Source organism: Salvelinus fontinalis, chromosome 16 (genome assembly GCF_029448725.1).
Source record: "Salvelinus fontinalis isolate EN_2023a chromosome 16, ASM2944872v1, whole genome shotgun sequence".
NCBI lineage: Eukaryota > Metazoa > Chordata > Actinopteri > Salmoniformes > Salmonidae > Salvelinus > Salvelinus fontinalis.
In genome coordinates, this window is record NC_074680.1 from 33,857,036 (window position 1) to 34,001,214 (window position 144,179).

The 144,179-nt window shown below is 43.3% G+C and overlaps 2 protein-coding genes across 4 annotated transcripts; both read right to left on the reverse strand.

Moving 5' to 3' along the window:
- Positions 1–16,540: 16,540 nt before the first annotated feature.
- LOC129813054 (uncharacterized protein C14orf132) lies at positions 16,541–92,584 on the reverse strand. 2 transcript variants are annotated; one of them, XM_055865199.1, is made up of 2 exons: positions 91,957–92,584; positions 16,541–19,294 (listed from the first exon to the last, which is right to left on the reverse strand). In XM_055865199.1, the coding sequence occupies exons 1-2, from the start codon at positions 91,981–91,983 to the stop codon at positions 19,061–19,063; spliced, it is 261 nt and encodes an 86-aa protein (XP_055721174.1). In that variant the 5' UTR covers positions 91,984–92,584; the 3' UTR covers positions 16,541–19,060. The 2 variants fall into 2 exon arrangements, with proteins under 2 accessions (XP_055721174.1, XP_055721175.1); XM_055865200.1 differs by lacking the exon at positions 91,957–92,584 and adding an exon at positions 91,242–91,308.
- Positions 92,585–117,869: 25,285 nt separating this feature from the next.
- On the reverse strand, positions 117,870–136,244 carry LOC129813055 (protein TUNAR-like). Of its 2 annotated transcripts, XM_055865202.1 has the most exons (3): positions 135,425–136,244; positions 132,925–132,974; positions 117,870–124,479 (listed from the first exon to the last, which is right to left on the reverse strand). In XM_055865202.1, exon 3 carries the CDS (start codon positions 124,438–124,440, stop codon positions 124,294–124,296), a length of 147 nt encoding a protein of 48 aa, XP_055721177.1. In that variant the 5' UTR covers positions 124,441–124,479; positions 132,925–132,974; positions 135,425–136,244; the 3' UTR covers positions 117,870–124,293. The 2 variants fall into 2 exon arrangements, with proteins under 2 accessions (XP_055721177.1, XP_055721176.1); XM_055865201.1 differs by lacking the exon at positions 132,925–132,974 and having other exon boundaries at positions 135,425–136,242.
- Positions 136,245–144,179: the final 7,935 nt, after the last annotated feature.

Genomic DNA, 144,179 nt, shown 5'->3' on the forward strand with positions numbered 1-144,179 from the left:
TGATGCACAGGATTATGGAAGTGTGACCATAGTTACACAGACATACTTGACTAGATCCAAACAAACAATTTGTCTAGATTTTTTCAATTTAACTAGGCAAGTCAGTTAAGAACAAATTCTTATTTACAATGACGGCTATAGGGACAGTGAGTTAACTGCCTTGTTCAGGGGCAGAACGACAGATTTTTACCTTGTCAGCTCAGGAATTCAATTTAGCAACCTTTCGGTTACTGGCCCAGTGCTCTAACCACTAGGCTACCTGCCACCCCAAATAATGGATGATGGTGGATTTATTGTAATCTAAACCTGACTCTTGGTTTTATTCATTATCACTTGATATAGACTATTTCTGACAGCTTTATCATACCAACATGGCAAGGTAAACTTTAAGACTAGAAGTTAGGTTAGTTACACCTATTGGGAGGTATCTTCCCGGAACTTCAAAGACAGTGTGAAATTTAAACTTTCTGTTGTCAGCAATGTCAAGCAGCTTTTTACTAGCATTGTGGGTAGACTGTTTGGGAAAACTGTGTAGCTGGGGAAACATGGGTAACATCATCTTGACGAGACGGCAAATTTCTCTGTCTGTTTCTCAAACATGCTAATTTGTGTCTCTTGCTCTGCCCCCGCATGACGTACTGCCGTCACCACCAGTCCTGGGCTCCATGCAGTATTTAACACCAGGAGGAACTGTGGGCCTTATAACCTCTGTGACCACTAATGTAGCTGGGATATTATGCCACTTCTCCCATAGGCAGAGAAGATTGTGTACTCCAGATTTATGCTGAGTAGATTGGCTGAACCCCAAGTCTAAAAACCACATACTTTGCCCACCCATAATAATAAAAAACTTTGTAACAGCACCAAAGTCAGGTGGTTGCAAAGATCAGTCTGTTTATGATTAAAAATGAGAAGTGTTTTAGGGAAGTATTGAGTCAAAGTTAGAGGCGATGAATCTCCTGGCATTGGAATGAGAGAATCATAGTGCACTTTCCTTTCCACTCAATTGGCCAAATAAGTGACCTCAAAACTCAAAAAACATCACTGAATCAATGTACGTGTGTAACCTACTTGTAAGTGGTCTCTCCCACATCTTATTGACTCATGCTCTCTACTCAGATATCATTGCCCGTCTCCTCCACCTCCGCTATCAAAACTGTTTTCTTAAAGCTGCATACCAGTAGCTGAGGAACTCTTTTTCCACTGGGTGGAGGAGTTTATGTTTATGGTAACGGCTGCAGTATTGAGCAAAGCTTCTATCTCTCTGGCAGCCAGCCATACATAGTGTTTACATTATCACGGTGGGAGCAAGTTGAACTGTTGAAGAGAAGACACAGAACACTTGGGAAGGTCTATTTCACCACTCAGGCATTTCCAGTTGCAGGTTCATCTTATCACTGGATCTTCCAGAATAGAACATATTATAACAAATAAAAAAATTATTGCCATTGTTAAATAAATCTTAGAGAAATCTAAGCTTGAGTTAAGCGTGATTGTCCTTCCACCTAATAAACAGACAGTGGATCAGCTCATTGAGTATGGCGGCAGTGTCCCGTGAGGTGGAAACCAGGCTAATTTGACACATTTCTGTAACCTTTTTACTGCATGTCTGACTGGCCATGCAATGTCAAGTATAGGCTATTGTGGGTCCATTCCAATAAATGCTCATTGATTACATTTTCTTTTTAACCTAAAACATGTGTTAATGTCCTCTCCTGGACAGACACTTGGCACTAAACAGCAGGCCAGCATCACCTAATAACATGGATTTCCATGTCAGTATTTCTTTGCAACATTGTATTATGGGAGGAATTAGAGAGAAATGGTTGGCTTTATCTGGACGTTTTTCCTTCACATACAAGATATTTAGAGACCATCTCCATCTCCAGCCACCTGTCTGTTAAAGGATAAAGCGTGGGCCTGTCTGACAGAGGTTTAGATGGGTTGTGGAAGAGTTCATACTCTAATGGTTGTTTACACACCGAGTTACAGCATAGATGGCCTGTTATCATCATAGTTACGCACACCTCTAGGAAGAGGGAACGCAACACCCTGCTACAACTCAACTCCCCGTGAAGCGAAAGAGGTATGGACCGTAGGTGCGAGTAAGGATGACAAAAGGCAGAGAATTTACCATTTACTAGGAATGTATTCCTTCACACGGTAATATGGGGAAAAGGGGCTGGACGGAACCAAAGCAAAGAAAGTAAATATCAAAGCCCCCTCTCCTACCTTACATGCCTACCCACTACTTACCTAACTTAGCACCACCTGGTGCGCTAACCAAAATACAGGGGGTGGTCCGCCCAGGTCTTACCTAGTGTGCCTAGACAGTGAATATACTACAGGTATATGTATGCTCGCGGGCCTCTTGCCTAAGCACTCCCTAGGTGCCTTCCCCTTCCCCCCCTGGGAACAAATGAAACAAAACACTGCATCCTATTGACACACAAAATACATAACCAATCAGCTCTCTCACTCAACCAATACAGGACACACTAATCATCACCCTCTGAGAACAACCAACACAGTATATCACCCGCACAGCCATCAGCCTCCTCTCTCAGCCATCATCTCTCAGTTATGATCTCCCTCTCTCTGCATTCTTTTCTCCTGAACAGAACAATGGCTTTTATATTGCTTCAGAAGGAGTCTAATCGGATACAGCTGTAACTTGACGAGGGGGCGGGGTCAGCTCCAATCATCAATGGAGAATTCAGGAAGCCATCTCCTGAAACACACACACTACAACACAGAAACTGGGGAACGTAACAAACATCATCACCATCATCATCATGGTCTTTCTGTACATTACTCAGACAGACTAACAGTATTGGTTTCAAAGTCACAGCCTTTTCTTTTCACCATGGACACAGAGAATGACAGGAAAATAAGTAATTTGGACTTTTTGTAGAGATTATCAGCCTATAAACACCACACCCTCAAACACATCAAAGAGCACTGACTGAAATTTTTTGTTAAAGCCTCCAGAGTTGAAATGAGGAAATACAACCCAAACAGCCAAAAGAGAAAGAGAGACAGAGACAGTGAGAGAAAGATAAATAGTTTTTATGAATGTCCTACAGATCTGCATCACCTCTGAGTTATGATAGACTGACAGACCTATGTAAGCAAAACAGGGACATCCAGTAAACAGTTTGTTTTGCAGGTCTTCCCTGCCAGAATGTTTTTTTTAGGTCTGTGTTGGTCTATTCTGCCAGAATGGCTAAAGACATTTCTTACAATATATCATGTAAATAGACCTCTAAATGTTTTTCTCACTGTAAATTAGCCTACATTCGATATAATTCAGTGCCCTCTACTGGTCAAAATAGTCACTTGCGTACACATCCTCCATTTAATTCAGTCTATACATATGTTTAAACCAGTCTGGTCTCATAGACTAGATGTAACATAGTGAACTTAAATCCTGGACACTCAAATTAGTATGATATTTTAAGTTTGGTATGGTTACATAAGACAGAAGGTTACTTATGGCAGGGTGGGTGAGTAGATGCATAACATGAATGTCTAGCAACCTAAAGGTTGCGTGTTCGAATCTCATCATGGACAACATTAGTAACTTTTCAACTACTTAAATGCTTCCCCTAACCCTGACTTTAACCCTTTTAGCTAACACTTCCCCTAACCCTGACTTTAACCCCTTTTAGCTAACACTTCCCCTAACTCTGACTTTAACCCTTTTAGCTAACACTTCCCCTAACCTTGACTTTAACCCTTTTAGCTAACACTTCCCCTAACCCTGACTTTAACCCTTTTAGCTAACACTTCCCCTAACTCTGACTTTAACCCTTTTAGCTAACACTTCCCCTAACCCTGACTTTAACCCTTTTAGCTAACACTTCCCCTAACCCTAACACTTCCCCTAACCCTGACTTTAACCCTTTTAGCTAACACTTCCCCTAACCCTGACTTTAACCCTTTTAGCTAACACTTCCCCTAACCCTGACTTTAACCCTTTTAGCTAACACCTCCCCTAACACTTCAGAAATTATTCACACCCCTTTTCCACATTTTGCTATGATACAGCCTGAATTTAAAATGTATTACATTTAGATTTTTTTGTCACTGGCCTACACACAATAACCCATAATGTCAAAATTGAGTTTTGTTTTTTGAAATTTTTACAAATTAATAAAAAATGAAAAGCAAAAAGAATATGTCTTGAGTCTATAAGTATTCATTACCTTTGTTATTGTCACGCCCTGACCTTAGAGATCCCTGTTTATTCTCTATATTTTGGTTAGGTCAGGGTGTGAATAGGGTGGGTACTCTAGTTTTTGTATATCTATGTTTTCTTTTTCTTTGTTGGCCTAGTATGGTTCCCAATCAGAGGCAGCTGTCTATTGTTGTATCTCATTGGGGATCATACTTAGGCAGCCCTTTTTCCCACCTTCAGTTGTGGGATCTTGTCTTTGTTTGGTTGCATGTATTTTGCACGGCGAAGCTTTTCGTTCGTTGGAATGTTTTTTTTTTTTTTCTGGTTCACGTTTTAATAAATTATGATGAACCCAAATCACGCTGCGCCTTGGTCTACCCTTAACAACGGACGTTACAGAAGATCCCACAACCAACGGACCAAGCAGCATGGTCAGGAGGACTGGACCTGGGAGGAAATCCTGGAGGGAGAAGGACCCTGGACAAGGGCCGTTGAGTATCGCCATCCAAAGGAGCAGGTGGAGGCAGCGAGAGCGGAACGGCGAATATACGAAGAGTTAGCTCAACGACGGAAGCACGAGAGGCAGCACCCAAAAATGTTTTTGGGGGCGCACACGGGGAGATTGGCGGAGGTAGGTAATAATAAAATATGATGAACCCAAATCACGCTGCGCCTTGGTCTACCCTTAACGACGGACGTTACAGTCATGGCAAGCCTAAATAAGTTCAGGAGTAAAAATGTGCTTAACAAGTCACATAGTAAGTTGTATGGACTCACTCTGTGTGCAATAATAGTGTTTAACATGATTTTTGAATGACTACCTCATCTCTGTACCCAACACATACAATTAACTGTAAGGTCAGTCGAGCAGTGAATTTCAATCAGATTCAAACGCAAAGAACAGGGAGGTTTTCCAATGCCTCGCAAAGAAGGGTAAAATAAAATTAAAAACAGAAATGGAATATCCCTTTGAGCATGGTGAAGTTTTTAATCACACTTTGGTGTATCAATACACCCTGTCACTACAAAGATACAGGCCTCCTCACTAACTCAGTTGCTGTAGAGGAAGGAAACCGCACAGAGATTTCACAGTGAGGCCAGTGTTAATTTAAACCAGTTACAGTGTTTAATGGCTGTGATAGGAGAAAACTGAGAATGGCTCAAGAACTTTGTTGTTGCTCCACAATACTAACCTAATTGACAGAATAAAAAGAAGGAACCCTGTAAAGAAAAAAAATATTCCAAAACATGCATCCTGTTTGCAACAAGGAACTAAAGTAATACTGCAAAAATAGAGGAAAATAAATTAACTTTTTGTCCTGAATATAAAGTGTTATATTTAGGGCAAATCCAATACAAAACATTACAGAGTACCACTCTCCATAATTTCAAACATAGTGGTGGCTATATCATGTTATGGGTATGTGTAAGGGAGTGCGTAACTGGCGGCAGGGAAGTCAGACGCAGGAGAGAAAAACTGGGTAATCAACGGAGCAGTTTTATTCATAAAACCCACCGGAATCCAGAACAACAAACAAATGGGTACCCGTCGCGCACCAGAGAAAACGTGCACATGCACTTACAATAAACAATTCCGCACAAAGACATGGGGGGAACAGAGGGTTAAATACACAACATGTAATGAGGGAAATTGAGACCAGGTGTGTGAGAAGACAAGACAAAACAAATGGAAAATGAAAAGTGGATCGATGATGGCTAGAAGACCGGCGACGCCGAGCGCCGCCCGAACAAGGAGAGGAACTGACTTCGACGGAAGTCGTGACAGTATGCTTGTAATCCTTAAGGACTGGGAAGTTTTTCAGGATAAAAAAGAAACGGAATGGAGCTAACCACAGGCAAAACCCTTGAGGAAAACTTATTTCAGTCTGCTTTCCACCAGATACTGGGAGATGAATTCACCTTTCAGCAGTACAATAACCTAAAACACAAGACCAAATCTAGTTGCTTACCATGAAGACAGTGAATGTTCCTGAGTGGCCAAGTTACAGTTTGGACTTAAATCTACTTGAAAAACATATTGTATGTTTTGCAAATTCATACCATATTGTACAAATTGCAATACGTAACATATCATACAAAATGGATGATGGGCATGCACAAATGAATACATACCATATGAGACGTAACATATTATTACGTAAAAACGAATTTGAAATGCTGAGACTACGCTGTTTAAACACACATCCACATGCACGTACAAAGCAGACACACACAACGCATGCATACACACACGCACACACACAAGTTACCTGGTCAACTGTCGGCATTAATTTGAGTTATTTCAAGCCTAAGGTGGTCAACTAAGTGAACAGATTAGATTTGATCTGAGGTTTGTGTCAACCAACTGTGACAAACCTACCAACCGTAACGCTCCATTTAGAAATTTCATGCATTACATCCATGACACCTGAGCTGTGCTTATTTATAAAAATGTATTGAACCTTTATTTAACTAGGCACGTCAGTTAGGAACAAATTCTTATTTATAATGATGGCCTACCCCGGCAAAACCCTAATGCGAGCGACGCTGGGCCAATTGTGCACCGCCCTGTGGGACTCCCAATCACAGCTGGTTGTGATACAACCTGGAATTGAACCAGGGTCCACTCGGGAGACCAAACCTGGTTCAGTCTGCTTAAATTGCAAAACAAATCAAAAGTGTGAGATAGGAACGGAAAACACCAGAAGACACAAAACAGCAGAAATGACTGGTATCACAAACAATCAATCTCACCTGCTCGCTGTGTGAGTATCAGCTAGACATTAATCACAGAGGACAGAAATGGACAGAGCATTAGGTTCATTCCACCAATTTGTTGCCTTTTGAGAAGTGTAATTTGGGCAATTTTCTTTTGTTGATTTCATCTAATTGAAACATTCTGTCATAAAGGGCACATGTTCAACTTAATAAAAAATATGTTTTCCCATCTCAAGAGGTTAAATTAAAAAAAAAAGACTATAGTAAGTGCCAAACAAAGTAACAGGGTTGACCGTAATAGGGTTGACGATTTAATCTTAAATCAGTCATTAATTCCCTTGTGACTGGTGGAATAGAAGCTTGTTGTGTGCAACAGGGAGTGGCAATTATATGCAACCTTCACAAAAACATTTAATTGCTAAAACATGTCCAGATTGTCTATCTATGGGCAACATAAGTTGACATGTTATGTTCGACCTGCTCAGTGTTCCACCACAAAACACCAGAAAATGTCCAAAATGAGTCGAACCAGCTCACCTGCTTTTACTCTATGATTTGACTATTAGATGTTCAATGCCTCTTTTGATAAATATATTTAACTAGGCAAGTCAGTTAAGAACAAATTCTTATTTCCAATGTTGGCCCACAATGATGATGAAACTTAGAGACATTTTGGATTAAGTGTGTTGAAATCTTCCTAGAAATGACACAGGATTGACAAGCCTTTATTCAAAGAAACAAATCTGTAATAGTTCTTTTGTTTTCCGTCTGTGCTCTCTGTAGAGATGCAGCTGCGGGCTGAGGTGCTGGAGAGGTCAGATGAATATTTTCTGAAAGGGCTGCCTCGTCATAAATCCACCTCTCTTTTGAAGGACATTTGCTGTTTGGGTTGACAGACAGAGATTATTACTGTACCTTCTCAACCCTGAGAGCAGAGAGCTGCAGCCAGCGACTTTTACCAGGTGCATATTCACATTCATATTCTAAGAATATGGCCCAGGCTTTTTGAGTGACTTACAGACATTGCTGAGCTCATACCCTATATATACAAAAGTATGTGGACACCCCTTCAAGTGAGTGGATTCGGCTATTTCAGCCACATCCCATTTCTGACAGGTGTATAAGTAAGGTGCCTTACTGAAGAGCTCAGTGACTTTCAACGTGACACCATCATAGGATATCACCTTTCCAACAGCTCAGTTTGTCAAATTTCTGCCTTGCTAGAGCTGCCCTGGTCAGCTGTAAGTGCTGTTATTGTGAAGTGGAGAAATCTAGGAGCAACAACGGCTCAGCCACGAAGTGGTAGGCCAACTGCTTCTGGAAGTAACGTAAGCACAAGAACTGTTCGTCGGGAGCTTCATGAAATGGGTTTTCATGGCCGAGCAGCTGCACACAAGCCTAAGATCACCATATGCAATGCCAAGCGTCGGCTGGAGTGGCGTAAAGCTCGTCGGACTCTGGAGGAGTGTAAATGCGTTCTCTGGAGTGATGAATCACTCTTCACCATCTGGCAGTCCAACGGACTAATCTGGGCTTGGCAGATGCCAGGAGAAAGCTACCTGCCCCAATGCGTAGTGCTAAATGTAAAGTTTGGTGGAGGAGGAATAATGGTCTGGGCTGTTTTTCATGGTTTGGGCCCCTTAGTTCCAGGCGAAATCTTAACTCTACAACATACAATGACATTTTGGACGATTCTGTGCTTCAAACTTTGTGGCAACAGTTTGGGGATGGCCCTTTCCTGTTTCAGCATGACAATTCCCCTGTGCACAAAGTGAAGTCCATACAGAAATGTTTTGTTGAGATCGATGTGGAAGAACTTGACTTGCCTGCACAGAGCCCTGACCTCAACCCCATCAAACAACTTTGGGATGAAAAGGGAACGCCGACCGTGAGCCAGGCTTAATCGCCCAACATCAGTGTCCGACCTCACTAATGCTCTTGTGGCTGAATGGAAGCAAGTCCCCGCAGCAATTTTCCAACTCCATATTAATGGCCATGATTTTGAAATGATATGTTTGATGAGCAGGTATCCACATACTTTTGTAGTGTATCAATGACTAATTGAAATGATGCAGTCTCAATGGGCATGGGGGAAGGAAATGGCTACAGTGGCCGTGGGATACACAAAAAATAATCCCATTCCATTCCCTCCTTCTCCCTCTCTCTGTTATAGCTGGCACATCATTTACCATTACTTGAGTTTGGGAGAAAAGAAGCAGAGCTTAATGTAGAAATGGATTAGAACTCCCTCTTGTGTTTTTTTTATCCACCCTTTTTATCCACAATTTCGATCTTGTCTCAACTCCCCAATGGGCTCAGGAGAGGCGAAGGTGGAGTCATGCATCCTCCGAAACATGACCCGCCTAACCACACTTCTTAACACCAGCCAGCTTAACCCAGAAGCCAATGTGTCGGAGGAAACACCGTTCAACTGGCGACCAGAGTAAGCCTGCAGGCACCTGGACAACCACAAGGAGTCGCTAGGGTGCGATGAACCAAGTGTAGTCCTCCCGGTCAAACCCTCCCCTAACCCGGACGCTGGGCCAATTGTGTGCCGTCCTATGCGACTCCTGGCCACGGCCGTTTATGGCACGGCCAGGGAATGAATCCGGGTCTGTAGTGTTTTTAATGACAGTACAAAATCTGTCCACAAAAAAATTCATCATGAGAGAATCTTTCAATTATTGTAGACCAAATCTGTCTCAGAGGGATAAATTACCTAATTGGATCTATTTGAAAACACACATTTTCAGTTGACTTCTCCATGTCCAACTTTGCAAAGCATGTAATTAATCATGAATAATTATGCTTAGCACCATTATAATTCAACATTTTCAACGCCGCAGTGGAGGCTTCAGCTCTTTATCTATAACACATTCATAAGATTTGACATGAGCCAGCAATCTGGTAATGATGAGGGCCATTTTTGTGGGTGACAATATGGAGCCTTGGAAATGACAGCCAAGGGCCAAAGGTCTAACTCTAGTACTGTACCTGTCACTGTTGCTATTGCACCACACCTGAAAGTAATCCAGTTTTGCCATCCATCCATCCATCCACCCGCTCACCCAAACCCCTCCTCTCAATCCCCTACCCAAACTTCATCATCAAGTACGGCTCCATTCCGGTCCAACTCTCGATTCAAAAACTGTCAGTCTATCACCAAGCCATCGGACCGAACAATAAGACTTTATCACTTCTGCCTATTCAAGCAGTTAACTACAATAACATTTATCATACGCACGTCAAGGCGGATTATAGATTATGCAACTGCCAACACAATTACAACGCCTCTGGCACACTGTGAAACATTTCCTGTCGCTTTTAATCATTCTAACTATTCAACACGATGGCATTAAGATTCAGATTTCCAGTCGATGCAGCACAATGCTAGTTATAATTCTGGCCGGGCGAAAGGAGGGAGGGTTGACAGGTGAAACCCCTCTGTGGATGATGATGGTGACAGGTCCTGTGGGATCAGGATCCAGTAATGGGATTCAGTTGCTGCCCCAACTCAGAGAGCGAGAGAGAGACCCCCAAATCGTACTCTTTTCACTATTTAATGCACTACTTTTGACCAGGGTCTTTAGGCTGTTCAAAAGTAGTGCACTATATAGGGAAGAGGGTGCCATTTGGGGCACAGACAAACTCAGGCCATTAATCCAGAGCCACGTACCTCATTCACTTGTCCCAGTGTTTTAATGGTGAAGGCAGGAGTACATGGGCTGAGGTGAACTCATGCCCTCCTCCACTCACCTGGGGCTGCCATTCAATCAGGAGCTCCGGTCAGAGCTCTCCATCAACACAACTAGGTCGGGTCAATGTTGTACTACTGCCTGATTGCACTTATTGAGTCTGGGAAGCCCTGAATGGGAGTCATTGTCAAGTGTTTGAATTCAGCCCCCTGATATTCAAATCAAAGTTTATTTGTCACGTGAGCTGAATACAACAGGTGTAGACCTTACAGGGAAATGCTTACTTACAGGCTCTAACCAATAGTGCAAAAAAATGTATTAGGTAAACAATAGATAAGTAAAGAAATAAAACAACAGTAAAAAGACAGGCTATATACAGTAGCGAGGCTACATACAGACACCGGTTAGTCAGGCTGATTGAGGTAGTATGTACATGTAGATATGGTTAAAGTGACTATGCATACTGTATATGATGAACAGAGAGTAGCAGTAGCGTAAAAGAGGGGTTGGCGGGTGGTGGGTGGCGGGACACAATGCAGATAGCCCGGTTAGCCAATGTGTGGGAGCACTGGTTGGTCGGCCCAATTGAAGTAGTATGTACATGAATGTATAGTTAAAGTGACAATGCATATATGATGAACAGAGAGTAGCAGCAGCGAAAAAAGAGGGGTTGGGGGGGGGGGGGACACAATGCAAATAGCCCGGGTAGCTATTTGATTATCTGTTCAGGAGTCTTATGGCTTGGGGGTAAAAACTGTTGAGAAGCCTTTTTGTCCTAGACTTGGCACTTCAATACCGCTTGTCATGCGGTAGTAGTGAGAACAGTCTATGACTGGGGTGGCTGGGGTCTTTGACAATTTTTAGGGCCTTCCTCTGACACCACCTGGTGTAGAAGTCCTGGATGGCAGGCAGCTTAGCCCCAGTGATGTACTGGGCCATATGCATTACCCTCTGTAGTGCCTTGCGGTCAGAGGCCGAGCAATTGCTGTACCAGGCAGTGATGCAACCAGTCAGGATGCTCTCGATTTTGCAGCTGTAGAACTTTTTGAGGATCTCAGGACCCATGCCAAATCTTTTTAGTTTCCTGAGGGGGAATAGGCTTTGTGGTGCCCTCTTCATGACTGTCTTGGTTTGTTTGGAACATTCTAGTTTGTTGTTGATGTGGACACCAAGGAACTTGAAGCTCTCAACCTGCTCCACTACAGACCCGTCGATGAGAATGGTGGCGTGCTCGGTCCTCCATTTCCTGTAGTCCACAATCATCTCCTTAGTCTTGGTTACGTTGAGGGATAGTTTGTTATTCTGGCACCACCCGGCCAAGTCTCTGACCTCCTCCCTATAGGCTGTCTCGTCGTTGTCGGTGATCAGGCCTACCACTGTTGTGTCGTCTGCAAACTTAATGATGGTGTTGGAGTCGTGCCTGGCCATGCAGTCGTGGGTGAACAGGGAGTACAGGAGGGGACTGAGCACACACCCTTGGGGAGCTCCAGTGTTGAGGCTCAGATGTGTTGCTACCTACCTTCACCACCTGGGGGCGGCCCATCAGGAAGTCCAGGATCCAGTTGCAGAGGGAGGTGTTTAGTCCCAGGATCCTTAGCTTAGTGATGAGCTTTGAGGGTACTATGGTGTTGAACGCTGAGCTGTAGTCAATGAATAGCATTCTCACATAAGTGTTCCTTTTGTCCAGGTGGGAAAGGGCAGTGTGGAGTGCAATAGAGAATGCATCATCTGTGGATCTGGATAAATTAGTAGCAGATACTGTGCCTGTGTACTATACAGTACTGTCTCTACATTTGAGATCTAGAATAGAGGGAGTGTATTGACTATGCCGTGAAAAAAGTATGTGGAGACTGAGATTGATTTGCGGTGTGTCCGTGCTTTTTTCCCCAGTTTCCCTGACAGAGGGAAACTGGGTTTGAGAAGGAGGCCTGGAAATGGGATCCAGAGACAACAAGGGTGAGTAACGCCTCGCAATAATGGGAGCTAAATAATCCTGTAAGCCTCCGCATGCCCACGTAACAACCCACTCACAACCTCAGCAACATGAAACACATTGATGATAATGATCTGAAAATACATGAATCACTTCTTCCTGGGAGCAGAGTTGTATGGTAGGGCATATGTATGTAACATAGCATACACATGTTAATATATGATTATGTTACGTCACTTGTAGCTTAAGCAGTGCTGCTGTGGGGAGGAAAGGGAAAAGACCCCTGTGCTTCTGCCCCTATCTCTGAGCTGACACAGTTTGACAAGATGTGTCCGAGGCATTTGGCACACATTAGCATATTCAACACCTCACTGCTGAGCTGTCAGCCGGGATTGGACAGGAGAGAGCTGGAGTGGTGCACCCTGGAACAACAAGGGGGGTTTCCTGGCAGCATGCACGCAGACCTACTATACCTTCAGACAGATTAATCTAACCCAAGGCTCAAATTAGCCCACATTATTATCTACTATTAATTCACTATGGGAGCAACAAACCCACTGTGGTGGATGAAGTAGAGTAAACAAAGCTGAATGCCATGCACGTACACCTGCAAACACCATCATTATCATTTATTAACATAGATTAGCATTCGCCAGGTCAATGGTTATCGTCTTCATCTGACTGGTTCTAAAGGGGCTTTTGAGGGAATGGAACTGGCGAGTATGGCTAGCCTTCTAGGTGTTTCTCCACACTGTGTGGGTAGATTTATACAGTGCAGTGTGAGGACCAGCAACGGGTTAAAACGAAAAGGAAAGGGTGCCCGAGATCATCCACAGCTGACTTTACTCCTCCACTTCCTTTCCTTATGATGTGGATTTTGTAAAGCCCGTGGCTGTATTGAGGCTAAAGCAGATTTAGATATTAAGTAGACTACTGACTGACTGTAGCGGTCGGGGGAGGACATTCAGATTACCCAGGCATGCAGGGGTCTTAGGAATGCAGTTGCAGGGCATTGTGGGGGGTGATCTCTTAATGCTCTTCCTCTGTGCTAATTTCTGACCTGGCATCAAATGGATTTGCTACAGCACCTTGAGCATAAAGGTCTCTCTACTCGAGTCAGATCGTACAGCCTTATAACAATATGTAATGTACTTGAGTTGTATTTACTTGAATGGCAAATCTATTGTTTCAGATGTGCTGTTAACGTATCTGAGTTAAAGGGTAATTAATGATATATGACAATGTTATTATTGCATAGCTGTAAACATTGTCATGTAAACACACTTTACAATTATGTTCCTATTCCTAATTATATGAATGACTACTACTCAGCCTAGCCAATATCCAGTCTACTATAGAGACATCTATTACAACAAAGTAAAACGAGGCAACTTCTCCAATTTTCAGTGAAGGAATGACAGTGACTCTCATCTAGACAGAGATATATACAACCTGTGCCTGTGTAAGAGTGAGTGATGGTACAATGCTTGTCTTACATCAATCTCACCTGGGGGCCCAGCATCCACTAGTAATCAGTGCTAGTGCATATACCTTCAGTATGAAGCAGTTCCAGTGCAAATACCTTCAGTAGGAAGCAGTTCCAGTGCAAATACCTTCAGTAGGGAGCAGTGCCAGTGCATATACCTTCAGTAGGGAGCAGTGCCAGTGCATATACCTTCAGTAGGGAGCAGTTCCAGTGCATATACCTTCAGTAGGGAGCAGTGCCAGTGCATATACCTTCAGTATGAAGCAGTTCCAGTGCAAATACCTTCAGTAGGAAGCAGTTCCAGTGCAAATACCTTCAGTAGGGAGCAGTTCCAGTGCATATACCTTCAGTAGGGAGCAGTGCCAGTGCATATACCTTCAGTAGGGAGCAGTGCCAGTGCATATACCTTCAGTAGGGAGCAGTTCCAGTGCATATACCTTCAGTAGGAAGCAGTTCCAGTGCAAATACCTTCAGTAGGAAGCAGTTCCAGTGCAAATACCTTCAGTAGGGAGCAGTGCCAGTGCATATACCTTCAGTAGGGAGCAGTGCCAGTGCATATACCTTCAGTAGGGAGCAGTGCCAGTGCATATACCTTCAGTAGGGAGCAGTTCCAGTGCATATACCTTCAGTAGGGAGCAGTTCCAGTGCATATACCTTCAGTAGGGAGCAGTTCCAGTGCATATACCTTCAGTAGGAAGCAGTGCCAGTGCATATACCTTCAGTAGGGAGCAGTTCCAGTGCATATACCTTCAGTAGGAAGCAGTGCCAGTGCATATACCTTCAGTAGGGAGCAGTTCCAGTGCATATACCTTCAGTAGGGAGCAGTGCCAGTGCATATACCTTCAGTAGGGAGCAGTGCCAGTGCATATACCTTCAGTAGGGAGCAGTTCCAGTGCATATACCTTCAGTAGGAAGCAGTGCCAGTGCATATACCTTCAGTAGGGAGCAGTGCCAGTGCATATACCTTCAGTAGGGAGCAGTGCCAGTGCATATACCTTCAGTAGGGAGCAGTGCCAGTGCATATACCTTCAGTAGGGAGCAGTGCCAGTGCAAATACCTTCAGTAGGGAGCAGTGCCAGTGCATATACCTTCAGTAGGGAGCAGTGCCAGTGCATATACCTTCAGTATGAAGCAGTTCCAGTGCAAATACCTTCAGTAGGAAGCAGTTCCAGTGCAAATACCTTCAGTAGGGAGCAGTTCCAGTGCATATACCTTCAGTAGGGAGCAGTGCCAGTGCATATACCTTCAGTAGGGAGCAGTGCCAGTGCATATACCTTCAGTAGGGAGCAGTTCCAGTGCATATACCTTCAGTAGGAAGCAGTTCCAGTGCAAATACCTTCAGTAGGAAGCAGTTCCAGTGCAAATACCTTCAGTAGGGAGCAGTGCCAGTGCATATACCTTCAGTAGGGAGCAGTGCCAGTGCATATACCTTCAGTAGGGAGCAGTGCCAGTGCATATACCTTCAGTAGGGAGCAGTTCCAGTGCATATACCTTCAGTAGGGAGCAGTTCCAGTGCATATACCTTCAGTAGGGAGCAGTTCCAGTGCATATACCTTCAGTAGGAAGCAGTGCCAGTGCATATACCTTCAGTAGGGAGCAGTTCCAGTGCATATACCTTCAGTAGGAAGCAGTGCCAGTGCATATACCTTCAGTAGGGAGCAGTTCCAGTGCATATACCTTCAGTAGGGAGCAGTGCCAGTGCATATACCTTCAGTAGGGAGCAGTTCCAGTGCATATACCTTCAGTAGGAAGCAGTGCCAGTGCATATACCTTCAGTAGGGAGCAGTGCCAGTGCATATACCTTCAGTAGGGAGCAGTGCCAGTGCATATACCTTCAGTAGGGAGCAGTTCCAGTGCATATACCTTCAGTAGGAAGCAGTTCCAGTGCAAATACCTTCAGTAGGGAGCAGTGCCAGTGCATATACCTTCAGTAGGGAGCAGTTCCAGTGCATATACCTTCAGTAGGGAGCAGTGCCAGTGCATATACCTTCAGTAGGGAGCAGTTCCAGTGCATATACCTTCAGTAGGAAGCAGTGCCAGGAGCTTGTCTCTGAGAACAAATGCATCCCCTGTCAGGCTTGTGTCTCACAAACACACTGAAAAGCCTATCTCTACTAATGTGATATATTGTGTTATGCATAGGGTATGGGTTTCATTCAATCCGTATCGCAGAAGTTCACTGCTATGGTGCGCTTGACATTTTAAGGTAATTTCCAATTGAGCCGATATACCGTATGCAGCGTTTACCGTGATTGCGGTCTCCGTGAACACAGGAACATTGCTTTAAATGTCAATCGTGCTTTAGCGCTGAACTTCAGCGTCACGGATTGAATCGAACCCTAAATCTTATGGTGAGATCTCTATTAATTTCCCCCCAGTGTACATTTTGCTCAGAAGGTGTTACATTTAACACTCTCGCAATACATATGAGTGCCACTGTACAGTGTTAAAGTAACACTTCTGTTGATGAGTTTCCCTGTTGGATTGAATGGGACATTTTTCATGCAATAAGGATTTATGTAGACATATACAGCAACCCTGAAACTTTAATAGTAATAGATGTTCTTACAAAAAATAATATTGTGTAATTTATGTGAATTACAACATTGCTAAACACTCACACATTCACCTCTTATTAGAAAATAAAGTAACGGTCTTTGGAAGACCTTATCTCATCATTATATTATTACCTCCTAATTTGGGGATTTAAATATTACAATTTGTTGAAAGTTCTGGGTAATGTAAGTAAGTTCTTAGCGTATGTTGTAGAAATACCAATACGTACAGTGTATACCATGACATGAGAAACCCTCTACAACCTTTTACAGTAGATAGTCTTACTACAAAGTCTTATTTTATCAAGATCACATAAGACATATAATTGAATACTAACAGCCCCTACCAAGATCCTTAAATAGTTTATCGATAACACTACATGATGCCCTGTAGCTTAAAATAATATATCATGTTACAAAAATATGTCAAAAAGGTTGCTGGAATACATTTTCCCACTGGGCACACACTGGTTGAATCAACGTTGTTTTTGTTTCAATGACGTCTGTGCCCAGTGGGTTGACATTCTGCATCAGCTCAAGAGTGGGGGATGTATACACAAGAAAATGGCTATTCACTTCAGCATCCGAATATTATTCATAATTCATTTAATAATGTGGCTGATATAACTCACTGGCTATAATAGAGAACTTGGCTCAAATAGATGTTTATCACTCTCTCTTAGATAATTACACTTACAGCTTATGAGGCAAGCCAGACAACATTCAAGAACAACCATCTCCTTGAAAGAAGACAAAAGAAAATCAAGAAAGGAGCGACTCTTTCCTGTATCAGCTCTTCTCAGCGGAACAGAAAGCTTAGAGGCTGAGATTGAGCATGTTTTTATCAAACCATCACATTTACCAAGCAATCTCCATCATCATTTAGTGGGTATTGTATGTTCTTTTCAGTTCCGTTCTAGACAGAAATCAGCCAATCATTTTGATACAAACTCATAGCACTGTCACTGTGATAACCTAAAGAAATGATCTCCCTAACATCCATGTACACTAGAATGTGTGTTGTGGTGACACCAGGGGCCTCGCTCGCGTCTTGAAAAGAGCCTGTTAATATTCTCAATTAAGGGACGTGGATTAATCGCCATTGTAACAACTGCCTTTGGACATACCGCAGCACAAAGCTATTTCACTGCACAGTTGTGAATGTAAAGAACCCAGCTTGTAGGAAACAGATAGAAAAACGCCCAGCCTTTCTATTACCCCACTTATTTAGATCATACAGCACGTAAAGACTCCAAAGAAGGTAGCTAAATAACAATTAAGCTTTGACAAAATAAAGCTGTACAGGATTTTTCCTGCTCATGTAAACTGTGCTTATATCCTTCAAGTCTGCCTCAGTCGTATACTGAGATTTGTTGTAAAAAAGTTAAATGTCTTTGATAGATGTATTTGTATTGTTTAGTGTAATAAGTAATGTTTCAGATGACGAATTTGCTGTTGTGATCAGAGTAAATTAGACGGTGAGTGATTGTCTTTATTTAGCCTCCCGGGTGGCGCAGTGGTCTAGGGCACTGCCACCAGAGTCTCCCAGGCTGGGCTGGGCTGGGAGACTCTGCACCCAGAGTCTCCCAGGCTGGGCTGGGTTCGCGCCCAGGCTCTGTCGCAGCCGGCCGCAACCGGGAGGTCCGTGGGGCGACGCACAATTGGCATAGCGTCGTCCGGGTTAGGGAGGGTTTGGCCGGTAGGGATATCCTCGTCTCAGTATGTAAAATGTAATGAAATGTAAAAAATGTAATAAAATGTATGCACTCTACTGTAAGTCGCTCTGGATAAGAGCGTCTGCTAAATGACTAAAATGTAAATGTAATTGGACCATAAACTGGTGTGGCATTGCTAAAGAAACTGAGAAGCAATATCAGTTGGCAGATCCAAAAGGATGATGCAGGAATGTTTCATTAAAGCCAGTGTCCGTTGGTCCATTTTCTGTCGATATTACAAAGGAAATCTAATACTTTGAGCCTTCCTTTGGCAGAACAGATAACATGCTGTAAGAAGCTGATCACATGGCTAATGCAGAAGTAATCCCAGAGTCCCATAAATGTTTTAAGAGTCACGTCTCTGTTCATCCCAATAATTAAGCAGCACTCCTCTTAATTGCCTCTCTTCTATCTGGGGGACATTTTAAGATGGTCCAGTTCACCCTGTATCTATCTGTAAGCCCCTTCAGCCCCACAATGCAACACAACATTCAGGAGCATGATGTCCACTGAAAATTAGGTGACTAAAGTTGAAAATACCCTTCTGCCTCCAGTTGAACTTGCGTACTGTGTATACTGTTCGTATACTGAAACTTTTTTCTATTGAAAGTGAATGATGCTGAAGCTTCAACTATAGAACCCCCACACCATAGCCAGCATCCGCATCCCAGAGCCCTTTGATAATTCAGTATGTGATATTTGTCCTTTGTCTTTTATCACGTTCTCCCATGGGGAGGCTCTCTAATTTTTGGCTAGGTGGGCGTCAAGGAGAGATGGATCAGAATGTGAATGCGTAGACCACTCCCACCACCACAATGTTGCCGATAGTAGCGATGATGGCAATCCAGAGCCAGATGGCATCACTGGACGAAGACTGGTCATCCTGCTGGGCCTGGGCTGAGGCAGCCGCAGAGGCAGCGTGGACGCTGGCCGAGGAGTTGAAGAGCGAGTGGTCGGCACTGTAGTTGTCATTGGGTGAGGAGTCCATGAAGGCCCCTGTCATGACTGGGATCTGGAGGAGAGGGAGGAAGCGAGGGAGAGAGATAAAGACAGATAGAAAGAGAGAGAATTAGAGAAGATTGAAAGGTGTTATTTTATTTCATATGCAGTGTAGAGCTCTTTGCCAATAGGTACTGCACATCGATCTAACATTACAGTAAAGTCCCTTATCCTGTGAGTAGGATTTGTTCTTGGGCCCTACATTAGCAAGTTAAAGCAGAACAGCATATTAAAATAAATAGTGAACATGATATCACTGCATCTTGTTGCAAATGGGAACAAGGTTTCTCACTTGTTCACGTGGATCCCTCCTGAGCACACACAGGCGAGTTCCCACCCTGGGAAATAGGGCTTAATTAACATCAAATTAATATTTAATCTGTGGGAAGTGAGATTTTTTTTATTTATTTAAACTTTATTTAACTAGGCAAATCAGTTAAGAACAAATTCTTACTTACAATGACAGCCTAGGAACAGTGGGTTAACTGCCTTGTTCAGGGGCAGAACGACAGATTTTTACCTTGTCAGCTCGGGGATTCGATCTAGCAACCTTTCTGGCCCAACACTCTAACCACTAGGCTACCTGCCCCCACTGATTTATTGCTTGGGACAATTAGAAGCCCTAAGAAGGCTGCTGGTTGGCAGAAAGACGGAGAGTATCTGTACTGTATGTAGTGTAGGAAGCTGAGGTGTGCCTGAGAACAAAAGAACACCAGCTCTCAAACTAGAAAACAGACTCCTTCTCTCCTCGGAGGGCTGTCGAAATAACCATGCTAAAAATACATTTTGGATGAGATGATGTGGAGCAGTCGCACTATATACACCAAAACACTCTCACTCTCTCTCCGCTGGTGCTCAAACGAACACACACACACAATAATTAATTGAAACAAAAAAAAACACACACACACACACACACACGCACCTTTGAGGTCTTTCCTCGCACACAGGGAAATGTCTTTTTGAAAAGCATTCCGCTGCTCGCCAGCCATTGGCCTCGGTAGTGAATAATGACATGACACATCCAATTGTGTGCCAGTTATTCCTCATGAGCATGATGGGAGCGGACATCCATGTATGGGGGAAGTAGCCTGGGAGTCCCTAACCCCACTTAGTGATCACTCAGCCAGAAGTAAATACTGAGGTTGGCTGATGGAGGGATGGAATACTGATCTACAGCGGTTTGACTCATATGTCTGTTTGATGTGTATGCTATGTACACTACCGTTCTAAAGTTTGGGGTCACTTAGAAATGTCCTTGTATTTGAAAGAAAAGCACATTTTTTGTACATTAAAATAACATCAAATTGAACAGAAATAAAGTGTAGACATTGTTAATGTTGTAAATGACTATTGTAGCTGGAAACGGCTGATTCTACATAGGCTTACAGAGGCCCATTATCAGCAACCATCACTCCTGTGTTCCAATGGCACGCCTTACAAGTCCACAAGTCCTCAACTGGCAGCTTCATTAAATAGTACCTGCAAAACACCAGTCTCAACGTCAACAGTGAAGAGGCGACTCCGGGATGCTGGCCTTCTAGGCAGAGATGCAAAGAAAAAGCCATATCTCTGTCCAGTGTCTGTGTTCTTTTGCCCATCTTAATCTTTTCTTTTTATTGGCCAGTCTGAGATATAGCTTTTTCTTTCCAACTCTGCCTAGAAGGCCAGCAGCCCTCCGAACTTGGATTAGCTAACACAACGTGCCATTGGAACACAGGAGTGATGGTTGCTGATAATGGGCCTCTGTACGCCTATGTACAGTGGGGCAAAAAAGTATTTAGTCAGCCACCAATTGTGCAAGTTCTCCCACTTAAAAAAGATGAGAAAGGTCTGTAATTTTCATCATAGGTACACTTCAACTATGACAGACAAAATGAGAAAAAAATATCCAGAAAATCACATTGTAGGATTTTTAATGAATTTATTTGCAAATTATTGTGGAAAATAAGTATTTGGTCAATAACAAAAGTTTATCTCAATACTTTGTTATATACCCTTTGTTGGCAATGACAGAGGTCAAACGTTTTCTGTAAGTCTTCACAAGGTTTTCACACACTGTTGCTGGTAATTTGGCCCATTCCTCCATGCAGATCTCCTCTAGAGCAGTGATGTTTTGGGGCTGTTGCTGGGCAACACAGACTTTCAACTCCCTCCAAAGATTTTCTATGGGGTTGAGATCTGGAGACTGGCTAGGCTACTCCAGGACCTTGAAATGCTTCTTACGAAGCCACTCCTTCGTTGCCCGGGCGGTGTGTTTGGGATCATTGTCATGCTGAAAGAGCCAGTCACGTTTCATCTTCAATGCCCTTGCTGATGGAAGGAGGTTTTCACTCAAAATCTCACAATACATGTCCCCATTCATTCTTTCCTTTACACGGATCAGTCGTCCTGGTCCCTTTGCAGACAAACAGCCCCAAAGCATGATGTTTCCACCCCCATGCTTCACAGTAGGTATGGTGTTCTTTGGATGCAACTCAGCATTCTTTGTCCTCCAAACACGACGAGTTGTGTTTTTACCAAAAAGTTATATTTTGGTTTCATCTGACAATATGACATTCTCCCAATCTTCTTCTGGATCATCCAAATGCTCTCTAGCAAACTTTAGACGGGCCTGGACATGTACTGGCTTAAGCAGGGGGACACGTCTGGCACTGCAGGATTTTACAGACCTTTCTCATCTTTTTAAGTGGGAGAACTTGCACAATTGGTGGCTGACTAAATACTTTTTTTGCCCCACTGTATATATTCCGTAATCCATAGAAAATCTGCCGTTTCCAGCTACAATAGTTATTTACAACATTAACCTGTCTAGGATCAGCGTGGCGCTAGCGGCACCCCCCCCCCCCCCCCCACTGAAAAACCAGTGCCGCGAAATTCAAAAAAAATATTTTTTTAAAATATTTAACTTTCACACATTAAAGTCCAATACAGCTAATGAAAGACACAGATCTTGTGAATCCAGTCAACATTTCCGATTTTTAAAATGTTTTACAGGGAAGACACAATATGTAAAGATGTACATCTATTACCTAAAAACACATTAGCATAATCCACCATCTTTTATTTGTCCACCAACACCAGTAGCCATCACCAATTCGGCTAAACTAAGATATTTATAGCCCCTAACCAACAAAAAAACTCATTAGATGACAGTCTGATAACATATTTATGGTATGGGATAGGTTTTGTTAGAAAAAAGTGCATATTTCAGGTATATGGCATAGTTTACAATTGCACCCACCATCACAAATGGACTAGAATAATTACAATGAGCAACGTGTTTACCTAACTACTAATCATCAAACATTTCGTAAAAATACACAGCATACACGAATCGAAAGACACAGATCCTGTGAATACAGACAATATTTCAGATTTTCTAAGTGTCTTACAGCGAAAACACAATAAATCGTTATATTAGCATAGCACATAGCACATAGCAGCCCAGCATTGATTCTAGCCAAAGTGGGCGATAACGTCAACATCGCCAAAAATATATTAATTTTTTCACTAACCTTCTCAGAATTCTTCAGATGACACTCCTGTAACATCATATTACACAATCCATATAGAGTTTGATCGAAAATGTTTATATTTAGCCACCAAAATCATGGTTAGACAATGTGAAATGTAGCTCAGCTGGTCAGAAAATGTCCTTGCGCCACTTAGACAGTGATCTACTCTTATACATAAATACTCATAAACGTGACTAAAAAATATAGGGTGGACAGGGATTGATAGACAATTTAATTCTTAATACAATTGCGTTATTACATTTTTTTATTTATCCTTACTTTTCAATACAGTTTGCGCCAAGCGAAGCTACGTCAAAAAACATGGCGTCCTAAGCCACTAAAATGTTTCGACAGAAACACGATTTATCATAATAAAAATGTCCTACCTTGAGCTGTTCTTCCATCAGTATCTTGGGCAAAGGATCCTTTCTTGGGAGAAATCGTCTTTTGGTGGAAAGCTGTCCTCTTGCCATGTGGAAAAGTCAACTGCGTTCGGGATGAACTGAAAAGCGTGCCCAACTTTTCACATCGTTGCAAAAATAAATGTCCCAAAATCGCACTAAACGGATATAAATTGCTATAAAACGCTTTAAATTAACTACCTTATGATGTTTTTAACTCCTATAACGAGTGAAAAGATGACCGGAGAAATATAACAGGCTAAACTAACGCTTGGAACAGGTGCGCGCCGGTGTCCACTTTGCTCATGACGCAGCTCCCAAAGAATGACTAGCTTCAGGGTTTTTTCATTTGTAGGGCCTGTGAACGTGCAATCGACCCCGTTGGAATCGTCATCACGTAAAGGCATCCAGGGGAAGACGTAAGAAGTGTCCGTATAGTCATAGCAACGACAGTGCCCTTTTAAATGACTTCAGAAGAGTGGCCAACATTTCTCAAATCTGACTCCATGTCAGGGAAATTGCTGTAGAATGGGCTCTGTTCCACTTAGAGACAAAATTTCAACTCCTATAGAAACTATAGACTGTTTTCTATCCAATAATAATAATAATATGCATATTGTACGATCAAGGATTTTGTGGGAAGCCGTTTAAAAAATTAGCCAAATTAGCATAAGTAGTCTAAACAGCGCCCCCATCCCCAACAGGTTAACATGAATGGCATGAGGACCGAGGTGATGGAGAGTTACTCGCTATGGTCATGGCTAATGGCTGTATTCGCCATACGACCAATGAATTAAGTGCCACATTTTAATGGTATTTAACAAAGCTTTTTGTATTATAATAATTACTTTATTGACTATATTACTGATCAATTTGATGTTATTATAATGGACAAAAAATTTGCTTTTCTTTCAAAAACAAGGGCATTTCTAAGTGACCCCAAACTTTTGAATGGTAGTGTATGTATTTTCCACATGCACCTAAGGGTTTCTCCGCAGTGGTAGTAGTAGGTTTTACTGAGGTAGTAGTAGGTTTTACTGAGCCTAAAGAGGAGTGACAAAAATCTACACGCATAGAGACACATCTAACCCAAACACCCCGATCATGTCTCATTTCAACATTAAAAACATCCATGTCATAGCCTTGCATAACATGCAAGAATTGTCAAGGTTTGAAGTAAACACTGGTCCTCGTATCACTACTTACCCCAGCCTTATCCAAACCCGCTATTCCCCAATGCACAGGAACACGAGGCCAGCACAGAGAGTGGGAAGCATTAATGGAATGGAAAGAGAGAAACCCAGGTATGGGGCATCCCCAAGTGGGCAATGAGGGCCATATCCAATCATTTAATGTCAGGAAACCGATACCAGTAAACCTGCATGGGTGAGTGGCTGCGTAATAGAGCTAGTCCTCTAGTCGCTGACCAGGGCCAGGCTCAGAGGAACCAAACACTGGGCTGAACTTGCCTGACCTCGCTTAACGGTAACGGAACTGCTGGCTAAACGGCCATAGCTGGATCTATTTTAACATTGCGAGCAGTTTATTAGTGCTATTTCGGATAATACCAAACATGCCCATTTTGCATGGTCAATGTAATATCTACAATACATTATAGAGTACAAACTATAGCTAGGTCTATAGCTAGGTAGTGTAGCGCTATAGGAAACCATACCAGTGCCGTACACCTGCTATCGCACCCTGATAAATGCGGCCCATCTGTTCCTGGGATCATGCCATGATGAGGGCCCAATTAAAGTACGCGTTATGTAGAATGTTCTGTAATTGCATCCCATTAGGATATAACCACCAGGAAGTGCTCTTTATAATGGCCGACCCCCCCCCCCCCCCAAAAAAAAAACCACTCAACTGTTGAGGAGCAATAAATACATAACTTCTGCTGTACTTTATCATCTGGTCATCTGGAATCAACTTCAGGTAGACAACAAATGGATAGCATGAGCAAATTATGTCACCTCAAATTATGTCACAGAACAATAGATTTGGCCTCTTCCATTGTGTATTGACTAAGACCAGGTGGAATTTTACCTCAGTCCACCACGGTTCTGTCCTGCCGTCCAGATTTACAACTCGAGTCTCATTGATGTTATTTTTCTCAGCGGCCCAGCAGCATTTCATAGTAAATCTTTAACTCAATAGAATGCGTGTAGCACAGTGATCCAGCCCAGCCACCTACATCATGTTCACAGTCAATCTTGCATTTCAATCAGTGGAGGCTGCAGAGTGGAGGATATACATATATATATATATATATATATATATATATATATATATATATATATATATATATATATATATATATCATAATAATGGCCGGGATGGAGGAAATGGAATGGCATCAGGGAAACCATGTGTTTGATGTATTTGATACCATTCCACCAATTCCGCTCCAGCCTTTACCACAAGCCTGTCCTCCCCAATTAAGGTGCCACTAACCTCCTGTGTCATTATATAGTGTTTCTGCAGCTTCGTACACATGGTTAGCTAACACTTTACTGCAGGGTACTCAACTACTATTTGAGAATATCCGGTCACACAATTTTCCTAGATGGCAAAGGTCCGGATGGATATTGTCATTTATCGGCATAGTAACAAACCTCCACCTCGCAACCCATGCGACCCCAAATTGTTCAAACCCCTCTTGTTGGCAGAGATCAACTTTTGCCATTTTAAAGCTAATTTCCTGCAATTCTACAAATTTTGCCATGTGATCTGTGTTCATATGATACCTGAGTGACTGAACAAAATCAATGGGTGCCCCCCGAGGGTCAAGGCAACTGGGGATGTAATCTGGCCATGATAACTACAAGATTTAGATAGCTGGTTAGCCTAATTGACTATTTAGCTAACATCGCCAGTAGTTAATCAACTGGAAATTTCTGACCGGTTATAAATAGCTCTAGTGAATGACTGCCAATGTACTACCACATTTTGAAATTGCACCTTGTGCATTCTACTATTACAACTCTCAACAGCAGTACGTTGAAAGCCCGACTGAGTTCTTTTTTAAAGTCGGAACCCGCGGTATGTATGCTTTACTATGTAGTATTGTACTGTATTTTCTCTCTTGACCCACAAGCTTCGGCCAGGCTGTGTAATTTAATGCATTTGAGTCCCTCAATGCCTCTAATCTTAGTGTGACATTTTAAACTATCTCTGCACTCTTCTTGTATAGCCCGTTGAGATTGGAATTAAATTCCCTTCACTTCTTTCAGAAGTATGTTTCAGTTAAATCACATACAAATATTAAATCACGTAACACAGTTATCAGGAAACCCCGATCATCAATCAAGTTGAAAGTAATTGACTTTTACAGCTAGGATTCCAGTGATGGTGATGAGTTGAACCTTCTATTTACAAAATACCAATCCCTCGTTGGTGATGAGCATTGATAATTGTCAGTTGCGTGATCAACTCAATGAAAAATGTAAATGCACAAACAACAAAAGGTGATTTCCCATTCTAGCCAGCTGAGAGGGAAGCCAATGCCTGACTCTTAGTACACACAGAAGATCATCTTTGATTAAGACTTCACTGTTATATGGGTGCAGTGTGTTTGGTGTGTGTGCGTGTGTGGGTGTGACATCTGGACAGTTATCCTTGTTCCAGTGTCTAACTCCTGACACGTGTTACTCTGTGTCTGTTTCTGTGTCTGAAGTGCTCTGGTCCATGACTCCCTCAGCTGCACCACACACTCTGTCAACAGGCAAACCAACTTAACACCCACATTTCTGACACCCGAGAAGGACACTGCTTTAAAGACAGGCTGAGGCAGAGGTACAAGAGAATTGGGGGTTTTAGAGTGTAAACATTTTTCATGAGTCAGAATTTAATCTTTAAATCTCTCCAAAAAAAGTATTCCCTCACTTCAAAATGAGGATTTAGAGGGGCTCAGAAAGGCAGATGAGGAGAAAGTGTGTATATTGGCTATTTTTTGGTGTCTTTTCTCAATCGTCTGAAGAAGTATTCATTGTCATGAATGTATAAGACCCCCTACCAAATATCTATTCTCATCAGCAGTATACTTGAGCATTACTACAACTATGAAAAGATTTTTTTGAATTGTTTCTATCCCCTGAACACTGGTTTCACACTGCATCTCTGGAGGTCTGTCTATAGTTGCCTGTTTGCCTTGAGGCATAACTTTGGGTTTTAAATATATAATAAGCAGAGCATTCTGTGCCTGGAGGTCCTTCATAAGATCACTTCTAGTGGTATTTTACTCTCTTTCAGTGAGCCTCATGAATTTAAAAAGATGGCTCTGTCTCCAAACTGTTCAGATGGGAATAGCCCTGACTTGGCCTCTCACTGGAGCTATGTTGGTGGTTTGGACAGGGTATGAGATTGTGCTGACAAGTTATGGATAGCGATAGCTCTGTATTTTGACAGTGAACAGTAAAGCTGTTTATTTTTCATGGATACTCTCCTTTTCTCTCCTGTCTTTGTTTGGTTTGAGTGCTCTGGTTGTAACGATTTTCCCAAACTGTAACGTGTTGTTTTTAGGTTCAGAAAAAACTCAGGGCACTGTAGAATAGGTCAACCAATTTATACAGTACCAGCCATAGTTTGGACATACCTACTCATTCAAGGTTTTAAATTATTTCTTTATTTTTACTATTTTCTATATTGTAGAATAATAGTGAAGACATCAAAACTATGAAATAACACATATGGAATCATGTAGTAACCAAAGAAGTGTTAAACAAATCAAAATACATTTTATATTTGAGATTCTTCAAAGTAGTCACCCGTACTCTTGACGACCGCTTTGCACACTCTTGGCATTCTCTAAACCATCTTCATGAGGTATTCACCTGGAATGCATTTCAATTAACAGGTGTGCCTTGTGAAAAGATCATTTGTGGAATTTCTTTCCTTCTTATTGTGTTTGTGCCAATCACTTGTGTTGTGACACAGTAGGGGTGGTATACAGAAGATAGCCCTATTTGGAAAAAGACCAAGTCCATATTATGGCAAGAACAGCTCAAATAAGCAAAGAGAAACAACAGTCCATCATTACTTTAAGACATGAAGGTCAGACAATACGGAAAATTTCAAGAACTTAGAAAGTTTCTTCAAGTGCAGTCGCAAAAACTTCACAGTTCAAGTAACACATCTCAACATCAACTGTTCAGAAGACTGAGTGAATCAGGGATTTATGGTCTAATCGCTGCAAAGAAACCACTACTAAAGGACACCAAGAAGAAGATACTTGCTTGGGACAAGAAACACAAGCAATGGACATTAGACCAGTGGAAATCTGTCCTTCGGTCTGATGAGTACAAATTTGAGATTTTTGATTCCAAACGCTGTGTCTTTGTGAGATGCAGAGTAGGTGAACGGATGATCTCCGCATGTGTGGTTCCCACCGTGAAGCATGGAGGAGGAGGTGTGATGGTGTGGAGGTGCTTTGCTGGTGACATTGTCAGTGATTTATTTAGATTTCAAGGCACACCAGCATGGCTACCACAGAATTCTGCAGCGATACGTCATCCCATCTGGTTTGCGCTTAGTGGGACTATCATTTGTATTTCAACAGGACATGACCCAACACACCTCCAGACTGTGTAAGGGCTATTTGACCAAGAACGAGAGTGATGGAGTGCTGCATCAGATGACCTGGCCTCCACAATCAACCCGACCTCAACCTAATTGAGATGGTTTGGGATGAGTTGGACCACAGAGTGAAGGAAAAGTAGCCAACAAGTGCTCAGCATATGTGGGAACTCCTTCAAGACTGTTGGAAAACTATTCCAGGTGAATTTGGTTGAGAGCATGTCAAGAGTGTGCAAAGCTGTTATCAAGGCAAAGGGTGGATACTTTGAAGAATCTAAAATATAAATATATTTTGATTTGTTTAACACTCTTGGTTACTACATGATTCCATATGTGTTATTTCATAGTTTTGATCTCTTCACTAATATTCAATGTAGAAAATAATAAAATTAAAAAAAAAACTTGAATGAGTAGGTGTGTCTAAACATTTGACTGGTACTGTATGTATTTTGAGAGAGAATAGTAACTGGTGGATGTCAAAGAGACAACTCTTTTCTGTTTGGTTTGAGTGCTCCAATTCGGACTATTTTCCCATGCTGTAATGTGTTGTTGTTGGGTTCATATTAATATTCTGAGAGACAAAAACAGGGCACTGTAGATTGGGTCATCCATGACAATGGCCACAGTACATGTCCAGAGTAATAGTGCTAAGTGCAAGTATAGAGTCATATTGCGTAATGCTGGTGTTTTTACAACGTTGATGTCATCTTTTGTCCTCCGACAAGAAACCTTTAACTCTTCACAGTGTCAAAGTCCTTTGTTTCACAAATCCTGAGCTTCTTTGTATAGAAAGAATGTTGTTTTTACTCATGAATAACATTAAAATGAGCTATCCTCAGTCTTTCAATGAACTTCCTCAGCCTTTCATTCCAATAATTAAAATTACAGCATTGCAGTTTGAGAACTGATTAAATGCTTCATTCTTCATTATGAGATAGCTTTCAAAAATGTAAGAAAAATGTTTTTCTGTCTACAACTGCAATCCATTAATCATTTACAGTATATAAGCATACATTTTAATTATGTATGCGCCAGATTAAATGTGCAGCATGTGTTTTAAAGTATAGTTTACACCCAAAAGCACATGCACTTTTCTCCCACACACACACACAGTACTTGGCATTAATTATAATGTAGCACACTATTCCCATGTTTCTATGTGTGGATGTTAGTCATGCATTTTTTATATGATTTTTTAAACTTAAAATACACTCACTTGAATCACTTCTCACCGTTCCTGATGAACTGGGTAAAAACACACTACTGAGAATTTCCTATACATCTAACCATTTGGTGATAGAGCGTTTGGTCATTTCAAGTTCTTGCATACATAATACACAAACTCAGGTGCATACGGAGGGCATTTATTTAAGTTAAAATAACCAGAATCTCGTTCCTTATCTTGACCCTTGTTTGCCTCTTTGCCACACTCTTTGTGTACTCCTGTCTTTGTGTACTCCTGTCTTTGTGTACTCCTGTCTTTGTGTACTCCTGTCTGAAAAACTCTGCTGAAAACTAAACTTCACACCAGTGAAAATCCATAATATACCAGCCCATTAGAGTGTACCAAGGACCTGTAGGCACAGATATTCCACTCCAGAGTGCATGCAAACCAAGTGTCCGTCTTAGAAAACTGAATGCCAGGGAGCTCTGTATCCATCTTCTGCGCTGATGTCACTATGGTAGTAAAAGTGCTCTCCTTGCACTCAATGAGCTTTGTGCTTGTTGCCGGGGGGATCTGCTTAGCAACAAATAATTGCTTTTCCTGACAACCGCCGGCAGCTGACAGAAAGGTGCAGCCCCATCTCTTTTATTTCATTTTATTTAACCTTTATTCAACTAGGCAAGTCAGTTAAGAACAAATTCTTATTTACAATGGACGATGCTGGGCCAATTGTGCGCCGCCCTATGGGACTTCCAATCACGGCCGGTTGTGATACAGCCTGGAATCAAACCAGAGTGTCTGTAGTGACGCCTCTAGCACTGAGATGCATTGCCTTAGACCGCTGCGCCACTCAGGAGCCCAATCTCTAAAGTGGAGAGTTTCCTCCTCTCTGATTTGATACTACGGGGCATTAGATCATATTGCCATCCTCCTCCGATACGTCTCGTTGACTGTCAGTCACATACCCAGGATGATACCCACATCTTCCCCCGTCTATATCTGTTATGGCATGCTATTACAAAAGGCTTTCCATTACAGGGGAAAAGGCAGTTACGGCAGGAAAACACCAAAAAGATGTGTGGGGGGGAAACGATGCGCAAAAACAGCCAAGCTAGTCCATTATCTTGTGCAAAAGACACATTTCGGTTGAAATCATTCAGTTGTCCAACTGACTAGGTATCCCCTTTCATTCAGGGTGCAATATTGAGATATCTCCACACAAGTAAAAAATGCCTTTGCTATTGTCAAAAAGAGATTGACAAATAGCTTCTCCTCAGTCCATTACTGTGTAGCTCTGTGACTCATGTGTGTGTACATTATTTTCATGTCTGTGATCTGTAATAGTTAAAGTGGTCAGTACTATGACAGACATAAATTAAACCTTTCACACGATCAACTACTCATGAAGTTCCCCTTTCTAAAATGTGAGGGTTATACTTGTGCAGATGAAATTACTTTATTTTTCTACTACTACTATTGTGATCAGGCAATCATCCCTGAAACCATAAGTATATGACAAGTGACAGCGATGATCTTCATGTCAATGGAGAGTTGGACTGAAGAGCCACAACATGGTCATAGTCCAATTTACCCAATAAATTACTGGGAGTTTATATATAGAGTGTGCGACTGTCTTTATTTTTTATAGCTTTTAGTTTATTGCCGTTAGTCAGCACCTCTACATAAAATAATTTTCTCTAGGTGTGTCCCAGCTCATATTTTTCACAGTCCAATGACAAATATTATAGTGTTGAGATTGCAATGTGGTGTGTACACAGTTCCCTTTCAGACGGTCACTCAGTATAACATACTATGCGGAGTCAATGACCAATCATATTCACCTGAAGAAAACTGAAATCATGCCCAAGGGGCAAAATTATATCTTCCTGGCAATAATACCGGAGTTTGCATTTGTTTCCTAAATTCTTTGCTCTTCAGCTTGCCTGAAGGAAGAAGGTGTCACGTAATTTACAAACTTTTCAAGCATACGAAGACTACGAGATTCGGCTTCGACTTAGGTGTCTGTTATTGGGAAAGAGTACTCTTCCCCTTAGATGTTGCGATTTTTGGTCTTGGTATCAGTTTCTGTGTTTGCTAAAAACACACTACTTTCTGCTTTGCTTGTGAAGCCAGTACTTCCTTGCTTGAGTATGATACGAGTAAGTTCAAAAAGGCTAACCAGCCGAGTTTTAACCTCCGACCGTGCCCTAGGACATCTGGTCTCACAATGAAAATTAAAGATAATCACGAGTTCTGTCCAGTTAGCTCGGGGTGGAAACACGCTCAGGAGGATTGGGGCTGCTGGCTATGGGACTTCCAGATTCCGTGGATGACATAGTATCCCTGGTAGGCTCGGGAGGATGTTCAGAGTGTGAATCGGATGATATCAGTCCGGGGCTTGATATGGATTCGGCCGGGGAGAGTGAACCATTGGTGGTTAATGCGCCTTTGATGGAGCTGTGTCATAGGGTGGCAGAATATCTGGGAGTGGGTTGGCAGTCTTCTCCCAGCAGCAGAGCTCTTCCAGGTTTGGGGAAAGGTATTTACTTCCTGTACCTTCTGCGGTGAAGAATTGCTTACCCCTGTTTCAATATTTTGTCGATGAGCTAAATAAAGGCAAACTCGGACTACCCTTATTCAGCCAGGCTGGTGCTACCAGGTTATGGTGAGTTCATGAATGTCAAGGGTATGGAGGAAGTGGGGCTCGTTTGCACAATGCCGATGGATGGAAAGCTGGTGAGTTACTTAGCTCCAGAGGCTAACAAGGGAGCGAATCCTAGCACAATTCTTCTGAATAAACAGTGCCGGTTCTCGGCCGATCAGCTAGACCAAGTGTACCAGACTGAGGGTGTAGTTAATGACAGGGACAGGCGGCTGTATCTGGATGAGCCAGTTTCGCCAACAAGGTTGTTGGGCTCAGCTATGGAGTCTTTACAGGCCTGTTTCGAGGAGAAACAAAAACAGGATTCAGCTCTACGGGTCCTTTTTTCCAATAAGATCCTTCGCGGGTCATATCGCGTCCAGGCGAGAAGAGGGTTGCCTCGGGACAGGGGGTGGCTTCAAGGTCGATTTGGGCAGCGGCATAGTCTCGGCACAGACACCGTGATGGGTCGAAGGAGAGCAGGGTGAAAGCTGATTCTTCTGCGATGCAGGGGAAGGAGCAGACCTCGCGACCCTAGCTGGAGGACGGTGAGGAGGCGTGCTCTTGAGGCTCCCAAGAGTGGAAACAGTGCTCCCAAGTGGCTCAGTCTATGGGGGCAAGTTACTAGTTGCAAACCCGATGTGGGCCGGGTATCAGAACAGCGGTACCACAAAAGCACATTGTTTCTACCCATGGTTCCTCTGTGTTCAGTGGTATCGAGAGTGCAGTATTGTCCAGGTGTGGGCATAATAGCACAGTTCCTTTCCCATATTCAGACACACGGTTGTCAAGAGTGCTGGATATGAAAACAAGCATGCTCCCAAACAATCTCATCCCAGTTCTCAGCGTGGCGCTCTGCCCCTTCAAGAGATAATGTATGGGAGACTTGCAGCATGCTCCACCCAGTGGCGGGCATGCGCAGTTTCACCATGGTTGACGAAGACAATGACGAGGGGTTACGGTCTGCAGTTTGCTGTGCATCCTCCTCCTTTTTGTGGCGTCATTACGTCAATGGTCCCCGAGGTCCTAGCGCCTGTCTTGAGAGAGGAGAATTCCTATCTCTTTCAAAAGCAGGCTATTCAGGTGGTCCCCGTGTCAGAAGTACAGCCGGGTCCCCGGGTTTGGTACAGCCGGGTACTTCTTAGTTCCCAAGAGAGGTGGAACGTTACATCCAATCCTGGACTTGCGTGTTTTAAACAGGCACCTTAAGGTTTACAATTTCAAAATGCTCACACTTTGCCGGCTATTGCAGTCGGTGCATTCCAGTGATTACTTCCCGTCCATAGATCTGAAGGATGCATATTTCCATGTGTCTATATATCCTCCCCACAGAAAGTTTCTTGGGTTTAATTTCGAGGACGTGGTCTACGAGTTTCTGGTCCTGCCTTTCGGCCTCTCCCTATCGCCCTGCACATATTCTATGGTGGAGGAGGTAGCTTTGGCAACAGTGCAGTGCCAGGGGATCAGAGTATTGGCCTGGATGATTGGCTGGTCGTTGTGGAGTTGAGGAACAGGTGGAGCTTCACACTGCCACGCTGGTTTCCCATATTCAGTCTCAGTTCATAGTAAATCACAATAAAAGTTCTTTGCCAGTTTCTGGGTCTCGTTCTGGACTCGGTTCTGAATCATGTGCTTTATTCCAAACAGAGGAGGGTCGCATTCCGGCTCTGTCTGGCACGGTTCCTCTATGATAGCTATGGTGCCTCTGGAACTTCTGTTGATGCGTCTGTTTCAGCACTGGGTGATTGCTATGCATCTGGATGCATCTTGCCACTGCCATCGGTTGCTCAAGGTATCTCCTTTGTTCCTAAGGGAGGGACCTATGACTGCTGTTGCAGGTGGTTCTCATGGGCCGGGTAGTGTTCCGCAGGGTGATCATGACAGACACAAAGGGCGCTGCATATCAGTTACCTAGAGCTACTGACTGTTTTGCTGGCGCTGAGGCGTTTCCGTCCGATGTTGGAGACCCAGCATGGGTTGGTAAGTTCTGACAACAGGAGGGTGGTGGCGTTCATCAACAGGTAGGGTGGGGCCCGGTTTCTCTCTCTCTCTCTCCTAAACCTGCCCCTTTATCTGCTCGTAGGGAGCATTTCCTGTCGCTCAGGGCGACTCATTTTCCTGGAGCCTGCACCCCTCTTTGGTTGCCTAGATACGGGACCGGTTCAGCAGGGCCAAAGTAGATCTTTACTCATTGCAAGAAAACACACATTGTCGTCTGTTCTTCTCAATGAGGGATCTGGGCGCTCGGTTAGAAAGGATGCTTTGTTGTATCAGTGGCCTTGGACCCTTCTCTATGCCTTTCCTGACCTGATTCAGGCCACCGTGGAGAAGGTCTGTCAGGACAGTCGGTTGTTTATTCTTGTGGTTCCCGGGGATCATCTACCTGTTGGGCAGGGACCCGTGGAGGGTTCCGTGTCATCGGGATCTACTATCCCAGCCGCACGGGAGTGTTTGGCTCCCACAACTGCAGATATAGGATCTGTGGGTTTGGCCCCTGAAAGGTTGAATTTGATGGCTAGGGATTTACCTTCGAACAAGATTGCGACTATACAGTCGGCGAATTCGCTCTCTACGAGAGGGTTGTATACATATAAGTGGCACGTGATTGAGGTGGGTGTGTGTGTGTGGGTGTCTCTGTGTGTGTGTGTGTGTGGGTGTGTGTGTGGGTGTGGGTGTGTGTGTGTGTGTGGGTGTGTGTGTCTCTGTGTGTGTGGGTGTGTGTGTCTCTGTGTGTGTGTGTGTGTGTGGGTGTGGGTGTGGGTGTGGGTGTGGGTGTGTGTGTGGGTGTGGGTGTGTGTGTGGGTGTGTGTGTGGGTGTGTGGGTGTGTGTGTCTCTGTGTGTGTGTGTGGGTGTGTGTGTGTGTGTGTGTGGGTGTGGGTGTGTGTGTGGGTGTGTGTGTGTGTGTGGGTGTGTGTGTCTCTGTGTGTGGGTGTGGGTGTGTGTGTGTGTCTCTGTGTGTGTGGGTGTGTGTGTGTGTGTGTGTGGGTGTGTGTGTGTGTGTGTGTGTGTGTGTGTGTGTGTGTGTGTGGGTGTGTGTGTGTGTGTGGGTGTGGGTGTGGGTGTGTGTGGGTGTGTGGGTGTGTGTGTGTGTGTGTGTGGGTGTGGGTGGGTGTGTGGGTGTGTGTGTGTGTGGGTGTGTGTGTGTGTGTGTGTGTGTGTGGGTGGGTGGGTGTGTGTGGGTGTGTGTGTGTGTGTGTGTGTGTGTGTGTGTTTGGGGTGTGACGTTTAAATGTTTAAACACATTTGGGATGGTTAACGTTTAGAAAATAATCCCTAACCGAAAACCTTTATTAATATTTGTACAAAATTAAACCACAGTGCAGTTATCACAAAAATATCACTAACAGGTCCCAAACATCATCATAAAGGCACAAATAAATATTACACAAACACCTAACGTAACAATGAAGGAAGTAGGAGATATGAATCTTTCTAATTATTTGCCATGGATATAAAGTGCACGTCATTGTCTTTAACAGTTGGAAAAATGGCAGTGAAACAGGGAAGCGACAGCAACGAATGTCATGTATAGCAATACTTTGAAAAGTTAAATAAGAACATTTTTACATTTGTCACATCCCTATTGTGTGTTAGAGATATAGAGCACTCATGCCTTGAAGGATTTTACTGTAAGCTGCCATGCCATGTCCCTGCACAGACATGACTAAAGTTCTTAGTGCTCTATTTTCGGCTGGCGTTAAGGTGGTGCTAGTGTCAAACGGATGTTAGTTTTCAATTTTGTTGTGTAAAACTGTCGCACTGGCATTTTCCAGCCCTAACACCAGGTTAGGTAATTACATCAGTCTTACATCAGCTCGCTTGCGCTCAGATGGGAGGGGTGGAAATATTTGAGGTGTGTCCTTAAAAACATGATCCAAAGTGCTAATTTCAGCCAGTGCTGATAGGGATATTTAAGACCAACCAAAGGCTGGTTTTAGCAGTAGCGCAGTTGATTATGGCATGAATTTAGACAGTGGAAATGCATCCTATCCAGCCGTGACATGGATGGAACAAGAGTAGACTAATGCGCTTTTGGTGCCTGTATTCTTTGTATTTAGAAACATAAACATAAAACATAAACATAAAAAAGACATTCCCATTTTGTTTTATTTGGTTAAAAACCAAGCATAGCCTCTCCTCCTCTCAACAAAGGCTTTTTTTGTCCTGCCCAATGCAATCCTGAAGTAGTCAAAACTGTCGATAAAGGGTTTGGCTCCTGAGACTGCTTGTAAATAAATTATTATTTGAGAGGAGTAAAACAGTGAGCTAACATTCCTTTTTATTTATGCATTGTAGGCAAGCCCACATTCTTTTAGCCATGCAGGTCTCTTTTTGGAAGTGCGTAAATCCCCCTCCATAGTGTAGGGTGTCCCATGCCCATCATGAAACGAGAGATGAGAACCTCTATGGATACCGGTGAACCTTATCAGAATCATTACATTTTACATTTATTTGTTGATGTTGGTGTTATATACAGTTGAAGTCGGAAGTTTACATACACTTAGGTTGGAGTCATTAATCAATCAATCAAGTTTATTTTATATAGCCCTTCGTACATCAGCTAATATCTCGAAGTGCTGTACAGAGACCCAGCCTAAAACCCCAAACAGCTAGAATGCAGGTGTAGAAGCACGGATTAAAACATTAAAACTTGTTTTTCAACCACTCCACAAATTTCTTGTTAACAAACTAGAGTTTTGGCAAGTCGGTTACTTCTGACACAAGTAATTTTTCCAACAATTGTTTACAGACAGATTATTTCACTTATAATTGACAATTCCAGTGGGTCAGAAGTTTACATACACTAAGTTAACTGTGCCTTTAAACAGCTTGGAAAATTCCCGAAAATAATGTCATGGCTTTAGAAGCTTCTGATAGGCTAATTTACATAATTTGAGTCAATTGGAGGTGTACCTGTGGATGTATTTCAAGGCCTACCTTCAAACTCAGTGCCTCTTTGCTTGACATCATGGGAAAATCTAAAGAAATCAGCCAAGACCTGAGATAAAAAAAATTGTAGACCTCCACAGGTCTGGTTCATCCTTGGGAGCAATTTCCAAACGCCTGAAGGTACCATGTTCATCTGTACAAACAATACTACGCAAGTATAAACACCATGGGACCACGCAGCCGTCATACCGCTCAGAAAGGAGAAGCATTGTCTCCTAGAGATGAACGTTGGTGTGAAAAGTGCAAATCAATCCCAGAACAACAGCAAAGGACCTATGAAGATGCTGGAGGAAACATATACAAAAGTATCTATATCCATAGTAAAACGAGTCCTATGTCGACATAACCTGAAAGGCCGCTCGGCAAGGAACCCACTGCTCCAAAACCGCCATAAAAAAGCCAGACTACGGTTTGCAACTGCACAGGGGGAAAAAGATCGTACTTTTTGGAGAAATGTCCTCTGGTCTGATGAAACAAAAATAGAACTGTTTGGCCATAATGACCATCGTTATGTGTGGAGGAAAAAGGGGGATGCTTGCAAGCTGAAGAACACCCATCCCAACCGGGAAGCACGGAGGAGGGAGCATCATGTTGTGGGGGTGGTTTGCTGCAGGAGGGACTGGTGCACTACACAAAATAGATGGCATCATGAGGTAGGAAAATTATATGGATATATTTAAGCAACATCTCAAAACATCAGGCAGGAAGTTAAATCTTGGTCGCAAATGGGTCTTCCAAATGGACAATGACCCCAAGCATACTTCCAAAGTTGTGGCAAAATGGATTAAGGAAAACAAAGTCAAGGTCTTGGAGTCGCCATCACAAAGTCCTGACCTCAATCCTATAGAAAATGTTTGGGCAGAACTGAAAAAGTGTGTGCGAGCAAGGAGGCCTACAAACCTGAATCAGTTACACCAGCTCGGTCAGGAGGAATGGTCCAAAATTCACCCAACTTAATGTGGGAATCTTGTGGAAGGCTACTTGAAACGTTTGACCCAGGTTAAACAATTTAAAGGCAATGCTACCAAATACTAATTGAGTGTATGTAAACTTCTGACCCACTGGGAATGTGAAAAAAGAAATAAAAGCTGAAATAAATAATTTTCTCTACTATTATTCTGACATTTCACGTTCTTAAAATAAAGTGGTGATCCTAACTGACCTAAGACAGGGAATTTTTACTCGGATTAAATATCAGGAATTGTGAAACTGAGTTTAAATGTATCTTGCTAGGGTGTATGTAAACTTCTGACTTGAACTGTATCTTTTTTTAACATGTTTTATTACAACCAATCTCATTAGTATGATTCACCTTCCTGGTTTCATGGTTACAACGTCAGTGGCACGCATGCAATGCAGCATCTGGAGATGTGTGAATGCGATCTGATCTGTAAAATGGTTCCGATTATGTTCATGAAACATAGGCCCATTTAGGAGCAGTATAATGGTGAGTGGACATTCTCCCTTTCTCTTTATATTGGATATTTGTAAAGCTACTGTGAAAAGTTTGGATGTGCCGTAAAACCCTCCATAGTCTGCGTTGTTTTTATATTATATGGCCACAGGGAGAAATGATAGTGCCTGTAAATCCTTTTTATTTTCTATTTTGGTTATTTTGGTTAGGTCAGGGTGTGACTAGGGTGGGTAATCTATGTGTTCTATTTCTTTGTTGGCCGGGTATGGTTCCCAATCAGAGTCTATCGTTGTCTCTGATTGGGGATCATACTTAGGCAGCCTGTTTTCCACCTTAGTTTGTGGGATCTTGATTTTGTTAGTTGCTGTTTAGCCTGCAGAACTTTACGTTCGTTTTGTATTTTTTTTGGTGTTCATTTTAAATAAAAGTAAGATGTTCGCCTACCACGCTGCACCTTGGTCCAATCCATCTTTCAATGGACGTAACACATAGCCTATTTAAAGAAAAGTTGTTTTGTTTAGAATTTGATTAGAATTATTTGTTCTCTTATGCCTTATCAATACTGAATTTAATCTTGCTTGTTGACAATGTTTGGCATGTTCATGCTCAGTTCTAATGTAATTTATAGTAGTCCTAACCTCTATATCAGTGTGAATCCTATTGAAGCCATGCAATTACTTAGAACTATGTGGACTGCAAATGGGTTAAAGTTAATGGATTTACCAATGATAGGACTACATTTTGTTATTTTGTTTCTGGAAGCCATTTAACAAATTATAACATACTAACATTGGAATTGGAGTTGATTCCAAGGCAATACACAAAAGACCGTAAATACACAACTTGAAGCACATTCTGATTGGATTCTGAGTGAGGGGCCAAGCCTCGACACAGCCACACCTGAGCTGAGATTAGGAGCACACTCTTAAAGGGAGTGCTCCTAATCTCAGTTTGTTACCTGTATAAAAGACACCTGTCCACAGAAGCAATCAATCAATCAGATTCCAAACTCTCCACCATGGCCAAGACCAAAGAGCTCTCCAAGGATGTCAGGGACAAGATTGTAGACCTACACAGGGCTGGAATGGGCTACAAGGCCATCGCCAAGCAGCTTGGTGAGAAGGTGACAATAGTTGGTGCGATTATTCGCAAATGGAAGAAACACAAAAGAACTGTCAATCTCCCTCGGCCTGGGGCTCCATGCAAGATCTCACCTTGTGGAGTTGCAATGATCATGAGAACGGTGAAGAATCAGCCCAGAACTACACGGGAGGATCTTGTCAATGATCTCAAGGCAGTTGGGACCATAGTCACCAAGAAAACAATTGGTAACACACTACGCCGCGAAGGACTGAAATCCTGCAGTGCCTGCAAGGTCGCCCTGCTCAAGAAAGCACATATACATGCCCGTCTGAAGTTTGCCAATGAACATCTGAATGATTCAGAGGACAACTGGGTGAAAGTGTTGTGGTCAGATGAGACCAAAATGGAGCTCTTTGGCATCAACTCAACTCGCCGTGTTTGGAGGAGGAGGAATGCTGCCTATGACCCCAAGAACACCTTCCCCACCGTCAAACATGGAGGTGGAAACATTATGCTTTGGGGGTGTTTTTCTGCTAAGGGGACAGGACAACTTCACCGCATCAAAGGGACGATGGACGGGGCCATGTACCGTCACATCTTGGGTGAGAACCTTCCCTCAGCCAGGGCATTGAAAATGGGTCGTGGATGGGTATTCCAGCATGACAATGACCCAAAACACATGGCCAAGGCAACAAAGGAGTGACTTAAGAAGAAGCACATTAAGGTCCTGGAGTGGCCTAGCCAGTCTCCAGACCTTAATCCCATAGAAAATCTGTGGAGGGAGCTGAATGTTCGAGTTGCCAAACGTCAGCCTCGAAACCTTAATGACTTGGAGAAGATCTGCAAAGAGGAGTGGGACAAAATCCCTCCTGAGATGTGTGCAAACCTGGTGGCCAACTACAAGAAACGTCTTACCTCTGTGATTGCCAACATGGGTTTTGCCACCAAGTACTAAGTCATGTTATGCAGAGGGGTCAAATACTTATTTCCCTCATTAAAATGCAAATCAATTTATAACATTTTTGACATGCGTTTTTCTGGATTTTGTTGTTATTCTGTCTCTGATTGTTCAAATAAACCTACCATTAAAATGATAGACTGATCATTTCTTTGTCAGTGGGCAAACGTATAAAATCAGCAGGGGATCAAATACTTTTTCCCCTCACTGTATGGCTCTACGGCCTGTGCTTAGATTTACCATTGCATTAGGTTTGTTAAAATAGAGCCCTTAGTGTGTGTGTATATAAGTCCATGAGTCATGAATCACTCGTTCGATACACACAAACATTCTCTCTCTCATATTTAATTTTTTGCATGCACAAGTACAGTGAAATGCTTAATGTCAAACAAGTGCTTCTGGAGTGAAATTGCTCAAAGTGCAAATAACAGAAGTCATTCATAGAGACACGAATGGGTCTTTTATGCAGTAACAGCAGCAATTTCACCACCATCACAGGTGTTTGTTCAGCTGCTGAGCATCTGTATTGCCTGTAGTAATAAATTAGTAGAAGGGAAGCAGCTTATCTCTGCAAAACAGGCCTGTCCATGTCTCCAATCTTAATAGGAACCAAGCTTGAGGACATGAAACAAGCTCAAAGAACGTTATGAGGACATCTTACACGTTAGACTCCAATATTTGGATTTTGTATGTTACAGTTTAGGGTTTCATATTGATGCCAGAGAAAGCTGCATCCAAAGATGAAAACAACATTTTCACAAGGCCCAGTCCCCCAAACACCTAAAAGCGTGATGAAAAACTCATAAGATAATGTATTGTTGGCAGTACTACTCCTATAAAAAGCTGGAGGGCAGAACAGTGAAACAGAGGGAAGCAATACAATATATGAGAAAGATATGATTTGTAATAAAATCCAACCTAGAGCGATAAGATGAGGGAGGCATAGCAGCAGAGGCACGTAGGCCCAGGCAGAGAAAGTGAACGAGTGGAGTTTTGCTACAACATTGGGAATTTAGTGAAGGCCTACAAAGATAAACTTTGCCTATAAATTGTGTCCCTAATATATCCTTGTAAAGTCTTTGGGTGGGAATAAAATAGACTACTGTCATTTATCGTGATATTTCAGCTCAAGTGAAGGACATAAGTTCACATATTTATTTACACAGTATGTGGCATTCAAAATGATTTGCATAAGAAATGGGTCAAACTGACAGTATTTAGATGGTTTCTGCATATTAGAGTGAGTTGTGTTGAAGGTAGAAAAATCTTAGTGTCAGTTATAACCATAAATCTGAGTAAACAACGTGTCTCTTATTATGTTGATCAACACAGAGGTGCTGTAAGAGAAGTAGAGCTATTGACTACACTTAGAAAAAAGGGTTCATGAAGGGCTGTCTCTTTGGTTCTTCAGTTCAACCTGGAATAAAAAAGGGTTCTTCTACCTGGAAGTCCTCGAACCACAAAAGGGTTATACTAGAGACAGCCAAAGAACCCTTCTTTAAGAGTATCAAAAGGACCATGCTCGCTCAGTCTGCCTCAGCAAGAGGAAGTGTTCTTTTCTCAATGACAGACCAACAGGAACCAAATAAGCCACAACACAAGTATATAGGCCTATCATACCTGAAAATAAACAGGCAATCAGATACCAAATACTGATTATAAACTGGGTGGTTCGAGCCCTGAATGCTGATTGGCTGAAAGCCGTGGTGCATCAGACCGTATACCACGGGTATGACAAAACATTTATTTTTACTGTTCTAACTATGTGGTAACTAGTTTATAATAGCAATAAGGCACCTCAGGGGTTTTTGGTATATGTCCAACATACCACAGCAAAGGGCTGTATCCAGGCACACCACGGTGCGTCGTTTATACGAACAGCCCTTAGCCGTGGTATATTGGCCATATACCACACCTCCTAGTGCCCTATTGCTTAATTATGCCACATTCTGTTCTTTCTTACCGTTTTAAATGAATCATGACCAGTCTACACCCTGTCGATCGTCAAACTGAATGAAAAATAAGTAGGATACCAGATACCAAATACTTATTAAGACACAATCCATAAAAGATGTAAAGCTACATAATCAATTGTGTAACTAGACAGCTAGGCCTATGTTGTAAATGCTGTTATCTATGCTTAAAAACCATCTGTGGACTGACAGACAGGATAAAAGGATAACCTCCAGCAGAAACCCTTTTATTCAACAGTACCATTTGGTTTGATGATCCACAGCGTTTGCTTTCAGAGCTTCAGTAAAAACAACAGTACCAGAACAAAGCCTTGGCTTCCCACTTCACACTGCAATCATTGACAGTATGCTGGGCTGTGAGAGGCCTCTGTGAAGTTCGAGAGGATCTGCTGTGCCGATGGTAAACAAGCTTCTGTTCGCCGCCTCGCTTGTTGCGGAGAGAACAGGGTTTGATAGGGAAAACCTGCCATGCCTTTTCCTCTTTACAGCTTCAGGCTAAGTGTCTGTGATGAGCTTCAATGTCAGGTTCAAGGATCTTCTTCACTCAGTAAATCTATGGTTGAAGGGGGCAGGAGATTTGCTCATTGATGCTACTGATTCTGAAGTGCTAGTTTTGTTGAATCGTCAAGGTTATTGTTGAAATTGAAAAAAATACAGTTAGCTCAGAAGCCAGGTTTTGTGCTTTAGATTTCTCTCATATAATCCCTACGTCAGTTTAGTAATTCAGCGTTTATCGATCAGTATCAAATCAAATCAAATGTTATTGGTCACATATACATGGTTAGCAGATGTTACTGCGAGTCTAGCGAAATGCTTACACTTCTAGATCCGACAGTGTAGTATTATCTAACAGGTAATTCCACAACAAAACCTAATACATACAATCTAGTAAAGGACTAGGATAAGAATATATACGTATAAAATATACAGATGAGCAGTGACAGAGCGGCTAAGATGCAACAGATAGTGAAGGATACAGTATATACATATGAGATGAGTAATGCGAGATATGTAAAACATTACTAAAGTGCCATTATTAAAGTGACTAGTGTTCCATTTATTAAAGTGGCCAATGATATCAAATCTGTAGGTAGGCAGCCGCCTCTCGTTGCTAGTAGTGGCTGTTTAACAATCTGATGGCCTTGAGATAGAAGCTGTTTTTCAGTCTCTCTGTCCCAGCTTTGATGCACCTGTACTGACCTCACCTTCTGGATGGAAGTGGGGTGAACAGACAGTGTGTCATTTTGTTTAGGGCACATAGCCTTTGAGTTTCACGGTTTGTCTGGGCTGGAGGCCGTCTCTGGAGTGGAGAGACACATAGGAGGCCTGGCTCTGGGAGCAGGCACAGTACTCACTAGGCTGGAGAGACATACAGGAGGCTTCTTCCTTGGCCGAGGCACTGGATACACTGGACTTTGGAGGCGCACTGGCGGTCTCGAGCGCAGAGCTGGCACCACCCCTTCTGGCTGGATGCCCTCTTCCACCCGGCCCACTTCCACCCGACTTTGTTTAGGGCACATAGCCTTTGAGCTTCACGGTTTGTTTTTGTAATGTTTATTGTTTTGTTCGGCGTCAATTTGTTTTAATAAATAAAATGTACGCTTACCACCCTGCACCTTGGTCCTCTGCTTTCAACAGCCGTGACACAGTGGCTCGGGTGGTTATTGTTCTTGATGATCTTTTTTGCCTTCCTTTGACATCGGGTGTTGTAGGTGTCCTGGAGGACAGGTAGTTTGCCCCTGGTGATGCGTTGTGCAGACCGCACCACCCTCTGGAAAGCCTTGCGGTTGTGTGTGGTGCAGTTGCCGTAGCAGGCGGTGATACAGCCCGACAGGATGCTTTCAATTCTGCATCTGTAAAAGTTAGTGAGGGTTTTTGGTGACAAGCCACATTTTTTTCAGCCTCCTGAGGTTGAATAGGCGCTGTTAGGCCTTTTTCACCACACTGTCTGTGTGCGTGGACCATTTCAGTTTGTCGGTGATATGTACACTGAGGAACTTCAAACTTTCCACCTTCTCCACTGCTGTCCCGTCGATGTGGATAGGGGGATGCTCCCTTTGCTGTTTCCACAATCATCTCTTTTGGTTTGCTGACATTGAGTGAGAGGTTATTTTCCTGACACCACACTCCGAGGCCCTCCTCCCTGTAGGCTGTGTGGTCGTTGTTGGTAATCAAGCCTACCACTGTAGTGTCGTCTGCAAACTTGATGATTGAAATGGAGGCGTGCATGGCCACACAGTCGTGGGTGAACAGGGAGTACAGGAGGGGGCTGAGAAAGCACCCTTGTGGGGCTCCAGTGTTGAGGATTAGCGGAGTGGAGATATTGTTTCCTACCCCCGTCAGGAAGTCCAGGACCCAGTTGCACAGGTCGGGGTCGAGACCCAGGGTCTCAAGCTTAATGATGAGTTTGGAGGGTACTATGGTGTTGAATGCTGAGCTGTAGTCAATGAGCAGCATTCTTACATAGGTATCCGTCTTGTCCAGATGGGATAGGGCAGTGCGCAGTGTGATGGTGATTGCATCGTTTGTGGACCTATTGGGGCTGTAAGCAAATTGAAGTGGGTCTAGGGTGACAGGTAGGGTGGAGGTGATATGATCCTTGACTAGACTCGCAAAGCATTTCATTACAGAAGTGAGTGCTACGTGGTGATAGTCATTTAGTTCAGTTACCTTAGATTTCTTGGGAACAGGAACAATGGTGGCCATCTTGAAGCATGTGGGGACAGCAGACTGGGATAGGGATTGATTTAATATGTCCGTAAACACACCAGCCGGCTGGTCTGTGCATGCTCTGACGACGAGGCTAGGGATGCCATCTGCGCTGGCAGCCATGCGAGGGTTAACACGTTAAAATGTTTTACTCACGTCGGCCACGGAGAAGGAGAGCCCACAGTCTTTGGTAGCGAGCCGTGTTGGTGGCACTGTATTGTCCTCAAAGCGCACAAAGAAGCTATTTAATTTGTCTGGAAGCAAGACGTCGATGTCCGCGGCGGGGCTGGTTTTCTTTTTGTAATCCGTGATTGTCTGTAGACCCTACCACATGCGTCTCGTGTTTGAGCCGTTGAATTGCGACTCCACTTTTTCTCTATACTTACACTTTGCTTGTTTGATTGCCTTACGGAGGGAATAACTGCACTGTTTGTATTCAACCATATTCATAGTCACTTTGCTATGATTAAATGCGGTGGTACGTGCTTTCAGTTTTGCGCAAATGCTGCCATCAATCCATGGTTTCTGGTTGGGAAGGTTTTAATAGTCACAGTGGGTACAACATCTATACGCTTCCTTATAAACTCACTCACCGAGTCATCGTATACGTCAATGTTATTATCTGAGGCTACTCGGAACATATCCCAGTCCACGTGATCGAAGCAATCTTGAAGCGTGGAATCCGATTGATCAGACCAGCGTTGGATAGACCTATGCACGGGCACTTCTTATTTTAGTTTCTGCCTATAGGAGGGGAGCAACAAGATGGAGTCATGGTCAGAGTTGCCAAAACGAGGTCGGGAGAGGGCCTTGTATGCATCGCGGAAGTTAGAGTAGCAATAGTCGAGCGTGTTACTTGCTCATGTACAGCAATCGATATGCTGATAGAAATTAGGTAGCCTTGTTCTCAAATTAGTTTTGTTAAAATCCCCAGCTACAATAAATGCAGCCTCAGGATATATGGTTTCCAGTTTGTATAAAGTCCCGTGAAGTTCCTTGATGGCCGTCTTGGTATCCGCTTGCGGGGGGGGGGGGGGGGGGGGTATACACGGCTGTGACGATAGCCGAGGAGAGTTCTCTTGGGAGATAATACGGTCGGGCATTTGGTTGTGAGGAATTCTAGGTCAGGTGAACAAAAGGACTTGAGTTCCTGTATGTTGTTATAATTACACCATGAGTCGTTAATCATGAAACATACACCCCCGCCCTTCTTACCGGAGAGATGTTTATTCCTGTCGGCGCGATGCACTGAAAACCCTTTTGGCAGTATGGACTCCGACATCATGTCCCCAGCTAGCCATATTTCCGATCCCAGATATCTCTTTGGAAAGCAACTCTTGCCCTGATTTCGTCGACTTTGTTAATAACTAGGGACTGGACATTAGCGAGTAATATACTCGGAAGCGGTGGGTTGTCTGCGCGCATCCGAAAGCCTCATTAGATGACCGCTCCGGCACCCTCTCCTCCAGCGGCGTTGTTATGGGTCGGCATCTGTAATCAGTTCAAATGCCCTGGGAGGTGCAGACAAAGGATCCACTTTGGGAAAGTCGTATTCCTGGTCGTGGGGTGGTTGTGCTGGTAACTTGACGTCTCTCTTATATCCAATAGTCTTCCCGGTTGTTTGTAATAACACTTAAGGTTTTCTGGGCTAACAATGTAAGAAATAATACATAAAAAACTAAATACTGGACTAGAAGCGAAGCTGCCATCTCTATCGGCGCCATCTTGTTACTCCAAATCAAAGTACTGTATAACATATACAGTACTTATTGTGCACTCACGTTACACGCAGGGAAAAGTAGGCACAGCTGAAGAAGGTCAGTGGGGGCTGAGATGAAGGAAGCAAAAATATCCTTGAAAGAAGAAAACACAGAGCCTGCTGTGGATGACCTTCTGTAAGCTCAATTACACGGGAAAATATTACCCCAAAGTATTAATGAGTTGAATGGGCTAAGTAGAATATCCATATGAATGCATTATTCATCCATGGCAATGAGCATCAGAATACATAGGAGGTCATACAGCATGTGTCATGCACTGAGTGGTTTGGAAATTCACCAGGATTATTATTACTTCATACTCCTCTGTCAGATATGACTAAATAACTTATTGCTTAATAACAGCCCTTAGCCGTGGTATATTTGCCATATACCACACCCCCTTATTGCTAAATATGATATGGCAGCTGAGCAACATTATTAGTATCAGTTATCAAGTAAGTCAAAGAAACGCGGCCAACTCAGACTATAATTGGACAGCTTTCTTGACACCTGCCTCAAGAATCAACCATGGCTTGATGCACAACATTTATTTTGTGTTGGCCGATTGAGACCGTGGGGGGACGATAAAGATTTCTCAGTTTGACAGGAAATGGGCTAAGCCTAAGGCTGCTCGATACTCCCACATTTTACAACCTGCAGCGGTTGCCCATGGCTACGGCCCGATGACTACCAAACATAGATCCCCCAGGATATGTTGCGGCGGGGTCTCAGTCAGTGCCCAGCTTCCACTTTGATGTGTTCCATGTTCTGTGTACTCAGCTCTATTGGTGGAACCATGAAGCACCAGTAAATGCTGAGTAAGCCATGCTGTAAAGAGCATCATCTATTTATGGAGACATGTCAAATTATGCTACCTCGTTGTCACTTACAAAGCTCTCTCTTTGTCTTCTTCTTCAATAACAATAACCAGCTGCCACCTCCTCCACTCTCATAAAAGTCTGAGTGAGCTGCTGTAGCCTATATGAGGAGGGCTTTATGAAATAGTGAAGTGAGAACACTGAGCGGTGTGAGTTGTACTGTCACTCTGAACTGCAGATTGCCCTCCACAACAAACAAAGGCAGTACAGAAGAATACAGGATAAATCCTTCACACTGCTCAACAGACTGATCACATTTGACCAGGTTATCAGAATTGTTCTGCAAACCAAGATATGAGGGAGTTTTCTAAGTGTTTGATACACCCCTTTTAATATCTCTCTATTTTGTGATGGGGGAAGGTATCAGTTATAATATTGCAGATTGTGAGTTCTATCAATTTAATTGTTTGCATCATTTAAAATGTATTTTCTTTATTATAACATCATTTTGCAGAGCCTACCACCCCTCCATGATTGGAGTAAACTAACGGACAACAATACTTCTAAATCAAATCCAAGTTTATTGGTCACGTACTAGGCTTGCTAGCAAACGTCCACCGTCTACCGAATAGCAGCACTGTAGAAACTATTACACTCAACGGAACGACTTGATTAGTGTAGTGTTAGCTAGCTACATAGTTGTCTTTGCTGTCTTCGTATCCAAGATAATTGGGTAGTTCAGAGTGTGTAGTTTTAGAGTGATTATCTTAATTTACCGAGGTTAGCTAGCCAGCTATTTGTCGTCCTTAACGTAGGAAACACTGCTAGCTAGCCACAGCTAGCCAACGTCTACCGAATAGAACTTCCGCACTCAACAACCCGGTCGCATTCCGCTTCGCTCCACAGGTAGTATCACATTTTCATTTCATTTCATTACAGTACAATGGTTTGATTTGTTTGATCGTAGCTAGCTACATAGCTAGCTACATAGCCGTCTTTGTATCAAACATAATTGTGTAGTCTAGAGCGATTTTCTAGGTTAGCTAGCCAGCTATTGTCGTTCTTTTAACGCAACGTAACGTAATCAACACTGCTAGCTAGCCAGCTAGCCACCGAATAGCAGCACTGTAGCAGCACTGTAGAAACTATTACACTCAACGGAACGACTTGATTAGTGTAGTGTCAACAACGCAGCCACTGCCAGCTAGCCTACAAAGTCAACAACGCAGCCACTGCCAGCTAGCCTACTTCAGCAGTACTGTATCATTTTTAATCATTTTAGTCAATAAGATTCTTGCTACGTAAGCTTAACTTTCTGAACATTCGAGACGTGTAGTCCACTTGTCATTCCAATCTCCTTTGCATTAGCGTAGCCTCTACTGTAGCCTGTGAACTATGTGTCAGTCTATCCCTGTGCTCTCCTCTCTGCACAGACCATACAAACGCTTCACACCGCGTGGCCGCGGCCACCCTAATCTGGTGGTCCCAGCGCGCACGACCCACGTGGAGTTCCAGGTCTCCGGTAGCCTCTGGAACTGCCGATCTGCGGCCAACAAGGCAGAGTTCATCTCAGCCTATGCCTCCCTCCAGTCCCTCGACTTCTTGGCACTGAAGGAAACATGGATCACCACAGATAACACTGCTACTCCTACTGCTCTCTCTTCGTCCGCCCACGTGTTCTCGCACACCCCGAGAGCAGCTGGTCAGCGGGGTGGTGGCACCGGGATCCTCATCTCTCCCAAGTGGTCATTCTCTCTTTCTCCCCTTACCCATCTGTCTATCGCCTCCTTTGAATTCCATGCTGTCACAGTTACCAGCCCTTTCAAGCTTAACATCCTTATCATTTATCGCCCTCCAGGTTCCCTCGGAGAGTTCATCAATGAGCTTGATGCCTTGATAAGCTCCTTTCCTGAGGACGGCTCACCTCTCACAGTTCTGGGCGACTTTAACCTCCCCACGTCTACCTTTGACTCATTCCTCTCTGCCTCCTTCTTTCCACTCCTCTCCTCTTTTGACCTCACCCTCTCACCTTCCCCCCCTACTCACAAGTCAGGCAATACGCTTGACCTCATCTTTACTAGATGCTGTTCTTCCACTAACCACATTGCAACTCCCCTCCAAGTCTCCGACCACTACCTTGTATCCTTTTCCCTCTCGCTCTCATCCAACACTTCCCACACTGCCCCTACTCGGATGGTATCGCGCCGTCCCAACCTTCGCTCTCTCTCCCCCGCTACTCTCTCCTCTTCCATCCTATCATCTCTCCCCTCTGCTCAAACCTTCTCCAACCTATCTCCTGATTCTGCCTCCTCAACCCTCCTCTCCTCCCTTTCTGCATCCTTTGACTCTCTATGTCCCCTATCCTCCAGGCCGGCTCGGTCCTCCCCTCCCACTCCGTGGCTCGACGACTCATTGCGAGCTCACAGAACAGGGCTCCGGGCAGCCGAGCGGAAATGATGGAAAACTCGCCTCCCTGCGGACCTGGCATCCTTTCACTCCCTCCTCTCTACATTTTCCTCTTCTGTCTCTGCTGCTAAAGCCACTTTCTACCACTCTAAATTCCAAGCATCTGCCTCTAACCCTAGGAAGCTCTTTGCCACCTTCTCCTCCCTCCTGAATCCTCCTCCCCCCCCCCCCTCCTCCCTCTCTGCAGATGACTTCGTCAACCATTTTGAAAAGAAGGTCGACGACATCCGATCCTCGTTTGCTAAGTCAAACGACACCGCTGGCTCTGCTCACACTGCCCTACCCTGTGCTCTGACCTCTTTCTCCCCTCTCTCTCCAGATGAAATCTCGCGTCTTGTGACGGCCGGCCGCCCAACAACCTGCCCGCTTGACCCTATCCCCTCCTCTCTTCTCCAGACCATTTCCGGAGACCTTCTCCCTTACCTCACCTCGCTCATCAACTCATCTCTGACCGCTGGCTACGTCCCTTCCGTCTTCAAGAGAGCGAGAGTTGCACCCCTTCTGAAAAAACCTACACTCGATCACTCCGATGTCAACAACTACAGACCAGTATCCCTTCTTTCTTTTCTCTCCAAAACTCTTGAACGTGCCGTCCTTGGCCAGCTCTCCTGCTATCTCTCTCAGAATGACCTTCTTGATCCAAATCAGTCAGGTTTCAAGACTAGTCATTCAACTGAGACTGCTCTTCTCTGTATCACGGAGGCGCTCCGCACTGCTAAAGCTAACTCTCTCTCCTCTGCTCTCATCCTTCTAGACCTATCGGCTGCCTTCGACACTGTGAACCATCAGATCCTCCTCTCCACCCTCTCCGAGTTGGGCATCTCCGGCGCGGCCCACGCTTGGATTGCGTCCTACCTGACAGGTCGCTCCTACCAGGTGGCGTGGCGAGAATCTGTCTCCTCACCACGTGCTCTCACCACTGGTGTCCCCCAGGGCTCTGTTCTAGGCCCTCTCCTATTCTCGCTATACACCAAGTCACTTGGCTCTGTCATAACCTCACATGGTCTCTCCTATCATTGCTATGCAGACGACACACAATTAATCTTCTCCTTTCCCCCTTCTGATGACCAGGTGGCGAATCGCATCTCTGCATGTCTGGCAGACATATCAGTGTGGATGACGGATCACCACCTCAAGCTGAACCTCGGCAAGACGGAGCTGCTCTTCCTCCCGGGGAAGGACTGCCCGTTCCATGATCTCGCCATCACGGTTGACAACTCCATTGTGTCCTCCTCCCAGAGCGCTAAGAACATTGGCGTGATCCTGGACAACACCCTGTCGTTCTCAACTAACATCAAGGCGGTGGCCCGTTCCTGTAGGTTCATGCTCTACAACATCCGCAGAGTACGACCCTGCCTCACACAGGAAGCGGCGCAGGTCCTAATCCAGGCACTTGTCATCTCCCGTCTGGATTACTGCAACTCGCTGTTGGCTGGGCTCCCTGCCTGTGCCATTAAACCCCTACAACTCATCCAGAACGCCGCAGCCCGTCTGGTGTTCAACCTTCCCAAGTTCTCCCACGTCACCCCGCTCCTCCGCTCTCTCCACTGGCTTCCAGTTGAAGCTCGCATCCGCTACAAGACCATGGTGCTTGCCTACGGAGCTGTGAGGGGAACGGCACCTCAGTACCTCCAGGCTCTGATCAGGCCCTACACCCAAACAAGGGCACTGCGTTCATCCACCTCTGGCCTGCTCGCCTCCCTACCACTGAGGAAGTACAGTTCCCGCTCAGCCCAGTCAAAACTGTTCGCTGCTCTGGCCCCCCAATGGTGGAACAAACTCCCTCACGACGCCAGGACAGCGGAGTCAATCACCACCTTCCGGAGACACCTGAAACCCCACCTCTTTAAGGAATACCTAGGATAGGATAAAGTAATCCTTCTGACCCCCCCCCCCCCCCCCCTTAAACGATTTAGATGCACTGTTGTAAAGTGGCTGTTCCACTGGATGTCATAAGGTGAATGCACCAATTTGTAAGTCGCTCTGGATAAGAGCGTCTGCTAAATGACTTAAATGTAAATGTAATGTAAATGCTTGAGCGGTATCCAGACTTTCATATCGTCATACCGTCCTTCTCTCATCCCGAGATTTACGGTATTACCGGCATAACACACAAGGGGGTGCTAAAAACACATGGGCCTCTATTACCAGAATGATAACAAATTAGCACAAACACATAGACACTGTTAGCTAAATGCTAACGAGCGAAAACTAACATAAACTAGTTACAAAGACTGGCAAATCCAGCTCCTAAGTTATGCAAGCATAGCTAGTAGCTACCGAATTTCATTGTCGGTGAGTGTGGAAATTTACTAGTGAAAGTGAATGAGAGAAATTGTGCAAATTAACAAAGTTGTGATGCATGCTTTTCTGAATGAAGAGCATCATGTGTACACAGAGCCGAGGGAAGAAAAACTGAGGAGATAAAAATGTTAGTAGGAAGCACAGGAAAAAATGGCAACTGTACAGATAACTCATCCAGAATTATTTTGACTTCTGTCAGAAAGCCATTATAAGATATCTGATGGCAAACATTTAGTAGTGAATTGCATACAAGTGTAATTTCATCACCTCATGTGCGCTGCACAACAAAGACTCGCCAATAGATATAGAACGCTATAGAGTCACCAGCTCCTGCTTTCTCCCATTGTGCTATTTACAAACAAACACGGGACTGGCTCAACTGTTCTAGGGAACTAAGGTAAGCTTCATAATTTAAAATAATGTGACAGGTGAAATGCTTTATCTCCTAACGCATTGCACAAGTTGACTGCAGGCTATTGACTTAAAAAGTAGCTCCAAATATTGAAAAACGTTAAAAAAAAATGTTTTTACAGTATTGACGATATTGAAAAACCATCCCTTGGCTTTTTCCAAATACCCGGTAGACGGTATGTACGGTATAGCGCCAAAGCCTATCGCGTACACAGTTTGGCAGATGTTATAGCGGGTATAATAAAATGCTTATGTTACTAGCTCCTAACAATGCAGTATAATGTCAAACAGTACACAAATAATCAATAAACAAATAAAAATGTTGGAACGAATCCAATTATCAACCCAAATAGCACTGTAACAGTAATCCAAATGCAATCTATGCGTATCTACACCAGATGAATTTACACAAGATATACTAGGAATTATACAGTATGTACAGCAGCTACAGTGCCTTCAGAAAGTATTCATACCCCTTGACTTAAGTCCACATTTTGTTATATTACAGCCTGAATTCTAAATTGCTGAAATGTATTATTTTCCACCCATCTACACACAATACCCCATAATGACAAAGTGAAAACATATCTTTAGACATTTTTGCACATTTATGGAAGATTAAATAAAGAAATATCTCATGTACAGAAATATTCATACCCCTTTGCTATGAGACTCCAAATTGAGCTCAGGTGCATTTCCTTTGATCATCATTGATATGTTGATTGGATTCCACCTGTGGCTAATTCAATTATTTGGACATGATTTAGAAAGAAAAACACCTGTCTATATAAGATCCCACAGTTGACAGTGCATGTCAGATCAGAAACTATACCATGAAGTCCAAGGAACTGTCCGTAGATCTCCGAATTGTGACGAGGCATATATCTGAGGAAGGTTATAAAACAATTTCTGGAGTGTGGAAAGTTTCCAAGAGCGCAGTGCTCTCCATCATTGGGAAATGATGGCAGTCTGAAATGGCCGTCCTACCAAAGTGAGCAACCGGGGGAGGAAGACCTTGGTCAGAGTGACCAAGAAATGAATGGCCACTCTGACTGAACTACAGAGTTCCTTGGCTGAGATGGAAGAACTGCCAGAAGGACGAGTCTCTACAGCACTTCACCAATCTGGGCTTTATGGGAGAGCGGCTAAACGGAAGCCACTCCAGAGAAAAAGGCACATGACAGCATGGATGGAGTTTGCAAAAATGAATGCGAAAGACTCAGAGCATAAGGCAAACGATTCTGTGGTTTGATGAGACAACATTTTAACTCTTTGGCCTGAATGCAAAGCGCTATCACATCCCTACCATGAAGCATGGCGGTGGCAGCTTCATGCTATTATGGTAGGGTTTCCATTAGCCGGAAATAGACGGCTTTTGGCCAAAACATCTATAAATGAAAATGTGCCCATTGAGAAATAAGGGATTTTAGCCTATTCGTGGATTGAAATACCAGTCAATCTAGCGCGAGAGTTGCTGATACAGCTCAAACAGCTGTTTGTTGCTGCTGGAGTGAAATATGTGATTTAATGAGCCCAATCATTGCACAACTATTCTAAAGGCAATTTCTGTAAAAAAAAAGGCAATCGACTGGTAATTGAAGGGGAAAGGGGTGATACCCAGCCAGTTGTACAACTGAATGCATTCAACTGAAATGTGTCTTCCTGCATGAATAAACATCCACAATGTCCAGGAAACAGTGGGTTAACTGCCTTGCTCAGGGGCAGAACAACAGATGTTTACCTTGTCAGCTCGGGGATTCTATCCAGCAACCTTTCGGTTACCAGCCAAACGATCTAACCACTAACCTACCTGCCAACCTTCGCATTTGCCATTCAAGTGCATAGGCAACTACGCAGGCTTCCGTGGGTAACACAACACTGCAATGAGCTGGAGGCAGTATGTTTTTTGAAAACATACTTAATTGTTTGAAACCTGAACGTTTTACTACATACAGTTGAAGTCGGAAGTTTACATACACTTAGGTTGGAGTCATTAAAACTTGTTTTTCAACCATTCCACACATTTCTTGTCAACAAACTATAGTTTTGGCAAGTCAGTTAGGAAATCTACTTTGTGCATGACACAAGTCATTTTTCCCAACAATTGTTTACAGACGGATTACTTTTTGTTTGTACTGTATTACAATTCCAGTGGGTCAGAAGTTTACATACACTAAGTTGACTGTGCCTTTAACTTCTTTGGGGTACCCCCGCTTCTTCTTAATTTCCGCCTAAAGACATACCCTAATATAACTGCCTGTAGCTCAGGCCCAGGAGCAAGGATATGCATATTCCTGGTATCATTTGAAAGGAAACACTCTGAATTTTGTGGAAATGTGAATTGAATGTAAGAGAATATAACACAATGTCACGAATACCACCGAAGGTGGCTCCCCTTCCTGTTTGGGTGGCGTTCGGCGGTCGTCGTCGCCGGTCTACTAGCTGCCACCGATCCCTTTTTCCTTTTCGTTTGTTTTTGTCTAATTGTTTTCACCTGTTCCTTGTTGGGGTTTTGGGATGGGTGTTATTTAAGTTCGTTTAGCCCGCTGGTGTTTGTGCGGGCTTGTTGTTATTTGACGTATGTGGTGTTTGTGTTCTTTTGGGTTTTCGCTGTCCGGTATTAATAGTAACTATGGTTTTGGGTTTGTTGCACCTGTGTTTTGGGCTTCACCCGTGTTTGTAAACTGGCTACTTGACGCAAGGACATTAAAAGCGTTTTCCTGTCCACCTTCTGCTCTCTGCGTCTGACTCCACAACCATCACTCTCCAGACGTTACAGAAGCCCGCACCACAATATGGAGTCAGCAGGAGCAGCGACCACCCCTCTCCCCACGATGGAGGAGAGAGTCCTTCATCATACGTCCATCCTCCATCGCATCGGATCAGCGATGGATCAAATGATGGAGAGGATGGACCGTTGGGAGAGGAGTGGTCTCCCTACTACCCCACCTACCCTCCCACCAGCAACTCTACCATCTCCTCCAGCGGGATCCGGTGCCAGCGCTCTGCGTATGACGCCTCCGAGGGAGTACGATGGAGCGGCGGCGGGGTGCCAGGGATTCCTGTTACAACTAGAGCTCTACCTGGCCACCGTTCGGCCGGCTCCCTCGGACGAGGAGAGCGTGAGTGTCCTCGTCTCCTGCCTGACGGGTAGAGCCCTGGAGTGGGCCAATGCCGTCTGGAACGGGCCCGACTCAGCGAAGGGCCAATTACCCGGAGTTCACCCGCCGTTTCCGGGCCGTGTTCGATCATCCTCCGGAGGGCCGAGCGGCGGGTGAGAGGTTGTTCCATCTCCGGCAGGGTATGAGGAGCGCGCAGGACTTTGCGCTGGAATTCCGGACTTTAGCCGCTGGAGCGGGGTGGAACAACAGGGCCCCGATAGACCATTACAGGTGTAGCCTAAGAGAGGACGTCCGCAGGGAGCTGGCTTGTCGGGACACTACACTCAGCTTGGATGAGCTGATCGACATGTCCATCCGGCTAGACCATCTGCTGGCTGATCGCGGACGTTCTGAAAGGGTCCTGTCAGTTCCACCTCCTGGCCCTCCCGCTCCTATCCCGATGGAGCTAGGGGGGGCTGCATCTAGGGAGACCGGAGGAGGAGGCTCCTCCTGTACCCATTGTGGCCGGAGAGGGCACACTTCCGGCCGGTGCTGGAGGAGTCCATCTGGGAGTCGAGAGGGCAGGCAGAACACTCCTCGGTCACCCCAGGTGAGTCAGCACCACACTCTCCCAGAGCTTCCTGTTGGTCACATGTTTTTGTTAATTTGTTTTCTGAAATTTTCCCCCTCTCTGCAGCATAAGGCGCTAGTCGATTCAGGCGCAGCGGGGAGTTTTATAAGTCGCAGACTCGCTCAGAGGTTGAGGATTCCGTTAAGGTAGACCCCCCTTCCCCGTGCACTCCTTAGATAGTCGACCATTAGGGTCAGGGCTGGTCAGGGAGGCCACGATTCCTCTGGAGATGATTACGCAGGGAATCATAAGGAGCGGATTAGTCTGTTCCTTATCGATTCACCTGCGTTTCCGGTGGTGCTGGGGATTCCCTGGCTGGCTATTCACAATCCTAGGATTTTGTGGAAACAGGGAGCTCTCCAGGGGTGGTCTGATGAGTGTTCAGGCAGGTGTTTAGGAGTTTCCATCGGTGCGACAACGGTGAAGAGTCCAGACCAGGTTTCCACCGTACGCACTCCTGCTGAGTATGCCGATTTGGCTATCGCCTTCAGTAAAAAGAAGGCGACCCTATTACCACCTCATCGACAGGGGGATTGCGTGATAAACCTCCAGGTAAACGCTGCACTCCCCAGGAGTCACGTGTATCCTTTGTCCCAGGAGGAGACGTTGGCTATGGAGACATATGTCACGGAAGCCCTGGGACAGGGGTACATTCAGCCCTCCATGTCACCCGTCTCCTCGTTTCTTTTTCGTGAAGAAAAAGGATGGGGGTTTACGTCCGTGTATTGATTATCGAGGTCTAAATTCCATCACTGTGGGTTTCAGTTATCCACTACCTCTCATCGCTACGGCGGTGGAATCATTTCACGGGGCGCGATTCTTCACGAAACTGGACCTCAGGAGCGCGTATAATCTGGTGCGTATTCGGGAGGGAGATGAGTGGAAAACCGCGTTTAGTACCACATCTGGCCATTATGAGTACCTTGTCATGCCGTACGGGTTAAAGAATGCTCCAGCCATCTTTCAATCCTTTGTTGATGAGATTCTCAGAGACCTGCACGGACAGGGTGTAGTGGTGTATATTGACGACATCTTGATTTACTCCGCTACACGCGCCGTGCATGTGTCTCTGGTACGCAAGGTTCTTGGGCGATTACTGGAGCATGACCTGTACGTGAAGGCGGAAAAATGTGAGTTTTCCAAACGAGCCGTTTCCTTCCTGGGTTATCGCATTTCCACCTCGGGGGTGGTAATGGAGGGTGACCGCGTTAAGGCCGTGCGTAATTGGCCGACTCCGACCACGGTAAAGGAGGTGCAGCGGTTTTTAGGGTTTGCCAATTACTACCGGAGGTTTATCCGGGGCTTTGGCCAGGTAGCGGCTCCTATTACCTCACTGCTGAAGGGGGGGCCGGTGCGTTTGCAGTGGTCAGCAGAGGCGGACGGAGCTTTCCGTCGTTTGAAGGCGCTGTTCACCGAAGCGCCAGTGTTGGCGCATCCGGACCCTTCCTTGGCATTCATCGTAGAGGTGGACGCATCCGAGGCTGGGGTTGGAGCGGTGCTCCGCCCCTGTGCTTTTTTTCCAAAGAAGCTCGGGCCATCGGAGCGGAATTATGATGTGGGGGATAGGGAGTTGTTGGCCATGGTTAAGGCCCTGAAGGTGTGGAGACACTGGCTTGAGGGGGCTAAGCACCCTTTCCTCATCTGGACTGACCACCGTAACCTGGAGTATATCCGATCAGCTAGGAGACTGAATCCTCGTCAGGCAAGGTGGGCCATGTATTTCACCCGATTTCGTTTTACAATGTCGTATCGACCAGGTTCCCTCAATGCTAAGGCCGACGCGCTGTCCCGCCTATATGACACTGATGACCGGTCCATCGATCCTACTCCCATCATTCCGGCTGCCAAGCTGGTAGCACCGGTAGTATGGGCGGTGGACGCGGACATCGAGCGGGCACTACGGGAGGAACCTGTGCCACCACAGTGCCCGGAGGGTCGTAGGTACGTGCCGCTCGCTGTTCGTGATCAATTGATTCGGTGGGCTCATAGTCTACCCTCGTCAGGTCACCCGGGTATTTCGAGGACGGTGCGAGGTCTTAGAGGGAAGACGTGCGCTTCTATGTCTCCTCCTGTTCGGTGTGCGCCCAGAGTAAGGCTCCTAGGCACTTGCCACGGGGGATATTACAACCCCTCCCCGTTCCACAACGGCCGTGGTCCCATCTATCGGTGGATTTTCTTACGGATCTTCCCCTGTCTCAGGGGAATACGACGATCCTGGTCGTTGTGGATCGGTTTTCGAAGTCCTGCCGTCTTATCCCTTTGCCCGGTCTCCCTACGGCCCTACAGACTGCGGAGGCACTGTTCACCCATGTCTTCCGGCACTACGGGGTGCCCGAGGATATCGTTTCTGATCGGGGTTCCCAGTTTACGTCACGAGTATGGAAGGCGTTTATGGAGCGTCTGGGGGTCTCGGTCAGCCTGACCTCGGGGTATCACCCGGAGAGTAATGGGCAGGTGGAAAGAGTGAACCAGGAGGTGGGTAGGTTTCTGAGGTCGTATTGCCAGGACCGGCCAGGGGAGTGGGCGAGATACATCCCCTAGGCTGAAATGGGCCAGAACTCACTAAGCCACTCCTCTACTAACATGTCACCGTTTGAGTGTGTGTTGGGGTACCAGCCGGTTCTGGCACCATGGCATCCAAGCCAGACTGAGGCTCCTGCGGTGGAGGAGTGGGTGCAGCGCTCTAAGGAGACCTGGAAAGCCGTCCAGGAGTCATTGCGTCAGGCGAGTGGACGGCAGAAGAGGAGCGCTGACCGTCACCGCAGTGAGGCCCCCGTGTTTGCACCGGGGGACAGGGTCTGGCTCTCGACCCGAAACCTGCCCATCCACCTGCCCTGCCGGAAGGTGGGTCCGCAGTGTGTAGGGCCATTTTTAAAGTCCTGAGGAGAATAAACGAGGTGTGTTATCGATTGTTACTCCCTTCGTATTATCGTATTAACCCCTCGTTTCATGTGTCTCTCCTCAGGCCGGTGGTAGTTGGTCCCATGCAGGAAGGTGAGGTTCCGGAGGTTCCTCCGCCCCCTCTGGACATCGAGGGGTCCCCGGCGTACACGATATGGGCCATTCTGGACTCGAGACGCCAGGTGAGGGGCCTGCAGTACCTCGTGGACTGGGAGGGGTACGGGCCGGAGGAGAGGTGCTGGGTCCCGGTGGGGGATATATTGGATCCCACTATGCTAAGGGAGTTTCATCGCCTCCATCCGGATCGCCCTGCGCCTCGCCCCCCCGGGTCGTCCCCGAGGCCGGTGTCGGTGCGCTGCGGGAGCCACGCGTCAGGGGGGGGGGGGGGTACTGTCACGAATACCACCGAAGGTGGCTCCCCTTCCTGTTCGGGTGGCGCTCGGCGGTCGTCGTCGCCGGTCTACTAGCTGCCACCGATCCCTTTTTCCTTTTCGTTTGTTTTTGTCTAATTATTTTCACCTGTTCCTTGTTGGGATTTTGGGATGGGTGTTATTTAAGTTCGTTTAGCCCGCTGGTGTTTGTGCGGGCTTGTTGTTATTTGACGTATGTGGTGTTTGTGTTCTTTTGGGTTTTCGCTGTCCGGTATTAATAGTAACTATGGTTTTGGATTTGTTGCACCTGTGTTTTGGGCTTCACCCGTGTTTGTAAACTGGCTACTTGACGCAAGGACATTAAAAGCGTTTTCCCGTCCACCTTCTGCTCTCTGCGTCTGACTCCACACCCATCACTCTCCAGACGTTACACACAATAGATCTGGTAGAAGAAAATACAAGGAAATAAACATACGTTTTCTGTTTTTTATTGTTGCTGCATCATCTTTCAAATGACCAAGAACAGCCAAACATACAGATAGGATGCTGTGGATGATTTGAATGAAGAACATAAGATGGCAACAATAGCTGAGCAAAGTTTCAGACAGATAACTTCAAAAATTTGTGAGCTGCATGACATTGAACATGAAGTCACCCAGGTGTCCCACACAAATGTACCCAAGTGTCACGTTCGTCGTTTGGATGAGAGAGGAGGACCAAGGCGCAGCGTGATAAGAATACATTCTTCTACCTATTTAACGAAACGAAGAACAGTTAAACAAACTATGCAAAACAACAAACGAGCGTGAAGCTATATATTAAACAAGTGCATACACAGGCAACTTACATATAGACAATAACCCATGAAATACCCAACGAAATATGGCTGCCTAAATATGGTTCCCAATCAGAGACAACGATAAACAGCTGCCTCTAATTGAGAACCAATCTAGGCAACCATAGACATACAAACACCCAGACTAGAAAACACCCCATAAACATACAAAACCCCTAGACAAATCAAAACACATACATCCCCCATGTCACACCCTGACCTAACCAAAATAATAAAGAAAACAAAGATAACTAAGGTCAGGGCGTGACACCAAGTGGCCGAATTGGTACAGTGATACATTTTGAAGGAAAGAACTTTATACAAAATACATAAATGCTATTCTAACACACACCCCAAAAATAATATATATATGAAAATAATAATAAAATAAATAAATAATAATAAACAAACAAATAACAAGGGTAACTATTTACACATTTTCTATTTACAATATTGTATATTTTATAAATAAATAGATAAATATTGTGAAGACCCTCAGTCCTCTAGACAATTGTGACTGCTATGGGCCATGGGACCAGCAACACAATCCTCTACACAACTCTACACAATTGTGCTGCTGGTGCCATGGCCCATAGCAGTCTCTTTCTGCTGTAAAGCAGAGGCCTACTGAACAGGTGGTGCAGGTGATGGGGCATTTCCTGTGACAAAGGGCACAATGTCTCCTCCCCACTGTGCCCTTTTTTGCCCTGAGGCACATTCATGCCTGCAGAGATGAATCTGGGCAGGTGAACACCACTGGTTGACGGAGCAGAAGGTGCTGCAGTGGACTTGCTGTAGCTAGCAAGCTCCTGGATGAGCAGCTCCCTGAAGGCTAGCTATGAGATGGGGGGCTGTCTCTATAAATTTCCTCTATAATTTGGGTTAAATCTGTATACCTAGACTTTGTTTGAGCTTTTCCTGATTTATTCGCCATAATTTAAATATATAAACTTGTTGAAAATGCTATTGAATATGTATTGCTATGTGTAACACTCGTGGCTCCGTCAAGTAGGATTTGCAATGGCGAATGAACCTCTTTTACGCCAGAGTTTACGACAAAGGCTGGTCTTCAAACGTATAACCATTACATTTTGCCATTTACCTCAGCTCATTGGCTATCCTCAAAGCTAGATTTCAAGATGATCAGTGGTCATTGGGCCAAAATACAGTCAATCAACGATAGACCGGTCCTACCATTGGTGCGCAATGAGGTCATTGATTGGTGACGGTTTGTTTCGGTCAATACGTCCCGGGAAAAGAGCCATCATGTATGGCATGGTTGTGTTAGTAACAACCAGAGGATTGCAATGAATTGTTTAGTGTGTGTAACTACCACGAACGCTTCATCCAAAGTTGAATGAGAGGGAAATCATGACGCAACCGGTTTACAAATGTTTCGTGTTAGGCTCTAAAAATTGATTTTATCAAACAAAACGAACATTCACTGTGTAGTTAGGACACTTGGCATTGCCACCAGAGGAAGATCTTCAATGGTAAGCGATTTATTTTATTGTTATTTCTGACTTTCGTGACGCTAATGCTTGGTTGGAAAATGCTAGTAATACTTGTGTGTGTGGGGCGCCGTCCTCAGAAAATCGCATGTTTGCTTTTGCAGTAAACCTTTTTGAAATCTGACACAGCGGCTGGATTAATAAGACGTTCATCTTTTAAATGATGTAAGATACATGTATTTACAAGAATGTTTAATACAACGAATGGTGTATTTAAAATGTTAGCTCTCTGCAGTTTCACTGGATGTTGGCCTGGTGGGACGTTAGCGTCTCACCTACCCAAGAGAAGTTAAACAGCTTGGAAAATCCCAGAAAATGATGTCATGGCTTTAGAAGCTTCTGATAGGCTAATATACATAATTTGAGTCAATTGGAGGTGTACCTGTGGATGTATTTCAAGGCCTACCTTCAAACTCAGTGCCTCTTTGCTTGACATCATAGGAAAATAAAAAGAAATCAGCCAAGACCTCAGAATTAATTTTTTTAGACCTCCACAAGTCTGGTTCATCCTTGGGAGCATTTTCCAAACGCCTGAAGGTACCACGTTCATCTGTACAAACAATAGTACGCAAGTATAAACACCATGGGACCACGCAGCCGTCATACCGCTCAGGAAGGAGACGCATACTGTCTCCAAGATATGAACGTATTTTGGTGCGAGAAGTGCAAATCAATCCCAGAACAACAGCAAAGGACCTTGTGAAGATGCTGGAGGAAACAGGTACAAAAGTGTCTATATCCACAGTAAAACGAGTCCTATATCGAAATAACCTGAAAGGCCGCTCAGCAAGGAAGAAGCCACAGCTCCAAAACCGCCATAAAAAAAGCCAGACTACGGTTTGCAACTGCACATGGAGACAAAGATTGTACTTTTTGGAAAAATGTCCTCTGGTCTGATGAAACAAAAATATAACTGTTTGGCCATAATGACCATCATTATGTTTGGAGGAAAAAGGGGGAGGCTTGCAAGCCAAAGAACACCATCCCAACCGTGAAGAACGGGGGCTGCAGCATGTTGCGGGGGTACTTTGCTGCAGGAGGGACTGGTGCACTTCACAAAATAGATGCGCCGAATACACATGCGCCGAATACAACAGGTAGAGCTTACAGTGAAATGCTTACTTGTAACGGCGTTCCTCCTCCTCTTCATACGAAGAGGAGGAGTAGTGATTCGACCAACGTGCAGCGGGTTGTGCATACATAATAATTTATTAACACAAAGACGAAACACGAAAACAAACACTCGGAAGGATTACAAAATAACAAACCGACCTAAACAGACTTAAACTTAAGAACTTACATGTAACACGAAGAACGCACGGACAGGGAAAAACAGACTACATAAAAACCGAACAAACATACCGAAACAGTCCCGTGTGGCGCAACATACACAGACACGGAAGACAACCACCCACAACGAACACTGTGAAACAACCTACCCTAATATGACTCTCAATTAGAGGAAACGCCAAACACCTGCCTCTAATTGAGAGCCATACCAGGCAACCCTTAAACCAACATAGAAACAGAAAACATAGACTACCCACCCAAATTCACGCCCTGACCAATTAAACACATATCAAAACAACAGAAAACAGGTCAGGAACGTGACAGAACCCCCCCCTCAAGGTGCGAACTCCGGGCGCACCCCTAAAACTCAAGGGGAGGGTCTGGGTGGGCATCTGTCCGCGGTGGCGGCTCCGGCGGTGGGCGAGGACACCACTCCACCACTGTCTTTGTCCCCCTCCTTAGCGTCCTTTGAGTGGCGACCCTCACTAAGGCCCCTCCACAATAGAGGAGACAACTCAGGACAGAGAGGTAGCTAAGGACAAAGAGGTAGCTAAGGACAAAGAGGTAGCTAAGGACAAAGAGGTAGCTCAGGACAAAGAGGTAGCTCAGGACAGAGAGGTAGCTCAGGACAGAGGGACAACTCCGGACAGAGGGACAACTCCGGACTGAGTGGCAGCTCCGGACTGAGTGGCAGCTCATGACTGGAGGGCAGCTCATGACTGGAGGGCAGCTCATGACTGGAGGGCAGCTCATGACTGGAGGGCGGCTCATGACTGGAGGGCGGCTCTGGCAGCTCCTGACTGGCTGGCGGCTCTGGCAGCTCCTGACTGGCTGGCGGCTCTGGCAGCTCCTGACTGACTGGCGGCTCTGGCAGCTCCTGACTGGCTGGCGGCTCTGGCAGCTCCTGACTGGCTGGCGGCTCTGGCAGCTCCTGACTGGCTGGCGGCTCTGGCAGCTCCTGACTGGCTGGCGGCTCTGGCAGCTCCTGACTGGCTGGCGGCTCTGGCGGCTCCTGACTGACGGACGGCTCTAGCGGCTCCTGACTGACGGACGGCTCTAATGGCTCGGGACAGACGGGCGGCTCTAATGGCTCGTGGCAGACGGATGGCTCAGAAAGCGCTGGGCAGACGGATGGCTCAGAAGGCGCTGGGCAGACGGATGGCTAAGACGGGGCTGGGCAGACGGATGGCTCAGACGGCGCTGGGCAGACGGATGGCTCAGACGGCGCTGGGCAGACGGATGGCTCAGACGGCGCTGGGCAGACGGATGGCTCAGACGGTGCTGGGCAGACGAGCAGTGCAGGCGGCGTTGGGCAGACAGCCGACTCTGACCTGCTGAGGCGCACAGTAGGCCTGGTGCGTGGTGCCGGAACTGGTGGTACCGGACTGGAGACACGCACCTCAAGGCTAGTACGGGGAACAACAACAGGGCACACTGGACTCTCAATGCGCACTATAGGCCTGGTGCGTGGTACCGGAACTGGAGGTACCGGGCTGAGGGCACGCACATCAGGGCGAGTGCGGGGAGAAGGAACAGTGTGTACAGGGCTCTGGAGACGCACAGGTGGCTTAGTGCGTGGTGCCGGAACTGGAGGCACTGGGCTGGAGACACGCACCATAGGGAGAGTGCGTGGAGGAGGAACAGGGCTCTGGAGACGCACTGGAAGCCTGGTGCGTGGTGTAGGCACTGGTGGTACTGAGCTGGGGCGGGAAGGTGGCGCCGGATATACCGGACCGTGTAGGCGTACTGGCTCCCTCGAGCACTGAGCCTGCCCAACCTTACCTGGTTGTATGCTCCCCGTCGCCTGACCAGTGCGGGGAGGTGGAATAACCCGCACCGGGCTATGTAGGCGAACCGGGGACACCATGCGTAAGGCTGGTGCCATGTAAGCCGGCCCAAGGAGACGTACTGGTGGCCAGATATGTAGAGCCGGCTTCATGGCACTTGGCTCAATGCTCATTCTAGCCCTACCAGTGCGGGGAGGTGGAATAACCCGCACCGGGCTATGCACACGTACAGGAGACACCGTGCGCTCTACTGCGTAACACGGTGTCTGCCCGTACTCCCGCTCTCCACGGTTAGCCTGGGAAGTGGGCGCAGGTCTCCTACCTGCCCTAGACCCACTACCTCTTAGCCACCCCCCAAGAAATTTTTGGGTTGTACTTGCGGGCTTTTCGGGCTTCCGTGCTAGACGCGTCCGTTAACCCGCTGCTTGATCCGGGTTTGGTGGGTGGTTCTGTAACGGCGTTCCTCCTCCTCTTCATACGAAGACGTGCGACCAACGTGCGACCATAGTTCTTATGTGTTTTGCTTGTTTAGTGTTGGTCAGGACGTGAGCTGAGTGGGAATTCTATGTTGTGTGTCTGGTTTGTCTGTTTCTGTGTCCAGCCTAATATGGTTCTCAATCAGAGGCAGCTGTCAATCGTTGTCCCTGATTGAGAATCATATATAGGTGGCTTGTTTTGGTTTGGGGATTGTGGGTGGTTGTTTCCTGTCTCTGTGTTTGTGTTCTCCACCAGATAGGTCTGTATCGGTTTGCTACTTTTTGTATTTGTTTAGTGTTCACAGTAGTTGTAGTAGTTGTTGTCCGCAGTAGTTGTTGTCCGCGGTCAAACGACCACCCCTCATCACTGTCAAACGCTCCCTAAAACACTTCTGCGAGCAGGCCTTTCTGATCGACCTGGCCCGGGTACCCTGGAAGGATATTGACCTCATCCCGTCAGTTGAGGATGCCTGGTCATTCTTTAAAAGTTACTTCCTCACCATATTAGACAAGCATGCTCCGTTCAAAAAATGCAGAACCAAGAACAGATATAGCCCGTGGTTCACTCCAGACCTGACTGCCCTCGACCAGCACAAAAACATCCTGTGGCGAACTGCGATAGCATCGAAGAGCCCCCGCGATATGCAACTGTTCAGAGAAGTCAGGAACCAATACACGCAGTCAGTCAGGAAAGCAAAGGCCAGCTTTTTCAAGCAGAAATTTGTATCCTGTAGCTCTAACTCCAAAAAGTTCTGGGATACTGTAAAGTCCATGGAAAACAAGAGCACCTCCTCCCAGCTGCCCACTGCACTGAGGCTAGGTAACACGGTCACCACTGATAAGTCCGTGATAATCGAAAACTTCAATAAACATTTCTCAATGGCTGGCCATGCCTTCCTCCTGGCGACTCCAACCTTGGCCAACAGCCCCGCCCCCCCCGCTGCTACTCGCCCAAGCCTCCCCAGCTTCTCCTTTACCCATATCCAGATAGCAGATGGAAAACCTGGACCCATTCAAATCAGCTGGGCTTGACAATCTGGGCCCCCTATTTCTGAAACTGTCCGCCGCCATTGTCGCACCCCCTATTACCAGCCTGTTCAACCTCTCCTTCGTATCATCTGAGATCCCCAAGGATTGGAAAGCTGCCGCGGTCATCCCCCTCTTCAAAGGGGGAGACACCCTGGACCCAAACTGTTACAGACCTATATCCATCCTGCCCTGCCTATCTAAGGTCTTCGAAAGCCAAGTCAACAAACAGATCACGGACCATCTCGAATCCCACCGTACCTTTTCCGCTGTGCAATCCGGTTTCCGAGCCGGTCACGGGTGCACCTCAGCCACGCTCAAGGTACTAAACGCTATCATAACCGCCATCGATAAAAGACATTACTGTGCAGCCGTCTTCATCGACCTGGCCAAGGCTTTCGACTCTGTCAATCACCATATTCTTATCGGCAGACTCAGTAGCCTCGGTTTTTCTAATGACTGCCTTGCCTGGTTCACCAACTACTTTGCAGACAGAGTTCAGTGTGTCAAATCGGAGGGCATGTTGTCCGGTCCTCTGGCAGTCTCTATGGGGGTACCACAGGGTTCAATTCTCGGGCCGACTCTTTTCTCTGTATACATCAATGATGTTGCTCTTGCTGCGGGCGATTCCCTGATCCACCTCTACGCAGACGACACCATTCTGTATACTTCCGGCCCTTCCTTGGACACTGTGCTATCTAACCTCCAAACGAGCTTCAATGCCATACAACACTCCTTCCGTGGCCTCCAACTGCTCTTAAACGCTAGTAAAACCAAATGCATGCTTTTCAACCGTTCGCTGCCTGCACCCGCACGCCCGACTAGCATCACCACCCTGGACGGTTCCGACCTAGAATATCTGGACATCTATAAGTACCTAGGTGTCTGGCTAGACTGCAAACTCTCCTTCCAGACTCATATCAAACATCTCCAATCCAAAATCAAATCTAGTCGGCTTTCTATTCCGCAACAAAGCCTCCTTCACTCACGCCGCCAAACTTACCCTAGTAAAACTGACTATCCTACCGATCCTCGACTTTGGCGATGTCATCTACAAAATAGCTTCCAATACTCTACTCAGCAAACTGGATGCAGTTTATCACAGTGCCATCCGTTTTGTTACTAAAGCACCTTATACGACCCACCACTGCGACCTGTATGCCCTAGTCGGCTGGCCCTCGCTACATGTTCGTCGTCAGACCCACTGGCTCCAGGTCATCTACAAGGCTATGCTAGGTAAAGTGCCGCCTTATCTCAGTTCACTGGTCACGATGGCTACACCCACACGTAGCACGCGCTCCAGCAGGTGTATCTCACTGATCATCCCTAAAGCCAAAACCTCATTTGGACGCCTTTCCTTCCAGTTCTCTGCTGCCTGCGACTGGAACGAATTGCAAAAATCTCTGAAGTTGGAGACTTTTATCTCCCTAAACAACTTTAAAAATCTGCTATCCGAGCAGCTAACCAATCGCTGCAGCTGTACATAGTCCATCTGTAAACTACCCACCCAATTTACCTACCTCACCCCCCATACTGCTTTTATTTATTTACTTTTCTGCTCTTTTGCACACCAGTATCTCTTCTTGCACATGATCATCTGATGATTTATCACTCCAGTGTTAATCTGCTAAATTGTAATTATTCGATTTATTGCCTACCTCATGCCTTTTGCACACATTGTATATAGATTCTCTTTTTTTTCTACCATGTTATTGACTTGTTTATTGTTTACTCCATGTGTAACTCTGTGTTGTTGTCTGTTCACACTGCTATGCTTTATCTTGGCCAGGTCGCAGTTGCAAATGAGAACTTGTTCTCAACTAGCCTACCTGGTTAAATAAAGGTGAAAAAAATAAAAAATAAAAAATAAAAATAAAAATTAAACATGTTGAGCACTGGCTACGCTGCGTGTTGGTCCGATCCCTGTTTCACCCCCTCTTCTAGTGAAGAGAGGGAAGGCCGCCGTTACAGGGGGGCAATGCAAATAGTCTGGGTAGCCATTTGATTCACTCAATTAAGTTGAGTATTTTGATAACTAAAAGGCAGATTGGAGTCTTTTCATTGCCTTCTCTTTACAGCAATAGCCATTTGTTTTCCAAACTGTTTTAAATATTGCGATATGCCTAGCTGGGTCTCTCTGCTTTTCACTGACAATATTTGTTATTTTGTGGGCCCTTCTGACTGTAGGATATGCGATTTAAAACAATGTGTTTTAGTTTTTAGATCATCTGTGGCCAAATCATGCTTTCTGGTGTAGTAGCTTATTTTTTATGATTTTATTCATGTATGTATGGACAGGAGTAAGCTAATTAGGCTATATAATTTTGGCAATTTAATTCAATTTACTTTAGGAAAAGCTTAGCTTCCCCTAGCCTTATGGATGTGGCGCTTCAAATTGCTTCAAACATCTTCAAATTGCTCATCGGAGTTCGGTAAGAATGACGCATGCCGTTGCATCTGAGTTGCATGTTCTGTTAAGCTGAATTACCATAAACTAAAGTTCTGTCATTCTGAGAATTGTGGGTCGGCGCCCTAATCAGATTACGCAACCAATGCATATGAGTCCGGTAAATGAGTGCAAACAACCTTAAACTGGGAAGAAGATTTCCGTTCCAAAAGGACTATGACCCCAAGCATACAACCAAAGCAATGCTGGAATGTAAAAGCGTGGCCTAGCCAAAGTCCAGACTTACATCCCATTGAAAATCTGTGGAAAGACTTCAAGATTGCGGTTCACCGCTGCTCCTAATCTAACTTAACAGTGCTTGAGAAAATGAAGAATTTGAGAAAATCCACAAATCCAGATGTGGAAGCTGATACAGACATACCCAAGATGACTCAAAGGTGTAATTGCTACCAAAGGTGCTTCTACAAAGTATTGACTCAGGGGTGTGAATACTTACGTAAATAGAATATTTCTGTATTTGATTTTCAATACATTTGCAAACATTTCCAAAAGCATGTTTTCACTTCGTCATAATGTGGTATTGTGTGTAGATGGGTGATAAAAAAACATATTTAATACATTTTGAATTCTGGTTGTAACACAACAAAATGTGGAATAAGTCAAGGGGTATGAATACTTTCTGAAGGCACTTTAAATATTCGGTGTGCATAAACTGTGTAACTAAAATGCAATGTACAGTAGTAGAAATATTACAGTGAGTTAAGATATTCTACAGCTATTTTCACTCACATGAAGTTAGTGTTGCACAGTATACTGAAACTTCTGTACTTTTTCGATAGTAGAACATGAGAAACAGTTTGGTACTGGAATTTGTGTTACTTTCGGTACTTCTGTCAAATGTGTCTCACAGATCAAGCCTGTCTATCAGCACAGCCAACCTCTTATTATAGAGCACCCTGTCTGCTCCACTGACTCATTGCTAGCCTGCACTGGGAGTCTGGGCTGCATCATGTTAGCTCCCCACTCATGATGCAAAGAAGTTAACACTTTAATAATGCACCACGGCATGTTGAATATTTTAATTACTGTTCACAAAACAATGTCCATACAGGCTAGAACACTTTACAATGGAAGGAGATTGTTACATCTGCTCCTGCCACACCCTCTACTTCTCATCCTGTGTCTCCCTAACCTGCAGCCACTCCCCCAGTCTTTCTCCCTCTTCCTCTCTGTGTGGGTGAGACAGGTGTGCTGGAGGCAAAGCAGATCCCCACCAGCTGCAACCTGTTCCATAATCAAGACCTCTAAAAATACTCAGCCCTGCCACTTCCACGCTGCTAGATCGTAACCTCTGCTCAGTCAGTCTGCGGTTTTAGCCATTTGTTCCTGTTGTCGTGTTATGCCTGTTTTCCCTTGCTTGACGCTGTTTTCCTCTCCGCTACAGTTCTGCCCACTCTGACTTTGGCCCGTCTCCAGTCCCACGTCTCGTCAGTCCTGCTACTCTGTCCTGGACCCCCCCACTCCTCTGCGTCCTTGGATTCCTCTCTGGACCTGCTTACCCAGTCCCAACTCCCCTCGCTCCAGCCTCAGCCTCCGCACTGTGTTTCCTGCAACCCGCTCAAGCTTCCCCTGGCCTGCATCCCATCTTCCCCCCTGTGTTTCAATAAATACCTTGGTTACCTCATCCCAGTCTTCTCGTCTGAGTCTGCTCTTGTGTTCACCTGTTCCGCTCCACGTGACAAAGATACCAGTATCTTCCAGCTTTGTAGGCTAACTTTCCTTGCTAGATGACAGCTAAACTGACATCAATTCACTACCCTAGTACTTTGTCGTCATATGCAAACCATAATGCAAAATATGCTGATTTCAAAGCTGATTGCCACCAAAAACTTGATTAATTCACTTATTAGGTCTCTCACACCTCTCCCCCAAAGATATCTATTGCCTCAGCGAACTGACTGCCTCATGATTTATGTCATTATTTTTATGAAATAAGCTACTTCCACACAAATGTTGATCAGTACAATAAAATAGGTCCTAAATGGAAGGGAAACTTATTTTTTTGTCATCTGTAGCCCCATTAAATACGCCAAAACAAACTCAATAACTCAATGCATGCACACACTCCTACTGATCGATGTCATTTATAAAATAGCCTCCAACACTCTACTCAACTAATTGGATGCAGTCTATCACAGTGCCATCCGTTTTTGTCACCAAAGCCCCATACACTACCCACCACTGCGACCTGTATGCTCTCGTTGGCTGGCCCTCGCTTCATATTCGTCGCTAAACCCACTGGCTCCAGGTCATCTATAAGTCGTTGCTAGGTAAAGCTCCGCCTTATCTCAGCTCACTGGTCACCATAGCAGCACCCACCCGTAGCACGCGCTCCAGCAGGTATATCTCACTGGTCACCCCAAAAGCCAATTCCTCCTTTGGCTGCCTTTCCTTCCAGTTCTCTGCTGCCAATGACTGGAACGAACTGCAAAAATCACTGAAGCTGGAGACTCTCCCTATCTTATCTCTCCCTCCTTTATCTCCCTCACTAGCTTTAAGCACCAGCTGTCAGAGCAGCTCACAGATCACTGCACCTGTACATAGCCCATCTGTAAACAGCCCATCCAACTACCTCATCCCCATACTGTATTTATTTATTTATCTTGCTCCTTTGCACCCCAGTATCTCTACTTGCACATTCATCTTCTGCACATCTACCATTCCAGTGTTTAATTGCTATATTGTAACTACTTCGCCACCATGGCCTATTTATTGCCTTACCTCCCTTATCTTACCTCATTTGCACTCACTGTATATAGACTTTTCTTTTTTTCTACTGTATTATTGACTGTATGTTTGTTTATTCCATGTGTAACTCTGTGTTGTATATGTCGACCTGCTGTGCTTTATCTTGGCCAGGTTGCAGTTGTAAATGAGAACTTGTTCTCAACTAGCCTACCTGGTTAAATAAAAAATATATAAAATTTAATATGCATTCACCTGTATTGTGGATAGGCCTAGGCTACATCTTGACTTACCCAGTTTATCAATAAAGATTTACCATTCAAATAAATTATTACCATTATGTATGACTGAACAAAAATATAAACACAAAATATAAAGTGTTGGTCCCATGTTTCATGAGCTGAAATAAATGTTCCATACGCAACAAATGTTTTCTCTCAAATTGTGTGTACAAATTTGTTTACATCTCTGTTAGTAAGCATTTCGGTCAGTCCCTGGATGGGAGTCCAGATGCTGCTGGAAGTGGTGTTGGAAGACAAGTAGGAGCCACTCTTACTTCTGGTCTAAAAAAAATTCACAGGGCAGGGTGCTGTCTTTTGGGTGGTAAGTTAAACGGGTGTCCTGACTCACTGTGGTCACTAAAATATCCCCTGGATCTTATTGTAAAAGTAGGGTTGTTAACTGCTAAATTCCTAATCTGGCTCTCATATGAGCCCATTTTACAATGGGCTCATTCATCCCCCCTCCCCTGTAACTATTCCCAGGTCATTGCTGTAAATGAGAATGTGTTCTCAGTCAACATACCTTGTTAAATAAAAAAAATGGTGCTGGGGACAATAAAAGGCCACTGTAAAATGTGCAATTTTGTCATTCAATGCATCATATATCTCAAGTTGAGGGAGCATGTAATTGGCACACTGACTGCAGGATTGTCAACCAGAGCTGTTGCGAGAAAATGTCACCATTAGCCACCTCCAACGTCATTTTAGAGAATTTGGCAGTACATCCATCCAGCCTCACAAACGCAGACGACGTGTAACCATGCCAGCCCAGGACTGCCACATCCGGCTTCTTCACCTGACGTCTGAGACAAGCCACCCGGAGAGTTGATGAAACTGTGAATTTCTACACAAACTGTCTTCAGTAACTGACTTCAGTGGGCAAATGCTCAACTTTGATGGCCACTGGCACTCTGGAGATGAGATGTGTGCTTTTCACGGATTAATCCTGGTTTCAACTGTACCGGGCAGATGGTAGACAGCGTGTATGGCATCGTGTGGGCGAGCAGTTTGCTGATATCAACGATGTGATGGTACAGTATGGGCAGGCATAAGCTACGGACAACGAACACAATTGCATTTTATTGATTGCAATTTGAATGATTGATTGCAATTTGAATGCACAGAGATATCATGACGAGATCCTGAGGCCTATTGTCGTGCCATTCATCCGCTGCCATCACCTCATGTTTCAGCATGATAATGAATGGCCCCATGTCGCAAGGATCTGTACACAATTCCTGAAAGCGGAAAATGTCCCAGTTCTTCCATGGTCTGTCCCCAGACATGTCACCCATTGTGCTTGTTTGAGATGCTCTGGATCGACGTGTACGACATCGTTTTCCAGTTCCCGCCAATATCCAGCAATTCCACACAGCCATTGAAGAGTGGGACAACATTCCACAGGCCACAATCAACATCCTGATGAACTTTATGTGAAGGAGATGTGTGCACTGTATGAGGCAAATTGGGGTCACACCAGATACTTACTTTTTTTTGTGAGGTAGCTGTGACCAACAGATGCATATCTGTATTCCCAGTAATGTGAAATCCATAGATTAGGGCCTAATGAATTCATTTAAATTGACTGATTTCCTTATATGAATTGAAACTCTGTAAAATCTTTCAGCCCAATGCATTTGCCAAGGCATGACCAACCTCAGCCATGTGTGAACTGTATATTTACCATATCCTTTCCTTCATTTAATCCAAAATATGACTCATTCAAGTGATGAAAAGAGGTTTAGGAACTTAAACTTGTCCAAAAAGGAAGTGAACATACCCCTATCCCCAAAACTAATACCAAATGCTGACTGTAGAAACTTTTTAAAGCTATGGGGATGGGGAGAATGTCTCTCCCCAGTTTGTCAGCACAGACAAGCCTGAGGAGATGCCCAAAGGGCTGAAGAGTGCTGCCTGAAGTCATAGGGTTATGGCTTGATGGAGTCTGTATGGCTCTGTGTGACAGATCAGTCACTGGGGCCATGAATCCGGCTGACTCTACAGGACCAGCATGGTCTCTTCAGCACTTACACCCCAACATGGAACCACGCTTAAAACATTAGCCCTGCATCACTGAGTGACTGACACCTCAGCTTACTCTTTATCAACGATGATGAAATTCTATCTCTTTGGCTCAAGTTCTGCTGTAATATGGCCAAACAATATGGCTATTTATAGTGATCTTATAGAGTATATTTATTATGAAAATTATATGGCATATTGCTTTAATTATATTGTGTTAATAATCTTAAGCAGTGTTTGTAGGTTATGGGATGTATCATTTCATAATTGTCTGTTGTAGACAGCAGGCAGCGTTATCGCTCTCAACTTAGCATTCAAGAGTCATGGTGTTATGATTGCTGCCTATTAATCCATGTCCTGTAATGCTTGAGGATGCCTATACTTTTGATCTAATGAAGTATTCCCTTTTAATTTAAAATTACTGAGGCGGAGCCACCATATGCAAATAGTTTATGAAACACAAAAGAATGCATTGTTTGAGCACTTCTATTGAAGGACATTTTACATTTTTACTATGAGATTCTGCTCACCCCTTTCATCAAATAGAATGAACAGTGGCAACTTTGGGTTACCTAAACTCACTGAACTTGAGCACTGAAATATACAGTATAGGGAAAAAGACAACCTTTGATTTATGCCTGCGACCTTCAGGCTGAGGAGGTCTTGTTGTGTGGTGGGCATCAAAAGTGCTCTCCCTTCAATGCATAATGCATAGCACATGTTACAAGAACAATCAACAATTAATTATTTGCTTGAAGCTTTACTGAAAAGTATGTCAAAGACCCCAGCCACCCCAGTCATAGACTGTTCTCCCTACTAACGCATGGCAAGCGGTACCGGAGTGCCAAGTCTAGGACAAAAAGGCTTCTCAACAGTTTTTACCCCCAAGCCATAAGACTCCAGGACAGGTAATCAAATGGCTACCCGGACTATTTGCGAACCCCTCTTTTACGCTGCTGCTATTCTCTGTTTATCATATATGCATAGTCACTTAAACTATACATTAATGTACATACTACCTCAATTGGCCCGACCAACCAGTGCCCCCGCACATTGGCTAACCGGGCTATCTGCATTGTGTCCTGCCACCCACCATCCGACAACCCCTCTTTTACGCTACTGCTACTCTCTGTTCATCATACACTGCTCAAAAAAAATAAAGGGAACACTAAAATAACACATCCTAGATCTGAATGAATGAAATATTCTTATTAAATACTTTTTTCTTTACATAGTTGAATGTGCTGACAACAAAATCACACAAAAATTATCAATGGAAATCAAATGTATCAACCCATGGAGGTCTGGATTTGGAGTCACACTCAAAATTAAAGTGGACAACCACACTACAGGCTGATCCAACTTTGATGTAATGTCCTTAAAACAAGTCAAAATGAGGCTCAGTAGTGTGTGTGGCCTCCACGTGCCTGTATGACCTCCCTACAATGCCTGGGCATGCTCCTGATGAGGTGGCGGATGGTCTCCTGAGGGATCTCCTCCCAGACCTGGACTAAAGCATCTGACAACTCCTGGACAGTTTGTGGTGCAACGTGGCGTTGGTGGATGGAGCGAGACATGATGTCCCAGATGTGCTCAATTGGATTCAGGTCTGGGGAACGGGCGGGCCAGTCCATAGCATCAATGCCTTCCTCTTGCAGGAACTGCTGACACACTCCAGCCACATGAGGTCTAGCATTGTCTTGCATTAGGAGGAACCCAAGGCCAACCGCACAAGCATATGGTCTCACAAGGGGTCTGAGGATCTCATCTCGGTACCTAATGGCAGTCAGGCTACCTCTGGCGAGCACATGGAGGGCTGTGCGGCCCCCCAAAGAAATGCCACCCCACACCATGACTGACCCACCGCCAAACCGGTCATGCTGGAGGATGTTGCAGGCAGCAGAACGTTCTCCACGGCGTCTCCAGACTCTGTCACGTCTGTCACATGTGCGCATGTGCTCAGTGTGAACCTGCTTTCATCTGTGAAGAGCACAGGGCGCCAGTGGTGAATTTGCCAATCTTGGTGTTCTCTGGCAAATGCCAAACGTCCTGCGCGGTGTTGGGCTGTAAGCACAACCCCCACCTGTGGACGTCGGGCCCTCATACCACCCTCATGGAGTCTGTTTCTGACCGTTTGAGCAGACACATGCACATTTGTGGCCTGCTGGAGGTCATTTTGCAGGGCTCTGGCAGTGCTCCTTCTCCTCCTCCTTGCACAAAGGCGGAGGTAGCGGTCCTGCTGCTGGGTTTTTGCCCTCCTATGGCCTCCTCCACGTCTCCTGATGTACTGGCCTGTCTCCTGGTAGCGCCTCCATGCTCTGGACACTACGTTGACAGACACAGCAAACCTTCTTGCCACAGCTCGCATTGATGTGCCATCCTGGATGAGCTGCACTACCTGAGCCACCTGTGTGGGTTGTAGACTCCGTCTCATGCTACCACTAGAGTGAAAGCACCACCAGCATTCAAAAGTGACCAAAACATCAGCCAGGAAGCATAGGAACTGAGAAGTGGTCTGTGGTCACCACCTGCAGAACCACTCCTTTATTGGGGGTGTCTTGCTAATTGCCTATAATTTCCACCTTTTGTCTATTCCATTTGCACAACAGCATGTGAAATTTATTGTCAATCAGTGTTGCTTCCTAAGTGGACAGTTTGATTTCACAGAAGTGTGATTGACTTGGAGTTACATTGTGTTGTTTAAGTGTTCCCTTTATTTTTTTGAGCAGTGTATATGAATAGTCACTTTAACCATATCTACATGTACATACTACCTCAATCAGCCCGACTAACCGGTGCCTGTATGCAGCCTCGCTACTGTTAAAGCCTCGCTACTGTATATATCCTCGCTACTGCTATTTTTCACTGTCTTTTTACTGTTGTTTTTATTTTTTTACTTACCTATTGTTCACATAATACCTTTCTTGCACTGTTGGTTGAGCCTGTAAGTAAGCATTTCACTGTAAGGTCTATATACCTGTTGTATTCAGCACACGTGACAAATAAACTTTGATTTGATTCTCCTCAATTATGAATAAATAATTGTGTACAATGTTATCTCTGTTCACATGTCCCATGCTTAGGCTATTCTCTGTTATTTACTCCCTGTGATAGACTACACCATAGAATTATGTACTAGACTAATTTAATCTCTGTGGAACATGACCCCAGCCCCTCCCCACCACCTACCACTATCTACTGCTGGACAAAATCCCCAGCAAAATCTGCAGCCAGCATTAGACAAGTTCAGCTTTTCTAGAACTTCTATTCTCTGTAGGAAAGAGACTTATGACGGCATCAATTACATTTTGGAGATGAAGTGGATGTAGAAGGTCCCTCGGTTTTCAGGCAGTGCCGGTATACTGAGATGGATGGACAAAAAAGCACCCGTGTTCTCATTGCAAAGTCAATCTTCAAGACTCCAAGGACTTCTGCTCGCATTTGTTCTGGCACGCCATTACGGGGCCACTCAAAGCTTGGAATTAGCTTCACCTCCATTAAATTAGCCTGTCCATTCTGAGAAAAGCATGTTCATAAAAGTCCAGCATGCTGAGTCTGCTTTAGTGGGATTAAAACAGACTGTTTGAGGGACAGATAGCATGAATTGTGTGAAAATGACAGTAACCTTCCAGAGTCAGAGCACTACTGTATGAGACTTTAACTAACTCACATTTGATGCATACAGTAGAACAATGTCTGTACTTTCCATTGAAAGCATTTTAATTCAGTCAGTTCAATCTATGAACTGAATGGCCCTTAAGAGAACAATGGGAACTTTTTCATTCATTAATTTAATTCTGTGTGTTATCTTCTGAATTGGCTGAATTAAAATGGAATACAACTAGCAACAGGTAACTGCCAAAATAAAGGAAACACCAATATGTGACCGACTGCCTTGATCCAGTTTTTTACATTGGATATAAGCAGAAACACAGAACTACAAAATGGTATATCATACACTGCATTTGAGGAACAATGGGAAAGTAATTCTGCTTTGAAAGTTGATAAACTTGTATCCTCACTTTTGAGAAAATGGCCATTGAATTTTTTGTACTTACTGGAGAGCTCTTCTTTGTCTACACCCATTCAGCATCGTTCACACCATTTTAAGCTTTAGCACCACCCATATCTTTAAGCGTTGATCCGAGCATTCTGTCCGAACAACAGCAGTCAAGCACCCAAGCTAACTGGCTAATGTTGGCTAGCTTGCTAGCTACTTCCAGACACAAATGAGAGAACAGCTCACTGACCATTTTACTCACCCTAGCAGAGCTGGTTAGGCTGCTTTTATGTTATCCAGAGGGTTGGTGACTACAACTGTGTTGCTGGCAACAACTTAAGCTATTTTTCCAAAGTTTACTGACACCGGCCTTATTCAATGGTGTTGAACGTTTGTAAATTAGTCAGTTATTCTGCACTCTGGCACACTCAGACGAGAGTGCTCTGAAATCGGAGTGGATAGCCACAGCCAATTTACCAGCTATGTCTATCAACAGTTGTCGCAGTGACATTCTATTGAAATGGTTACTTGCATGGTGGAGTCTTTTCTTAAGACATGTCGCTAGCTAGGTAAATAATGAACCATAATCCCAACTCATTTACTACCCTGCATGAATCTGCACATAGCTAACAAACCCGGTTCAATGTTAGCTACCTAAAATTAGGCTATAACTAGCAAAGCAAATGGCTCTGAGATACAGATCATACATGTAACTTTAGCAAGCCAGACAGCTAAAAGTACAGTTTAACTTGAAATTAAAATTACTTTCTGTTAACATTAGAAACATGTATTATCTGAAAATGTAGCTAGCTAGATTATTTTACCCGTATGCATCATGGATGGACGCTTATCCCTGTCACGGATGCCATAGTTGCCCTTAATATGAAGATGTAACCCGGAGACAAGTTTTTTCTCCATCTCCTTAGCTATCATACTGTAATTCCACTGACTTCAAAACTTGGTCCTCCAGAAAGTGGAGAGCAACACTTATGCAGTTCTACTATGCAATATATTTAAAAATAAGCCACGTTAGACAGGATTACCTACACATACTGACCAGCTCAAATAGACAGAAGCAGGCTATATGGCAGACAAACTTAAATTAATCTCTCGGCATGTCCAAACCACTCATTATGTCAGCCAATCATGGCTAGGAAGGTTGCTGGCTTTTTCTGTGGCTAAACCAACTAGGCTCGTAATTTAACAATTTTATTCATATTTACAGATGGCACACACGTTTGTTATTAAGGCACATGAAAGTTCACATGTTCCAGAAGGCATTTCCGACAAAAACGCATTTCGATAAAAAAGTTTACGTTTAAATGGCTCTCCTGTAAAGTAGTGCCGCGACATACGCCAAGTTTCTTGAAACAAGTCACATATAAAGTGTCTTAATAGGGTGTTGGGCCACTACGACCCAGAACAGCTTCAATGCACATTGGCATAGATTGTACAAGTGTCTGGAACTCTATTTGAGGGATGCGACACTATTCTTCCACGAGAAATTTCATTATTTGGTGTTTTGTTGATGGTGGTGGAAAATGCTTTCTCAGGCACCAACTGGGTTGAGATCTGGTGACTGATATGGCCATGGCATATGGTTTACATCGTTCTCATGCTCATCAAACCCTGTGTATGGCAGCATTGTCATCCTATGGGGGCATGGACATGGTAGCCAAAGTAAGGGCCAAAATAATGGCCTTCCCAGCAAGATGGGTCGTTAATTGCTCAATTAACTAAGGAACCACACCTGTGTGGAAGCACCTGCTTTCAATATACTTTGTATATTACTCAAGTGTTTCCATTATTTTGTCAGTTACCTTTATGTCTAATTGACAAATGAGTAATAATGATGCTATTGAGACTATGACTAATTATAGCTTACATTTTTTAACAGATGTACACTACCGTTCAAAAGTTTGGGCTCACTTAGAAATGTCCCGAGAAATTAAGACTATTCCTTGCGAGAAACTGACAAGAAACTGAAGATCTCGTACAACGCTGTGTACTATTCCCAACACAGAATAGCGCAAACTGGCTCCAACCAGAATAGAAAGAGGAGTGGGAGGCCCCGGTGCACAACTGGGCAAGAGGACAAGTACATTAGAGTGTGTAGTTTGAGAAACAGACGCCTCACAAGTCCTCAACTGGCAGCTTCTGTAACGGCGGTCCTCCTCCTCTTCAACCGAAAAGGAGGAGTAGTGAGGGAACCAAAATGCAGCGTAGTTTGAAGACATAATTTATTAAAGAATAACACGAAAACACGAACTTGACTAATAAACTAACAAAACAACAAAACGGTGTAGACAGACCTGGACGACGGACTCATATAACACGAATAACGCACGAACAGGGAAAATAGCCTACACATAAATTAACGATGAACAAACAAACCGAAACAGTCCCGTATGGTGCGACAAACACAGACACAGGAGACAACCACCCACAACGAACACTGTGAAACAACCTACCTAAATATGACTCTTAATTAGAGGAACGCCAAACACCTGCCTCTAATTAAGAGCCATACCAGGCAACCCATAAACCAACATAGAAACAGAAAACATAGAATGCCCACCCAAACTCACGTCCTGACTAACTAACACATACAACAAACTAACAGAAATAGGTCAGGAACGTGACATAACCCCCCCCATAAGGTGCGAACTCCGGGCGCACCAGCACAAAGTCTAGGGGAGGGTCTGGGTGGGCATCTGACCACGGTGGTGGCTCAGGCTCCGGGCGAGGTCCCCACCCCACCATAGTCAATCCCAGCTTCCATTTCCCCCTATGAATGACCACCCTCATCTTACCCCCACTAAATCCTTTTGGTAACATCGACACCAGGGGCAGCACCGGGACAGAGGGATAGCTCAGGACAGAGGGATAGCTCAGGACAGAGGGATAGATCAGGATAGTAAGGTAACTCACGATAGAAAGGTAGCTCAGGATAGAGGGGCAACTCCGGACTGAAAGGCAGCTCCGGACAGAGAGACAGCTCTGGACTGACGGGCAGTTCTGAATAAATAGCCGCTCTGGGCTAAGGGAAAGCTCATGACTGGCTGACGGCTCTGGACGCTCATGGCTGGCTGACGGCTCTGGACGCTCATGGCTGGCTGACGGCTCTGGACGCTCATGGCTGGCTGACGGCTCTGGACGCTCATGGCTGGCTGACGGCTCTGGACGCTCATGGCTGGCTGACGGCTCTGGACGCTCATGGCTGGCTGAAGGCTCTGGACGCTCATGGCTGGCTGACGGCTCTGGACGCTCATGGCTCACTGACGGCTCTGGCAGATCCTGTCTGGTTGGCGGCTCTGGCAGATCCTGTCTGGTTGGCGGTTCTGGCAGATCGTGTCTGGTTGGCGGCTCTGGCAGATCCTGTCTAGTTGGCGGCTCTGGCAGATCCTGACTGACGACTGGCTCTAGCGGCTCCCGACTGACTATCGGCTCTGACGGCTCGGGACAGACGGGCGGCTCTAATGGCTCGGGACAGACGGATGGCTCAGACGGCGCTGGGGAGACGGATGGCTCAGACGGCGCTGGGGAGACGGATGGCTCAGATGGCGCTGCGGAGACGGATGGCTCAGACTGCTCCTGTCTGGCGGAAGGCTCTGGCTGCTCCTGTCTGGCGGAAGGCTCTGTAGGCTCATGGCAGACGGGCAGCTTTGCAGGCTCATGGCAGACAGGCAGTTCATGCGCCGTTGGGCAAAAGGCAGACTCTGGCCGGCTGAGACGCACTGTAGGCTTGGTGCGTGGTGCCGGAACTGGAGGCACCTGACTGAGGACACGCACTTCAAGCCTAGTGCGGGGAGCAGGGACAGGGCACACTGACCTCTCGAAGCGCACTATATGCCTGGTACGTGGTACCGGACTGAGGGTACACACCTCAGGACGAGTGCGGGGAGAAACAACAGTGTGCACAGGACTTAGGAGACGCACATGTGGCTTAGTGCGCGGTGCCGGAACTGGAGGCACCTGACTGAGACCACGCACTTCAAGCCTAGTGCGGGGAGCAGGGACAGGGCACACTGACCTCTCGAAGCGCACTATATGCCTGGTACGTGGTACCGGACTGAGGGCACGCACCTCAGGACGAGTGCGGGGAGAAACAACAGTGTGCACAGGACTTAGGAGACGCACATGTGGCTTAGTGCGCGGTGCCGGAACTGGAGGCACTGGGCTGGAGACACGCACCATAGGGAGAGTGCGTGGAGGAGGAACAGGGCTCTGAAAACGCACTGGAAGCCTGGTGCGTAGTGTAGGCACTGGTGGTACTGGGCTGGGGCGGGGAGGTAGTGCCGGAAATACCGGACCGTGCAGGCGTACTGGCTCCCTTGAGCACCGAGCCTGCCCAACCTTACCTGGTTGAATGCTCCCCGTAGCCCGACCAGTGCGGGGAGGTGGAATAACCCGCACCGGGCTATGTAGGCAAACCGGGGACACCATGCGTAAGGCTGGTGCCATGTAAGCCGGCCCGAGGAGACGCACTGGAGACCAGACTCGTTGAGCCGGCCTCATGACACCTGGCTCAATGCCCAATCTAGCCCTACCAGTGCGGGGAGGTGGAATAACCCGCACTGGGCTATGCACTCGTACAGGAGACACCGTGCGCTCTACTGCGTAACACGGCGTCTGCCCGTACTCCCGCTCTCCACGGTAAACCTGGGAAGTGGGCGCAGGTCTCCTACCTGCCCTCGGCCCACTACCTCTTAGCCCCCCCCCCCAAGAATTTTTTGGGGTCTCCTCTCGGGCTTCCAGCCACGTCTCCTTGCTGCCTCCTCATACCACCGCCTCTCTGCTTTCGCTGCCTCCAGCTCAGCTTTGGGGCGGCGATATTCCCCTGGTTGAGCCCAAGGACCTTTTCCATCCAGCTCATCCTCCCAAGTCCAGTAGTCCTGTGTATAATCCTGCTCGAACTCACGCCGCCTGGTTCTGGATCGGTGGGTGGTTCTGTAACGGCGGTCCTCCTCCTCTTCAACCGAAAAGGAGGAGTAGTGAGGGAACCAAAATGCAGCGTAGTTTGAAGACATAATTTATTAAAGAATAACACGAAAACACGAACTTGACTAATAAACTAACAAAACAACAAAACGGTGTAGACAGACCTGGACGACGGACTCATATAACACGAATAACGCACGAACAGGGAAAATAGCCTACACATAAATTAACGATGAACAAACAAACCGAAACAGTCCCGTATGGTGCGACAAACACAGACACAGGAGACAACCACCCACAACGAACACTGTGAAACAACCTACCTAAATATGACTCTTAATTAGAGGAACGCCAAACACCTGCCTCTAATTAAGAGCCATACCAGGCAACCCATAAACCAACATAGAAACAGAAAACATAGAATGCCCACCCAAACTCACGTCCTGACCAACTAACACATACAACAAACTAACAGAAATAGGTCAGGAACGTGACAGCTTCATTAAATAGTACCCGCAAAACACCAGTTTCAACATCAACAGTGAGGAGGCAACTCCGGGATGCTCCAAAATAAAAGCTTGCATTTACACAGGACAAACATACAGTGGGGTTCAACATCATTGGATCCCTTGATAAAGCTGAGCACAAAAGACTGTATAAAATACACAATACAAATACTGAGCTTAAACCTGTTTGGGCTGCAAGCTGAATATTGAAAAAACTGGAAAATATGTGCACATTTTCAAACGGCCTCCTAAGAAACTTTTTATTTTACAATATGCATATATTTACTACTGTTGGATAGATAACAGTCTATAGTTTCTAAAAAGGTTTGAATTGTTTCTCTAAGTCGAACAGAAATATTTTTACAGCCATTTTCCCAGCCGAATTGAGATTTCCAAAATGCGATGTGTCTCTTTAAGACCTTGTCTATAAAAGGCCATTAGACTTAGGACCATAGAAACACGTCACACGCCTTCATCAGGCTGTAATGCGGAAGTGAGAATTGAAAGCAGTCGAATATCTCGTCCATGGACTGAATAACACACCTTCTTGTAAGACCTGCGCAGTTAAAAAAAAATTCCGGGCGCGAAGCATAATTTGGTCGCGGCTTCTGGAAGAAGGTAACGGTGAATATGATCTCTGACTACGATATTATTTGATACATGTCACAAAATCATCCTAAAGTATGTTTTTTCAATATACTTTAATTATATTATTGCAATTTATTCTGGACTTTAGATGTGATACGACGGAAGAATTTTTTGAAGAAAGGCAGAGTAGCGCCGCAATGCTATTGTGCTTGCTAACCAAAGAGGGAAATAATTTGTTCTGGAACCCAACTAAAGACTCTACTGGACATTGGACCCCGTTACAACATTCTGATGGAATATCAACAAAGATAAGGACCCAATTTGGGATGCTTTTTCATATATCTGTCGAACTGTGCTGTGCTAACTGGGCTAACTGTGCTAGGCTAGCGCTTGACCAATGCTAGTGCTGCCTTATGCTAGCTTATGTTGTTAGCTAATATAACGATATATTGTGTTTTCGCTGTAAAACACTTCAAAAATCGGAAATGTTGGCTTTATTCACACGATATCTGTCTTTCATTAGCTATCCACCATATGTTTTTCTGAAATGTTTTATGAGGTGTAATTAGTAGCCGACGTTGGTGTATGTATTTTCTCTGGCTACTCCAGTCTGGATTCAGACTCTAGCTATGTGTTAGCATTTATGGTAGCATCAATGTAAAACTGATTTATAGCTAAAATATGCACTTTTTATGAACAAAACATAGATTTATTGTGTAACATGTTATATGACTGTCATCTGAGGTAGTTTTTTCTGGGTTCTTTAGGTTGGTTTTAGTTTATTTCGGTTGGCTTGTGCATGCTACTTGAATCATAATTCATACATCATAATCATATCCATACGTGTCTGTCCACTTTTGTATTTGGTGGTGAGCTAACATAAATATATGTGGTGTTTTCTCTGTAAAACATTTAAAAAATCGGACATGTTGGCTGGATTGACAAGATGTTTATCTTTCAAATGCTGTATTGGACTTGTTAATGTGTAAAAGTTAAATATTTTTAAAAAATAGATTTTGAATTTCGCGCCCTGCAGCTGTTGTCATTTTCGTTCCGATTTCGGGCTTGCAGCCCAAACAGATGTATGCAAAAAAAGTTAAGCAGTTATTTGTCACATTTGACTGTGAAAACCTAGCAGTACAACTTATTTCTCAGAGAGAGAGGTGGCTATGTAGCGTTTTGCTACAAAACATTATTTGTCTCTCTGAAATGAAACCATCAATAGATAGATTTTAAACAAATACAAGTCTGTCATTGAACAACCCCATGCCATGATTAGATGATGAAAGAGAAAGAGATTTTGTTTAAGAATTTCTTTCAAATCTGCGCTTATGGACTGCCCTTCAATGGTGCTCTAGTCCGGAAAATGTTGATTTAGTGGTAAATTAACCATTGCTTTGTGGATTGGGGTTATTGTCTTGCTGGAAGATCCACTTGTGGCCAAGTTTCAGCCTCTTGGCAGAGGACACCAGGTGTTTGGCTAAAATGTCCTGGTACTGGCTAAAGTGCATGATGCCGTTGACCTTAACTTCTCTAGGGTAGGGGGCAGCATTCGGAATTTTGGATGAAATGCATGCCCAAATTAAACTGCCTGCTTGTTGGGCCCAGAAGATATGATATGCATATAACTGGTAGATTTGGATAGAAAACACTCTAAAGTTTCCAAAACTGTTAAAATAGTGTCTGTGAGTATAACAGAACTGATTTGGCAGGCGAAAATCTGAGAAAAATCAATTTGGGAAGTTGCTTTTTGGGGGGTTTTGTAGTTTTCTATTCAATGCCATTACAGTATCCATTGACTTAGGACTCAAATTGCAGTTTCTATGCCTTCCACTAGATGTCAACAGTCTTTAGAAATTGTTTCAGGCTTGTATTCTGAAAAATGAGGAAGTAAGAGCAGTCTGAATGAGTGGACCCTAAAGTGTCAGAGCTTTTTCATGCGCGAGACCGAGAGAGTGCCTTTCTTGTTTACCTTTTAAATTGACGACGTTATTGTCCGGTTGAAATAATATTGATACAGGAAGGGGATGAGAGGAAGACTACCTTCAACATGGCCAGCGGCCACTACGAATACCTGATCATGCTATTTGGACTTACCATTAAAGTAATACTTTAAAAAATGTGTCACCACTGAGTACCACATTACCGGGGAGTTTTTCAGGATAAAAAAGAAACGGAATGGAGCTAAGCTGTCACGCCCTGACCTTAGAGATCCTTATTATTCTCTATGTTTGGTTAGGTCAGGGTGTGACTCGGGTGGGAAAATCTATGTTTTCTATTTCTTTGTGTTTTTGATGGTTCCCAATCAGAGGCAGCTGTCTATCGTTGTCTCTGATTGGGGATCATATATAAGTTGTCATTTTCCTTTTGGGTTTTGTGGGATCTTGTTTTCTTTTAAGTGTTTTTTCCTGACAGTACTGTGCGCTTTTGTTTTTGATTTTGCTGTTTGTTGGTGTCATCAATAAATATACGATGTACGAGTACCACGCTGCGCCTTGGTCTCCTTCTCCCAACGAGAGCCGTAAACATAAGCACAGTCCAAATCCTAGAGGAAAACCTGGTTCTGTCTGCTTTCCACCAGACACTGGGAGATGAATTTGTCTTTCAGCAGAACAATAACCTAATACACAAGGTCAAATCTACACTGGAGTTGCTAACCAAGAAGACACTAAATATTGCCAAGTTACAGTTTAGACTTAAATCTGTTTGAAAATCTATGGCAAGACCTGAAAATGGTTGTCTAACAATGATCAAGAATTTTGAAAACAATAATGGGGAAATGTTGCACAATCCAGGTGTGAAAAGCTCTTAGAGATTCACGCAGAAAGACTCACAGCTAGAATCTCTGACAATGGTGCTTCTACAAACTTAGGCATGACATACCAGCAACAAATGCTGCCACTACACATCTAAGTATAACTGATTCAATTATGAAAGACAAGCATTGTAATTTTGGATTCTGTAAAGTGAGTGTGGAAGAGGTGAAAAAATTATTGTTGTCTATCAACAATGACAAGCCACCGGGGTCTGACAACTTGGATGGAAAATTACTGAGGTTAATAGCAGACGATATTGCCACTATCTTCAATCTAAGCCTACTAGAAAGTGTGTGCCCTCAGGCCTGGAGGGAAGCAAAAGTAATTCTGCTACCTAAGAATAGTAAAGCCCCCTTTACTGGCTCAAATAGCCGACCAATCAGCCCGTTGCCAACCCTTAGTCAACTTTTTGAATTTTTTTGTTGTTAACCAGATACAACGCTATTTTACTGTAAACAAATCGACAACAGACTTTCAGCACGCGTATAGGGAAGGACATTGAACAAGCACGGCACTTACACAAATTACTGATGATTAGCTGAGAGAAATTGATGATAAAAGACTGAGGGAGCCGTTTTGTTCCCTCAGGCCTGGAGGGAAGCAAAAGTAATTCCGCTACCTAAGACTTCAGTGCAGCTTTTGACATTATCGATCATAGTCTGCTGGTAGAAAAACATACATGTTATGGCTTTACACCCCCTGCTATATTGTGGATAAAGAAATACCTGTCTAACAGAAGACAGAGGGTGTTCTTTAATGAAAGCCTCTCCAACATAATCCAGGTAAAATCAGGAATTCCCCCATGGCAGCTGTCTAAGCCCCTTACTTTTTTCAATCTTTACTAACGACATTCCACTGGCTTTGAGTAAAGAGTTGCAGTTAGTTTCAGAATGGGTGGCAAGGAATAAGTTAGTCCTAAATATTTAAAAAACTAAAATCATTGTATTTGGGACAAATCATTCACTAAACCTCAACTAAACTAAATAAATAATGTGGAAATCGAGCAAGTTGAGATGACTAAAATGCTTGGAGTAACCCTGGATTGTAAACCATCACGGTCAAAACATGTTGATACAACAGCAACTAAGATGGGGGAAAGTCTGTCCATAATAAAGTCTGCTCTGCATTTTTAACAACACTATAAACAAGGCAGGTCCTACAGGCCCTAGTTTTGTTGCACCTGGACTATTTTTGAGTTGTGTGGTCAGGTGCCACAGAGGGACCTCAGAAAATTACAATTGGCTTAGAACAGGGCAGCACGGCTGGCCCTTAAATGTACACAGAGAGCTAATATTAATAATATGCATGTCAATCTCTCATGGCTCAAAGTGGAAGAGAGATTAACTTCATCATTACTTGTTTTTGTAAGAAGTGTTGACATGCTGAATACACCGAGGTGTCTGTTTAAACTACTAGCACACAGCTCGGACACCCATGCATACCCCACAAGACATGTTACCAAAGGTCTCTTCACTGTCCCCAAGTCCAGAACAGACTATGGGAGGTGCACAGTACCACATAGAGCCATGGCTACATGGAACTCTATTCCACATCAGGTAACTGATGCAAGCAGTAGAATCATAAAAAAAACAAGATAAAAATACACCTAAAGGAACAGCGGGGATTGTGAAGAGACACAGACACAGCCACAGACATACATACACATGATAAGACACGCACTCTACACAGACGTACACATGGATTTTGTATTGTAGATAAGTGATAGTAAAGTAGTGGCCTGAAGGAAATGTAATGTCATGTAATATTATTTCCATTTACAAATACAATGGAAAGTATCAACTCAGGGGTGTGAATACTTATGTAAATTAGATATTTCTGTGTTGAATTTTCAATACATTTTCTAAAAACAGGTTTTCAGTTAATATGGTGTATTGTGTGTAGATGTGAGGGAAAAAAAGACAATTTTGATCAACTTTGAATTCCGGATGCAACAGAACAAAATGTGGAATAAGTCAAGGGGTATGAATATTTTCAGAAGGCACTGTATGTGATCATATACAAATGTATGCAAGGTTTGAAGTAATTATGTTTTAGTCAAATAATATATTTGTTTGGGCTTCTTGCGGTCAATTTGAAATCTAAAAATATGTTTTTATTATGTTCCCGGCACCCTGACCATCCACTCAAGAACAAACCGGCCCGCGGCTGAATCTAGTTGATGATCCCTGGTCTATGGTGTAGTCTCCTATAGCCTACTTCAGTGATGTAAATGTGCAAGATAGTTTCCTTCCACCATATTTTTTGCACCAGTCTCTGCACTTTTTAAATCCAAGTCACATTGAGATTGACTTCATGACTTAAACCTAAGCTGACCCATCACCGTATGTATTACTGCCCCCCAGTTGTAAGAAGTGACATCCCAAAAAACACTATAGGCTTACAACACAGTAGGCATGCTTTCTATACCTAACCCTAAAGCTAAATCTGAAACTAAATAATATAAAAACTAAATATATATAACTATAACTATAAATATAAACGATCAAATCAGGTCTAAACACTTACTGAAACTAAACTGCATTTAAAATTAAAAACTAATAGAAATAAAAATGAATGTAAAAACACAAAACTACACAGAGACTAATCTGAAACTGTTCCACATGTCAGTAGCAATATAGTTGACAACAGACAAACGCAGATAGGCAGCCTGCCCTTGTAATGGTCAATTCAATATGCATTGAAATGAACTAGACAATAACAAGGATTTCCAACATGTATTCTAGGGTCTATCTGTCAATAGAACTAGCCTAATCTCCCAAAACATCTGTATTTTGGACATACTGCTAAAAATGAGTGACAAATAGGCCGCAACATGTAAAGTGTTGGACGCATGTTTCATGAGCTGAAATAAAAGTTCCCAGAAATGTTGTATATGCAACAAAATGCTTCTTTCTCTCAAAATGTGTGCACAAATTTGTTTACACCCCTGTTAGTGAGCATTTCCCCTTTGCCAAGATAATCCATCCACCTGACAGGTGTGGTATGTCAAGAAGCAGAAGCTGACAGCATGATCATTGCACAGGTGCACCTTGTGCTGGGGACAATGAAATGCCTGTGGCTAGAGAAGTGTATGTTCATAAACCGCCACCAACGTTGTTTTAGAGAATTTGGTAGTACGTCCAACCGGCCTCACAACTGCAGACCACGCCAGCCCAGGACCTACACGTCCAGCTCCTTCACCTCCGGGGGGGGGGGCTGAGGTCTGTAATAAAGTCCTTTTGTGGGGGAAAAAAACTCATTTTGGGTTTCATGTGAAATCCATAGATTAGGGCCTAATTTATTTATTTCAATTGACTGATTTCCTTCTATGAACTGTAACCCGGTAAAATCTTTGAAATTGTTGCATGTTGTGTATATATTTTGTTCAGTATATCTTTACCTATCTTAACATAAACTAAATGTGTCATCAATTTCTAACACTAAAAACTAAAATTGTATATCCCACGCCCTCATATTTTATAAAACAAAAGTTAAGACAGGCGTTCGCTTTTCATCCACTTGTTTCCAAACAGCCTAAATCCCTTTCTGACACATAAACACAGTGCATATTCTTACCTGTGCAGCCATAAATGACAGATCCATACTGTTGCTCTAGTCTAGTCAAACCAACTACGCACCCAAAGAGAAATGGAAAATGGGTGAATAGTTTATCTTATTCCCAAAAAGATCATTGGTCTTTTTGCACACAGCGGTCTTCAGGATCTGTATAATTGCACGTGAAATACATGTTGTTGACAATTTAAAAAAAATGTTTAATACATTTTTATATCACTTTGTAACACAATAACACGTGAAGAAATCCAAGGGGTCTGAATACTTTTGCAAGGCACTATATACATCTCATTGGAGTTGAGTTGCGAGGCTTGGTAGCTAACTTGATTTTTCTTACAAGTTAAAAAGCATTGGATCCGTGTAAATCAGGGCAGAACTACTCTCCCCTTGCATTTAAAATTTCAAGTTGAAGGCCGACTGCGGTACTCTAGGCATTGTTTCCAGAAAACAGGATCCCCCATTATAGTGAATGTGGAAATGGCGATCTTCATGGTCAATATTCGTGGACATAAACAAAATATATATCGAGCAACATCATTATACCAATAATTGCTTCTATTTCACTAGATTTATGTCCTTGAACCTATTACAACAATTAAATATACCACGCCCTCAATTTTGATAATACAAAAGTTAAGACAGGCGTTCGCTTTTCATCCACTTGTTTCCAAACAGCCTAAACCCCTTTTTGACACATAAACACAGCGCATATTCTTACCTGTGCAGCCATAAATGACAGATCCATACTGTTGCTCTAGTCAAACCAACTACGCACCCAAAAAGAGATGGAAAAATGGTTGACTAGTTCATCTTATTCCCCAAAAGATCATTGGTCTTTTTGCGCCCAGCGGTTTTCAGGATCTTTCTACTTTAACGTGAAATACACATCGAGCAATTACATAGAAAGGGCAATTGTGTGACGAGAGATGGATTTGACTGGTCTTTAGGTCGACATCTGCGCGAGCAAAGAGCGGGAGAGTGGATGTGAGCTTGAGAGACAGCACGAGAAGAGAACATTGAATGATGCTGCTGTTCACTGAGTTCTCGAAGCCTATATGGATGGAGGCGGGTGATCAACGGCTATAGACTGCTCTTCTGTCTCTGTCTCTTTTGCTCTCTCTCTCTCTCAATTAGATTCCTACTTTTACACAGTTTTACGCAGCTAGAATCGATTACCTCTCGCGTTAGCTGTCACCGCACAAACTCACGTGCCCGATCATGTCGTTGTCCTGACCGATATTTTACAGTGACACAGACTAGGCTACAAAAGAAAACGACAGGTAAATTCGATTTTTTTCTCCAATATTCCCATGAAGTTCATTGATTCAGAGAAGACCTAGTCTATATAATCTGCCTACCTGCTTGAGTCAGATGTACAGCCTGGTCTCAGAGCAAACCGTATAATATTTTACTTAAATCTGTGCAATTCTTTTTAGTACAGCATGTTACTTTGTGTTAATTGATTTTACATTGGCCTACGTAAATCCGGGACACTCAAATTAATATGATATGTTACGATTGGTGTAGCATATCATATCATAAAGCAATGGAATGTAATATACTAAAGCAGTCTAATGTAATATATCATACAAAAGCAGCCAAAAGTAATTATATCATACTAAACAATCAAGATGTAGAATACTATACGTCCTACAATTCATAGTATATTGTAGAACCGCTATTTCATTAGTAGGCCAATGTAATATAAACTCAGCAAAAAAAGAAACGTCCTCTCACTGTCAACTGCGTTTATTTTCATCAAATTTAACATGTGTAGATATTTGTATGAACATAACAAGATTCAACAACTGACACATAAACTGAACAAGGTCCACAGACATGTGACTAACAGAAATGGAATTTGTGACCCTGAACAAAGGGGGTGGGGGGTCAAATTCAAAAGTAACAGTCAGTTACAATGCATTAAGTACTGCAGTGCCTCTCCTCCTCATGGACTGTGCCAGATTTGCCCGTTCTTGCTGTGAGATGTTACCCCACTCTTCCACCAAGGCACCTGCAAGTTCCCGGACATTTCTGGGGGGAATGGCCCTAGCCCTCACCCTCTGATCCAACAGGGCCCAGACGTGCTCAATGGGATTGAGATCCGGACTCTTCACTGGCCATGGCCTCCAAATCGATCCCGCTCCAGAGTACAGGCCTCGGTGTAACGCTCATTTCTTCGACGATAAATGCAAATCCGACCATCACCTCTGGTGAGACAAAATCGCGATTCGTCAGTGAAGAGCATTTTTGGCCAGTCCTGTCTAGGGACGGTGGGTTTGTGCCCATAGGCGACGTTGTTGCCGGTGATGTCTGGTGGCGACCTGCCTTACAACAGGCCTACAAACCCTCAGTCCAGCCTCTTGCGGACAGTCTGAGCACTGATGGAGGGATTGTGCGTTCCTGGTGTAAATCGGGCAGTTGTTGTTGCCATCCTGTACCTGTCCCGCAGGTGTGATGTTCGGATGTACCGATCCTGTGCAGGTGTTTGTTGCACGTGGTCTGCCACTGCGAGAACGATCAGCTGTCCATCCTGTCTCACTGTAGCGCTGTCTTAGGCGTCTCACAGTACGAATATTGCAATTTATTGCCCTGGCCACATCTGCAATTGCATGTTTATGGTTCATTGAACAAGCATGGGCAACAATGTTTTAACCTTTTACAATGAAGATCTGTGAAGTTATTTGGATTTTTACGAATTATCGTTGAATGACAGGGTCCTGAAAAAGGGATGTTTCTTTTTATGCTGAGTTTATATATTTTACATATAATCTTTATCTAGCTAGGCAACTCAGTTAAGAGCCATTGGGCCAATTGTGGGCCAATTGTGTGCCACCCAATCACTGCTGGATGTGATACAACTTGTAATTGAACCAGGGACTGTGGTGATGCCTCTTGCACTGAGATGCAGTGCTTTAGACCACTGCGCTTCTCGGGAGCCCGAATATAAACTAATGTAAAGTAACATAGTATACTGAATGGAGTGGTGCAGATTTTAGTAAAATATAATGCATTTTGCTCTGAGACCACGTTGAAATGTAGACAATACACGTTTGGACAGTAGCCTACTCACTGTCACTGTTGATATTTATAATGTGATGGGTATCTGCAAATACTCATTAACTAGAAACCTTAGTTTTGGATAATAATTTGCTATGGATTTCAAGTGTCATCCATCAGAATTCTAGATTTATTTTTATTTTTACGGGCACCCTGAGTGGTGCTGTGGTCTAAGTCACTGCATCTCAGTACAAGAGGTATCACTCCCTGGTTCAAATCCAGGCTGAATCACATCCGGCCATGATAGGGAGTCCCATAGTGCGGTGCACAATTGGCTGGGGTAGGCCGTCATTGTAAATAAGAATTTGTTCTTAACTGACTTGCCTAGTTAAAGAAAGGTTGAATGAGACACCTATGATAACCTGCAGAAAATCCATGGCTATGGTAATCAAAGAGTAAAATAAGCAATGGAACTACCTTTGACTGGGAGGCATACTCAAATCAAATCAAATTTGTGCACAATTTGTGCACAAGATTTCCTCTTTCACCACTGGCGTAATGCAGTTTCTCTGGACCCACTGCAAGGTCGGGGCTAGCTGCAATAATGTCATTACTTGTTCAGTAAAGTTGGAAATTCAAACATTGCAGATTGTATAAAAAATTTGATACAACAGCATTCTGTCATCGTCGTAATGAGGCAGAGTGAACCAAGGCGCAGCGTGAGAGAAATACATATTTTTATTATGAAGACGACAAACAAACAAAAACAACAAACAGACGACCGTGAAGCTCTACAAACAAAATAGTGCTGACACTAAACACTACACAGAGACAATTACCCACATTAACCTAATGCCTATGGCTGCCTTACATATGGCTCCCAATCAGAGACAATGAATGACAGCTGTCTCTGATTGAGAACCATTCAGGCAACCATAGACATACCTAGACACCTACACTCAACACAAACCCATACACTCTACTAAACCCCCTATACCATACAACCACCCAAGACGAGACAAATGCAGACAAACATCCCCCCTGTCACACCCTGACCTAACCAAAATATTACAGAAAAACAAAGACAACTAAGGCCAGGGCGTGACACATACTAATCAGCTACCAATTGATTTAGCTGCTATTTATTAAATTTTTTATAAAAATTACACATCAAATAGCCTAACATTGAGGAAAAAATAAGTCTGCTTGAGGATAAATTCAGTCACTATTTATTGTTGAAGTCCATGGGTTTTGTCTGGCTAATAGCCTACACAAATGGGCAGCAATATTCAAGGTCAATTAAATTAAATTCAACTTGAAAGACTCCCCTGGTCTACTGAAGTTCTCCTTTCTTTAATGAGAGGCTCAATTAAAGATGTTGCAGAACTACTGTATTTGAAGTTTCCCTGATGTTACTACGGCAATCAAGCTGTTTTTACCATCCCTATAAATGTTGCTTCTGCTGAGAGATTGTTTTCTAAACGAAAACTCATAAAGAACTAGGCTACCTAAGAATCATTAGGCTCTCTGAAGATCGGGAGCCATGCGTCCTCCGAAACAAGACCCTGCCAAGCCACACTTTTTCTTGACACACTGCTCGCTAAACCCGGAAGCCAGCCGCACCAATGTGTCAGAGGAAACACTGTCCAACTGGTGACCGTGTCAGTGTGCATGCTCCCGGCCTGCCACAGGAGTTGCTAGAGCGCAATGGAACAAGGACAAACCCTTTCCTAACCCGGACGACGCTGGGCCAATTGTGCACCGCCTCATGGGTCTCCCAGTCGCGGACGGCTGCGTCACAGCCCATAATTGAACCCTGATCTGTAGTGTAGCCTCTACCACTGCGATGCAGTGCCTTAGACTGCTATGCCAGACTGGAGGCCTGCAAAATTATTTCTATGAAAAAATAAACATCGATGACAGGCACATGGGCCCCCAGCGCTCGTGGGGGCTGTGGGGGTGTCCGTTACGCCAGTGTCTTTCACACATTACTGAGCTCATCGCCACTGGCTTTGATAAGGCACGTTTCACATGACTTCTTCCAGTATGGGGGGTCACTAAATACAGGTTTGAGCTGGCCCAACAACAATCAGAAAAGAACAGTAATACCTACTGTAGCCATGACCCCAAAGGGTTACTCTAGTAGCTATGACCCAACCACTCTCCCCGGTTGTTGACCGTAGAGAAAGAGAAGAAAAAATGAAAGAAAGAGAAATTAAAAAAAAACATATAGCTCTTTAGCACTGTAAGTTTGATGCACATGGAATACAAAATGTTTAGTAAACCTCAAGCATTCTTTGGCCTATTACTGTACTTTCAGTGGCGGGAAGGGATACATTTTGAAAAGAGTAAATTAAAGGGAGGAGAATAAAGGATGTTAAAGGACAGAGATGAAAGCGAGGGAACCGACTTGTGGGGGAATGTTTATGGCCTTGATTTCATCTTAAAATGTGTTTCGTTATGGAGGAGATGAGGCAGACATACCGGATCAGCAGTTTGGTTTCTCAGTCTCTTGTGCTACACTTTTTGCTGAGCACACATCCAATCCCTCAGTGAGTGAGAGGGATTTAGCTTCAGTTCAGTTCTCACAGGAGAACTCAGATCCAGCTGTTGAATGTCTACGTTTTGAGACTTTTTACTCATACGTTCTGGTCCCAGTTGTTGGTTTGGATGTATGGTTTGGTTAGAAAGTTACCATACCAGGAGTTTCAGGTGTACCGTGCGCCACAGACATCCTTTTGTAGGGAGGATAAATACTTTTGTTAATCCACTCTTGTGCTGGCGGTACTGCACTCAAGATGTTCATGTATCTGACGTACAGAAGGTTATAGCTGTGGTTAATATAGATAAGCTGGAAGTTATTATTGTCAGCATCTTATAGAATATTGAAAACAATGGGGGTTAATTTGCCCTTTTTGAAAAAAGAAAATCATGACAAAACAATGTATGCAAGACTAGACTACTTAGCAAACAAACAAAATACGTCAGCCTAGGTTGTATTAGTCTGCACATTGTAATGAGCTGGGATGCTACCTGATAAACATTTATGAATGCCTGGCTGACTGATTCTGTTGTTGCTGTCACAGAGCAGTGATAAGAAGCCCAGTGCACAGCCATTGGTGTTATGTATGTGTGTCTCTCTTGCTCAGTGGACAGTCACACTCTCTGAGCACTCATAAACATCCTTAATCTTTTGGGACTTTTGTTGTTTTACTTAATTTGACTGAGGCAGCTGTGTGGGTAGGAACCTTATGAATAGCATTACGAGTATCGAAATTGAAGACCAATAAATCAAAATGCAATATGAAGCTGCCAGACAGGGCTTTTGGACCAAAACCATGAGGGAAATTAGGTTTTATGGGAACAATCAGCCACCTTGGCTTAGTATTTGTCAAAGCAGATGGAGGGATTGGAAAATTGATGGTCCTCTCGCAACACCCACACAAACCTAGACACACATACCTAGACACAGACATAGACACACGTAGCGGTGCACAAAAACATGCATCAACATGGCCCCTGTGTATCTGCTTCCTCTGTCTTTGCTTGCTTCATGTCAATTGATGCATACCCAAAGAGGTACATTATTCATTATTAATGCTTAGCTGAATATATTGCAATTCATCATGTTTCTCATGTATGTGTTTTACCATGAGCAACCCAGCAGGATTGAGCTCTACACAACATCCATAACATTTTGTATTCAAAAGAACTCTTTCAAGTGCTCATATACAGTACTAACCTTCTGTCAGAAAACATTGCTAACCATCTCCTTATAGCTAGCAGCTGTTGATGCACGTTTTGCTATTTTCCACGCTAATAATCCTGCAGAGGAATTGCACTAGAGTAGCTATAATATACACATAGCATCATATGCCTCTTATCTGTCTGTGCACTTGAAATTGCTAGCTCAACTATTGGTCCTGACAGGAATGTATGACAACATCAAACGGTTTGGAAATCATGCACAGAAAGCCTGTAGCTCTTCTCTTTAGATTTATCAGAAGAATTCCAATGTGAAGAAGAATGATTTCTACATTGTTGTAGCTTGTGATGCTCTCAATCTGTTTATTACCACACAGTGAAATCATAATCTAGTGCCATTTTTCAGTTTCACTAGAATCCAGAGCTCCAGAATCAGGCAGATATGGCAACAGCAAATGAAGACGGTAGGTTATGTGATAGGTTCCCCACAGCACCTGCACACCACATCTGGGCCGGCTAAATTAAAGCATTTCTTCACTATTACAATCCAAATTGTAGTTTGCTGTTGTTACATTGTGTTTCTCAGAGCCCGTAGCACAGCTGTTACTGCCTAGTCAGATGGGATAAGGCAATATGGCACCAGTCACTGATGCAATTGTGGTTCACTCTATAGCTATTCCCAGACAGGCAGTAGCTGGCTCACTGGCTCCATGCTCCACACAGTGCCCAGGGTGAGTGGTGGTAGTGGGGTTGGGTAATGGGGATAGGGCGGGGAGTTGGTATGGAGTACCCATCTGTGAGCAGCTGGAGAGGGAAAATGGGCGTTGGGATGTCAGGATTATGCCCTGTCATCCAACCTTCAGCTCTTATTTACCAGACCCTCCGTCAGCCAATGGCAGGCATCAGAGTGATTCATGTGTGCCTGTTAGGGAGCTGGCATTGCAGTTCCAAGCTGGAACACACATGTGCCACATGTACCCTTGTATTCTACTTCCTCCCCCTCCTCCACCAGAGAGAAAAAAAGGCAAACACAGCAGTATACTACTCCGTCATCATGCCTGGAGGCTGAATCTCTCTCTTGCTCCCCTGAAAGTCACAGCACATGGACACTCCATTTGTTGCCGTTTGTCAATTTGCGAAAGAAGCCGGGCATGCGGTTGACTTTCAGCAAATGGAGTCCCTGGTGACCCCTTGGTTGGTCCATGTCCTTTCTCTCACCCAGAGTGCACATCACATGTGACGCTCATGCCGATTGCCTAGCATGCAAGCATTTCTCCATCGCTTTGTCCATCTCCATCACTTAGTGGCGTTCAGCCTCATCCTTAGAGAAATCTGACCAAGGTCTTAATGTACTTATTCCATTTACATCTCTCTGTCCTCAGTGGTTGATGATGACCCACAACTTACCGTTGCTGACATCACACGTCAGTTCAGTTTACTAAAACGATTTGGCATTTGTCCTGAGATCCTCAAAAGGTTCTACAGCTGCAACATCGAGAGCATCCTGACTGGTTGCATCACTGCCTGGTACGGCAATTGCTCTGCCTCTGACCGCAAGGCACTACAGAGGGTAGTGCGTATGGCCCAGTACATCACTGGGGCTAAGCTGCCTGCCATCCAAGACCTCTACACCAGGCGGTGTCAGAGGAAGGCCCTAAATATTGTCAAAGACCCCAGCCACCCCAGTCATAGACTGTTCTCTCTACTACTGCATGGCAAGCGGTACCGGAGTGCCAAGTCTAGGACAAAAAGGCTTCTCAACAGTTTTTACCCCCAAGCCATAAGACTCCTGAACAGGTAATCAAATGGCTACCCGGACTATTTGCATTGTTTGCCCCCCCCAACCCCTCTTTTTACGCTGCTGCTCTCTGTTTATCATATATGCATAGTCATTTTAACTATACATTCATGTACATACTACCTCAATTGAGCCGACCAACCAGTGCTCCCGCACATTGGCTAACCGGGCTATCTGCATTGTGTCCCACCACCCGCCAACCCCTCTTTTACGCTACTGCTACTCTCTGTTCATCATATATGCATAGTCACATTAACCATATCTACATTGCCAGCAGCATACCACCCTGCATACCACTGCTGGCTTGCTTCTGAAGCTAAGCAGGGTTGGTCCTGGTCAGTCCCTGGATGGGAGACCAGATGCTGCTGGAAGTGGTATTGGAGGGCCAGTAGGAGGCACTCTTTCCTCTGGTCTAATAAAATATCCCAATGCCCCAGGGCAGTGATTGGGGACACTGCCCTGTGTAGGGTGCCGTCTTTCGGATGGGACGTTAAACGGGTGTCCTGACTCTCTGAGGTCATTAAAGATCCCATGGCACTTATCGTAAGAGTAGGGGTGTTAACCCCGGTGTCCTGGCTAAATTCCCAATCTGGCCCTCAAACCATCATGGTCACCTAATAATCCCCAGTTTACAATTGGCTCATTCATCCCCCTCCTCTCCCCTGTAACTATTCCCCAGGTCGTTGCTGCAAATGAGAACGTGTTCTCAGTCAACTTACCTGGTAAAATAACGGTAAAATAAATAAAATAAAATAAAAACATATCTACATGTGCATACTACCTCAATCAGCCTGACTAACCGGTGTTTGTATGTAGCCTCGCTACTTTTATAGTCTTGCTACTGTATATAGCCTTTCTTTTTACTGTTGTTTAATTTCTTTACTTACATATTGTTCACCTAATACCTTTTTTGCACAATTGTTTAGAGCCTGTAAGTAAGCATTTCACTGTAAGGTCTGTTGTATTCAGCGCACGTGATAAATAAACGTTGATTTGAATTGATATGATGCTAATGCATGGCTCTGACTTTACACTCTGCTTGGTTTGTTACCATGACTTCCGTAGTTTCAGGACAGCTAGGAGCAATGATCTCCACACCACCCCAAGGTCAAGGGTCACCTCCAACCATCCACAGTCAGCAATACGGAGTCATTGGCTGTTTGTTTTGTCGACAGATCTAGAAAACATTACAGAAACCCAGTTTGGCTTCAGTTGTAAAAGCTGTACATAATGTCTACTGTATGAAATTATATTGAAGCCTAATATCTAAACTCTCTTGACTCATGTTATGTATTCCTGTAAGCTATATAGGGCCTGTTCCAAGGTCTGATGTTGTCGCTGGATCAAAGCTTAGTGGATATGAAAGCACACCACACTGTACATCATCTTAGGTGGAATGCAAAGTCAATCTTCTGAAAATGTTTTGCAGTAATTGATATGTATGCATTTGAATAAAACACTGCAAGCATTTTCTTCAATGTGTTCCTCAACTCCTTTGGAACTTTTATTTGAATTATTTATTTAACACCTACTGTACAGTCCAAGGACAGCTTAAGAATTTTAAACAGTGAGCACACTAGCATACTCTGTCAGGAAACATATTGAGTCACTTACATTAAGACACACATTAAAGTAGAAATAATGACTGTGTTTGTGTTTGTTCTGTATAGCAGATGTGTGTACATCTGTGTGAGTAATAGCTAATGTTTTCTCGGTACTGTATTATAGAACATGTATTGGCCCTTGAAAATAACACTCTGGCGACCTAGCTGAAATATACATGTTTTACCATTGTGTTTACTCTTCCCTGTGTGGATATGGAGAAATTTTCATATTAATTATTATCAGGTCAGGGCTAACCTCTCTCTGTTGATTATTTTATCTCAAATTACTTGAAGGGATTATTTCCACTCTCTTAATCAGTTTAACAATACGCTTACCAAAGTAAGCTACCAGGACAAGAAAGTGTATTTTCCATGTAAAAAAAATCGAACCTCTCTTTGCACTCTGAAGAACAAGTAAAGTATAGTACGTTTCTGACACTTACATTATGGAGTCAGCTCATCCAACCCCTCTCACCCCACAAACATTATGAGTTCATTGAGTTGCCTTATTGGATAAATATTTTATGGAAACCTCTTTTAAGATTTATTTCCTCCTCGATGTAAAGGAATAATGCATGTCAAATAGAATAGTTTTGAATGTACAACTTGTTGAATAGGTGTTTGTTGTAATAATTATTGAATAGCTTTAGGATCATTTTATAAAATGAAATCATCTGAGTGAGCATTTGTATTACTCTCAGTCCTCCAATGTCATAGGGACCAAACCTTTCAGACACAGAAGGCAGACCGCTGTTGGGGACTAGGAGTGAATAGCTCATCTTGTTCAGGACTTATATTGCATCTTGTGTCATCGTCAATGTGTCAGCCTCAGACAATAGCCTCTGAGTGCCTTTGGGCTGGTATAAATATACTTTACAATTTAAAAAATATTTATTGTCATCTATTTACAGGCCCTATCCTGTAAGCAAAAAGGCATATCACACAGAGTTAGTCAACTGACAGTCCAGTACAACATTGGTGCCCAAAGACCCATAAAAGAATGCACAACTCGTTGTACCTTGACCTTGACACGAATGGGGTATTGGAGACAACGACTTACAGTTTCACTTCTTTAAGCAAAAAACAAGAAACTGTGGTTGTAGTGGGCTAAGGAAGGAAAACACTGGACACTGGAAAGCCATTACCTTGTCTGATGAATCCCAGGTTCCTGCTGTTTCACACTGATGCAAGGACTAGGGTATGGAGAAAACCACATGAGTACATGCGTCCATCATGCCGCGTGTCAACATTGCAGGCTGGTGGTGATGGTGTGGGGTGTGTTTTCATGGCACACATTGGGCCCCTTGATAAAAGTGGAGGAACGTTTGGATACCACAGGATTGTCACGCCCTGATCTGTTTCACCTGTCTTTGTGATTGTCTCCACCCACCTCCAGGTGTCACCCATTTTCCCCATTAGTCCCTGGGTATTTATTCCGATGTTCCCTGTGTCGTGTCTTTGACTATGCCAGATTAATTGCTATGACATGCTATTCTATTAAATAATTTCTCCGTAATGAATATTACCTGATTGAACTAATCATGTAAATATATATTAACTAGAGAGGGACACCACGAAAGAATATTTATAGAGCTGTTATCTTTCGAATAAACTCTTAAAGATTTAGTAATATTTTACTAAATAGCCGTCACATTTTATTCAGTCTCATCTGAAAGTTGTAAGTCCTTGATTATCTGCAAGAATCCTGGCTAACAAGTTGAATCAGCAATGCAAAATTGGGTTTAATTATTTATTTACTAAATACCTAACTAATCACACAGAAACACACATACACAATTAAATCATAACTTGATCACAAATTACGTCATACAGAAAAACGTCCCTAGCGGGCAGAATCGATATGACAGCTTGTTACACAAAGGAAAGGGGGGGAGTCCTAGTGAAAGCGCGGGAGACTTGAGCATAGGCGAGCTGTGCTATCGTAAATCTTATCTTATGCATTCTAAATTACCGCCATTTGAAGAGGAAAATGCAATGAATATTTACTCTGAGCTGCGCTAGGTTGGTGGTAGATGGCCCGTGTCGCCAACCCGAGTCCTCTGTCCTTTGAAGAATGTCTCTGGTAGTCACGGGAACACGTTGTGTGTATTAGACGGGATACTTGGACTGTCCTTCCGAACCTGCGTTTAGCTGTTGCTAACTCCAAGGCTAGGAGATTTCACTTCTGTAGTGAATATGAGTTAAAAGTTCATACCATTCACAATCAAAGTCCATGCTGATGTTGGCTTCATCTATAGTGATTATCTGTACCATTCTGACACTGGATCGTCATCCTAGCATACCCGGAACAGGAAGTTATATTCTTGTCTATGGCTTTATATAGTGGAGGGAGAGGGGTGTGTCTGAAAAGTCTATTACCCAGGTCTCTTCACAGGGGCGGGCCCCTGGTTGAGCAGAAGCCAAATTTATGAAAACACAGATCTCTCATTTGGAAGGTAAAGTTACATTTCATCTCTTCACAAACAATGTCATATTCAAACATTTGAATTAAACAACAATTCCATGTGAATCCGATACCTCTGACGTTTAGACTTTTCACAGTAGCGTTTATGTCATTCTATCATTGATGAGAATGTGTCAGAGGGCAACCGAACTGACATAATATACCTTAAGTACCACCGCATATGTACAGTTGGTTGGATTACCAGAATATAGTTCATTTCCCCCAACTTCTGATGTTACCCAGAATCTCTATGTTAACCCATGGGTTTCCTTATGTCACATCAGTTATAGTGGGGAGAGAGAAGAAGGGGGAAAGAGGTATTTATGACTGTCGTAAACCTACCCCCAACCCAACGTCATGACACCTGTTTGTCTGTTGCCAATTCGTCTTGTCAAGTCAACCAGCGGGTTTTTCCTTGCTCCTGCTTTTTCTTATCTCTCTTTTGCTAGTCCTCCCGGTTTTGACCCTTGCCTGCCTTGACTCTGAACCCGCCTGTCTGACCATACTGCCTGCCTTGACCTCGAGCCTGCCTGCCACTCTGTACCTCCTGGACTCTGACCTTGTTATGATATTTTGCCTGTCCACAACCATTCTCTTGCCTGCCCCTTGGATTATAATAAATATCAGAGACTCTAACCATCTGCCTCCCGTGTCTGCATCTGGGTCTCGCCCTGTGCCCTTATAAGGACATCTGAACATAATTGCCAATCAGGTACATCCCTTCATGGCAGCAGTGGAATATTTCAGCAGGATAATGCCCCATGCCGCAAGGCTAGGATTGTCCAGGAATGGTTCCATGAACATGACAGTGAATTCAGCTTACTGCAGTGGCCTGCCCAGTCACCAGAACTCAATCCAACTGAGCATCTGTGGGATGAGATGAAACGAGCTATTCGGAGTTGTCCACTACCAGCCAATTTGACACAACTGTGGGAAGCACCGAAATCAACATGGGCCAGCATCCCTGTGGGACGCTTTCGACATCTTGTGGAGTCCATGCCCTGAAGAATTGAGGCTGTTCGAAAGGCAAAAGGGGGTGCAGCTCAATATTAGGAAGTGGTTCCTAATGTTTTGTACACTCACTGTATTATTAATTTGTATGGAGAGGTAGATGTAAAGCAGAATGCCAAAAGACATCTGTCGAGCATCCTGAAGGTGGATATGACAGGTGAAGCTCCCTTCTAAAGGAAAGTAGTTCTTCTGTTGAGGTTTTCAGTGTTTTGTCAATACCCCTGGATCAGCCAAATCATAGATGCCCATACAATGATGCAATCATCTCGTAACCTTTATCTAATGCTTGTAAATGTGTGTGTGATCACAACTTTTTGAAGTTAATGTCAAATGTTGCTGCTTGCAGTAACTGATGTCAAACTGCAATGATGATATCCTAAAAGCAGGTCTTACCTAGAGCATGTTTGTCAGTGAGAGTTGGTTATCAGCTTCTGGCCTCTGTTAATCCCACACACACAGTAGGACATTAGGGTTTCAATCATGTAGCCTCTGGCTCAAACAGCAGAGATTACATGGGTGTGTCTGGGGGGGGAGAGGAGGATATACTCAGGTAACTGATGGTAAGGGGATGGAGGGACTGAGCCTCACTCTACATTTGTCACTAGATTTCCTCACAAACACCCCCTCCTACCCCTCATTCCCACCCCCACCTGGTTTTTCATTCCATTTATGTTCAGGCAGCAGCTTATGACAGTCCGTTACCGCCCCTTCTTTAGAAGCACTTGTATGCTTGCTGTGTTCGTTTCCACGGAAGCGAAAGGACAGTTGGAAATCGGAAGGTGCAGGACGCACATTGACTTAATTTACATTTTGCTGCATGAAGATTTACGTTGCAGCAGAGCTAATTAATTGGATTCGTGGAGAGACTAGATTGTGTGCCACAGACAAAACATGCCCTCCAATGAACCAGTACAGATAATCCAGGTTAGGCACCCACCTGCTTAGCTAGAGCTGGTGGTAAAGTTTTTAGCAGCTTCACTGTAACTTATGAGGATGGTGTCCCAATGGGAAAAGCAGGAACGTAGACCACATGTTCACCAGGCAGACACCCCTAAAAAAAGAGGCATAAAATAAAGTACAGTACGACCTCTGAAAGCTACTAAACTGCAGTTTTATTTATCACTGGACATTAATGACTTCCCAAAGGCGAGTCATCCACGATAAGATATGTGGATAGTGTTTGCTATATAATGTGTAAATTGTAGTAATATTTCCCAGTGGTAAAATGGGGCAGAGAACAGTGTTTAGCCCGTGAATAAGACCGCTTTAGAGTCCAGGGGACACATGAACAGTTTATCAAGACAACAGAAGCATAATGTTTTGACAACTAAAGCATAACCTAATCACCACCTAATCATCTATTCCAGTCTCATCTGGGTGTTAATGTGATTCATCACATAAGCATGGCAGTGAGCGTTGTTTTTAGCATCAACACCAACCCTTGAATGAATTATGGGAAAACCCTGCTGATGATGTTCTGAGGAATGGGAGGAGAGAGAGAGAGACCAATAATAAGGTTGTGTCAGGATCTTAATCTCATCTGCATGCAAATGTATTCCAGTTTAGCTTCTAATTTATTCATCCAAATGCAACTTCAAGAATTTATCCCTCATCTTTTCCTATCAACATAATTCTCAGACGAGATTGGAGAAACACACAGGAATGTACACCTCACCACCAAGATGACAAGTTTGTGCTGAAGTTCTCTCCCAGCCGAGGAAAATAAGGAAACAACATGGGGATCTTTTTTAGCTCAAATGTGAGGATGAGTAGCAACGTGGTTGAGTATAGGGCTGTGTAATTGCTTCATATTTAATATGATGAACATGAGGCAAGGTTGGTGAGAGCTTGCCACAGACGAGTGGAGGAGCGGTTGCGTGCCCCGTGCTGCCTAGTACTCCTGCTTTTATCTTCATTGGGCTGTTTCCGGTATGCACTTCTCGTGTTTGCTTCACTGGTGCATAAAACTTGTCACCAACTGAATGTGGCCAAGCACTCTCAGCAAATCTACTAATACAACACCTCGGAAACAATCCCTGTCACATTTGTGGTCGCCTGGGGGAGAAATCAACTCATGTAAGAGCCCTGCTACATGTTGTCCACTGGCCAAAGGTACTGTCAATGTCATTTGAAGTAGCGGAAGTGTTATAACTTTGAAATCGGCAAAAATATACAGTATTTGGTGTCTTTGGTATGTTGTTGCTACGATTCAGTGCTCCCGAGTGGAGCAGCGGTCTAAAGCACTGCATCTCGGTGCAGGAGGTGACACTAAAGTCCCTGATTCAAATCCAGACTGAATCACATCCGGCTGTAATTGGGCGGCACACAATTCGCGCAGCGTCGTCCGGGGTAGGCAGTCATTGTAAATAAGAATTTGTTCTTAGCTGACTTGCCTAGTTAAAATGAAATGTATAATTCTTAAAAGTTAAATATTGATTTTGTGTTGTGCTTATCGTTCCAATGCTGGATGGAGCCAGTCATTCGATTAGTGTTTGTGGTGTAGATTGTTGGGTATCCTAATTTGGTTGGCCAGATGAATGGTAAGCAGTCTCTAAAAGGCTGTCAGGGCCACCAGCCCCTCCAGGCCTTCAGCAACGCATGAGGACAGGGGCTACCTTCCAGATGGCACCCTATTCACTATATAGTATACTACTTTTGACCAGGACCGATAAGGTATGCACACAGAGACGCAGTAATGGAGAGAGAAAACATGGGAGCCAATTACATCCACTGCAGTTAACCTACTAAGCATTCACGGACATTTCAAATAATGTCCCGTCTGTAGATGTCTTATTTAATATACTCTTTGAAGAGGTAGGGTTTCAGATGTTTTTGGAAGATGGCCAGGGAATCTGCTGTCCTAGCATCAGGGGGAAGCTGATTCTATCATTGGGGTGCCAGGACAGAGAATAGCTTTGATTGGGCTGAGTGGGAGCTGACCTGTCATGAAGGGGGGGGGGGGGTCGCAATGGAGGAGCGGGGTGACATGAGAGAACTTGGGAAGGTTGAACACCAGGCATGCTTCGGCATTCTGGATAGTTGTTGGGGTTTGATGACACAAGCGGGGAGCCCAGCCAACAGAGAGTTGCAGTCGTCCAGACGGGATATGAGGAGTGCCTGTATTAGGACCTGCGCTGCTTCCTATGTGAGGAAAGGTCGTACTCTAAGGATGTTATAGAGCATGAACCTGCAGGAACAAGTCACTGCTTTGATGTTTGCAGAGAACAACAGGGTGTTGTCCAGGGTCACGCCAAGGTTGTTTGTGCTCTGGGAGGGGGACACCGTGGAGTTGTCAACCGTGATGGAGAGGTCAAAAAGCGGGCAGGCCTTCGCTGCTCTTTCTTGTCAAGGTTGAGCTCGAGGTGGTGGGCCAACATCCAAGCTGAGATATCTGGCAGGCATGCAGAGATGCATGTCGCCACCTGGGTGTCAGAAGTGGTAGTCAGAAAAGAAGTTGAGTGTCATCTGAATCTCAATTATAGGAGAGCCCATGAGAGGCTTTGATGGAGACAAGTGACTTGGTGTATAGAGGAAAGAGGAGAGGGCTTAGAACCGAGCGCTGGGGGACACCAGTAGTGAGAGCATGTGGTGCAGACAGATTCTCTCCATGCAACCTGGTAAGAGCGACTTGCCAGGTAGGATGCAATCCTAGGTTAAGACTCCCAGCCCTGAGAGGGTGCAGATGAGGATCTGATGGTTCACAGTATCAAAAGCAGCGGATAGATCTAGGAGAATGAGAACAAAAGAGAGAGAGTCAGCTTTGGCAGAGCAGAGAGCTTCTGTGACAGAGGAGAGCAGTCTCAGTTGAGTGACCCGGCTTGAAGCCTGACTGGTTAGGGTCAAGAAGATTGTTCTGAGAGAGATAACGAGAGAGTTTGCCAGAGACAGCACGCTCAAGTGTTTTAGAAATAAAATAAATAAGGGATACCAGTCTGTAGTTTTTGACATCAGAGGGGTTGAGTGTTGGTTTCTTGAGGAGGGGAGCAACTCTGGAGATTTTGAAGTCAGGGGGGACACAGCCAGTGGTCAGGATGAGTTGATGTGGGAAGTCAGGAATGGGAGAAGGTCCCCAGAAATAGTTTGTGTCATCCAGACCATGCCTGCCAGACTAGTGATGTCCAGCCACCCGACAACCTGCCCCCTTCTTCCCTTCTCCAAACTATTTCTGGGGACCTTCTCCCATTCCTGACTTCCCACATCAGCTCATCCTGACCACTGGCTGTGTCCCCCCTAGTTCTGTGTGAGTGGGACCAGTGGACTCAGTAGGCTGAGTGAATAAGGAGTGGATGTCATCAACTTTTTTTTCAAAGTTGTCTGCAGAGTGAGAGGAGGGAGGAGGTGGAGGATTAAGGAGAGAGGAGAAGTTGGAGGCAGAGGCTTTGAATTTAGAGTGATAGAAAGTGGCTTTAGCTTCAGATACAGAAGAAGAGGAGGGAGTGGAAGGATGATACTGTGTCCCCTGGAAGTTTAGTTTTCCTCCATTTTTGCTTAGCTGCCCACAACCCTGTTCTGTGAGCATGCAGTGAGTCACATAGCCACGGAGCAGGAGGGAGGGTCGAGCCAGCCAGGAGGAAAGGGGACAGTGGAAGTCAAAGGAGGCGGAAAGCGAGAAGAGTAGGGTCGAAGAGTCAGGAGACAGGAAGGAGAATGATTTAGCAGAAAGAAGAGATGATAGGATAAAAGAGGGGAGAATAGTGGGAGAGAGAGAGTGAAGATTCTGTGACCATCTGGGAAGGGTTGGAGGAGAGAGGGAGAGAAAAATAAATAAAGTAGTGAACAGAGACCTGTAGGGGGGGTTGCAGGGAGATTAGTAGGCGAACAGCCTCTAGTAAAGATGAGTTTATTGCCTGCCTTGTGAGTGGGAAGGGACTGGGAAAGGGTGAGGTCAAAAGAGTCAAAGAGAGGGGAAAAAAGAGGTGGAAAGAAATTAGTCCAAGTCATTTGTCGGGGGGGGGGGGTTGTAGTTGCCCAGTACAATGAGTGGTGAGCCATCGTCGAGAAATTAGCATATCAAGGTGTCAAGCTCATTGAGGAACTCCCCAAGGGCACCTGGTGGGCGATAGATGACAACAATGTTAAGCTTGAGTGGACAAGTGACAGTGACAGCGACAGCTTGGAATTCAAATGAGGAGATGGACAGATGAGAGAGGGGCAAAAGAGAAATTCTCCATTTAGGAGAAAGGAGACCATTACTGTACCAGCACTCATGAAAAGGGGACCTTTGATGAAGTGCTGGTTATTCTTACCACAAAGTACAATGTAAGGTATACAGTATATTGCATTCTATTGAATTTAATTAAGGGCAACTTAAGAGGGAACTTTGCTTTTCCGGTGTGTTAACTTCCTAAGGTCCATTTAGCAATGTGATGATTTCGGAGGACTATATAACCTGTCAACACTAATCATGTTTGTCTTTTCTGGTCACATTCTATTCAGAGTGAGTCATTCCTCTAAGAACTTTCGTTTTCAGGTGCGCTTACTTTTCTCTCCAAATCCCAGATGGTTGTGCAATAAACCAAAGCCAGAGCTAGAGTCAGAGAATCAGGAAGGTAAGAGACCTTGTATCGAGTTCATGCAATGTGATTAAAGACAATGAATTATCCATGTGTACAAAGAGACACAATACATAAGGATTTAATCCTAGGAATGGGACAAAGTCTAAGACCCAGCTAATGGAATATATTGTCTGCTCTATTTTGTCAGGAGAGTCAACAGGCTCTTTATAGTGAGTCCTTATTTCATGGTGCTAAAGTCTTGCACCAGCAGTCAGAGTCATGCAGAGGAGCCATAGCACAGAGTCATGCAAGCACAGTCACAAACTCATTACATAATTGGTCAAGCAATATTGATGACATGGTCATTGTCTGAACAATATTAGACCTTGAAGCTCATGAATTGTGGAAATTGTTTTTCCTTTTTTAAAATGTTTTTCAACCCCGTAGCTTCAAGGCAAACTTCTTATTACCATAGCAAAGTATCCGTTGTGTATACATTGGCTTTCAAGCCTGGCAAATTATTTGAGTTGCTGAGCATCACTTTTGAGCTAAAGAGATGCAGAAATACTGTACTTCCGGTCACAATACTAGGTGTTCTCAAGATTGACCTTTGAGACCCAATCTATAAAAATAAAGTCGATAAAAAATCCAAGGCCTCGAAATCAGATAACTTTCATGTATTTTTAACTGTTTGGTCAAAATACACAGTAGTTGCCCTACATGTGACCAATAATTTTGATCTTCCAGGTAAAATGTTGTATTTTTTTACTTTATTTAACTAGGCAAGTCAGTTAAGAACAAATTCTTCTTTACAATGACGGCCAAAACCGGTCAAACCCAGATGACGCAGGGCCAATTGTGCGCCGCCCTATGGGATACAGCCTGGATTCAAACCAGGGTGTTTGTAGTGACGCCTCTAGCTCTGAGATGCAGTTAGACCGCTGCTCCACTCGGGTGGATATCCCTGAAAACTTACTGATGCACCGTAGGGGTCCAGGGCCCCCTGGCTGATTGCTACACTATACTATTTTCTACATCTCTAGAATTGAGGAGTCTTTAATTGCCTCAAAAGAGGCAGAGCTCCTCAAACTACTGGGAAACATCTGTGTGGTAGTATATAACACTGCACTGCCTAATTAACATGAAGACACGGCTCTATATAAATCTCATGGCTCATTTCCTGTGAAACATTCTGATTCTCTGTGGGCTGTGACATGTGGGTAAGGTTATGGCTTGTTCAACATTGCAGCCGACAGTTTTTTTGTCTTTTTATTTCACCTTTAACCAGGTAGGCTAGTTGAGAACAAGTTCTCATTTACAACTGGGACCTGGCCAAGATAAAGCAAAGCAGTGCGACACAAACAACAACACAGAGTTACACATGGAATAAACAAACATACAGTCAATAACACAATAGAAAAAGTCTATATACATTGTGTGCAAATGAGGTAAGATAAGAGAGGTAAGGCAATAAATAGAATCAAAATAATTACAATTTAGCAGCGAAAAATAAAATAACAGCATGGGGATGAGGTAGTTGGTTGGGCTATTTACAGATGGGCTATGTACAGGTGCAGTGATCTGTGAGCTGCTCTGACAGCTGGTGCTTAAAGTTAGTGAGGGAGATATGAGTCTCCAGCTTCAGTGATTTTTACAATTCGTTCCAGTCATTGACAGCAGAGAACTGGAAGGAAAGGCAGCCAAAGGAGGTGTTGACTTTGTGGGTGATCAGTGAAATATACCTGCTGGAGCACGTGCTGCTATGGTGACCAGTGAGCTGAGATAAGGCGGGGCTTTACCTAGCAAAGACTTGTAGATGACCTGGAGCCAGTGGGTTTGGCGACGAATATGAAGCGAGGGCCAGCCAACGAGAGCATACAGGTCGGAGTGGTGGGTAGTGTATGGGGCTTTGGTGACAAAATAGATAGACTGCATCCATGTTAAGCATGTCCCAGCTTAGGTCACCTAACAGCACGAGCTCTGAAAATAGATGGGGGGCAATCAATTCACATATGGTGTCCGGGGGGCAGAAGGTGGTCTATAGCAAGCGCAACGGAGAGAGACTTGTTTCTGGAAAGGTGGATTTTTAAAAGTAGAAGCTCAAACTGTTTGGGCACAGACCTGGATAGTAAGACAGAACGCTGCAGGCTATCTCTGCAGTAGATTGCAACTCCGCCCCCTTTGGCAGTTCTATCTTGTCGGAAAATGTTATAGGTAGGGATGGAAATTTCAAGGTTTTTGGTGGCCTTCTTAAGCCAGGATTCAGACACGGCTAGGACATCTGGGTTGGCAGAGTGTGCTAGAGCAGTGAATAAAACAAACTTAGGGAGGAGGCTTCTAATGTTAACATGCATGAAACCAAGGCTTTTACGGTTACAGAAGTCAACAAATGAGAGCTCCTGGGGAATGGGAGTGGAGCTAGGCACTGCAGGGCCTGGATTAACCTCTACATCACCAGAGGAACAGAGGAAGAGTAGGATAAGGGTACAGCTAAAGGCTATAAGAACTGGTCGTCTAGTACGTTCGGAACAGAGAGGTCAAAGAGCAGGTTTCTGGGCGCGGTAGAATAGATTCAAGGCATACTGTACAGACAATGGTATGGTAGGAAGTGAATACAGTGGAGGCAAACCTAGGCGTTGAGTGACGATGAGAGAGGTATTTTCTCTTGAGACATCATTTAAACCAGGTGAGGTCACCGCATGTGTGGGAGGTGGAATAAAAGGTTTAGTTAAGGCATTTTGAGCAGGGCTAGAGTTTCTACAGTGAAATAAGACAATAATCACTAACCAAAACAGCAATGGACAATGCATATTGGCATTAGAGAAAGGCATGCGTAGCCAAGTGATCATAGGGTCCAGTGAGTAGACACGGCGATTCAGACAGCTAGCGGGCCGGGGATAGCAGGCTAGCATAAGGGCCTTAGATGGACGTTGCAATGGAAGAAGTCTGTTGTAGTCCCCTCGTGCAGTTACGTCAGCAGACCAGTCGTGATGGATCAGCAGGGTTCCGTGTAGTAAAAGGGTCCAGGCCAATTGGCAAAATAGGTATAGTATTCCAAGAAATTGGCTGATGGACCTCTTCAGCTAACAGTCCGATATGCTCTAGACAGCTACTGCGCCGCGGCTAGCAGGCTAGCAGATGGGCATTCAGGGGACGTCGCGATAGAGGAGCATGTTGAAAAAAACCCTCGGGCATATTACATATATATTACTACGTCGGTAGTCCAGTCATGATGAATCAGCGGGGCTCCGTATCGGAAGTAAAAGGGTCCAGGCCAATTGGCAAAATAGGTATTGTAGCCCAAGGAGTGGCTGATGGACCTCTTCAGCTTGCCGGGAGACGGGCCTAGCATAGGCTAGCTCCAGGCTAATTGGTGCTTGCTTCGGTACGGAAACGTTAGCCAGGAGTAGCCTCTCGGATAGCAGCTAGCTAGCTGCGATGATCCAGGTGAAAAGGTTCAGAGCTTGCGGTAGAAATACGGAGATATGGAGAAAAATAAGTCCGATATGCTCTGGGTTGGATCGTGCTGAGCAGACTGGCAGGAGTTGTACGGGCTAAAGATTAGCTGATGACCGCTAGCAGTGGCTAGCTGACTTCTAGCAGATCCATACCACATTCTAGCAGATCCATACCACATTGGGTGAGCCGGGTTGCAGGAGAGTATGTTGAAGTTGAGGCAAAGACAAATATAAAAAATGTATGTGAATCAAAAATATATAAAAAGATATATACACGGGACATGACAAGACGACGACAAAGACACCTGACTGCTACACCATCTTGGATTCAGTATGTGAGGCTACTACAACTAGTCAGTAGTGCAGGCGACTTCTGACTGACTGTTCTACAAAGAACCTTGCATGATAAATAACTACTCATTATTATTTATAGATCAGTCAGTCACAATTTACCCATGTTCCATTTCGGTTTTGATCATCTTGTACACGGCCTATGTCTCTGAGATAAGTGCTCATTTTGACCCACTTTCTCGCTAGACTCTGACAGTACAATCAAACCACTCCAGACAGACAGGCTTGTTAGTTTGGGGATGCAATTCCTTGCAGGGAGAGTCTCAGAGATGGAAGTACCTTAGCACACAATAAGAGGTACGGAAAACATGGGTTTTCTCCACATTGATATATAATATGTATCCTCACACAATAGTTAGTCTCAATACTGAACTTGAAAGAAATGTGAAATAGTGTTGCTAGTGAACATAGTGCGCAGCGTTTGGCTGAGAGGAATATCAGTCTCACCATTTGAAATAACATAGATACATCTACAAAACTGGATAGTGTACACTCACCTTGTGTACAGGCTGACATCTATTTTGTATTGCTATTCATATTATTCATATTTTTATTTTGGTATTTTATTGGCTGACATGCATTACCATATTTCCCTTTGGCATGAGCATACATATGACCTGAAGAACTCCCAAGATTAGAATTCAGGAGCACAATCTTCCCTCACTTTTACTGGTCATCATAACGGTCTATCCATTCTATTTTGTTACAAAGTTCTGCTATTACCTTGTCTCTCACTAGAGGTCAGCAAATCTCACATTTTGTTGAGCTTCCACAGCAGGTTTTTGACTGGTTTTCATTGAGAAGGAATAGGGATGGGTGAATATCACAGGAGGTTGGTGGCAACTTAGTTGGGGAGGACGGGCTTGTGGTAATGGCTGGAGCGGAATAGGTGGAATGGTATCAAATACATCAAACATATAGTTTCCATTTGCTCCGTTCCGTCCATTATGATCAAATCAAATCAAATTGTATTGCTCACATACACATGGTTGGCAGATGTTGTTTTTCGAGTGTAGCGAAATGCTTGTGCTTCTAGTTCTGACAGTGCAGCAAAATCTAACAAGTAATCTAACAATTCCACAACAACTACCTAATACACACAAATCTAAGTAGGGATGCAATAAGAATATATACTGTACATATACATTTATGGATGAGCAATGACCGAGCAGCATAGGCAAGATGCAATAGATGGCATATACATATGGGATGAGTAATGCAAAATATGTAAACATTATTAACGTGGCATTATTAAAGTGACTAGTGGTCCATTTATTAAAGTGGCCAATGATATCAAGTCTGTATGTAGGCAGTAGCCTCTCTGTGTTAGACATGACTGTTTAACAGTCTGATGGCCTTGAGATGGAAGCTATTTCAGTCTCTCGTTCCCAGCTTTGATGCACCTGTACTGACCTCACCTTCTAGATGTTAGCGGGGTGAACAGGCAGTGACTCGGGTGGTTGTTGTACTTGAGGATCTTTTTGGCCTTCCTGTGACATCGGGTAGTGTATGTGTCCTGGAGGGCAGGTAGTTTGCCCCCTGTGATGCATTGTACAGACCACACCACCCTCTGGAGAGCCTTGCGGTTGATGAGCCGTCCTCCCCTCAGCATCCTCCACTGGTGAATATACAGTAACAATGATTCATTAGTTACACTCTTACCCTAATTTGTTATGGCTTGGTTGGGTACGCTTGATCTCACATGTGTTTTTTAAATGTCTTTATTTATTTAACCTTTATTTATCTGTGATGTGATATGTTTGCAAACTTCAAAACCTGAAAGTTAAAGCTGCTTAAAAACTGACAAAATAGAATATTCAATTATTCAGTACTGTTTTATATGATGTTGAAAACACTATAAGATAGATGAATGACTCATCCTTGCGTGTGTGTGTGTGTGTGTTGCTTTACAGCCATGAAGAGACTTAACCTATACAGCACACAGGGTGAAAGGTCACAAAATGCCCATTGTGAACACACTCAGTACAGTACACTAATACCTTTCTGAAGTTTGAATTTTATTCTAAATCTCACATGAATTAGGAAGAATTTAAAAGTTATGTGGATACATTAAGTAAATTAAAACAATCACATTCACATTCCAAAACCAAATGGCCATCAGCAGAGGGCAGTGTGCAACACAACACAGCATGCTAACCAGATCATCATACTCTAAAGTATTATCCATCCGTGGGTTTAGTTGGACCGTTCTGCTCATCCTCCCTTTGAAAACAGACTTGTCTGTGGGGCTGTGAAATCATTCTGGCGGCTCAAAGAGAGACATCCCCGCTGTTCCTTGGCACTCATCCTCCTCTCGCAATGTCTGTTCTGTTAGTGTCTCCAACTCCATCCCACATAGCCCCCTAAACGGGTGGCTACAGTCCAAACAGAATGCTTCTCGCCTACAGGGCCTGACAGCTGTACATATTGTATAGCCCTACCGTGACAGAATCCAACTGTGTTGACAGCAACCCCATTATGACATGGGCCTCAGCCAAACGCCCAGACGGAGTCGCTGTGGCAACATCTTAACGAGGTTCATTGAGACTTGTGGTTCCCTCTGAGCTTTGTGACTGATGTTGCTCACTGACCGAGCGTGAATTCTGCTCTCTCCAATGACAGTGAACTGTTGACCAGTGGTCCTCCTAGCTGAGGGGAATGACCTTTACTCTCTCACACAAACCCTGAGTGACCCAAAATGACTACACAGAATGATTTCATGGTTTTGTGTAGTTTAACAAAAATGATGTTCCTATTATTTTGATATTCTTATAAATGGATACTTCGTATGAGATTATGTTCTTCTCACTGTACATACAGATAAGACGTTGTATCTGTAAACAAGACACTGGGCATGCTAAAGTAGACCTTGTTAATGGCTAGACCTGTTTAACAACAGCACTGCCCTACAATTTTGCTTCAGACAGCCGTTGTGTCTGTGTCCATAACATGCTTCACTGAGTGAAATAAAAGGTTCTACTGTCTGTCTACTGTACGTTCAGCAGCTCAAAGGCTAAGATGCTATCTCAGCACTCAGTAACATAGAGGCAGATTTATTAAGTTAATTGGAGTGTTTCAGTCTTTGAGGACCACAGTGTCTGCACCTTTTTCACACTACCTCAGGTCTACTACTCCAAAAGATTTGGCCAGAAAGTCACATCATCCTCTCCTTTCCCAGTGTAAAACGCTAATTGAACGATAAACTTAAAACCTGCAGGCCTGTGCATGCAGTTAACCACCACTGATTTGTCTTGGAATAAACTCGAGCTTACTCTTGCTGAATGTAAAATACAGTATCTTAACAATTAAGCCCTTATTTTCCCTGACCAGAATGATGAGGCTCTCTATGCATTTATAAACCCAAAACTGCATTTGCCAAACAACATGTTCCTGGGTCAGAAATGCAGTTGCCTCATTTATTGGTGTGTTTGTTTTGTGTGCACAACTTCAGGGAGATGCAACAGTGACAGATAGAGTCAGAGCTGTATCAAGACACAGTCTGAGACAGCAAAGCACAGATGTCTCTCCTCCTCATTAAAAAAACAAGTTGCTGAGATCTGTCCTTTTCATTTCTGGCTCCAATCTTCTCCAAAACAGTACAAAAAGGTTGTTTGTTTTCTGCTTACCAATGAATATACGCTAAAAAATATATTTCACAGGTAAATTGCAGGTAAATCAATAAAATAATGCACCAGAGACACATGACTATGATCCATCCAAGAATAAACTCACAGTAGAGATATGCTGAAATGCAGCAATGCAGACATCAAATCAAGGTTTATTTGTCACGTGCGCCGAATACAATCGGCGTAGACCTTACAGTGAAATTCTTACTTACAAGCCCCTAACCAACAGTGCAATTTTGATTTAAAAATAGGTATTAGCTAAACAACAGTAAAATGACAGTGGAAATATCAGTAGCGAGGCTATATACAGTACTGGTGCAGAGTCAATGTGCGGGGGCCCAGTTTGTCGGGCTAATTGAGGTAATATGTACATGTAGGTATAGTTAAAGTGACTATCTATAGATGATTAACAGAAAGTAGAAGCAGCGTAAAAGAGGGGTTGGCGGGTGGGGGGTGGCGGGTGGCGGGACACAATGATGCAAGAAAACCTGAGTGTACTGCAAGCATATGTAGATGGAGGACAATTCTGTAACACTCCAAAACAGCTATAGCTGAGGGATTGCGACTTATTCCATGCCAACATGTAGTCCAAGTGAAAATCATCCATCTTAAAGCGTTCCAGTTGGCTAACACAGCATTTGGGAAGATCTAGGATTAAAGGCAAAACTAGGCTGACGGATGACAAAAAGGCTATTTAATCATGCTCTTCTGTAACACCAGGCCCTAAGTAAATATTAGCATAATTAATCATAGTCAGGACTCACTCATGTTAAAAGAGCCGTCTTGAAATTATCCAAACAGTTTTCATACAGTGCTTTCAACACCCTCTATCAGCCTTGTTGCAGAGCCAGAATGTAATTTAATAAAGGTCATTCCTCCTCGTTTTAGCATATCCTTCCTGCAATGGAAAAGTAGGCACCACTTTGATGTACAGTATCTTGCCAGTTAAGTATTCTTAGTTGAATGTCATAATCTGAATTCGAAGTCATATTTTATTTGGTCTATGCTATCCGGAATTCTTGGGAGGTCCCTGCTCCATTGAAGTTTACATTTTAAATGGTTAAGGTAAAGGTTAGGTAAGGGTTATGGTTGTGGTTATGGTTAGGGTAGGGGTTAAAGTTAGGGTTAGGGTTTAGGGTAGGGACGTCCTAAGGATCCGGGAATAACACTGACCTATTTTATTTACACCTGCATGTATGTTTTTTTAAATACCTTTTCTGGCAGCTTTTTATTTGCCTGATGGGTTTTTATGCCGAAAAGCAATACGTTTAACTTCTAAACTTCTGAAATACCAAAATAGGGATTTTAATTACTATTTCTACAATTTACAATTAGTGTAATGATTTTAGAGCAAAATACACAAGTAGCAATTCTATAAAAATGTGCATCCTGTAGCTCTAACTCCAAAAAGTTTTGTGACACTGTAAAGTCCATCGAAAATAAGAGCACCTTCTCCCAGCTGCCCACTGCACTGAGGCTAGGTAACACTGTCACCACCGATAAATCCACGATAATCGTAAATTTCAATAAGCATTTCTCTACGGCTGGCCATGCTTTCCTCCTGGCTACCCCAACTCCGGCCAACAGCTCCGCACCCCCCGCAGCTACTTGCCCAAGCCTCCCCAGCTTCTCCTTCACACAAATCAAGATAGCATATGTTCTGAAAGAGCTGCAAAACCTGTACCCTTACAAATCAGCTGGGCTAGACAATCTGGACCCTCTCTTTCTAAAATGATCCGCCGCCATTGTTGCAACCCCTATTACCAGTCTGTTCAACCTCTCTTTCTTATCGTACGAGATCCCTAAAGATTGGAAAGCTGCCGCAGTCATCCCCCTCTTCAAAGGGGGTGACACTCTAAGACCCAAACTGTTATAGACCTATATCCATCCTGCCCTGCCTTTCTAAAGTTTTCAAAAGCCAAGCTAATAATTAGACCACTGACCATTTCGAATCCCACCGTACCTTCTCCGCTGTGCAATCCGGTTTCCGAGCTGGTCACAGGTGCACCTCAGCCATGCTCAAGGTATTGAGATAAACTTTTGTTGTTGACCAAATACTTTTTTTCCACCATAATTTGCAAATAAATTCATAAAAAATCCTACAATGTGATTTTCTGGAATTTATTTTATCATTTTGTCTGTCATAGTTGAAGTGTACCTATGATGAAAATTACAGGCCTCTCTCATCTTTTTAAGTGGGAGAACTTGCCCAATTGGTGGCTGACTAAATACTTTTTTGCCCCACTGTATGTCTAATAAATCACTCTCTGTTTTTTTAGAAAAATAACAAAATATATATTTTATCATTTATTTCCCTGAGCCTCCGTTGGTCCTTGAAATTCTCAGTCTTGTTGTGTGGGTGTTATGAAGACAACTCTGAAAATATTTACATTCACAGCCCTGATTGTCTGATAAGGTGGTCTAGAGCCCACACCCTTATTGACCCAGATCAACAGTCATTGGTCTATTATAATCAGATCACATTGTGACATCACGATGTGGGTCAACAGCTTTTACACAAAAGGGCATGATCATAATTTTCACAATATCAGAGTGTTATTTTGACCTCATAGTGTGGAGAAAAAAAACATAATCACGTTTTAGCTGCACTGCCCCTTTAAACATCTATAGTAAAACATAAAAATGCTCAGTACTTGGACAATGAGTTTGACTGAATCTGAATCATCTCTCTTTTGTACGTTGCAGTCTTCCACCCATTGTTCAGGAAGTATCTCCCAGCTTCAAAGGGAAATGAACTGCGGCTGTTGGCTGCTGTCTCCAGGTGAAACCATAGCTGAAAGCTTGGTTGAATTTAAGCAGCTGTGCATCTTCAAACAACATTGTTTACTTGGTTTGCTGCCAAATCCAATATATTCAAATAATGTGTTAAACTGTTTTTCTTTTCTTTCTTTTTTCCAGAACAGGATTATCCCAGTCTGTATGGAATTCCAGTGTATTCCCAATAGAGGGAGAAATTATTTTGGCACATATATGACCTAAATGATTCATACAACGAGTAGACAAAATAAAAAAGAAACTTGTTTTGGTCTCTTTGTCCACCATGCTTTGTGTCTTTTCTTTTTTTCTGTCTTTCAGTTTGATTTGGAATTTGACAGAGAAGTCTGTCTCGTTGTGTGAAACGCTGTCAGCTCTAAATTCAATTTTCTCTCTCACTTGAAATAAGCGTATTTATCTCTGTCTGACTGTCAGTAGGGAATAAGTTATTTCTTCAGAGCTCTCTGTTGAGAGTGATTGTGAGTGCCTTTCACTTTCAGTTGTAAATCATTTCCCAAACATCACTAAACGATCTCTCAACTTCAAACAATGTCAGAAACTCCAGATATTCTTCAGAAAGATGAGTCTTTTAAAAAAGACATACAGTACCACTTATGAAAGATTCCAAATGTAAGTCTGACTGAATATATTTTTATACCTTAGGCCATGATCCTTGAAGATAATCAAAGGAAACACTGTGTGCCATTTATTTCATTATTTTTAACAAAACGGCACGCAAAAAAACTCTGCATCTTAGACATGAAAAAAAAGGAAGATAAGATCTGAGAATGTTTGGAAATTTTCCAGTATTGAAAGTACTTCTTCCAATATTACCCATTAAACTATGTGTAATGGGCTTTGCAGGACAGTTTCCCAGACGCAGATAAAGACTCATCCTGGACTAACACGCACTTTACTGTGTACATTGAGCAGCTTCAATAAATAGTACCCGCAAAACACCAGCCTCAATGTCAACAATGAAGAAGCCACTCCGGGATGCGGGCCTTCTAGGCAGAGTTCCTCTCTCCAGTGTCTGTGTTCTTTTGCCCGTCTTAATCTTTTCTTTTTTTTGGCCAGTCTGAGATATGGCTTTTTCTTTGCAACTCTGCCTAGAAGGCCAGCATCCCGGAGTCACCTCTTCACTGTTGACGTTGGGACTGGTGTTTTGCGGGTACTATTTAATCAAGCTGCCAGTTGAGGACTTGTGAGGCTTCGGTTTCTCAAACTAGACACTCTAATGTACATGTCCTTTTGCTCAGTTGTTCACCGGGGCCTCCCACTCCTCTTTCTATTCTGATTAGAGACAGTTTGCGCTATTCTGTGAAGGGAGTAGTACACAGTGTTGTACAAGATCTTCAGTGTTTTGGCAATTTCTCACGTGGAATAGCCATCGTTTCTCAGAACAAGAATAGAATGACGAGTTTCAGAGGAAAGTTCTTTGTTTCTGGCCATTTTGAGCCTGTAATCGAACTCACAAATGCTGATGCTCCAGATACTCAACTAGTCTAAAGAAGGCCAGTTTAATTGCTTCTTTAAATCAGCACAACAGTTTTCCACTGTGCTGACATAATTGCAAAAGGGTTTTGTAATGATCAATTAGCCTTTTAAAATGATAAACTTGGATTAGCTAACACAACGTGCCATTGGAACACAGGAGTGATGGTTGCTGATAATGGGCCTCTGTACGCCTATGTAGATATTCCATTAAAAATCTGGGGTTTCCAGCTTCAAAAGTAATTTATAACATTAACAATGTCTACACCGTATTTCTGATCAATTTGATGTTATTTTAATGTACAAAAAAGTTGCCTTTCTTTAAAAAATAAGGACATTTCTAATTGACCCCAAACTTTTGAATGGTGGTGTACATTCTCAACACTGTCCATGTACTTACTCCACTACTGTTCCCATTCAAGTCTGCCAATTCTGGAGTAAATGGAATAGGAACACGTCACCTTTGGGACTAATTTTGAACATTTAATAATTGCTCCTAATGGAAATCAAGAGTAGATATAAAGATGATGGAGGGTATCATAATACATTGAGCAAGGACTATCTGTAATTAGTTACCAGCGTTCTAGAGATGTTGTACTGTAGATAGCCATTAGGGCAGGTTAAACAGCCATGAAGCACTTTCACAGACTTGCTCTGTGTGGTGTCTTGCCGATAGATCCCCTTGTATGTTGTCGTCTTCTGCTTTGAGATCTGAACGATGGGATTGAGATACTGAACTTGAATTTAGGCACTTTCTTAAATTCACAAGAGGTTATAGGCTGCAGCATACATACTTTACACACATTTGCCCATACATTCATACATACTGTGAATAGTCATTTCTAAATTGTGCTTTTAAATTCACTGTACATATAATCTCAAGGCAACACAATCAATATGCAGAAGTTTACCTTTGATTACTTACTTGACACAGTCCTGAAGGAGGGGACAACACAAAACGTAGTCTATTCAATCGAAGCGCAGAAGCTCAGTAAAAGCTTTATACATTTAGATAAAGTGATTGATTACACTGTAATAATATTATTTCCCATATCACCATTTGAAATGCAAATTTTGACACTCTCATGTCTTATGAAGATCACCTGTTTGTGATCATATTTGATGCTATGCCGTACTTCACCAAATACCTACCTACCTCCAGAAAGCAAAACTTAACATCATTTCATTCACTTGGTTTCTTGATACTCATGAAAAAATGCATCTCAACAACACTAACAAGAACTCTTACAAATGGAACATTTCCTCCTCATTTTGCTACTACCAAAATAGAGATATTTCCAAAACTGGTTGTCTCCTTTTCTATCACTGTACTTACAGTAAACAAATTATGTAAAGTAACATGGTTCAAAATATTTTTTCCTGAAAATAGAAATCAGAACACGACAATAAATAGCATAAACTCAGGTTGACTTACACATTGCTACTGCCTACCCACTAAACACACTCAGTTCAAAGTATTTTTCTGTAAAAACTTTTTTTTTTACAATATGATAGTACTCGTGTAAAAACAGTTTTGGCTAAATGATCCGTTTAGTCATACTGTACATACCTTTTTGGTCATTGCAATCTGAGATCCTTGGGACGTCCCTACCTCGTTGAAGTTGAAATGTAAAATGGTCAAGTGTTAAGGTTAGGGTTAGGTAAGGGGTATGAATAAGGTAAGTGTAAGGGTGGGGGTTAAGGTTAGGGTTGGGGTTTAAGGTATGGACGTACAAAGAATTCCGGATCGCACTAACAATGCCTTTTCTCCAGAATGTCATCTGTCCATTCTCTGGGTATGCTGTATCATCCCTTTTAATATCACAATGTTTATCAGGCTTTTTCAAAAGACTGCTGCAGTGCTTTAAGCTCCTTTTACACCAGATTGCAGTCTCTTTACTTTCTCCTCAGCTTGGCACCCGTGAAAGAAAGCTGGATCTTGAGAGCGTAGCTCTTGCTAGCCTCATGCATATTTACAGGTTAAAAGGTCAAAGTAGCATCAGAGAGTAGGTATGATACTGACACCACCGGACAAAGGCCCCATAAGAACGGGCCAGTCTCCCATAGACATAGTTTCAGCGCCGCTCTATGACGCTGCTGTAGGTTACATTTAATGCGGTAATCACACAGCCTTAGATCCCTTTGATAGTTGGGAAAGTCGATCGACGACACAGTGCCATCTTGGCACAGTCTCAACTCCCAGCCAAACAACATGGCTGCATCCAGTAGGCCCAATAGGCCTGTTCAATGCAAAATAGTTGATTTTTATCACAGTCACAGAGTGGTGTAGATGTAGACAAAGATGATGACTACCATGTTGAGAATGGTGCCGATGATCCCAAGCATGGCCAGAATGGACTCCTCTGTACCTTCCTTGTCTTGAATTCCTCTTTCTTCATCACAGATGGCAGTGTTTACCATTTTTCCAGGAAAGGTCTGCAGTTTCCCTTTCAGACCAGTCTGGAAAGAATAGACACACAAAATAAATCAATGTATGAATCAACTGTTCTGCTTGTATAATGAAAAACAGTCGTAACAAACGATAAGGAATATAAACAAATAAATCAAACAGACTTTTGTAAAGGCAAGAGTTGAAAATTAATTAATAGCTTCATGGGCTTTACATTGTTCAACAGCCTTGAAACAATTTGTGTTTCGTATGATGCATGTACCATAGCTGATTGTCTGCTTCACAGTGTGAAGAGGTGGGTGAAAACATGTCATATAGAGTTAGCAATGATCACTGCACTCTAGTCACTGTGTTATCAGACATTTGTTGAATTACCTGATTTTGATGTAGGAGATTGTGTCTTCCTTATTACTCAATACAGTTTGTCAATTTGAAATATTGGGAGAATAAAACATAATGTACTGTATGCTGAGTTGTCTTATTTTCATGACAAAATGTGCTAGGCAAGCTCTGATAGATAGACACAGACCCTGCAACAACAACCCCCCCCCTCTCTCTCACACACACAGAAATGCAAGCATACACACACACACACATACACACACAAACTGTAGGGATGTAGGGTCACACCAGAGGTGGAAAAAGTACCAATTGTCATACTTGAGTAAAAGTAAAGATACCTTAATAGAAAATTACTCAAGTAAAAGTGAAAGTCACCCAGTAAAATACTACTTGAGTAAAAGTCTAAAAGTGTTTGGTTATAAATATACTTAAGTATCAAATGTAAATATAATTGCTAAAATATACTTAAGTATAAAAGTAAAAGAATAAATAATTTCAAATTCCTTATATAAAGCAAACAAGATGCCATAATTTTATTGTATTTTATTTTATCTACAGATAGCCAGGGACATGCTCCAACACTCAACACAAATAATTTACAAACAAAGCATGTGTTTAGTGAGTCTGCCTGTCACGGTCCTGACCTATTTCTGTTAGTTTGTTGTATGTGTTAGTTGGTCAGGACGTGAGTTTGGGTGGGCATTCTATGTTTTCTGTTTCTATGTTGGTTTAGGGGTTGCCTGGTATGGCTCTTAATTAGAGGCAGGTGTTTGGCGTTCCTCTAATTAAGAGTCATATTTAGGTAGGTTGTTTCACTGTGTTCGTTGTGGGTGGTTGTCTCCTGTGTCAGTGTTTGTCGCACCATACGGGACTGTTCGGTTTGTTTTTGTACATCGTCATTTTGTGTAGTCTATTTTCCCTATTCGTGCGTTCTTCGTGTTCAATGTAAGTTCGTCGTCCAGGTCTGTCTACTCCGTTTGTTATTTTGTTAGCTGTAGTGAAGTTCGTGTTTTTTCGTCTTGTCTTTGAATAAATTATGTGTTCACAACCCGCTGCGCCTTGGTTCCATCACTACTCCTCCTTTTCGGTTGAAGAGGAGGAGGACCACCGTTACACTGCCAGATCAGGGGCAGTAGGGATGACCAGGGATGGTCTCTTGATAAGTGCGTGAATTAGGAAATGTTCCTGTCCTGCTAAGCATTCAAAATGTAACGAGTACTTTTGGGTGCCAGGGAAAATGTATGGAGTAAAAAGTACATCATTTGTTTTTAGAAATGTAGTGAAGTAAAAGTAAAAGTTGTCAAAAATATAAATAGTAAAGTACAGACACCCCAAACAACAACTCAAGTTGTACCTTCAAGTTTTTTTTACCTAAGTACTTTACACCATTGGGTCACACACACCACAGTTGCTTCTGAATGTTGCATTCCTTTCAAGCTTTTACAGAATAATCTTTATTCAAGTGCATGGAAAAGATTTTTCATCAAAAATATATTAATTTCCATCGTGCACTGAATAAAATATAGTAATCTGCTGTAAATGGGTTTACGACTAGAAAAATATGTAGTCAAATACTATTCCACACTGTTGATTTTTCAATCATCTGCCTCATGTCCAGCATTTATAAATTGATATTACCTAACTGTAGGTATTTAATGTCAAGTATCTAGCTGTATTTTATTGGAAAGATCACACTAGTACGTTAGATGAGGAAAATGTGTTACTCATTCATAGGTTCTTTTATCCAACTTTCTTAGATTTCTTAATGATATATTCTCATTCCAGTTGTGTGACTCACTGAAGTAAGGGGATGAAGGGGAGGAAAGAAGCATTGCTCAAGATGATTGACCTGACACACTAGTTGCCTTCCGCCATAGTGGAAAACACTGTCAAGGAGCAGCTAAGAGACCATCTTGATTGACACACTGGTCATCGTGCGAATGGCTCATGGGATGAAATCACTCTCCACGCTTGCACTTATAGCTCTATATAGCTTATGGTTTATGAGAGGTACATTAGCTGGGTCTGTGGTGCATGTTGTCGGCCCACAGGAGGAGCAGCCTGGGCAGGTTGGCATCTGGACACGACCCAGAGGACCAAAGCTAGCTCCTCTAACGGGTCAGTGGTTTTCACGTGTACACTTGTAACTGTGAAAGCATGAAAACTCATATACATAAAAAATAGAAAGACCACCTGCTTCAAGCCTTGGTTGGTGTGTCGTATAGTTTTGACCTGGAGATGGTGTCTTGAATGTGAAACTGGTGTTATACTGATAATAACCTCAAAAGTATAATTCAAATGGAAAGATGAGTCCCAAATCATCCGTCCAAGCTTGTTATTATGAAAATCAAAATCAACAATACGAATAATAATGTTTTCTTTTTGCTTTAAAAAGCAGCTCAAACAAAGCATGTAAGAATGAACTATAGCCATTGAATTCTACCGTGCCGATATACTGTGCGTTATAGGGAATTATACAACGGGTGGGTCAAATCCTAAATTCTGATTGGTTAAAACCGTATTCCAGCCTGTGTCTATTCTACAAGTTACAACTGGCTAAATCTATGACGTTAAAATGCCAATTTACTCTGTTTCATCTGACTGAAGTGATTGTGTAACTTCAAACTGAAGCTGGAAAGACTGCAAACTAGCTGCACTTCGTTTTCGTTATACTTTTTTTCAACTGACATTTCTTTGTCTAGATCCATATATACCAGCTGATATACCAACTGATTCATGATTTCAAATGGCTGAGAAACGCTGCCTGCCTGTCTGTTTAGTCCCAACTCCCAACACGTTCATTAGATCATAGATTGAATTTGAACAGTGTCCTAACGAGTGAGCACATTTTCTATGCCTGGCGAAGTCGAGCATCATTAGCTTATTGTTATGGATGTATCCAAATAAATGTCATTAGAAAAAAGCTGAAACAAATGCAGCTACTTTGCTGTTATTCTAGCTGAACTCTTCTGACGTGACTGTAAGTCAGCTGTAGTTGGCTAGCTAGAAAGCAAGTAATAAGTACATTGCCTGTCAGTTTTTTTTTTCACCTTTTTTTTACTAGGCAAGTCAGTTAGAAATAAATTCTTATTTTCAATGACGGCCTAGGAGCAGTGGGTTAACTGCCTGTTCAGGGGCAGAATGACAGATGTGTACCTTGTCAGCTCGGGGATTTGAACTTGCAACCTTCCAGTTACTAGCCCAACGCTCTAACCACTAAGCTACCCTGCCACCCCAGTATGGCAATAGAACATTTAGAATGAACGATTGTCCATAGATACAGAACAAAAAGACTGAAAGACTGGGTCGCATCTCTGGCAACCGAGCCGATAGTACGAACAACCAGCTGGCTTGGGTAGCAACCCTAGATTTGTATCTTGTGAAAGTGTAAATAAATGTATCAAATATGTCAATCATTATTTGAATATGTTGGTAACCCATTGTTTAAAAGTGATAATGCCCTCGAAGCTGGTGTTTGGAGGATATATTGGCACGGTTTGCCGGACCTCGACTTTATCTCTGGCCTTACAATACCCGTGCCAATATATTCTCCAAACACCGGCTTCTCAGGCATTATCACTTAAATAATGCACGTTGTGAATGCCTTTCAAGCCAATAAGAAATGAGTATTCAACAATGCCATGGTATAAAGCATTACGCTATAATGTAGCATAGGCCTACTTTCTGATCGACTACAGCCAAGATTTGAAGATGAGCCTAGGTATTTAATAAGTTTTTAGGAAAGGAGAAATGTGATCTGTCAGTGTCTGAGATGTGCTGGTGGCTTTGATTGATGGATCCTTTTAAGGTGTATGTGTGTGTGTGTGTGTGTGTGTGTGTGTGTGTGTGTGTGTGTGTGTGTGTGTGTGTGTGTGTGTGTGTGTGTGTGTGTGTGTGTGTGTGTGTGTGTGTGTGTGTGTGTGTGTGTGTGTGTGTGTGTGTGTGTGTGTGTGTGTTCGCTTATTCTCTCTATGTCGATTCAGAAATTTTCCTAAAGTAGCCTGTCATGGACTCCATCTACTAATAAGGGAGGAGGGACAAATAATGTAACTGAAATAAGCATAACACATTTTTATTTATTTTAGCAAGTCATGATGATCAGCATATGTGTGATGAATGACGTCAGGTGTCAGTTTTGTGTTTCTTGCCATTCCTTAATGGGATTCAACTGAAGCTCGATTACATTTTTTTGTTTTTTAATTTCATCTTTATTTAACCAAGTAGGCCAGTTGAGAGCATGTTCACATAAACAAATGTACAGTCAATAACACAATAGAAGAGAAAAATTGAAAAATCTAGGTACATTGTGTGCAAATGCAGAAGAGTAGGGAGGTAGGCAATACATAGGCCATAGAGGTGTAATAATTACAATTTAGCATTATACTGGAGTGATAGATGTGCAGATAATGATGTGCAAGTAGAGATGTTGGGGTGCAAAAGAGCAAGAGGGTAAGTAATAATATGGGGATGAGGTAGTTGGGTGTGCTATCTACAGATGTGTACAGGTACAGTGCTCTCAGTAAGCTGCTCTCACAGCTGATGCTTAAAGTTAGTGAGGGAGATATAAGACTCCAGCTTCAGAGATTTTTGCAATTTGTTCCAGTCATTGGCATCAGAGAACTGGAAGGAAGTGTTGCCTTTGGGGATGACCAGTGCAATATACCTGCTGGAGGGTGTGCTACGGGTGGGTGTTGCTATGGTGACCAGTGAGTTGAGCTAAGGCGGGGCTTTACCTAGCAAAGACTTATAGATGACCTGTAGCCAGTGGGTTTGGCGATGGATATGTAGTGACGGCCAGCCAACGAGAGCATACAGGTCGCAGTGGTGGGTAGTATATGGGGCTTTGGTGACAAAAACGGATGGCACTGTGATCGGTAGGATACGAGGGTATGTTTGGCAGCATGAGTGAAGGAGGCTTTGTTGCGAAATAGGAAGCCGATTCTAGATTTAATTTTGGATTGGAGATGCTTAACTTCTTTGGGCTGCTAGCCCGAAACAGGGCACAATATGACAACAGCCAGCTCAAGTGCAGGGCGCGAAATTCAAAATATATATTTTTTAAATATTTAACTTTCACACATTAACAAGTCCAATACAGCAAATGAAAGATAAACATCTTTTGAATCCAGCCAACATGTCAGATTTTTTAAATGTTTTACAGCGCAGCACGTATGTTTATGTTAGCTCACCACCAAATACAAAAAAGGACAGACATTTTTCACAGCACAGGTAGCATGCACAAAACCAAACCTAACTAACCAAGAACCAACCAAACTAACCAAGAAACAACTTCATCATATGACAGTCTTATAACATGTTATACAATAAATCTGTTTTGTTCGAAAAATTTGCATATTTCAGGTATAAATCATAGTTTACATTGCAGCTACAATCAGAAATTGCACCGAAAGCAGCCATAATAATTACAGACACCAATGTCAAATACCTAATTACTCATCATAAAACTTTTCTGAAAAATACATAGTGTACAGCAAATGAAAGACAGGCATCTTGTGATTCCAGCCAATATTTCCGATTTCTTAAGTGTTTTACAGCGAAAACACAATATAGTGTTATATTAGCTTACCACAATAGCCAGAAACACAAGCCATTTCCCAGTAGCAAAGGTTAGCGATCGTAACAAACCAGTAAAAGATATATAATTTTTGACTAACCTTGATATTCTTCATCAGATGACAGTCCTATAACATCAGGTTATACATACACTTATGTTTTGTTCGAAAATGTGCATATTTAGAGCTGAGATCAGTGGTTATACATTGTGCTATCGTAGCTACTTTTTCCCACAACGTCCGGATATTTTTCTGACACTTTTTCTGACACACATATTCTGACCAAATAGCTATTCATAAACATAACTAAAAAATACATGTTGTATAGGAAATGATAGATCCATTAGTTCTTAATGAAATCGCCGTGTTAGAATTCTGAAAATAACTTCATTACGACATACAGCTTCGTTATAGCTAGAGTACCCAAAAGCTGGGCGCCGACGACTAGTTCACATGTACAACAGATATATGAAATAGCATCATAAAATGTTTCCTACTTTTGCTGATCTTTCATCAGAATGTTGGACAAGGGGTCCTTTGTCAAGAACAATCGTTGTTTGGATTTAGAATGGCCTCTTTCCCTCTCGATTTAGCAAGCACACTAGCCAAGTGGCACGAATCTCTCCATGTCAACAAACGGAAGAGAACGGAACACGGCAAAACTCCCCAAAAAAATTCAATAATCTGATTGAACTATATTGAAAAAACATACTTTACGATGATATGGTCACATGTATCAAATAAAATCAAAGCCGGAGATATTAGTCATCCATAACGGCAGCTTATCAGAAGGCAAATCCAGGTTCCTTCTCGCGCCTTCCTGAAAACAGGAAATGGGTGACACGTCATTCCAAGAGCTTGTATTCCACTTCAGACCAAGATAAACACAAAATTTCTTCTCTCACCGCCTCTTGACATCCAGGGGAAGGTGTATGAAGTGCATGTATACTAATACGTATCATGCCTATTTATAGGCAGGAACTAGAACAGAGCCTCGATTTCAGACTTTCCACTTCCTAGTCAGGAAGTTTGTGCCAAATGAGTTCTGTTTTACTCACAGATATAATTCAAACGGTTTTAGAAACTAGAGAGTGTTTTCTATCCAATAGTAATAATAAAATGCATATTGTACGAGCAAGAATTGAGTACGAGGCCGTTTGAAATGGGTACCTTTTATCTGGCTACTCAATACTGCCCCTGCAGCCCAAACAGGATATAGTCTTTTATAAAAGAACGAGCAATGGTGAGATCAAATGTGTTTGGAAGTGTTGGCACTAAATATGAATATTTTGCAGTAACTTATGCTTTATTTGACAAAGGACTGTGACAGTTCCTGAAAGCAAAGAATAAGGGCAAATTGTTGTGGACCTATCAGCAGAATGTTTGAATTCAACAATGTTTTTCTTAGACTTTTCACCCAACCTAAATATGCTCTACTTCCTGTGAATTCTGAAACATTGTCTAGGCTAGTTCCAAAAAAATCACATTCAGCAAAACTTGAAATACATAACCTATCTATTTACTTGACAAATAAGCCCAGTTAAATTATTAGATGCACATGGTAATTTGTTATACGGCTACTTCAGGAACCAACCAATCACTGCCAGAAAAGGTGAGGAATTTATTCTGCAATGGTTGTGAAAATAAAATAAATGGGAAATACATTCCTATGTCTAATTCCTTTAGATTCCAAAACAAAACACATAGATTTTTGCTCTTCTCACTAATGGCAAAAGGCTGCATCTTATTATTATAATTTCAGTTTTTTTTTATGAGTAAGTGTGTCATCATATCCCCCATTTGCACAAAACACTTAGGCCTATACTTGCATGTTTGCAATAGAATACTTCAACCACTAGAAAATGTGACTACGCATGGTCTAAAGCAGGGCTCTCAAACCCTGTTCCCGGAGAGCTACTATTCTGTAGGTTTTCATTCCAACCCTGTTCCTGGAGAGCTACTATTCTGTAGGTTTTCATTCCAACCCTGTTCCTGGAGAGCTACTATTCTGTAGGTTTTCATTCCAACCCTGTTCCTGAAGAGCTACTGTCCTGTAGGTTTTCAGTCCAACCCTCTTCCTGGAGAGCTACTATTCTGTAGGTTTTCATTCCAACCCTCTTCCTGGAGAGCTACTATTCTGTATGTTTTCATTCCAACCCTGTTCCTGGAGAGCTACAATTCTGTAGGTTTTCATTCCAACATTGTTCCTGGAGAGCTACTATTCTGTAGGTTTTCATTCCAATCCTAATCTAGCTCACCTTATTCTAATAATGAGCTGATTTATAAGATGAATCAGTGTAATTAAAACTGGTTGGAGTGGAAGACCTACAGGAGGGTAGCTCTCCATGAACAGGGTTGGAGAGCCATGACGTTTGAATGGAAGGAAGGACATTCTCATGCCAAGTTCAGTTTTTATAAATGCCAACTTTTGTTGGTAAACTGGCGCAAGCATGTTTTCGAGTATATTTTTTACACGCAACGTTTTTAAATAAGGACCCTGGTTCCTGTGTTTTAGAACATAAGCTGGAAGTGTGGCCCAAAAAAAAGAGCATCACCATGGAAACAAGGAAACGTTCCTACCTGGAACAACACATCCAGGCTCTCCAGCTACACCTAGTCGGGTTCAGCGTCTGCAGATCAGTGAAGAGTAAAACCTTTTGCCACTTGAATAATTCTGAGTATGTCAAATATTCCCAGATGGTAACTGGGTCTGACAGGCAGAGTTGCTTTTGGCACTGTTTTAAAATGGAATTAAAACAAACAACAACCCCCCCCCCCCCACTCATTCAGAGTGTACTGTACAGCACCCTGCAAAAGTATTTAGACCCCTTGGACCTTTGGATTTCTTCACATTTTGTTGTGTTACAAAGTGGGATTAAAGTGGATTTGATTGTCTTTTTATATTTTGCAATCTACACAAAATACTCTGTCAAAGTGGATAACTAAAATATTGTCGCTGCATAAGTATTCCGTCCCTTTGTTTAGGCAATCCTAAATTAGTTCAGGAGAAAAATTTGGAATCATAAATAATAGAATCATAAAGAAGGGGAGTGATTGGTAGATGGATAACAATAACAAATCAGACATTTAATATCTCTTTAAGCATGGTCAAGTGTGGCTCAGTTGGTAGAGCATGGCGCTTGCAACGCCAGGGTTGTGGGTTCATTCCCCACGGGGGGACCAGGATGAATATGTATGAACTTTCCAATTTGTAAGTCACTCTGGATAAGAGCGTCTGCTAAATGACTTAAATGGATGAACTCAGCACAGGAAAAAAAAAGAGGAAAACTCGCTTCAGTCTCCTTTACACAAGGAATCTCCTTCTTCAGTCTCCTTTACCTTGCAGCAGGACAATAACCTACAACAAGGCCAAATCTACACTGGAGTTGCTTACCAAGAAGACAGTGAAGAGGCCAAGTTACAGTTTTGACTTAAAGCTGCTTGAAAAGCTATGGCAAGACTGGAAAATTGCTGTCTAGCTATGATCCCCAACATCTTGACAGAGCTTGAAGAATTTTGAAAAATCATAATGGGCAAATATTCTACAATCCAGGTGTACACAAAACTCTTATACACTGATTGTACAAAACATTAAGGACAAAACAGCCTAAATTCTTCGAGGCATCGACTCTACAAGGTGTCGAAAGCGTTCCACAGGGATGCTAGCCCATGTTGACTCCAATGCTTCCCACAGATGGGTCAAGTTGGCTGGATGTCCTTTGTGTGGTGGACCATTCTTGATACAAACTGGAAACTGTTGAGTGTGAAAAACCCAGCAGCGTTACAGTTCTTGACACAAACCGGTGCGCCTGGCTCCTACTACCATACCACGTTCAAAGGCATTTAAATATTTTGTCTTGCCCATTCACCCTCTGAATGGCACACATACACAATCCATGTCTCAATTGTCTCAATGCTTAAAAATCCTTCTTTAACCTGTCTCCTCCCCTTCATCTCCACTGATTAAGTGGATTTAACAGGTGACATCAATAAGGGATCATACAGTAGCTTTCACCTGGATTCACCTGGTCAGTATATGTCATGGAAAGTGCAGGAGTCCCTAATGTTTTGTACACTCAGTGTAGATTTACCCAAGAAAACTCAAAGCTGTAATCGATGCCAAAGGTGTTTTCAAAATGAAATGTATCCAAGTAGCTGAATACTAATGCAACAACTATATTTTTGTTGTTTAATTTGTATAATTTTTTATTTTTTTTACTTCCACTTTGACATTAGATTATTTTGTGTAGATTGTTGACAAAACATTAAAATTAAATACATGTTAATCCCACTTTGTAACACAATAAAATGTGAAGAAATCCAAGGGAGCTGAATAGTTTTGCAAGGCACACACACACACTAATAAGCACATGCACACACATTCAGTTGCACATCCCCGCACACACGCTTTCACTAAATGAAGTACATTTAATCTTTTTATGAGATTTTCTTGATTGACTCATTATGGTTGACCGTCCAGTTATTTCGACTCTTTTTTTCTTCTTTTCCAGAGCCACATCACACATATTGATCTTGACCCAATTTTATATTACCTCTTCTAATTGAAATCTAGTGACAAAGAAAAATGAAGAGCTTGTAATACATTGTCTTCTGCATCTAGCACTGCACCGATATCCCAACATCCTCAAGATAAATGTGTAGTTCAATATCAGATTTAGCTGAAAATGTCATTTTACAGTGGAGGTGCAAATCATGAAACACTATTAAACAGTTTTTTGTACAGGAGACAGAAGAGGAAATGTATTTGTATGAATCTCAAATCTAAGCTTTGCTCTTTTCCGCTAGACATGACTAAGTTAACACCTTACGCAAAAAAATGTATACCCTATTATTTCTCAACATTTTCCTCTAGACAAAAATAGATATTATTAAGAACATTTAAAAATAATAACTAATCATTTGCCTAGTTGAACTGCAAAGACAAAACAACCATGATAAAAAATCTAGGTTATAATAGTACGTCTATTTAACCCTGTTGTTGTCAACAAGCAGATACAAGATACAAGTTTGACATATGGTAACCCCAGCTGACTGCATGCTAACCAGGGTGATGACTTACCTTGCAGAGCATCAGGAGGAACATAGCATTGAACATACTGGAGTGATTTTTCGCCTTTCCGTAGTGCACAGACATCCCTGGCAACTAAGGGAAAAGTCGTCTCCTTTCATACTTTGGCAGTGGGGGGGGCACGGGATCTGAGGGAGAGTGCTGGCTCGTCTTCCAGGCTGTCCAATTCGAGGGATTCTTTCATCAGATGTCATACCCCACGGCAGTTGAGCGTTCCCTCCCCGAGTTGCATCTCACTAGTGACCAAGTTCGCGCTGTCGTCAGTTTCTCCTCCTCAGCCTTGACGAGCCAGCGCTGGAACAGTACTGCTCTCCTCTACACTCCTCTTCTGATGGGGAGATGATGTCAGGTTGAAGAGGGGAGTCAGATGATGAGCAGATGAGGAGGGACGTGGTTTCATGTGTACAATTCAATCTCCCCTCTTTTTGCTTTGCAAACCCCTGTTGATTCCACCAAAGACTAAAATACATACTATACCATACAGTCTCCTTTTTAAAATACTAACTCACACTGTCAAACTTTGGCTCAAACTTTGGCTTAGCAAATTTGAAACAGTTTCAGCTCGCTTTTCAATTTTAAGGTAAAAGAAACTATTCAAACAAGCAACAACTTCAACTGATTTCAGACAGTGGATTTCTTTCTGTAAATTGTTAGCAACCTAACCACCCCTTTCTTGTTACTCTGCTCTAGTGGCTGTGTTTCCCTTGCTGTCTACTGAACAGTATGTGCGCTGGATGCCTATAAGAGCAGGGGCTGTGAGCGAGGGATTCAGTCTTCTACCCATGCTGACGCTGTCATAGCAGTTGCCACGCTCCAGAGAGAAGAGGCTTCCCCTGCTCCTTCTACCACGCATATTAATGCAGCCTGGATTGCCTAGCAACCAGCTCAGTGGAGCCAATGAACGCCTGATGACAAGAAGCGTTTGTGACAGGGGCCAGAATGAGAGGTGAGGGTTTCCTCCACAGTCTTCCCTGTTGTTTTTGAGGGAAGTGAGTGTGTGCTTACGGCATGCATGTGTGTGTGTACTCTTGCATGTGTGTGTGCTTACGTACATGCATGTGTGTGTTGGTGTGCATAATTTACATACTCTGGGATCAGCTGTCAATCTGACCAAAGCAGGAGCATACATGTGCATGTGTGTGTGTGTGTGTGTGCGTATGTTTGTGTGTGTGTGTGTGTGTGTCTCACAACTATGGTTGTGTGGACAGACAGGAGTAAGGTCCTCTCAGAGCCTCCCGGTAGAGCACATCACAGTAGAGCATTTAGCCCTCCTGTCCAAATCCCACTATAGGATCCTCTATAAGGGACCAGAGCCAGAGCCAGCTGATCGAACATGAAATCCAGCAGGATGTAACGTTCCAAAACCAACACAGGACAGGCTTTGTATCTTACACATTGTGATACTAAGTGTGAATCTGCTGGACAGTATCCTCCTTTTCTAAAGGAAAAGGAAGATTCACGCTGTGAACTTATCTGCTCAATAACTCATTCATAGTACAGTCACTTCAGTGACTAATATATCTGTCTTGCAGTAAAAAGGGAAAGTAAACTATCGCTCATTAAAAGCCTCCGGTTTTGGACTTTTGAGGTCCATATCTCTCTCGTTTTTGATCACCAATAACATGTCAAATGTATTAAAAAATAACATTTACTGTATGTTGTTTCACCTCGTTTAATATGTGTGTGAGCAACAAAAAAAGGAGTGCAGATGGATGGTGAGTATCAGAGGGAATTGAAAGTCCCAGCCATCATTCATCACCATACTGTAAAAAAGCTGTGCTACACATTCCCACACCTCAACACACAAACAGTACAGGTGGAAAAAAGCATCAAGCCCAAAACAAATCCATAAAAATGTTCAAATCAAAACCCAAAAGGATGAAGTTGCTTTTGCCTACAGAAATCTTTCTTCTTGAAAGCTTTTTTCCAATCTCGGAAGCCATCTTCCTGTTGACTGGTATTGTTTTTACGGTAGTGAAAATGCTAATACCGTATATGTAAGTTACCATTTTTTTATGAATGTTGTCTCTACCGTACTGATCAAAATCTACTTTCTGCTCCATAAAGTTGAAACAAATTAGATAACTTCATAGTTTTGTGAGCCATGTTTAGTGATCCCTGGCATGATTCGATTTTTATGTTGCACAAACTGTACGTCCAACATTTTACATGGACAACATTTCATTATGTAGAGGCCGATGTTAATGCAAATCTGTTGAATGGAAACAAATTGGTTTAAGCTTAATGTTGCTTTGCGCATGAAATGGCCCAGAATGGACAGCAATAAAAAGGGAAATGTAAAGGAAACATCCCCCCGGCTGAAATCATTGATGTGCATAATTGTGTTGCTTATTTTGTATCCCTATCCAGGGACGTTTATAATGATTAATCAGACAGTACATATCATTTATTTTTGTCATCTGATAACCAAATCACAGAATTCATCCTGAGATTGTACCCCCATGTTTGATTTCATTGTTCTTCCCAATGGCCCCACACAGTATGTGTGCTATGATGTAGACATAGGGTATACCCGTCTGAAATTATTATTATTATTTTTGACAGTATATGTTGACCACTGTTCAATTGACAGTGTTTTCCCCCGTAGTGGGAATAGGTGAGCAATGGTTTCCCAGTCACCTGTCTGTCCCCTGTGTTTTGAAAGGGAAAGGGAAAGGGGGATACCTAGTCAGTTGTACAATTGAATGCCTTCAACTGAAATGTGTTTTCCGCATTTAACCCAACCCCTTTGAATCTGAGAGGTGCGGGGGGCTGCCTTAATCGACATCCACATCTTCGGTGCCCGGGGAACAGTGGGTTAACTGCCTTGCTCAGGGGCAGAACAACAGAATGCGAAGCAGTTTGCATGTGTTTGCAGAACAAAGAAAATGGGACCTTGCCATAGCCTGAAAAGCTGTGAGTAGGTATCTCCCTTTTAGAGGAAGCTGAATAGAACATTGCAGACATCAGCTTTGAATGGGGAGAAACTACAGTGTTACAACGACCGCACAAGATTCATTGTGCAGAGTGAAAAACATTATGGCCTTGATGTGACAGCTATATTGAATATCCTAGGTGTTCACCTTGAGGATGCTAGAAAACAAATAAATGTTCAGAAACATGTTTTAATTAAGGGAAAAAGAGTTACAGAGGCATTGCTAGTAGGACTAATGAGTTGTCTTTTCATTCGGTTTCTTTCAGCAATTGTGTTCAGACACAACTTTGGCCTTCTGATACGTCACTCAGAGAACATAGATGTACTGTAGACGATTTCAGCAATGCAGACTCATCTTTTATTGAAATGACAGGACCTTGTTTCCTGCACAACAAGTTCCCCACAAACTCTAACACACCAGCTGCTTTACTGCTTTAAAAACTCAAACCCTCTGTTCAATTCTGAATTACATATGAAAAGTGAAAAATACACCAGAGATAAGAAATGTCTGAGATTGTCTTAGTAAGACAGCAGAAATCATATAAAAATATGGGAATGCCAAAAGCATGGGTCTAAAAGGGAAGACTTTCTGGGGCCTCAGAACTTTCATATTGCGATTAAGGCACTTTGGCATCTACTGTAGTTCAGACAGAGTTCCAAGTTAAGTGGGCTTTAAGTGTGGTTGTCTCTGGCTCTGGAAGAAGAGACAGTCATGGCTGCCGTTAATCCTCATTAGGGAGGAATATGACATGACCATATGGGCGTCCCTAAGCTGGAGAGGAACCAGAGACCCAGCCCGTCCGGATGGTCTCTGTCGCTTGCCCCTGTTGCTAATTGAGGTGCCAGGGAAATGAAAAGGACAATATGAAATTCCAAAGATTTTGTCCCCTGAAGAATGGATGGCTTATGATCACAGTAAAGGACACTATTGGAGCATTACTGTAGATTCAGGGACAGTGGGGGTTAAGATGGTATCAATAATAAATTACTGGTTATAAGTTGACTGTAAGTTGAGTTTTCAAGACAACGGTTACTAAAGTGCATGATAGGACATGTTTGTGGGCAGGTAAAAGTTTGAAGGTATCGCATGACCTACAAAAATTATTGAGAATGATTTCTATTATCCCTCTTAAGACTGATTGGTGGAGGTTTGCTGCTCCCCGACCAAAAACCTAGCTTCATACTGGCATGGATATTAAATTATGTAATACTATTAGACATAGCTATACCTTGAAGACAACAGTGAAGTCATCCTCTGTCCAAGCTCAAAATCAGGAATCTGTCTACTTTATATGGACATGGATAGCAGCTCCTTTCAACTAATCGATGTTAGAAATTCTAATGCACACATTTAAAATATGAATACCATAAATGTGCCATCGTGGATGAACTGCACTACCTGAGCCACTTGTGTGGGTTGTAGACTCCGTCTCATGCTACCACTAGAGTGAGAACACCGCCAGCATTCAAAAGTGACCAAAACATCAGCCAGGAAGCATAGGAACTGAGAAGTGGTCTGTGGTCACCACCTGCAGAATCACTCCTGTTTTGGGGGGTGTCTTGCTAATTGCCTATAATTTCCACCTTTTGTCTATTCCATTTGCACAACAGCATGTGAAATTTATTGTCAATCAGTGTTGCTTCCTAAGTGGACAGTTTGATTTCACAGAAGTGTGATTGACTTGGAGTTACATTGTGTTGTTTAAGTGTTCCCTTTATTTTTTTGAGCAGTGTATATATAATGCCAGGGGTACTGTACTGTAATGTACTTGCAATGTATTTAACCACTTGAGTGCTGAGATGTAGATGAATCTGGAGAGATAATCTGTCCTTGGTTGTGGGACTTGATCACTGGTAACTTACGAATAAACTGTGTGTTTGAAAGCTATGACCAATACCTAAAGTCTGTACATTAATGTCTGTACAAATGGAGGCCTCCTTTAGGAACTATTTATTCTGTCACTAGTGATACTTCAATCCTACAATCCTTATCATAATGTTCTAGGTACAGTTGAAGTCTGAAGTTTGCATACACCTTAGCCAAATACATTTAAACTCAGTTTTTCACAATTCCTGACATTTAATTAATCCTAGTAAAAATTCCCTGTCTTAGGTCAGTTAGGATCACCACTTTATTTTAAGAATGTGAAATGTCAGAAGAATAGTAGAGAGCATGATTTATTTCAGCTTTTATTTCTTTCATCACATTCCCAGTGGGTAAGAAGTTTACATACACTCAATTAGTATTTGGTAGCATTGCCTTTAAATTGTTTAACTTGGGTCAAACGTTTCGGGTAGCCTTCCACAAGCTTCCCACAATAAGTTGAGTGAATTTTGGCCCATTCCTCCTGACAGAGCTGGTGTAACTGAGTCAGGTTTGTAGGCCTCCTTGCTCACACATGCTTTTTAGTTCTGCCCACACATTTTCTATAGGATTAAGGTCAGGGCTTTGTGATGGCCACTCCAATACCTTGACTTTGTTGTCCTTAAGCCATTTTGCCACAACTTTGGAAGTATGCTTGGGGTCATTGTCCATTTGGAAGAACCATTTGCGAACAAGCTTTAACTTCCTGACTGATGTCTTGAAATGTTGCTTCAATATATTCACATAATTTTCCTGCCTCATGAGGCCATCTATTTTGTGAAGTGCACCAGTCCCCCCTGCAGCAAAGCAACCCCACAACATGATGCTGCCACCCCCATGCTTCATGGTTAGGATGGTGTTCTTCGGCTTGCAAGCCTCCCCCTTTTTCCTCCAAACATAAAGATGGTCATTATGGCCAAACAGTTCTATTTTTGTTTCTTCAGACCAGAGGACATTTCTCCAAAAAGTACGATCTTTGTCCCCATGTGCAGTTGCAAACTGTAGTCTGGTTTTTTTATGGCGGTTTTGGAGCAGTGGCTTCTTCCTTGCTGAGCGGCCTTTCAGGTTATGTTGATATAGGACTCATTTTACTGTGGATATAGATACTTCTATACCTGTTTCCTCCAGCATCTTCACAAGGTCCTTTGCTGTTGTTCTGGGATTGATTTGCACTTTTCGCACCAAAGTATGTTAATCTCTAGGAGACAGAACGCGTCTCCTTCCTGAGCAGTATGACGGCTGCGTGGTCCCATGGTGTTTAAACTTGCGTACTATTGTTTGTAAAGATGAACATGGTATCTTTAGGCATTTGTAAATTGCTCCCAAGGATGAACCGGACCTGTGGAGGTCTACAATTGTTTTCTGAGGTCTGAGCTTTAGATTTTCACATGATGTCAAGCAAAGAGTCACTGAGTGTGAAGGTAGGCCTTGAAATACATCCACAGGTACACCTCCAAGTGTACCTGTGGATGAGGACGTTATCTCCATTTTCTGCTGTATAGTTTTAATCCCAAGAATATATAATATAAATTGTTCCCTTACTGAACACAACAGCCACAACAAGAACAAGTACATCACTGTCAATGGATGGCAAGGGAAGTAATGCTTCATTACATTCAAGAGTCTCAGAACCATAACATTTGCCTATCAGAAGCTTCTAAAGCCATGGCATCATTTTCCGTAATTTTTCAAAGGCACAGTCAACTTAGTGTATGTAAACTTCTGACCCACTGGAATTGTGATACATTGAATTATAAGTGAAATAATCTGTCTGTAAACAATTGTTGGAAAAATGACTTGTGTCATGCACAAAGTAGATGTCCTAACCGACTTGCCCAAACTATAGTTTGTTTACAAGAAATTTGTGGAGTAGGTGAAATGACACCAACCTAAGTGTATGTTAACTTCCAACTTAAACTGTATGTACCGTTAGGCACTTTGTGGATGCTGTAGAATTATAAAATATTTTGTCTGGAAATATTGATGAAGATGTGTAGTGACACTTTATTGTGGCCTTTGGCTGGATGCACATAGAGATGTAGAGACAGGTTTAGTTTGTCCTACCATAGTCGTTGTCCCTGGAGTGAAGCTTTGGAGGTGTCCAAGCTCTGGTTCCCCCTCTACTTCTCGAAAAACATCAAGACATCAAGCCTAACTTTAAGCAGAAATAGAAATACTCCCCCTTGTTAAATAAAGTAAAACACTAAAAGGGAAATCTGTTCAGGATGATGGCCAGAAGCCAATCTGTGAAAAGCGTTTTACATTTACATATTTCTATGCAATTTCTAACATCTTAACAAGAATTTAAGCTTTCTACCAATATCAGATATGTGCATGTCCTGGAAAATTTTCTTGTTACTTACAACCTAATTCTAATCACATTAGCCTACGTTAGCTCAACCGTCCTGTGGAAGGGACACTGATCCCGAAGAAGTTTTAACTTCTTAAAGCATTGTTGGTTAACCTCTACTTCCTCACAAACCCGGGTCCGGGAGCACCCCCATCAGTAAAAAAAGCTGACTAGCATAGCCAAGCATAGCGTCACAAGTAAATAGTAGCATTTAAATATCCTTAAATCACAAGTCCAAGACACCAGATGAAAGATACACATCTTGTGAATCCAGCCATCATTTCTGATTTTTTAAATGTTTTACAGGGAAGACACAATATGTAAATCTATTAGCTAACCACGTTAGCAAAAGACACCACTTTTTTTACTCCACCATTTTCTTACTACATCAGTAGCTATCACAAATTCGACCAAATAAAGATATAAATAGCCACTAACCAAGAAACACTTTCATCAGATTACAGTCTGATAACATATGCTATACAATAAATATGTTTTGTTAGAAAAATTTGCATATTTCAGGTATCATAGTTTACATAGTCATAGTTTACCATTGCAGCCACCATCACAACTCTCACCAAAGCAACTAGAATAACTACAGAGACCATCGTGTATTACCTAATTACTCATCATGAAACATTTCTTAAAAATACACAGCGTACAGCAAATGAAAGACACAGATCTTGTGAATCCAGCCAATATTTCAGATTTTCTAAGTGTTTTACAGCGAAAACACATTATAGCGCTATATTAGCTTACCACAATAGCAAACATCACAACAGCATTGATTCAAGCCAAAAATAGCGATAACGTATAAACCACCAAAATATATTAATTTTTTCACTAACCTTCTCAGAATTCTTCAGATGACAGTCCTATAACATCATATTACACAATGCATGTAGAGTTTGTTCGAAAATGTGCATATTTAGCGGCACAAATCATGGTTATACAAGGAGAAAAGTAGCAAAGCTCCCCAGAAAATGTCAGGAGAAATCTTTGGAGAGGCACCTATTCTAATAAGTAACTAATCCAAAACTTGACAAAAAATACAGGTTGGACAGCAATTGAAAGACAAATTAGTTCTTAATGCAATCGCTGTGTTACATTTTTAAAATTAACGTTACTTCAACATACAGCTGCACTGCAATTAATGGCGGCTTATGCATTTGACATTTTTCAACAGAACAACGAATTATCAGCATAAATAGTTCTTACTTTTTGATGAACTCCCATCAGAATCTTGGGAAAGGTGTCCTTTGTCCAAAATAATCGTTGCTAGGTTGTAGAACGTCCTCTTCAACGTTGCAATTAGCAGTAAACATTAGCATGTGAGAGAGAGATACCCAACCCCCTAGAATGCCAGGAAATTAAATACCCGAAAATTGCAATATACTGACAAACTGATATAATTCGGTTTAAAATAACAAGATTATGATGTCTTTAAAGCCTATATCAAATAAAAACACAGCCGGAAATGTCTAAGAGCTATAACCGAAGGTTCTAGTACAATATGCCAAGGTCCTCAGTGCGTCAGAGCGAAGAGGGAAAAGAACAGACACGTCCTTGCCAAGCGATTTATAACCTTTCAGATCTA

What these genes read in the sequence shown, in the direction of transcription:
- LOC129813054 (XM_055865199.1), bottom strand. Translation starts at nt 91,983, where the DNA reads ATGGATCTGTCATTTATGGCTGCACAG. An exon ending in TGTCATTTATGGCTGCACAG is followed by an intron (nt 19,295 to 91,956) that starts GTAAGAATATGC and finishes CCTCTCCTCCAG; the next exon opens with ATCCCAGTCATGACAGGGGC.
- LOC129813055 (XM_055865201.1), bottom strand. Translation starts at nt 135,499, where the DNA reads ATGTCTGTGCACTACGGAAAGGCGAAAAATCACTCCAGTATGTTCAAT. An exon ending in TCCTCCTGATGCTCTGCAAG is followed by an intron (nt 124,480 to 135,424) that starts GTAAGTCATCAC and finishes TATTCTTTCCAG; the next exon opens with ACTGGTCTGAAAGGGAAACT.